Genomic DNA, 144,179 nt, shown 5'->3' on the forward strand with positions numbered 1-144,179 from the left:
GAACCGGGACCTAGAAGGCAGAGGTTGCAGTGAGCCGAGCTCACACCACTGCACTCCAGCCTGGGCTACAGAGCAAGACTCCGTCTCAAAAAAAAAAAAAAAGAAGACGCAACAGCCTACAGTCTAATGAGGGGGACAGACACATGCGGCAGTAACTTCAGAGCAATGTGCTGAGGATGCGATAGAGGTACGTGCAGATCACTCATTGCCATGGGAATGTGAGCAAGAGGTGGCTGTTTCTGCCTGGAGAAGAGTCAAAAGAAGGACACATTTAAAGTCGGAGTTTACCAGGCACAGCCAATGGCATGATAGAAAGGCATGAAAGTCTGTAGCACTTTGCAGGGAAGGATAAGTTATCTGGTGAGAGAAGCACAGAGAGAACTTAGGGAGATTCAGCCTCCAGGCTGGGGAGCCAAGTTAGGGGCAAGATGTTGAGAGCCTGCGATGCCATGGTATGGAGTTTGTACCTTATTCTCATCCAGGAGGAACCACTCCGGAAGGGTTCTCTGCTGGAGAAGGATGCTTGATGAGATCTTTGACTGATGACTCCTTGATTGATGGGTGACTGTACAGACTCTGAAACTTGACTTAGATTTAAATTCAGGCCTTACCATTTACTAGCTGTTTAACTTTTGGCACATCACATAATTTCTATATCTCTCACCTATAAAACTGGAAATGATAAAGTGACTCCCTCCTTGTCTTGAGGATTGAATTGATACGTGTCAAGCATTTAGAAGAATACTTGACACACAGTAAACACTCAGCCAATCTTATTATGTGACAATTGCAACCCTCTTAAACCATAAACTCTTTCATTAATTTTAGTCTATTTCTAGGGCTTTGGGGCTTTCTCGGTGTGTAAATTTATTGCTACATAGCTTTCAAAAGTCAGAGTGTTTTATGCAAAGCATTTTGGTAGGCTGGGAAAATAGAACAATCTTTGGGCAATTGTTTCAGGCCCACGATATAAATTTCTGCCATTCATAGAGGGGAAATCTCTGGGCCTCTGCTTTCATTCTTTTTAAAATAAGCAGCTATTTCTCCTCCAGTCCAGAACTCTGTTGCTGACACTCCTTGCTGGAGCAAAGCCCAAGTCTACACTGAACTCCTTTTGTGCACCCAGGACTGTCCTAGACTCTAGGATTCCTACAGCAAGCAAGGCCTTGTCCCCACCCTCACTGAACTGCGTGCTTAGGAGGAAGTGGGGGAGGCTGAGCATGGTGGCTCATGCCTGTAATCCCAGCACTTTAGGAGGCTAAGTCGGGTGGATAACTTGAGATCAGGAGTTCAAGACCAGCTTGGCCAACATGGTGGAACCCTATCTCTACTAAAAATACAAAAATTCGCCAGGCATGATGGTGGGCGCCTGTAATCCCAGCAACTCAGGAGGCTAAGGCAGGAGAATCGCTTGAACCCAGGAGGCAGAGGTTGCAGTCAGCCAAGATACGGCCTCTGTACTCTAACTTGGGCAACAGAGAGAGACACCATCTCAAAAAAAGAGTCAGTGAGGGCGACGAGGAAACACTCAATGATGCCACAGTTCCGTATATGCTGTTGGGGAGCAGGAAAGGAGGCTGTGGGCTTCTGCAGAGGAAACTGCTGAGAGAGGAGGTTAGGGAGGCAAGCAAGGGACTGGTGCCATGGTGGCCTAAAGTGCCATGGTGTATATATTGCAGACATTGAGATAGAAGAAATTCAAAATGAAATTTTAAATATGGTTTTCTTTGCTTCCGTGCCCTTGAGAAAACACTGGATATAACCGAGATGGGTCGCTTACGGGGCCCTTCCTGCCCGGCACTGTCCTGGCCCTGAGAAAAGTGCTTATCATATGGGTTCCCTGTAGACTGTAACTGCCCCCGAGGGCAAAGAGATGCAGCTGAATTAACAATGACAGAGGGCAGTAGGGAGCTTAGGGATGAGTTTTAAAGCAGAGGAGTGGTGAATGTGTGTTGCAGGAAAATCACTCTGGCCACCTTACAGAATGGGTACAAAAGGGGTGAGATAAAAGAGGAGGCCGACTGTAAGAAGGCTGTTGCAGAAACACAGGTCAACTTGCTTTCCCCTTCCACTTATATTTCAACCTATTTTTCTAAAAACAGTTTCCCAGGCCCACCCCAAGACCCAGGACATCAGGGCCAGCAAGACGGTAACAGCACCCACTAAGACCAGCCCCTAGACCCGGGGTGAGTGAGGCTGATCTCAGTCCTCAGCGCGTCCTCCATAGCAGCTTAGCTGCTCAGTGTTTGTTGACTTAAACTTGACTTCCATTGATGACATTTCAACTCCTCCAGGTTCTGGCTAATTATCCTCTAAATCCTCCAGGGGGGCCAGGCTCGGTGGCTTACGCCTGTAATCCCAGCACTTCAGGAGACCTAGGTAGGTGGATCATTTGAGGCCAGGAGTTTGAGACCACCCTGGCCAACATGGTGAAACCCCGTCTCTAGTAAAACTAGAAAAATTAGCCAGGCATGTTGGTGTGCACCTGCAATCCTAGCTACTCAGGAGGCTGAGGCAGGAGAATCGCTTGAACCCAGGAGGCAGAGGTTGCAGTGAGCTGAGATTGTCCCACTGCACTCCAGCCTGGGCAGCAGAGTAAGACTCTGTCTCAAGTAAATAAGTAAATAAATAAATCCTCCAGTGGGAGGAGGCAGAGTCTTTTGTTTGTTTTTAACTGTCAAAGGCCAATTTGTCTCCCACTAATACTTCTGTTGCTTTTGGGGTTCATCCAACAGCAGAGCAGAGATCTGGTCTAGCGTTTGACACTACGGGGGTAGCTCACTTTTACTATCTCTCTTTGCCCTCAATTTCTTGCTTGACTGTGTTGAGACTATTTCTCGGGCTCTGTGGGGTGGAAACCAGGATTGGTCATTGAAAATCTCAGTGATTTACAACCTGAGTTGAAGTCCTAACTCCATCACCTAATAACTGGTAACCTTCAGAAAACTTTAAAATGCTACCACACTATCCCTTTCAGAAACTAGACGTATCTACCCAAGATACCAAGATGCATGTATCTACTCAAAACAAATAAAAGCGTAAGTCCACACAAATGCTTTTACATGAATATATGGAGCAGCATTACTCACAATAGCCAAAAAGTGGGAAGAACTCATGAACTGGTGAAAAGATAAATAAAATGTGGGACAACCAAATACTGTTCATCAATAAAAAGGAAGAAAGTACTGATACGTGCTACAACACTGATGAATTGAAAATACTATGCTAAACCAAAGAAGCCAGTCACAAAAGGTCACAATATTCTATGACTCCACTTGTATGAAGTGTCCAGAAAAGGCAAACCAAAGAGAAAGTCGATTAGTGATTACCTGGGGCTGGGGAGTAAAAACCAACAGTGACTGTAATGGGCACAAAGTTTCTTTTTAGGGTAAGAGAAATGTCTTAAAATTAGATTGTATTCATGGAGAAGTTAATGTCCTCTGAAGGCCAAGCACAGTGGCTCAAGCCTGGAATTCCAGCACTGGGAGGCCAAGGTGGGATTACTTGAAGCCAGGAGTTCAAGTCCAGCCTGGGCAATACAGCAAGACCCTGTCTCTAAAAACGTAAAGAAAAGTCCTCCGAAAAGTCCTCCAAGAGGTTGGACATCATCTTGACAGTGACAGTGGAAATTTGAAAGCAGGCTGGCATCCAATGGCAACTTCAGAATTTTCATGAGAATCTTTGAGGAAACTGGTCAAGGGCTTGTCTTAAAGCTGAATTTGATAAGCAGAGCTCTGCTTTCACTTAGGTTATGTTTACCTGCCCCTTCTATTGCTCCAAGCATCTCCTTGGCACCTCCACTGCTACCATCTTGATCAAAACTGAATTTTAAAAAGACCACCTGGAAAGTAATGGGAAGGTTGGAGGTGGGGGCGGGGGAGTGAGGCTCAAAGCCAGGAAGTCAGATAAAAGTATTAGTTTGGATAAGTTCCAGGTCTGAACCGAGACAGCACAATAAGGATGGTAAGAAGACAGGAGGAGACAGGAACAGTGTTGAAGGATTTGACAGGGAGTAACTAATGATACCAAGAGAAAAAGGAAGAGGAAGAGGGAAAGGAAAGGAAGGGAAGGGAAGGGGAGGGCAGGGGAGGGGAGGGGAGGGGAGGGGAGGGAAGGGGAGGGCAGGGGAGGGCAGGGGAGGGGAGGGGAGGGGAGGGGAGGGGAGGGGAAGGGAAGGGAAGGGAAGGGAAGGGAAGGGAAGGGAAGGGAAGGGAAGGGAAGGGAAGGGAAGGGAAGGGAAGGGAAGGGAAGGGAGAAGGGAAGGGAGATGACTATGCACGGCCTCTGTATCCGTCGTTCTGCATCCACAGATTCAACCAACCTCAGTGGAAAATACTCAGAGAAAAACTATAAAAAATAACAATATAGCAATAAAAACATAGAAATAAAAAACAATATGCTATAACAACTTGTTGTATAGTGCTTACATTGTATTAGTATTATAAGTAATCTAGAGGTTATTTAAAGTATATGTGGTCAGGCACAGTGACTCATGCCTGTAATCCCAGCATTTTGGGAGGCCAAAGCAGAAGGATCGCTTGAGACCAGGAGTTCCAGATCAGCTTAGGCAACAGTTAGACCTCATTTCTGCAATAATAATAATAATAATAATAATAATAATAATAATAACATAACCAAAAAACACATATTTTAAATTAGCTGGGCATGGTGGTACATACCTGTATTCCCAGCTACTTGGGAGGCTGAGGTGAGTGGATCACTTGAGCCTGGGAGGTTGTGCCTGCAGTGAGCCATGATCAAACCACTGCACTCTAGCCTGGGCAACAGAGCAAGACCCTGTCTCAAAAAAAAAGTATGTAAGTATATGGGAAAGTGGATGGATGAATGGATGAATGTAATGTATATATGTTTGCATGTGTGTATGTATGTATTTATTACAGACAAAGTCTGGCTCTGTCACCCAGGCCGGAGTGCAGTGGCACAACCATAGCTCACTGCAGCCTTGAACTCCTTGACTCAAGTCATCCTCCTGCCTCAGCCTCCAGAGAAGCCAGGACTACAGGCATGCGCCCCCACACCAGCTAGTTTTCATTATTATTATTATTATTATTATTATTATTATTATTATTATTTTTGTTTTGGTAGAGACAGGGGTCTCGCTATGTTGCCCAGCCTGGTCTCAAACTCCTAGCATCAAGCAATCCTCTGGCCTTGGCTTCCCAAAGTACCGGGGTTACAGGCATAAGTCACTGTGCCAGGTCCAAAGTATACAAGAGGATGTAAATGTGTAGTTATATGCAAATACTTGCCATTTTTTATCACAGACTTGAGCATCTGTGGATTTTGGTGTACAAGAGAAGTCCTACAACCAATCCCCCACACACCCGAGGGATGGCTATACTTTCTCACCAGTTACCATGGGGGATTTGCAGTGCCCTTCTGCCCTGATGATTCTTTCCTCCCCATTGATATTAGACTAGGGCATGTGAATTCTTTTGACTAATGGCATGCGACAGAGATGGCAATGTGCCAGTTTCATTCATAAGCTTTAAGAACCATTTCAAGGTCCAGCTCTGCATCTTTTCCCTCTTCCAATAAGAAAGCATGTCCAATATTTTTTACTCTTTCAGTCAGAATCCTAAAATAAAGAAGGCCCATGGAGCATACGTGACCTGCAGACAGGAGCAGAGCGGCCACCAATCTGGGAGCAACATAAAACAAGGGAAAAAGATAAGCCTGTGCTGGTTTGGGGTACTGAGATTTAGGGGCTCATTTATTACTGCAGCATAACCTATCAAAAGCTGACCAACAGATTCTCTCAGCTATTAATGAAAGAAATAAGGCTGGGAAGAAAAAACAAGAGCTCAAACAAATGTTTCACTTTTTAAAAGTTGTTAAGTTTTCAAATATATCCTCTTGATGGATACCAAGAAGATATAGAATAAGGTTATAGGCTTGTTGTAACTCTTTAGATTATTTGAATGCAGTTATCAGGGGAGTTTAAAGAATATGAGCCTTGAAATGATAGGTCTGGCTATGCTATTCTTCCTGGGAAGTTAAACAAGCCGCAGCTGCCTTGCTTAACATAAATGAGAAGTACTAGATACTTCATGAGGTTTTGCAGTGGTGTGCTAAATCTCGCTTGTACCCGCTGTGAGAGCCAATTGTTAAATTTACAGGAATTTTATGAAGCAGTTGTTAAACACAGTCATCATTACAAATTCAATTACATGAAGTTACAATTAAATTATATTAAAAGCAAAGGTAAATACAGGGCAATCCTCGCTTTACACGGATCCAGGATACACGAATTTCAATTATCGCTGTTTAGTTAAATAATACCAGTCTGCCAACAACGCAGTTCAGATTTTAGTCACCACAGTATATTAGCGGTGAGTGATTGCATAAAGTACAAATTCATCGCTAGCTCTTTGGTCCACAAATCACTTTGTAGGTAATAGATGTACTTCATGATCAGTGACCAATCGCATCTCTTCTTTCAAAGACTGTCAGTGACGGAGCACTGCTCGTCTGTCATTCAGTTCATACAGACAGCAAATTGTGTGGTTGCTTTACCTTCTTGTCCTCCAGTGACAAACCCACATGACATTTGACAAAAGTGGATAGAATCAAAAGAGGGAATTGACCAACAAAGATGAGGGTGAGCAAAGAAATAAAAAGTGACAATGCTGGAAGTAAAATTTGACATAAATGTAAGTGGAATTGTAGAGGAAATAGTTCATTGTAGGAATGTTGACACGCTGCTGTTCTAGAGTCTGTACAGATGCAGCCAGAGGAACTCAGGGAAAGCAAATTTATCAACATAAATGAGCAAAGTGGTTCTGACAAAAAGAATGAAGATAGCCCAAGAGAGGAAGTGATGCTGAAAAAGATTCACGTTAGAGAAATTCTCAGACATATTTCACAACATTCAGAGCACAGAGGATAAAATGCTGGAAGTTGATCCAAACTTGCAAAGGAGTATGACAATTTGCCAAGGTATAAAACAAGTGAATCCTAAGTTATATGATAAGAAGAATGCAAACACCATTTAAACTACTGATACATTTTTTTGCAAAGAAATAAAATGCTTAACTCTCAATGCTTCTCATGTTTCTAATTGGTATACTATATAAATATCAGCTTTACTATTTTTTCATTTCCCTATACATTTACAACCAACAGTAAGAGACTTAGCAATGCTTTAACAAAAAAATAATGTTAAGGGTCATGGAACAATTGTAATTTTTCCCATTGATAAAGATCACATAGTCTCAGCTTGTATAGTCATTTTTATGGTCCCACACTACTGTTCAAAGTAAGGATGAGTTATACTCAAAACATATCACTTTCAAATAATTTCACTATTATCTGTGCTCTTGAAGTTATTTATGTCTATCGTATCTATGTTATATGGTGCAAATCTCTTTCCAGCTCTGTGTTCAGCGACATTGTGCAGATAGTTTGAAATTGTTCTTGGTGGGAGCATTTACACCATGCAAATTGGCAAACACTAGAAATCAGGGCTTGACTTATTGTTTTGTTGATCATCTAGACTTAAGAAAGTGATGGAGAAAATGTTAATGCGGACTAAATTTAAATGTTTATCATACCTATGGTTGTACATTGCTAATAGCAAACAAAATATGGGGGAAAAAGGGAAAGCGTATTCTTCCAGTATTTGAAAATTATTGTCAGATAGAGCAAAGAATTCACTCATGTCATTGTTGAACAAGTGAAGTTCTAACATACGTCTTTGCTGTTTCCTTTTGGTCTTCAATGTAAAAGAAAATAATAAACACTGACATCAAAAGTATACTTGTCGATCGATACCATGAGCAACTTCTTGGCTAAATCAGGTAGTAATCAAGCATTTATTCATAGCCTGATTTTGTCAAATCATGGTAGAATTATAACGTTAAGTTGGAAGAATTATAACCTTAGGCTGGCTGTAAGTATACAAATAGATTATACTATACTATACTATACTATACTATACATCTATCTATATACTTTTAGTATATCTATAGCCAACTTAAGGTTTTACTTAAGTCTATACTTATAAGCATACTTATATGTCTGGAAAACTCAACAAAAGCATTTTGTGAGAAACAATTGGCCATATGGAATTTATAATAAAGATTGTTGTATACTTATTATCATTTATAAATTATGTTCTACCATTCATGTAATTTATAACAAGTTTATATAAATACATATGAATACCCCCTCACGCACCCAGCTAGTTGATGAACATTTGCCAGCACTGCATTTTAGAGAATGTAATTAGGTAGGACATTCACAGCTTTAGAGTCAAACAGGGACTTGAATTTCAGCATTGCTTCTTTCTGTGTTATCTTTGTTTTGTTTTGTTTGTTTTTTGTTTTGTTTTGTTTTGTTTGGAGTCTCGCTCTGTCGCTCAGGCTAGAGTTCAGTGGCACGATCTTGGCTCACTGCAACCTCCACCTCCCAGGTTCAAGCGATTCTCCTGCCTCAGCCTCCCAAGTAGCTGGGATTACAGGCACGTGCCACTATGTCCAGCTGATTTTTTGTATTTTTCAGTAGAGACGGAGTTTCGCCATGTTGGTCAGGCTGGTCTCGAACTTCTGACCTCAGGTGATCCACCCACCTCGGCTTCCCAAAGTGCAGTGCTAGGATTACGGGCATGAGCCACATCGCCTGGCCTCTTTCTGTGTTATCTTAAGTAAACTACTGAGCCTCTCTAAGCCTTTTCTTCTTCTGCAAAATAAAAAAAAATGATTTGTCACAAGAAGGGGTTGTTGTGAGAATAAGCCACATAAAAGGCTGTGGTACAATGGTTGAATGACTATTACTCTTTTCCTCTTATCTTTTCCCTCCACTTCCAGTTGCCAAATCCTCTAAGTTTTATTTCCTTTGCTAGAGACAAAATGATCTACACATTTTCGTACTACATGGCAGGTCTACCTGACAGCAGAGAAATGGATGGATGAATGGATGTCGTCCTTTGATTCCATGATAAACCGGTCAGTCTAAGTAGTAATTTAAGAATTCATGGAGGACTGAAATCCTTTCTCACTTTTTCAAAATCTATAAAAATTAGAAACTGAGCCAGCCAAGTGTGGTGGCTCATGCCTGTAATCCCAGCACTTCGGGAGGCGGAGGAGGGCAGATCACGAGGTCAGGAGATCGAGACCATCTTGGCTAACACGGTGAAACCTCGTCTCTACTAAAAATACAAAAAAAATAGTCGGGCGTGGTGGTGGGCACCTGTCGTCCCAGCTACTTGGGAGGCTGAGGCAACAGAATGGTGTGAACCCAGGAGATGGAGCTTGCAGTGAGCAGAGATCATGCCACTGCCTTCCAGCCTGGGCGACAGAGCGAGATTCCATCTAAAAAAAAAAAAAAAAAAAAAGAAAGAAAGAAAGAAAGAAAAAGAAACTGAGCCAAGTGTGGTTGCTTATGCCTGTAATCCCAGCAACTTGGGAGGCCGAAGTGGGAGGATCACTTGAGCCCATGAGTTTGAGGCTACAGTGAGCTATGATCATGCCACTGGCCTCCAACCTAAGTGACAGAGAGACAGAAACCTCGTCTCTAACAATAAAAATTTAAAAATTAGATGCTCCGACATAGCCTACACTGCTCATATTTCTGCTTTGTTATTTTCTTTAAAGTTATTACGAGACCAGTTAAAAAAAAATTTTTGTTAGGGAACTTCCCCCCCCTGCTGGCCATAATACAACATAGCAATACTATATTGAACGGCATTACTAAACGTCAAACTGAAAATAAACTCGGAATAACTAATCTTGCAAACTGCCTACCCACAGACCAGCTCAGGCCTGAAGACAACTTGTGTTTCATATACATCATATCTAAAATATTTTTTTAAAAAACTTACATGAATTAGTTGCCAACATTTGACGTGCATATTTCTGCGTTTTCTCAAAAAAGTAGACATTGGTGCACATTTGGTCTGCCATCCTACTTGTGTTTCCTGATTCCTTTGGGTGGGGCTTTGACTCTCCACTCAACCAGTCCCCACTCAGTCTCCTTCATCTACTTATGGCATCTACCCAGCCCTTGCTGCTTTTAAGTTTGCAACCCCAGGCTCTCAATTTGCCAATGAGTAAACTGAAGCCCAAACTTGCTCAAAATCATACTACCTATAGTAGTAGTAGCAAAGCAGATAATGAAATTTCGGCCTCCTAAATTCCATTCGACAGATGCTTATTGATTTCACTCATCTATTTAACAAATGTTTTAGTGCTGACTGTGGCCAGGCATATAGCAAATGTCGAAGAAACAGAGTCTGCAGGATTACCTTTGTCTTCAGAGCTTACAGTTAGTGCAAAGAGCAGGTAGGCAATACAAGAAACATGATGAAAGTGATGAAAGAAGGGATAAGGGAACTGTGGCAATGCTGCAGCATAGTTCCTGCTCTTACCTCAGCACCTGTTTCAAGTTCATCATCATCACTGAGAATACAAATATTACTAAGATTTGCTAAATAATGTCCTCAAACCCTAGGGCCCACATTGATTCAACATTTACTGGGCACAAGTGCTAAATATTAGAGAAAAAGTAGTAAATGCTGCATTTACTACATTACTTCTTCCAAGCATGCCCTCTAAAATAGTCACTCATTCATCTCCCTGTTCATCCTGCCTTCGGAATTACCATCTGCAATCAACGTGCTAGGCTAAGAAGGAGCCTAGATCAGTAAGATTCACAGCAGTGTGCAGTAGTTGCTGGGCAAGCCACATCTCTGCAGAAATAGGAATCAGACATACCCTTAAGTAATGGAGATATCGGATTAAAGCTAAACTAAGAGAAGAGCAGAAACTAATCATGACACCACGATTAAACACCCATGACAACCATGATTGGGAAGCAGTACAAGACAAAGCGATTAGTTTTGTGTCTGATTTGTAAAAATTACTCTGAGTCCTTTGAAACCTGGGTTATTTAGTGAAATAGCTGAATACAGATCTGAGGCAGAAAAGGTACAAGGTGAGCCAAAGACATTCTTTTGGACCAGAGAGCAAAGGAATATTCAGACAAATGTGGTGATGTCAAAAAGATTCAGGAGTCTTGAAGATAACTGGTCACTTTAAGCTACTGAATTAAAGCAAAATCCATGAACCCATAGTGATGACAGAAAAACAGAGAGTGAGAGAGCATGTGTACAGGGAGGAAGCCTGTTTTTACAGAAAGATGCCGGGTCATGAATGTATTTAAGAGAAGGAATGATAGAGTTGAAAATCACCATTTTTGCAATCCCCAGTGTAATGGATTCAGACAGCAATCATTAATGCATGCTAAAAACACCGAGTACAATGTTATTGATACTTTCAAAATATCACCCCACCGATGACAGTGGACAGTCATCACTCTTAGTTATAACTAAGTGTCATCCCTGATAGTGGACAACCTGACATGACACAATGACACAACTGCTTTGCTCATGAACACCAAATCAAGGCACTAGAACCACCTTCTACTTTGCAGAAAATAAAAATCAATTAGGACAAATGAACAATCAGACAAATCCAGAATGTACAATATTCTAGCCTGAACTTGTGGCTTACGCCTGTAATCCCAACACTTTGGGAAGCCGAGGTGGGTGGATCATTTGAGGTCAGGAGTTCAAGACCAGCCTGGCCAACATGGTGAAACCCTATCTCTGCCAAAAATACAAAAATTAGTTGGGCATGGTGATGGGTGCCTGTAATCCAAGCAACTCTGGAGGCTGAGGCAGGAGAATCGCTTGAACCCAGAAGGCGGAGGTTGTATTGAGCCAAGATCACACCACTGCACTCCAGTCTGGGTGTCAGAGTGAGACTCCATCTCAAAAAAAAAAAAAAAAAAAAAAAAAAGGATGGTGGATGGATGAGTGACTGTTCTGTTCTGAATTAAAAGTAGTCAGAGACATGCCATAGCCAAACGCAGTAGGTAAATCTTAATTGGTTGGTGGAGTAGGGGGAAAATAGCTACTTGTTTCAAGACATTTTTGAAACAATTGGGAAAATTTGACTACCGACTGAAAACTAGATAAATGTTACAGAATTGTTAACTTTGCTAGATGTTATAAGGTCTCATGGTTTGTTGAAAATGTCATTATTCTTACAGATGCATGCTTAAGTATTTTGGGGCCAAGTATGATTAACCACAAATGGCTCAATTTAAAAACTACACATAAACATACAAAGCTAATAAGGCCAATGTCAGCTAGTGAATCTAGGTGAAGGTTATATGTGTATTCACTGTACTACTCTTTTTTTCTTGTTTGTATTTTTTAATAAAAAAAGAAGTATAGAAATTCTACATGAGAAAAAAAGTTGAGTTCTTTGGATTCTCCAGAGTCGCTGAAGAAACAAGCAATTACTAGAATAAATCTGATCACTTTAAAATTTTGCATTTTGGCATTCAAATGTTTGTGCAGTTTGTAAAACATGTAAAATGCCTATAAATTCAATGCTATAAATTGACGTAGCAAATATCTGTATCTGAAGTTGCTTATATGCACATTAACTATCTGAAAACATACATTTTTATGTTTAAAAACTCTATTTTTCTGAATTACCCAAGCATACTGTAACCATGTATTATATTTACAATGGGATAATATGAAACATTAACATCTGATTTTTCTACTTCAAATAACCACACTTCTAATTAGGTGTCAGTGTAGTTTCTCAATTACCATTAAATAAAAAGTTCACACAAAAATTAACATGAAATGAACCATTGACTTAATAAAAGCTAAAACTATAAAACTCCTAGAAGAAAACAAAGGAGAAAGTCTTTGAAACTTAGTGATAGGCAAAAATGTCTTAGGACACAAAAAGCACAAACCATGAAAGAAAACACTGATAAGATGGACTTCAACAAAATCCAAAACTTTCACTCTTCCTAACACCCTGTTAAGAAACTAAAAGGTAAGTCATTGGCCGGGCGCAATGGCTCACGCCTGTAATCTCAGCACTTTGGGAGGCCTAGGCGGGCGGATCACGAGGTCAAGAAAACGAGACCACCCTGGCCAACATGGTGAAACCCTATCTTTACTAAAAAAAATACACAAATTAGCTGGACGTGGTGGCACGTGCCTGTAATCCCAGCTACTCAGGAGGCTGAGGCAGGAGAATCACTTGAACCTGGGAGACGGAGGTTGCAGTGAGCTGAGATCATGCCACTGTACTCCAGCCTGGGTGACAGAGCGAGACTCTGTCTCAAAAAAAAAAAAAAAAAAGAAACTAAAAGGGTAAGTCACAGACTGGGAGACTATATTGGCAATACAAACCTCTTAACAAACTATTGGTATTCATCCCTCTAACCTAGACTACTTCAGTAACCTCCTACCTGGTCTTCCAACTCCCACCCTGGCCCTGCAATCTATTCTTCATTCAACAGCCAGACTGATCTTTAAATTAGGTCATATTGTTTGCCTGCTTAAAATCATCCCATGGCCTCCTACAATATATGGAATTAAATCTACACTCCAATCTTTGGGAAAAAGCCTGCATGCCCACCCTTATAGTAGCATTTTCTATCTCTTGCCACCCACTCACACACTATGCTCTGGCCATAATGGCCACTTCCTATTTTGCTCATATTAAAAGCTTAACTTGCTGCTCCCTCTGTCAGATATTCTTTCTTTGCATGCCTGATCAGCATTGTCCTTGTCACAGTTCAAGTGTCACCTCACTGAGGCATTCCCTGACATGACCCTTCCAGTCACTCTATCCCCATACCATCTTCTTTACTTACCCTACCTGAACCTTACTTTAGTCTTCTCCCCTGGGAAAAGGTTGGATCCCTAAGAGCGAAAAGGACCTCTGTTTTGTCCATTGGTACATGCACCGCGTATGATGCTTGGAACATAGTAGATGCTTCAAAAGATTTTTTAAATGACTCATGACATACCCACTATATGCGAGGCACTGTGCTTGGTAGTTACTGGCTCAATGGTTTAAATGTGTTGCTCAAAGCCCTTTTTTCGTCCTATTACCCTGTTTTAGAGAAAAAAATGTTATATTCCTAGATCTATTTAAATAGCTGAATGCTGCTTCGTATTTTTTCAAGAGGCTAATTTACTTTCAAGTAAATTGCAAATTCTGAATTTCATCTTTATGTAGGATCAGTGCTTTGGCCTACATGAAAACGTTCATATTATTTTGAACAACTCACCCTCAAAAGAATGGCTAAAACAAAAGAAACAAAAAAATATAATGTGTTAGTGAGGACATAAGGCAACTAGAACTCTCATACACTGCTAATAGGTGTAAATTAACTACTTTGGAATAATGTTTGGCAGTATCTATATACACCATATGTCCTAGTAATGCATGCCTACATATATACCCAAAGGAAATGCATGCGTATGTTCACCAAAAAATATGGACAAAACATTCATGGCAGCTCTATTCACAATAGCCAGGAAGTAGACACTATTCAGGTGTCAAATGTCCATCAACAAAATAGTTCTGTATACACACAAAGGAATACTATACAGCAATGGGCATAAATGAACTACACACAACGTGGATGTATCTTATAAACGTTTAACAAAAAATAGCCAGATGCCAAAGAATGCATTTATGCTGTACTTCAATTACACATTGATAGGGGAAGGCAGAAATTGAAAATATGTATTCTCACTAGTGTGTTCTGGGGGAGCGCTCCTCTAGAAACTTTCCAACTGAGGTTCCTTGAAAGTTAGATCCTTGAATTATGAGGTGTTGGTATTTGAGGACATAAGTTGGCCTATTACAATCACATTCTTTTGAAGTCACATTTTAAATATTAAAAATTCATGTGAATTCCCTATTCTTCATCCACGCATATTGGGCAGAAATTACTTCTCTCAAAAAATATTTGCGGAAACTTAATATTGAAGGAAAATGGGTCAGGGTCATCCTATGGTTGCAGGTACTCTGGGCACATTGCCTCAGACTTCGGTTTTAAAAGAACTGATATAAAGTAGATTAGTTATGGTTAGATATCCTGGTGTGTATCTCAGATTCCAACTCATGGGCAATGTGACTTTGTGCAAGTTCCCTAAACATTCTGCAGCTATGCCCTCATGTGTATGACAAAGATAATAATACCTATCTCACCAGGTGGCTTTGAGAGTTAAATAAGATGATGTCAGTTATTAATAGATACTCAATATTGTTAACGTCTCCCTTCCCTACCCTGTAAGGAGTATTGGGGTGGAAAAAAAGTCAACAAGCTGTTTGCTGCAATATATATATTTTAATTCAAAGTGAATCGACAGTAATACACCATAAATTCTTATTTTGACACTCACCAAAATAGTCACCTGGAAAACCCGCTTTTTGTGACAAAGTACAGAAGGCTTGGTCACATTTAAATCACTGAGAACTAGAGAGAAATACTATCGCAAACCGTAATAGACATTACATCCATAAAATTTTCCCAGTCCTTATTGTAATATTGCACAGTGCAATTGCTACATGGCAAACTAGTGTAGCATAGGAGTAAAAGCAAAAACAAATAAACCAAAGAAAGAAAGCCACAAGTCTAAAATTGTTAAACAATTAACAGTTCAAACTTAGTAATCAAATCTGTATCATTGGATTCATTAAAACAAATCTTCCTACACCTTGCAGTGTATGATTTAACTTTTACTTAACACAGTCCAAGTTTAAAATTAGCAGATTTTTAAAACGAAAATGTTTTGCTAATACAGTAACATATTTAATTAAACACCCTGGAGGAAAAAAAAAAAACTAAATATCAGGATATTTGATTAAAAAAACGCTTTGCAAATTAAAATAGTATGCAAATATGCAACTTGGAAATCATGCAGTGTTTTATTTAAGAAAGCATTAAAACCAAAGAAAACTGGTCAAAATGGTTTTTAAAAGGTATAAATCCAGATTACTTTGTCAATAGCAGAATTTTGAAACTTATTTTAAAATACATTAAAATGCCCATGATTGCAATTTAAAGAGCAGTGTAGTTAACTGGGATATACCTTTATCAAACTTTAATACTGTATTATGACAATGTTGAAGTTTACCATTTATGTCAATTTAACAAGACTGCTTTAAGTCTTGGAAATTAAAGACAAAGAATACAACATTTCAGGGTAGTAAACATGGCCCTAAACAAAAAGAAAACTCTCGGTTTTGTACCTGTTGTGAAACAATCAATCCTTTGCACTTGGTATTTCTGAAACAATGTGTTGCCGGCATTGATTCTTTCCTAAGAAGTGAGCAGATCCTAATCATCTGCTGGAACATATAAATAAAATCAGAAGGCTGTGGAGGGCAGCAAATTTACTTAAATAGTGACTCCATAAATGTGTCATCTGTAAATAATCTTTTAAATTAATCTTAGGCTACTTCTTTTTAAACATGTATTTTTATATATATATATATTTCTATTTGTATAAAATGCATAGAATTAATTACTAAAAACACTGAAACTTGTGGGGAAAATTAAGTCCTTCATTTTCAGTGTGACTAAAAATGTACTGCTGGTTTTTACTTTATGATCTAATACTGTAATTTTTAAAATCAATTTCAGGCACATTTATTTCATTGATGATTATTAAATAAAACACTGCTTGTGTCAATGGAGTAAAGAAAACTTATCCATTATTAGCTTATTGTGAATGCTGTACTAGAGCTGTACTAGTGGTATACAATTCATTTATCAAAGAAACGCTGTAAATCCAAAACATCTAGAGTTTTACACTCAAATGCTTTGTACTGTTTATTCCAGTAAATGCTGTAAGATTATATTCCAGATTTTTAAGGAAAAAAAGTTAAGTCAAGCCTGCAAGATACAGCTTTCTCAAGTGTCTACAATGCCAGTATGAAAATAAAAAATTAAGTTACATTGATACATCCAAGTTTTTTTAATATGCAGTGATGAGCACAAACATTAATAGAGATAAAATACTGATGCAAATAACACACCCCAAAATAACAAATGCAATTATTTTCCACCATTTACAATACAGTAGTTACAATGACACTCCAAACAGAAAAGCAAAGTAAAAAATCAAAACCCCAATTTCTATTCATGTAATTAGACTTATACAGAAATTAGAAGGCTAAATAACAACTAGTTAATCACCTAATTTCACAGCTATCTGAAGTGGCAATCGTTATATAGCAGCTTATCTATGATACATTCAAGATAAATGATACAATTTATTACTTGCCTGTAAGCTAAAACACAGCCTCAATTTAATACCTTTCCTTAAATTCCACCTCTACACTACAATATACTTGAGGTCTATGCAAAAAGTAGCTACCTTTATATAGGAAATGGATGATTAAGTCTTTGGTGCTGTAAAAGCAACTTCATTTAAACAGACATAACCACTACCATCACCACCACCCAAAAAAGAAAAAAGTGGGGCGGGGGGAACTCAACACACTTCCTAGGAAGAAAAAAAGCATGTAATTTCTGTCCCTGATGGAATGTATTAAATAAGCAAACATCACCAACAAGCAAAACAAGTACTGCAATGTAAAAATACTTTAAAAAAAAAACCCTCTCACATGCATAAATCAAAAATTGCACACAAAGAACTCACATCTTTTCAAGCTTCAATAGTAAAAGTTCTGCTACTATTTATTAAATACTGCATGGTTTGCCCAAGCTAAGATAAAACCACATCATGAATCAATGAGCATTTTGCATTTTATTATCTACCCAAAGTCATGCCTACTGTACCTCTAAACATTTTATTAAGTCCAATTATACAGCAAACACTCTCAAAATAAACTTAGATTGTATTGCAGTTTCACTTAATAGTATATAAAATGCTGTGCTGTGACAGTTATCAAATATCCATTAGATACTGAATCAATTTTTCTTAAGCACTACTAACTGCTTGCTTTTCTTGAAGCTAGATCATTCTCAAAAATCAGACAGCAGAATTCAGCTACAGCAAACATGCTGCCCTCTTAATAAGGAAAAAAACAGCTACTACCTGAAATCATACCACACAAAACCAAAAATGAACATTACGCTATCAAAAGGAAACTAAAGAGTAGGTCTGAATTTTAAGTGCTGCAGTCCTCAACATTTATGTATAGGTAATAACATTAACAACCTCAAATATTTAAGGCACTATGTGTGGGAACGGTTTACAATGCAGCTGAGATTATTAGAACAACATTTAAGAGCAAAGTCTAGGCAACATTTTGCCCATGCAAAAGACACATGCAAATGTAAAGAACAATAGCTCAATTTCTTAGGTAAGTGACCCAACATTTATACACTAAGACACGGATAATACAATTCACTTGTATGCTGTAATTCTGACATATGTGCATCTGTTGCTCTAAGTCTGTACACAGAATGGCTTCCCAAATGTGGACGTGTCTTGCACTAGTTAGAAGGCAATTTATAAAAAATAGCAGGAGCAAAACTGGACTTCTGCTCCCATAAGTCACCTGTCTAGAGTTACTACATAAGAAGATAACATGACCAAAGACAAGTTATACCAAATGTGCAAAACACATCAAAAGTGAGTTTTTAAAGCTCAAAGTTGTTTAAATTGCACCCAAGTCTACATGATTCAAAAATAATTTTCTTGTGCCATGGCTAATATTTATTAAATACCATGTTTTTATTTTTAATCAAATGTTTGTATCATTGAGCTTCCCCAATATACTGTTTTTCACATATATGGATACTGGCTGAGTTTTGTTGGACTCAGTGGAAATCCAGTATATGCAGGTGATGCTGCAATGTAAGAATGTGGTGGGAAGATTGGTTTGTACTGAGTCTGATGAATGGTTGGGGATGGTAACAGACGGGGATTTAAGCCCACTGGGACTTGGTGAACTATGCCACTGGGATGGGAGATATTATAAGTTGGATGCTGTAACATAGGTCTTGAGGTACATGGAGAGGCTAAGAGGTGGGCCACTGGTGCAGCACTACTGAGGGTGGCTGATGATGGGTATGGAAGTAGAGTAGGCTGTCCTCCAAGGTGTGTATTTCCAGCCAGGTGGGCATGCACTGCTGTGTGATTGGGACTTCCATGAGAAAGAGTGAATGGATTACTGGTAACACTAGTAGGGATATAAGCTTGCTGTCTTCGATGCCCAAAGTTTCCATTCCACTCTTGATGCCCAGATCCAAAGTGCTGAACCTATCCATAAAGAAAAAAAAAACATATTTTTAAAGATAAAAGGAAAGAAATGGAAATTACAATATACCCTTTGTGATTGATAACTCATAGTGGATCTCTCAGAACTAACTTATACTAAGAATAATTAGAGGAGAGAAAAATACCAATTCCATATATATTAATATTAACATTTTAGTATTTATTACTACATATTATAATATAAACACCACTATTAGTGCTGCCTGTACTACCTTTTACTACCCCCATCACTACTAACAGCTACCATTTGTGGAGCACTTATTATATGTAAAGCTAACATTTACACACACAATATTATTTACTTCTGAAACAACCCATGATATAATTACTATTCCCATTAACTGTGCTCCAAATCAAATTTGTTGAAGAGACTTGGCCAAGGTAATAAATATATAGTACATGGCAAAACCAAGATTTGAATCCCCGTCCAACTCCAGTATCTGTGATCTTTTCTTTTCCCAACTGAAACACAACTGCCAAATATAGCATTGAATAAGATGGAAAGTATTCAGGAAGGTTAATGATGTTCTGAGATAACAGACACACTCTGTTAATATTACCTAAGAGAACCTAAGGACTTAATCTTTCTGAAGAAGGCTACAAGTTCTATGGATAATTTGCTTAATTATCCTATTATTAAGCCAATTACTCTTTAGCCCCTTGGGATAACGAGAAGGGAAAAATTCATTAAGACTACATACAGTTTCAGAAGCTTTCTCCTCCATGTGAAAAATAACTGCTAAATTTGAATCCCAAAGACTCCTACAAATCCACAAATGAACATACCTGACTAAAGTTCAAATGCTGCTGCTGGAATGCTGATGTCAATTTTTGCTGACGAGTACCCACTGCGGAAGGCTGGTTTAATCTTCCAGGGGCAGATCGTCCTTTTATTAATGGCTGGCATATAGAATCTGGCGACGAATAAAATATTGAAGAGTTTATGCTTTTTCCTTTTCAAATAAAAAATTAGCAAAATCTTTAGATATTTCATATAATAGTGATTTGAGAGCCTTAAAATTAAACAAAATGAAAGGAGAGGTCATGGTTTCCAAGCACTGGATAATATTAGAAGATGTCCTCTGTATAATATATAAGGCAGGATCAAGTCAAAATTCGAGATGACTTTTGGCAACTCCATTCTCAGATGTTCCTAAATTAAGACTGTATTTAAAGGACAACCGGAGAAATGGGAGGACTCAACTTACCTGTGTTTGCCATATGCTCATCGGCATTTAAGCCATTTTCTAGTGCCACTGGTGGCACCACAACAGAACAGACAGCTGGCTTGGTTTCTGTGTCGGCAGAGGATAACAGTTCTGTGTTTTCACGAGTGTCCTCCACAAAAGTGCTCTCTGCAAATGGACTATCATGCCCAGAAGAGTCGGATGTCGGAGAGCCATCCACCGTATCACAACCACTTTCTTGCTCTTCATCTGACATACTACAAAAAGAAAGCATTTTTATGAGTGATATTTTTTTCCAACATTAAATCTAATGTTAAGTAATATTCAGGCTCCAGTGAACTGACGAGAATGTTATTCAGTTATTTTATATATAATTACAGCTTTTTCATTGTCCAATAGCACTTTTTCAAAAAATTTCTAGACCCTTAAATTAATTATCTGTTCCAACTGCTAAACCTAATTCTGTTCCATTTCAGGAACATCATTTTGGCATTTTTTTTTTTCTTCTTTCCCTTCCCATTTGATCCTTAGTATCAGCTCATAAAATTCCTCTTTATGAATTCCAGATAATTTCATCAAGACATGACAAAAGAGGCACTGTTCTGAATAATTTAAATGAAATGTACAAGCATACATGCATGTGACTTGGATATTTCAAATTAAATTCTAACATCAGGATATGTGCCTCTTCTGGTAATTTAGGTCCTTGTACCTAACCAGTTATCTGAAAGGTATCCCCACACCTCTGAAGGCCTAGACAGAGCCCCATATTTCTCATCTCTTCCTGACACTCTTTTTTTTTTTTTTTTTTTTTTTTTTTTTTTTTTTTTTTTTTTTTTTTGAGACGGAGTCTCACTCTGTCACCCAGGCTGGAGTGCAGTGGCCAGATCTCAGCTCACTGCAAGCTCTGCCTCCCGGGTTTACACCATTCTCCTGCCTCAGCCTCCGAGTAGTAGCTGGGATTACAGGCGCCCGCCACCTCGCCCGGCTAGTTTTTTGTATTTTTTAGTAGAGACGGGGTTTCACCGTGTTTGCCAGGATGGTCTCGATCTCCTGACCTTGTGATCCACCCGTCTCGGCCTCCCAAAGTGCTGGGATTACAGGCTTGAGCCACCGCGCCCGGCCCCTGACACTCCTGGGCCCTGACAATCTCTCTCTCCTTGGGATTTCTACAGTATTTATCGTCTGTTTCAACCACCCATTCCATACTTAGTTACGAATTTGAAGTATCTCTTTTTATACATATTTTTATTTATATATCTTATATGTATATTTGTTTATACATACTTTACATGTGTATGTATAGTTATGTACATTATCAATTTTCAAACCATGTTATAAGCAACTTTTAAGAAGACATATTAAAATTTCTTTATATTTTCCATAAAGCTTTGGCTATAAGTATGCAATATCATATTTCCTGACTAAGGAAAAGAAGAAGACATGTAAAATTAAAACTTAAAATTTTCCAAATGTTTGCTGCCACTAAAATAAGATTTTATTTCTTTCTTTCCTTCTCCTCCTTCCTTCCTAAGAGACAGGGTCTCACTGTGTTGCCCAGGCTATAGTGTAGTAGTGTGATCATAGCTCACTGCAGCCTCAAATTACAGGGCTCAAATAATCCTCCCACCTCAGCCTCCTGAGTAGCTAGCACTACAGGCAAGCGCCACCACATCCAGCTATTTTTTTTTTTTTATTTTTGGTAAAGGTGGGGTCTCACTATGTTGTCCAGGCTGGTCTCGAACTCTTGGCCTCAAGTGATCCTCCTGCCTTGGCCTCCCAAAGTGCTAGGATTACAAGTGTTGGCCACTGTGCCTTCTAGACTGTGGCTTATCTCTTAATATGTTAGTAAATCATTCTGCTTAGGACAAGCTTACTATTTTAGCCGGCCAAAGGACGGGTAAGCCAGGTTAATATGGATAAAACCATGCAAATCCATCACCAATGGGAGAAAAAAATCACAGTGGATGTTCTGTAGACAGTGGGCCAGTAAGTACTTCATTATGCAAAACATTCCTTTTTAATTTTGCTAAAGTATATGTTTTTCTTCCAAATTTAAATTACAATAGTAGTCTGTGGGGCTGAAATTAAGAATGTAGCTTTTTTACCCTTTCAAAAATAGATTTGGCCAGATGTGGTGGCTCACGCCTGTAATCCTACCACTTTGGGAGGCTGAGGCAGGCAGATGACCTGAGGTAAGGAGTTCAAGACCAGCCTGGCCTGGTGAAACCCCATCTCTACTAAAAATACAAAAAATTAGCCTGGTGTGGTGGCGGGTGCTTGTAATCCCAGCTACATGGGAGGCTGAGGCAGGAGAATCACTTGAACCTGGGGAGGTGGAGGCTGCAGTGAGCCAAGATCATGCCATTGCATTCCAGCCTGGGTGACAGAGCCACACTTCATCTCCTCCCACCCAGCCCCCGGCAAAAAAAGATTATTTAGTTGGGTATGGTGGCTCACGCCTGTAATCCCAGCACTTTGGGAGGCCAAGGTGGGAGCACTGGTTGAGCCCAGGAGTTCAAGACCAGCCTGGGCAACAGGGCAAGATCCCATCTCTACAAAAAAAACTTAAAGATTAGCTGGGCATCGCTGTGCGCACCTGTGGTCCCAGCTACTCAACAGGCTAAGGCAAGAGGATTCCTTGAGCCTGGGAGGCAGAGGTTGCTGTGAGCCGAGATCATGCTATTGCACTCCAGCCTGGGCAACAGAGCAAGACCCTGTCTTAAAAACAAACAAACAAACAAATCTGTGTTTAGAAAAACTGATCTAGTTCAAAAATTGTGTTCAAGATAGAAGTCACTGTGGTAAATCGGCAGGTACTTATTAATTTAACAGAAAGAAATCGTAGGCTTTTTAGTAGACTTACTATTTATTATACACTACTATTGAGATTATTTTACCTATTCGGTCTCTTGCAGGGGGATGGGCTGGACTGCCCTGAGGAGCTGGTACTCAGAGTACTATCAGGACTACTTAATGAACACATCCGATCAATATTCAAAGTGCTCTGGCAAGCTTCACAATCTAGACTACCTTTACATCTAGTGGAAGAGAAAAGGGGAAAACATGAGTCAAATATGAGAAGATACTCTCCAAATAGTCAAAATTTGTATTCTTTAATTAAGGATATGAAACTGTTAAGAATGACCTACATGGACAAAAAGTAAAGTTTACAAATACAGGGAAAATGCTATAATAATGGTGCTAAATACTATTTAGAAAGTTCCCTGTCTAGAACTGGGTTATCTAATTTAAAGGTTTTACTCCAAAGGACATTGACAAACAAGGAATAAGTCACAGAAAGTTGTTTTTCGACACACCAAAGGATGCCACCTATATCCTTTGAGGATGCAGCATTTGGCACTTACTCTCTGAGTGAATGTCTCTGCGAAGTCTCTTCCTCATCAGTGTCACTGCTAATAGTGATGACACTCACTGCAGGACTCGGGGAGTCAGCAATAATGATGGTTTGTCGCTGTTTGTCTGAAACTGATGAATCAGAGTCCTGTCTGACAGATGTTTCACAGCAATTTCTTGCCTCTCCTTCTGAGTTCTGATTGTCCTGTGTTTCTATACAACTTACTTCCTCGACATCTTTCCCATTAATTATCTTTGGAGAAATAAATGCTGAATGTGGGATATTGGTATTCTGTAATGAATTACTCCTGCAACCAAAGGAATAATTTATAATTTCTATAATCAAAATATGTATAATCAGTTGTCTAAGGTATCTTGTTAAACCAAAAAATGCGAACCTTCATTTGTTCGAGTTCATGAATATAACACACCAACAGATCTTGAGTTCTTGTGAAATATAAAATAGCTCTAGAAATATCCATGTAGATTGCATTTACATACATTTAAATAGTCACTTTTTGGTAAATGTGCTATCTGAATGTCCACAATTGCTACATTACAGGTAGATAATAAATCAAAAGGGCAATAAAGACAATCTTACCAACTGAAAGCATTTATTTCCTCTCTTCCTGGCTCCCATTCCATTAGTTTTACCAAAATACCTCTGAGAAATCGAGAAGGGAGCTGGCTTAGTGTTTGTAATAAAGGTATAAAAGAGGTCATTTTGAATACAACAGAGTGACCCTTTAGTGTACATGCAAAATTCATTTTAAAGATTCTCAAAATGCAGAGGAAAGTTAAAGCACCAATACCAACCTGTTCTGGCACTGTTTATTTTTCTTGGTAGTGGTAGGTTGAGGCCAGACAACATGTGCAATCCCCACACTAACTGGCTGAGGGGCAGATAAAGTTATCTGATTGGTCAGAAGAGGCTGCGGCATCACTGAGTTATAATGATTGCTGCATGAAATCATCTTCCTAGGGAGAAGTTCAGAACAATGTTTTTAATCAAGACCTTTCTTTAATCAAGATCTAGTCTGCAAACTATTCATAAAGTACTTTTGTTTTCAGCTTACCCCCAGTCTCCAAGCCTGTGTGAACCAGCCACACTCTCAGAAGTTAGTGTAGTAGTAGCAGGAGCCAGGGGTGTCACCTGTTGCCAGGCAGGCACCAGCATCTGCTGTGTTCTACCAGACCACGTCTGCTTGCAGCAAAGGAAAACAATAGAAAATAACAAGTTATAAATAACTTTACCATATCCTAAACTCAAAACTATCTAAAGTAACAGCTAACAATTATAAACATTAAAGTCCATAACCTACAAAATGGATTAAATCCCTATCCAGGTCATTTTCATTATTTCCCAACAGCACAAGCTGATATATGGCAAGGAATGAATTATTTACCAACCTGAGAAAGAACTCCTGGTCGGATCTGTAGTGGCTGCACAGCTGGGGCCTGAGTTACAAGTGGAACTGTATTATCTACCCTTATTGAATAACTAGTAGGTTTACCATGTGTTGCAGGAATACCTGTGAAACAGAATAGTTATCAAATAAAAGAAAAAAATCTTCCTCTTATTTAACTTATACAATTATTTTAAATGTCAAGAACTGCTTAAATTCTGACAGTTTTTTTTTTTTTTTTTTTTTTTTGAGACAGGGCCTTGCTCTGTTGCCCAGACTGGAGCACAGTGGCATGATCCATACTGTGGCCTCAATCTCGTGGACTTGTGGATCCTCCCACCTCAACCTGAGTAGCTGGGACCACAGGCGTACACCATGCCCAGTTCATCTGTTTAATTTCTGGTAGAGACAGGGTCTATGTTGCCCAGGCTGGTCTTGCACTTCCGGGCTCAAGAGATCCTCCTACCTCGGCCTCTCAAATTTCTGGTATCACATGCATAAGCCGCCACACCCAGCCTTGATTGTGGGGTTATAATGCCATTCTCTGCATAAAATTTTCATAACACTAACTGAGCAATCCATTAGGAAAATGATGTACTCCTTGTCTATCTTGTGATATACATCATTCCAAAAATTATTATAAAGCTCCCCTTTCTGTTTCAAAATGCATACTACAAAGTTGAACCATTTAATTTTCTTGAAACTTCTTTCCAAAGTTTGCTATTGAAGCTTTATTTTCCTTTTTAAATAGTTCAGTCACCATGATAAAGAACATGGAAAGAAGAATCTGGTTTAGTATGCTGACAACCTAGCAGGTAAAGGTTCTTCTTTTCATACAAACTTTTAGCTATGCTTAGTATCTTCTTCTTTAAAACTGTGATAGAATCTTATGCTCTTGTCACCAAAACAGAAATACATCACAACTTCATAATTTAATGGACATAATGGTTCACATAATGGATGAAAATTCAGGGATGGCACACTCATTTCAGCCTCCAAAGGAAAGGCAAAACTAACCTATTTACCTAATTTGATGATTAAAACTAAGGTTTCCCCAATGTGGCTTAATTGACTAGTATTCTTAGCAGAGAGCTGCTGGAACTCCAGAACAAACATGCTACCATTTTGCTTGCCCACTAGGAAAATTAGAAAGCAGGATTACCAGACATGTTAATCCTGTTAATGTTACTATAATGTTAATATAGCTGTTTGATTCACTGCAAAGCACCTTGCAAATATTAAGTCTTATAATACTGAACTCTGAGACAGCAAAGTAGTATCACATTCCAACTTACAGTTTTGACAAGATTTTAGGGGCATCCCCGAAGATCAGAAATTACATTAATGAAAATAATTTGACCACTTCATAATTCCACTTTATTATAGCAGTTACTTTCAACATGGGCTTGCAGATTATTTAAATATAATGTAATCAATTTGGGGATAAATGTGATGTTGAGTCTTTCTCTTCAGGCATAAGAGAAAAATACTACAATTGTTTTCTTTCTCTATTGTAAAACAACCTCATATTTTCTATTTCACAGATGTAAGTGTTAATCCTAAAGAGAATGTCCATTTTAGCCTGTTTATTTTCTTCACTGAGACTATTATCTTACTACCAGGTTATTCTACTCTCTGTGCTCCACCTAAAGAGCCAGGTATGAGTCAAGTTTAATAAAAATCTTCTTACTTCTGCTAAAAAGCCTGTCTTGATCATCCAATTCTCCAAGACATGGAATATCAGCACACTCAGGCAGTGTAGATATATTGCAATATATAGACAATCTCTTCAAGAAAAAAAAAAAAAAATCTCTTCACTTTGACAAGGATGAACAGACAGAGCAAATTTCCAAATCTCAACAAAAATCTCATTTCCTGTAAATTCTCTCCACAAGCAATGCCTTAAGATGAGAAGAATTCTCCTATATACTCTCTCCACAGGAGATCTAATTTTTGATCAAATTCAATAGTGGGATAAGATCTCAATTTTTGTATAGTTTAGGTTAGCTGAAACTTTATCTTTGATTATATTTGCTTTAATACTTGGAGAACAAGGCATTAAAAGCTTATGAATATTATTTTAGTATAACAGGAAAGAATTTTGCTGGAATATATTTTACTCTAATATTGTCATCTAGAGGGGATGAATACCTAACTTTTCAGGTCACTAAATAATTTTAAAAGCTTGTTTAATAAATAAAACATTCAGATATGTTAAATAAAAGCTTAGCTGATTTTTAAAAATAAGCTTACTTTTTAAAATAAGCACAGTCTTATGGATATAGTATTTATATGCCTATACTTACATATTATAATATCTAAAATATATTAAATGCATTACCTAAACATGATAGCGTCAAAGTAAAATTTTTAAGTCAAGGTGATAAAGTTTATTTTAAAATATAAACCACAATGGTACCATAATTACTATCCCCAATAGCTGCCCAATAATTATTTTAAAATGTTTCTTGAAAATGCAACGGCACATTCTGAAGGGAAGAGATAAATGACGGGGAGGGGCAAGAAGCCCAATGCTGAAATTTTCTACATTACAATTTCTACATAACATCTACCCGTCCGATACTAAGACTGATTAGAGGGAGTGCTTTCATTTCTAAGGCAGACACTCTACTAAGATGAGAAACAACATATTTATAGAGCCTGCCTGGCCTGTTGCTGCAACTGCACCTGTTATATAAGCTAAAACATATTGTGCTTCTTCTCACTAGTAATTCTAATTCAAAAGTGCTGTTCATGACATTTAGTGGGTTAATGAGTCTGTGATAGTAATTCTTTTCTTTCAATTATCCCATATTATAAACCACTGATATAGTTGTTACTTTATGTACAAAAAGGTTTCTAACTTTTCATCAATTATAAGCCATATAAAAAGACGAAAGATTTTTCTAACCTCATTCAAATGTTTTAAGAATGATGCTCAATGCTGTTTAGAAACGTGTCTCAGAAGTCTCTTAAGTTTTTGCCACAGAAGCTAGGCTCTGAAAAAAAAACCTACTATTCCAAATCTTCGTGAAATATACCACAGTATAAGTGGTGACCCTAAAACTGATTTTGGTACATGGGAGGGATTACTAGAACCAAAGAACATATTTGTTAGTGTAGATTATAAATTTAAGTGAAAATGCATTTGTCAAGGTAACGCCAAGTGATAAGTGATTAAAAAACATATTTTTAAAAAGCACCAATCTTGCATGCTGAAGTATTTAGAAGTAGTGTCATAAAATCTACCATTTAATTTCAAATAGTACATGTATGTGCACTACGTAAGTAGGTAGGTAGATTGATGATGCAAATATGGTAAAATATTAATACCTGTTGAATCTAGGGTAGAAAACATATTATTCTTTCAATTTTTCTGTATGTTTGAAATTCTTATAATAAACACTTGGGGGAAAAAACTGAAAAACACAACAGCATCACACTGTTAGCATCTATTATTGCTAACACTATAATGATGTGGGCATTTTTATTACCGGAAAGTAATAAAAATGTCACTGTTACAGATACTCACAGACCACCACTGTGACCACTGGGTCACAATTTCACCTTCAGAGTCAACAATGAAAATAAAGCTACCCTGATAGAACAACAGTAACTGAAGATCTGACCTGTTTTCACATCTCTTATTACCAGCAAATCAAGTCAACAAACATATTCTTGGTTCTTTATTTGGTACTGTGGGAAATATTAAAACAAAAAAAAGTTTTAGAGTTGCTTGAATGCTTAAAATTAAAAAATCAGAGGACGGGTGCAGTGGCTAATGACTGTAATCCCAGCACTATGAGAGGCTGAGGTGGGCAGATCACCTGAGGTCAGGAGTTCGAGACCAACCTGGCCAACATGGTGAAACCCTGTACATACTAAAAATACAAAAATTAGCCAGGCATGGTGGTGCATACCTGTAATCCCAGCTACTCAGGAGGCTGAGGCATGAGAATCATCTGAACTCAGGAGGTAGAGGTTGCAGTGAGCCAATATCGTGCTACTGCACTCCAGCTTGGGCAACAGAGCAAGACACTGTCTCAAAAAAAGACACACTTAAAAGAAAAAAAAAAAATCAAATAATCCTTCAGAATCAAAATATATTAGAGTTGGAAATGGCCAATATATTATCTATTCAGTCTATTTCCTTTTACTAAGGCTGAAATAAATAAACAGGCTAGTCTACAATGATACAGTAAAAAGGGGAAACAGAATTAGATTCCTGGTGTCCTGACTTAGCACCAACTGTTCTCATTTACTCTGTACAGTATCACCATTAAGTTGGACATGTTGGTTTAGGGCCCCATCTGTAATTGACCTCTTGCATTAACTAGATGTTAAAGCTTAGCAAGGACAAAATCTCAGGAAAGGACTTAGGAAGTAGGGTTTTAGTCCAGTTATTCCAGTAGTGAGGTTTGATGCTATGATTCTCTAGGAACCATTAAGAGATTTCCTAGTTTAAGAATGTATAGCCAGTCAGGCACGGTGGCTCACGCCTGTTATCCCAACACGTGGGAGGCTGAGGCAGGTGGATCACCTGAGGTCAGGAGTTCAAGACCAGCCTGACTAACATGGAAAAACCCAGTCTCTACTAAAAATACAAAATTAGCCAGGCGTGGTGGCACATGCCTGTAACCCCAGCTTTCCAGCTCCTCGGGAGGCTGAGGCAGAATTGCTTGAACCCGGGAGACGGAGGTTGCAGGCTGCAGGGAGGCAGAGGTTGCAGGTTGCGGTGAGCCGAGATCGCGCCATTGCACTCCTGCCTGGGCAACAAGAGCGAAACTCCATCTCAAAAAAAAAAAAATAAGAAAAAAAAGAATGTATAGCCTCTTCAAAGGTATTCTGTCAACCATTCCACTTGAGGATTTAATTGGCTATTTTTATTTAATGAAGGGACATTAATTTAATTGAAATCAATCCATTATTTATTACCTAAGCTATCAATAAAGACTATAGTATTTTGGGACAAAACTCTTTTGACCAAAATTTTAAATAACTGAGCTGTCAGTCACTTTAATGTTTGGTATTGGTAGACAAATGTCTAAAACAGTGATACCCAGCATAGGCCAACTTGTAGCTTTCCAAGTTCAATCTTTCCTATTAAGGTATTTTATCATTTTACACTCTACAGGAAATACAATTGTCATATGACCCATTTTGTTAGTGATGACTGTAATGGAGTTCCAGTCAAGAAATGAGTGTCACTGGTCTAAAGGCTTATTGAACAGCTTAAATATTTTTTTTTTTGAGACAGAGTCTCACTCTGTCACCCAGGCTGGAGCGCAGTGGCACAATCTCGGCTCTCTGCAACCTCCACTTTCCAGCTTCAACCTCCACTTCCCAGCTTCAGCCTCCCGAGTAGCTGGGACCACAGGCGCACACCACCTTGCCCAGCTAATTTTTTGTATTTTTAGGAAAGCCGGGGTTTCACCATGTTGGCCAGGCTGGTCTCAAACTCCTGGCCTCAAGTAATCCGCCCGCCTCAGCCTCCCAAAGTGCTGGGATTACAGGCGAGAGACACTGAGCTTGGTCTGAACAGGTTAAATCAAATTCAAATGTAGCACTAAATGCAGCAAAAATTATACAATATATTTAATGAATAGATTCCTAAGCTTATTTTAAAATAATGCATGCCTAGATTCAAAGCAAAATTTAAATAAAAGAATACCTTGAATAGCTGGGGGACAGATAATCAATGTCTGCTGAAAAGCATCACCACAACCAAACTGAGCAGTTCCTGCCTGCAGAGGTATTCCATGGTGCACAACTGAATGAGCGGATGTGGTCAATGCCTGAAACAATCAGCACATTATACAGAGCACATTAGACAGAGCAGTCTTCTAAATGAAATACACATGCTGTATAAATAGAATTCAAACACATTTCTTAAGATCATAATTCTACAATTAAAATGTGCCCAGAGCCAGGCACAGTGGTTCACGCCTGTAATCACAGCACTTTGGGAGGCTGAGGCAGGCAGACCATGAGGTCAGGAGATGGAGACCATCCTGGCTAACACAGTGAAACCCCGTCTCTACTAAAAGTACGAAAAATTAGCCGGGCGCGGTGGCAGGTGCCTGTAGTCCCAGCTACTCAGGAGGCTGAGGCAGGAGAATGGCATGACCCCAGGAGGCGGAGCTTGCAGTGAGCTGGGATTGCGCCACTGCACTCCAGCCTGAGACACAGCGAGACTCTGTCTCAGGGAAAAAAAAAAAAAAAAAGTACCCAGAAAATGAGAACAAAAACAAGCTGCCAAAATTAAAATTTAAAAACTGATTCTACTGACCTCTACTTTTGGTAGAGTTATGGCACAGAAGGGCAGATGGAAGATACTTAGAGAATGAAGAGAGGAATGGAAAAAAAATGAATTTGAGTAGATATGTTCCAATTGTTATACCTCGAAATTTTAAGAGATTTGGTAAAACAGATATAGTAAGACCTCACTAGCACTGTACATTCTAACTGACACCAAACTTCTGTATATATCAAAAGTAAAATAAGCAATCATTAAAAAAAGACCCTAAGTTATTAATTACTACACATTCTTACCTGACTTCTTAATGTTCCAATTTTAGTAAAATTTGCAGTCAGTGTAGCAGTACTGCTTGAAGCAACTGGTCTTAAAAGTGAAGTTTTGTTGTGATTATTTGTGTCACATAAATTTAGGTGGGACTTACAAATATCCATAATATGAAAACAGGACTTTACGCTGTAAAACAAAAGTGAAGGTATTATAGTATTATTCTAAATGCTTAGTTTTAAATTGAGGTACATTGACAAAATAAAAAAATGATTCCTAAAAGAAAAAAATCCTATGATTTGCACTTAATCTGCTTCTTTCCAGTAATATTTCTAACAGGAAATCTTACCAGAAAAGATTAAGTTTCAAAGCAAGTAAAAGTATACATTCTGCAGTATTTTTCTTCAAACAGTAAAACCATAGTAAGCATTTTTGGTTAGTATGCAATAATTTTACGACCCCCTACGCGAAAAATTTTTTCCTAAATTTCTAGATCTCCACACCACTAAATTAACAGTACCAAAGAGTTGCTATCGTGTTACTTTCAAAGTGACTGTATATGAAAAACATTAGGACATTTTAAGTGTTTGAGGGGAAAAATCTAACTGGGTTGTAGAAAAATGTAAATTTTAAGAACAATTTACAATGATAAACATTGGGTTCATTCCTATGCCTTCTTCATTTTGTCTTTTTAAATACTGAAGGAAGCTGTTTTAAGTCACTTAAATTTACTCCCTTCATCTCCCAAAATATGTCTGAGGCTCAAAGAATTTGTAAGATTTGGCCGGGTGCAGTGGTTCACACCTGTAGTCCCAGCACTTTGGGAGGCCAAGGTGGGTGGATCACTTGAGCCCAGGAGTTCAAGACCAACCTGGGAGACATGGTGAAACCCTATCTCTACAAAAAATTAGCCAGGCACGGTGGCGCATGCCTGTAATCCCAGCTACTCATGAGGCTGTGGTGGTGAGAGGAGCACTTGAGCCTCTGAGGCAGAGGCTGTAGTGAGCAAAGATTGTGCCACTGCACTCCAGCCTGGGCAACTGACAGAGCAAGACCCTGTCTCCAAAACAAACAAACAAACAAAGAAAATACAAAGAATTTGTAATATTACAGGCCTTTGGAATGTTAGTATATATTCTTCCCTACCAACCTATAATCTACTGACCCATGAAAAACCTCCTTTCCTTCACAATGCAGGAGAAAAAGAGGAAAAAGGAAAGCAAAAGTTGTGGGGAAAAAAAAGTAAAATGGAAGTTGTAGGACTCAAAATATGATAGAATCTACGGTCTGGGAAAACTGAAATGTGACCTGAAAGAGAAAACTGTTAGCATTTCCTTTTATATATGCCTGGTTATTAAGATAAGAAAGTCATGTATAATAAAAACAAAACCACTCAGTCTTATTTTTAGTATCGCATTTTGGAGAAGGAACACTGGACTGCAATTCAGACTTCAGTTCTAGTTCCGGACAGTTACTGGTGTATATGAACTTGGTCAAGTTAGCTTAGCCTCTTTTTACTCAGGTTACTTGTATTTAATGAAGAAAAGTAATTTCTCTGATGCAGTGATTTTCTATAGACTTATTATGTTTTTAGAAACACTTTAAAAGATCTTAAAGTAACATACTGGTTGCTATGAGGGAAATCTAGAAGATGTTTCATATTAACAAAAGGATGGTTCAGGGTCTCAGCTGGAGTAATTCTTAAATCTGCATCAATCAGCAACATTTTCTTCAACAGACTAACAAATTCTCTTCTATCAGCTTTCTCAGCCAAAAGATCACTTCCTTCCAAATCCATCACTGTGTTCACCTAAGAAATCAAAATTTCAAGCCATCAAGTAAAAATAAGCCAGAGAGAGTAGTATAAATTCCACAGTCAAAAAAGAAAACAAAAATCACAACACAGGAGAGGAGAGGGAACTACGATTATCTTAAAACAAAGAAGAACAATTAATACTAAATCCTCAAAATGTGTTGAGGTACCAAATAGGATTCAAAGCATAAAAGAAGATTTTAAAACTTAAACAAATATCCATTTCTAGCGAAATATAGGGAAAAGAAATCTGTTGGCTAGGATTTTTCCTTTCAAAGCAAACATTTTTTTACTAAAGAACGAATAGGTAAATTAAAATTTTCAGAATGACAAATGCAATTTAGTTCCTGAAAGGTTGAAAATAGAATCAGTTTCATTTGAAAAACATAAAAACAGCATGGACTCTGTAGTCATTTAAAAACTGAGTAACATGTTTTGGGCCCCTTGGCATTCAGGTCTACCGTCTAAGCATACCAGATTAACAAATGTGGCTATGGTACTCACATGCGCTATGTCATCCAGACTGTTGAAAATGTATTTTCTGGCTTCTTTAGACTTCATTCCTGTCTCTGCCTCATGCTCTTCCAATGTCTTATTGCATATATCAAAGGGAAAAAAGAATACATTATTATCCACAATATGCAAATTTCTTTAATCCTGGCACATTTAGTCTAATATATTAAATATTCTAAGACAAATAGTAATTTCAAAAGAGAAAGTATCAAAACGTATTTTTTTAAAGTATACACAAAAAAAAATGAGAGGTGCTTGGTTCAGGCCAAGAAAAAAATTACAAATGTAACAAACCCCATAAAGAAAATAACTAGGCCTGGCATGGTGGTTCACACCTGTAATCCCAGCACTTTGAGAGGCCGAGGTGGGTGGTTCACGAGGTCAAGAGATCGAGACCATCCTGGTCAACATGGTGAAACCCCATCTCTACTAAAAATACAAAAATTAGCCGGGTGCAGTGGCATATGCCTGTAGTCCCAGCTACTTGGGAGGCTGAGGCAGGAGAATCACTTGAACCCGTGAGGCGGAGGTTGCAGTGATCTGAGATCACGCCACTGCACTCCAGCCTGGCGACAGAGGGAGATTCTGTCTCAAAAAAAAAATAACTGTTTATGAAGTTAATTATTGAGGATTTACTGATTCCCCCAAAAATCCTAGCACACTTGGGATATGTAGTAAGAGGTCAGATTCAATCCCTGTCCTATAAAGTGTAATAATGTAGAAATGAGAAGATAAACACACAACACAAATATAGTTATACACATAAATGTTTTTTAAAATTTAAGATGAATTAATAATTATGTTGTGGAATTAGAGAGTAAGTGAAGTTATTCTAAGAGGACTTTCTTCTTAAAGAATAAAGGGGGCTGGGCACAGTGGCTCACACCTGTAATCTCAGCACTTTGGGAGGCCAACGTGGGCAGATCAAAAGGTCAGGAGTTCAAGACCAGCCTGGCCAATACGGTGAAACCCTGTCTCTACTAAAAATACAAAAATTAGCCGGGCATGGTGGCGGGCACCTGTAAACCCAGCTACTTGGGAGGCTGAGTTAGGAGAATCGCTTGAACCTGGGAGGCAGAGGTTGCAGTGAGCCAAGATCGCGCCACTGCGCTCCAGCCTGGGCAAGAGAGCAAGACTCCGTCTCAAAAAAAAAAAAGAGAGAGAGAGAGAAGGACAGGGCCAGGCATGGTGGTTCACGCCTGTAATCCCAGCACTTTGGGAGGCGGAGGCGGGCGGTTCTCTTGAGGTCAGGAGTTCAAGACCAGCCTGGCCAACACAGCGAAACCCTGTCTCTACTAAAAATATAAAAATTAGCTGGGCGTGTGGTGCAAGTTTGTAGTCCCAGCTACTTGGGAGGCTGAGGCAGGCGAATCGCTTTAACCCAGGAGGCAGAGGTTGCAGTGAGCCAAGTTGGCACCACTGCACTCCAGCCTGGGCGAGAGAGAGAAACTCTATCTCAAAAAATAAAAACGAAAAAAAAAATTGATAAAAATAAAATAAAGAAGGGCCAAAAATGAAAATTCAAAAGAAGGAAGTAATTTAGTAAAATGTAAATAGATATGGAAGGTATTATCCATGCATATGAGGCATCTTAGAAAACTAGTCTTCTAAATATTCTATTTTTTAATGAATTACCTTTAATCTCCAACCAGAATGAGACATATCTGTTTCTTTGCAAAAAAATCTTGTGGATTTAGTACCCACATTTAACAACTGTTCTCCTGGTAAACCTTGAGTCTGAGAAATGTAGCGAATCTGAAAAATAATTTACAGAACAGAATAGTTTATTCTTTCATGTGACAGAACACTTAAGTCAGACACCAGGCTGTATGTTAGGTCAGGTATGAAAATACATAGTCTATGCCCTCAAGAAATGCATTGTCCAGTGGAAAACATACATGGAAAAAATTATAATACAGAATTATAGGTATCATAATAAAAGCATGCTTGACAGACAGAAAAGGCATACCTAAAGTAATTGTGATCAGGTAAAGTACTAGAAGAGGTGGTCCTCAAGTTTGGTGTTAAAAGAAAAATAACAGGAGTTTGCACTGGAAGGGTAGGGGGGAAAACTATGCTAAGGTTATAGTATGTGCAAATATGGAAAATCAAGAGAGAATACCCTCACATTCAAACACTGAAAGTACAGAGGGTCACTAACAGAGAATGCTAAGAGATGAAATTGAACTAGCAGGTAAAGGGCTTTATCAGCAAATTAAGAAATTTGGACTAGATGCCAGGAGGTAATAATGGGAAACCACTGGACAAATTTCAGCAGGAAATTGACAGCTTACATTTTAAAGTAATGTCTGACAATGGGTGAGGGGATAAGGCCAGAGAAGAGATGAAGAGGGTCTGAACTGAGAGACTGAATGGGAATAGAGAGAAAGGAATGAATTCAAAAGAGATTTAGATTGATAAAGACCGGGTGAATTACTATGGTGGGAGTTTGGAGGGAATACTTTTTTGAGACACTGATATATACACAGCTGTGTCTCTAGGGGAAGAGGCATGGTAGCTGATGGGCTCTCCCAAGGGTGATACTAAAAAACTCCAGCTTCAGGGCTTCTGAACTTAATATTTCTGTTTGAAATATTCTTTCCTCAGATATCTGTATGGCTCTCTTGCTTCCTTCAGCTCTTGGTTCAAATGTTCCCTTACTGACCAGGCCTTCCATGACCCATCAATAAATAACAGCAAACTCTGCCCTTCTCAGTACCTCACCCACCATCCTCCTGGCTATATTTTTCTCCACTGTGCTTTTCATTATCTAATATTCTATACATTTATTTTCCATTTTCTTACCTCTCCATGAGACTCTTAAGTTCCATGAACAGAAGGACTTTTCTGTTTACTTACATACCCCCAGAGCCCATGAAAGTGCCTGGTACACAGTAGGCCCTCAAATATTGATTCCCCCACTTAATGAGTGGGAAACATGGGGGATAAACAGGGGCTCAGAAAAGAGAGAGATCTCTGGGGGCTAAAATTGTTTTTCCATCCTTCCTTCTTACTAAAACTTGACTCCCCTAACCTGTATGAGAATAAATGCAAAGACTTTTTTTTTAAACCTCAAAGACTCTGCTCCATCAATTAGTCCATCCTCTTCTGCATCTTCTATTTCTTCCTCCCTCTGAGCTCTCTCCCAACCAAATACAAAAATGTTCAATATCTTCTATCCTAAAAAAAAAAAAAGTAAACCTCCCTTAACTACTTAACTCTCTCGTCTCACCCTTAAAATAGTAGCCTATATTATTTCACTTCCCATTCACACTTCAACACACTGCAATCTGAATTTTACTCTCATCACCCTCATGATATGGTACTAAGATAAGTAATGGCCTGTTAGTAACAGACACGTTTAATAATCACATATAAATCCTTATTTTGATACTAATGGCTACTACCATTTTACATAAAAACCATTCATTCAGTTTCCACGACACCACTCTTTTCTGGGTCTCTTTCTACTTCCTGATAGTCTTTCACTGTGTTCCCCTGTTTGTTCTTTATATGACACTGCTTTCCAGAGTCTTGTCTTTTTTCCCTCTACAAGTCATAAGTGCCCACAATTTTATCTCTAAATCTGTGTCTCAATCTTTGGCTCTAGCTCTGGAGCTCCAGACCCAACCACTTTTTGAAACTTGCGACCTGGGTGACTCTAGTACCTCCAACTGAATATATCCTAAACTGATTTGCCCCCAGATCTGCTAATCCTTATGTATTTTCCTCCTGTGGTTAATAGCAACACCACCCACTCAAATCAGAAACCTGAAATTGATGCCCTATACCTCTTCCTCATCATGCTCCCCTAACATCCAAAAGCCTAACAATTTTACTTCATTAACATTTTTCACAACTGTCCCCTCCTCTCCATCCCTACCTCAGATCCTCTTCAATTCTGAGTTATACAATTTCACAAGCCTCCTGATTATTCTACCTGCCTCCAGTCTCTCCTAATGTCCTTACCCGCTCACCCCCAATTCATTATTGACACTACTGCCAGACATCCTGGCAAAATGTGCATCTGTTAGTCACTTGTATAAAATTACTTAATAACCCTTTACTGACTAGAGCAAGCTTGTCCAACCAGCAGCCCTGGCCCAGGGGCTGCATGAGGGCCAATACAAATTCGTAAACTTTCTTAAAACATTATGAGATTTTTTTGTGATTTTTTTTTTTTAAGCTCATCAGCTATCATTAATTTTAGTGTATTTTATGTGTGGTCCAAGACAATTTTTCTTCTTCCAATGTGGCCCAGGGAAGCCAAAAGGCTGGACACCCCTGACCTAGAGGGTCAATTCCAGACCTCTAACCCTAGCAAACAAGCCCTCCAACTATATATATTCCCTGTCCTTTTATATTCTCCTGGTACTTCAGCACCATCTGGCACCATGTCGAACCACATGGGCCAGTTTCTCTTTCCTATATTGTTCTCAAACTCCTATTTATCCAACATACATATTCCCCCTTTCACCAAATTCACAGGACAAACTTTTACTATTCCTTCTTCAAGACTCAGCTGAAGAAACTTCTCCTCTATAAAGCCATCACTGATGATGTCAAGCAGAGGTAATTACTCTATTCTGTGCTATCATCACACCTAGAACATGCATTTATAATTATTATAACTATATTACAATTTTTTACATGTCTGTTTTCCCTACTAGATTGTATGCCTTCCAATAAGTCTGTTTTATTCACATTTGTATCCCCAATTTTATAAAAAATGACAACGAAAACTTCCACATTATAAACTGGCTTCATTTCATTAAAGTGCTGCTCTTTCTCCCCACCTCCCACCCACTAAGTAGCTAAATTCCTTATTTCAAGGAAACAGGAAAATGGAAGGAAAAAGTACTAAGAGTTTCCTGCCCAGATGCTGCATCAGACAGAAAAGCCATCAACAATTCAATTTCAATAAACAGAGCATCTATTATGTGCTAGATGCTAAAGACATGTAGATAAATAAAATATGGTGGCAATCTTCAAAAGCACAATTCGGTAGAACAGATAAATGTTTAAGCATGTAATCTGCAATTAAGCTAATAAGCCATTGTGAAGAAGAAAACAAAGTGCTGAAAAAGCAAAGAGAATAGAGCAATTAATGTACCTCAGGAGTTAAGATGGCTCTGTAAAACAAAAACAAACAAACAAAAAAAGTGGCCAGTGAAACTCTGAGTTTATTACTTGTCATAATGCCCGCCCAGTCATTTGAAGAGAAAAATATTCCATCTAGAACCCCTAATATATACATATGTTTGCCTTCCTCCATCTCCAGTGAATGAAGAATGGGAATCTGACACATAATTCTAAACTGGCCTCATGAACTCAACTACAAAAAAACTAAGTCAATCAGATTAACTATGTCAGAAATGTGAACTAAGAAATATCAATGACTCTTGGGGGATGAGCTAAAGGGTTATAGGTAGAGCTGGAGTTTTATGGTCATGTAACGTAACCAAAGGTAAGGTGAGCAGAAACTCAGATCAGAATAGACAAAGGTACTTGAAGAACAGCCAAGTTACACTGATGGTCCGGTACCAGTGACGTTCTACCAACACCTGTTAATTCCTCCAGTGTCGCCTTGCTTTGAAAAGCACCTTCAATTCCAAACTTCACAAATCCCAGTCATATTATAGTTCCATTCTTGGATCCTTGTGATAGTCCACTGATACAGTTTGAATGTCTGTCCCCTCCAAATCTCATGTTGAAATATAATCCCCAGTGTTGGAGGTAGGGCCTGGTGGGAGGTGTTTGGGTAATGGGGGCCGATACCTCATGAATGGCTTGGTGTTGTTCCCCCAACAGTGAGTTCTCTCAAGATCTGGTTGTTTCAAAGAGTGTGGTGCCCATCTCCCCCGTCTCTTGCTCCTATTCTCACCATGTGAAACGCCTGCTCCCCTTCCCTTCTGCCATGATTGTAAGCTTCCTAAGACCCTCACCAGAAGCACATGCTAGAGCCATGCTTGTACAGCCTGCAGAACTGTGAGCCAATTAAATTTCTTTTCTTTATAAATTACTCAGGTATCCCTTTATAGCAATGCAAATGGCCTAATACATCCATACATATAAATAAATGCCCCCTTATTTGGGCCAGCTTGAGTGGGTCTCTTTGCTAAATAGCCTGACAAACATAGAAATCTTGAAAGATTTATTTTCCTCTGCAGTTGAAATAGTGAACTTTATTTTTCTTATATAAGACTTGAAATTACCAAATATAATTTGAATATAAAGTCAGACTCTTAGTTGCTCTGGATAATATTCTATCTAAACTCCAACAAACATTTGGGAGAAATAACATTTACCAACTATTGTCATCCATTCATCCATTCATCGATCCATCCATCCATCCATCCATCCCTCCATCCATCCATAAAATAGTCCTTAATTTCCTAGAATACTTTTGGTAATTCCCTAGTACATATAAGTCCTGTAAATAGAACACTAATAAGACAGTTTATCTACAATTAAGACAGGAAGGGATTCACACACTGTAACAATTGGTGGTAGGATCTTCCCTAACCACACACACTAAATATAGATGTCTATATAAACGGAAATAAAATGCACAAACAAGAAAATATGAAATTATAAATTTTCAACATGGTCAGTGTCCACTTACAGAATTTAAAATCCAAACAGAAAATGGCATTGGAAAGGCTTTAAGAGATGATAAATATGATTAAAGGGCTAGAACACAAACCCCATAATGAAGAATTAAAATACTTTGAATATTTTTCCTGGCGATTCAAATTTGCCTTTTAAGAATATAATAATTTGGCCAGGCGCGGTGGCTCATGGAACACTTTGGAAGGCCTAGGCAGGAGGACCACTTGAGCCCACAAGTTCAAGTTTACAGTGAACTATGATCCTGCCACTGCACTCCATCCAAGGTGACAGAGAAAGACTCTGTCTTCTAAAGAAGAATATGATAATTATAGTTCTACTGTTAAGAACTCTTTAGTTTACATCCATAAAGTGGAGGCAATAGTAGTGTGGACTTCATAGGGTTGTTTCGAGCATTAAATGAGTTAATATAAAGTGTTAACAGCAGTTCCTAGTACATAAAAGAGCTCAGTAAGCATTAGTTAATAATACCATTGCCCACTGCACTGCCACTGTAAGGCAAAAAATAATAATTAGAAAAAAACTGCCAGGCCAGGTGCAGTGGCTCACACCTGTAATCCCAGCACTTTGGGACGTCCAGGCAGGAGGATCACTTAAGCCCAGGACTTTGAGACCAGCTTGGGCAACACAGAGAAAGAGACTCCATCTCTACAAAAAATTAAAAATGAGTCAGGCATGCTGGTGTATACCTGTATCCCCAGCTACTGGGCACAGCCTAAGGTGGGAGGATTCCTTAAGCCCAGGAGTTCAAGACTGCAGTGAGCTATGATCATGCCACTGCATTCCAGCCTAGATGACAGACTGAGACCCTGTCTAAAAAAAAGTACGAACTCCCCAATTGGGGTGTCCAAGTATATCTAGGCAGCTGATTACTGGAATAAGGAACACATAAGAGAGAGAGACATACCCTACTGGTGGCCCTTTCACATCCTAACATTAGATGATCATAATATAGGGAGATGGGGAAAATCTGTGAAAATCAAACACATTAATAAACAGACTAAAGTTGTTTTGAGAAACATATGTGGCCAGGCGCAGTGGCTCACGCCTGTATTCCCAGCACTTTGGGAGGCTGAGGCGGGTGGATCATTTGAGGTCAGGAGTTTAAGACCTGCCTGGTCAATATGATGAAACCCTGTCTCTACCAAAAACACAAAAATTAGCCAGGCATGGTGGCACACACCTGTAGTCCCAGCTACTAAGGAGGCTGAGGTGGAAAAAATTGCTTGAACCTATGAGACAGAGGTTGCAGTGAGCCAAGATGGAACCACTGCACTCCGACCTAGGTGACAGAGTGAGACCCTGTCTCAAAAAATAAAAATAAAAGAAAAAAGAAAAACATATGTGAACATTTTAATAAGTGCAAAAAAAGCACTTGAAAGTCCCAAATCAAGTTAAGATAGGAAAAAAAAAATTTATCAAAATTTATCAAAGCCTATATAATAAATACTATGCTTGAAAATGAGTTAAAGTCCCAGATTAGGGCCAAAACAAAGATGCCCACAAAAATCACTACAATTTATTTGCTTTGCATTCATGCATTTTGTAAAATATTTTAAAACACTAAACTGTGGGTGGGGCACAGTGGCTCACGCCCGTAATCTCAACACTTTGGGAGGCCGAGGCAGGCAAATCACGAGGTCAGGAGTTCGAGACCAGCCTAGCCAACGTGGTGAAACCCCATCTCTACTAAAAACACAAAAATTAGCTGGGCATGGTGGCGCGTGCCTGCAATCCCAGCTACTTGGGAGGTTAAGGCAGAATAATCTCTTGAACCTGGGAGGCGGAGGTTGCAGTGAGCTGAGAGCACGCCACTATACTCCAGCCTGAGCGACAGAGTGAGACTTCGTCTCAAAAGAAAAAAGAAAAACAAACAAACAAAACAAACAAAACACTGTGAGACTATTGATGCTATATGCCAATGGCCAACGACTTTTTTTAATCCCTTTGGTAATATACATCCTGAAAACATTGTCAATCTGGATCAGATAATACCTGTTCCAAGTTTAGTTTAAAAAAATAAACATTCATTATAAAATTTAGAAAAACTGAGTTTTGGTCAAAGCTTTGTCTTTAAAATTACTATTGTGACTTTTGACAAGTTAATTCATTTTTCTGGGCCTCAGTTTTCTCCTTTATAAAATGAAAAGGGGGCAGTCACTGGGTAATCTCTGGGGTCCTTTTCAATACTAATATCAGTTGTCCAAGATGAACAGTGAAGTCCTCGAGTATAGTAACAAATCAACTTGAAACTGCCACTAGAGGGTGTCCTGCTCCAGGGTACTATGCAAGCCATAGACTAATCTACAAAGCCAAGACTGTATTTCCAGCATTTTACTGGTGCCTCAGTACTCCAACACTAAAGGATTACGGGACTCTGATTCAATTACTAACTTGTTTAGAACTGACAGTAGTCTTGCACCTGTATCAAAGCTAGTAATTGGATAGAAAGCTGAAAGACGACAGAATGTATGGAAAATTTTACAGAAACTCAGTGGAATCCTGAACGTGGAGGAGGGAAGGTGGAGAATATAGAAAACCTAACCTAAAAGGGAAGATTCATGATGACAATAGATTAAAGTAAATGATAACATCTGATCTAATAATCAATATTAAATGAGAGTCATCTCAGGAACATTTAAGTCACCTAAATTAATTACCTCTCTTATTCCTCTTGATAGAGAAAATAGCTCTAATCATGATTAGATTAATATAATCATGATTAGATTATAGGCTATAATCACGATTATGTAATAGGTGCTTTAAATTCTTCTATTTTCTATTTTTTCTTCCTTGAAAGTTAAATATCACCTAAATAAAAATACTACTCAGAATGACAAAATTAATGTAACTACTTCGTTGATTTTGACTAGCATTTTCTATTAGAATGATTTGAGTACATTATCTCAAAGATACTCAAAGAATAATGAATATGATGGCAGTTTCTCCAAATAATAATCTGGTATTAATAATTAAGACTACTAGCAAACAACACTGCTTAATAGTATAGAAAGGCTAATGAATACACCTGAAAACTACCATGAAAAGTGTGCTTAATAAGGTAATTTGCTGAATTCTACTGAGAATCATTAAACAGTGCTAAAAGAGAATTTCAGCACCATTCAAAACAGCTAAAAAGACTGAGGAGGGTTCAAGTGACAGAGGTATTTAAAACACCAATAATGGCAGTTGGTTTAAGACCAAAAGTTTTAACGCCTTTTAGGAGCTTTCATGCCTTGGGAGGGGCTGACGTTTCATACATCATCAAAGTTTGTCACCCAAGCAAAGCACAATTAATTAAAGGGACACAATCCAACCTTTTATATGTTTACAGTATAAAATTTTCCCAATAATTTTACAAAACTGGTTTTGAGACTCTGTAGGCTGTAACTTTATGAAAACTTACTTCAGCATTATAAAAGTTTTCAAAATCAATTCTACAAGATCCCAGGTTCTGCCACTTTATGTTAAAAAGACTTTCCAGTGTATTGTACACTTGCAGCCATGCATTCCTGTAAGACTGTTATTATTCTTTACTTTCTACCAATACTATTAGATTATCATTATTTGTTACCTGATCATACTCCAAGGCTCCTGGGTAGAGCGGCCATCCAAGGAATAATTCTGCAATCACACATCCCAATGACCACATGTCTATGGCTTCACAAAATGGCAACCCCAATATAATCTCTGGAGCTCTGAAATTTAAAATTAAAACAAAAATCAGGGTGGTTTTTCTCTAAAATTACCTAATTTCAACTGGCATCCTAGGAAGTTAGTAAAATGACAGAGGTATCACATTCTATGTATAGGAACTCTTCACTATTTCAAAACTCTTTGAAACCTAGACATAATCCTGAATTAATCTGAAAGGGGCACTATGAGTACAACATTTCTATAATAAAGTCTCTTCCACCGTAATCCTGTCTCCTCATAGCTTTATTAACATAACATTTTTTGAAAAACATAGATCTTGTTTTTAAGACTATAGCAGATCAGAAATAACACAACAGGAAGAGAACTGGCAAACTATTAAATACATACTATGACATCAGCGGAACTGAAAACCAGACATTGAGAGATAAAACCAAAACAAAGCAAAACCCTCAAAAGCTAAAAGTGAATCTAGACCTAGATATTACTTCAGAATACAGTAATAAATATTTACCTAATTGGAGCTATTAGTCATCCAAGAGATTAAACTAAATTCAGTGTATTCTGTCTTAAAAGGCAGATAAGTATATAGCATAAAACAAAATAGTTAAAAAGCATTTTAGCACCTAAAAGGATTTGGTCATTTGGGAAATGTATCCAAGAAACATATTATTCCTAGATAAATTATGTTACACCTTCATATGGATTTCCCTTGAGAAGATTCATGTTCTAAGACAGACTCCATGTACAGCTGTGTAATTCCAAAGAAGTCATACGTATCACAGTTATCCTAGATTTGTGTGTGCATGTGTGTATAATTTTAAAACAATCTCAATCTTACAGAGTAGTTGCAAGAACAGTACATATTTTTTCCCTAAATCACTTGAGAATAACTTGCCAAATTTCTGTATACTTTATAGTTCCTCCAAACAAGAATATTCTCCTACATAACCACAACACAGTCATCAAAATCAGGAAATGAACACTGATATATCTCCACCATCTAAGCTTCAGACTCCAATTAAGTTTGGCCAATTATACTAATACCATCCTTCTTGACAAAAGGATCCAACTCAGGATCATGCATTGCATTTAGTTGTCCTATCTCTTTCAGTCTTTTTCAATATGGAATAATTCCTAAGTTTTGTCTAGATTTCCAAGACCTTTGCATAACAGATTACATGCCAGGTATTTGGAGAAACGTCCCTCAGTGTGGGTTTGTCTGATGTTTCCTCATAATTAGATTCAGAGGAATATCACAGAAGTTATCATGTTTTCTCATTGTATCTTATTAGGCATGCAATTCTGATATGTTCCATTACTAATAATTTTTACTTTGATCACATGATGTCTGCTATATTTCTCCACCACTAAGTTCCTCCTTTTCTCTTTCTAATTAAGTATTTTGTGGGATCTCAATTTGAAACTATATAAATAATCCATTTCTTATCAAACTTTCATTTTTTTCATTTATTTACCCGTATGAGTACAGATGAAAGGATTCCTACTTTATTCAATGAGTTATAATCCATGACTATAATTACTTATTTTGATTCTCAAATTTTCCCAGATTCGGCGTAGTGGCTGACACTTTGGGAGCCACCAAATCCCAGCACTTTGGGAGGCCAACATGGTAGGATTGCTTGAGCTCAAGAGTTCTAGACCAGCCTGGGCAACATAATGAGACCTCATCACTACCAAAAAAAAAAAAAAATTTTTATTTTTATTTTTTTTTTTTTAATATTTTATTTTTTTTTTTGAGACGGAGTCTCGCTCTGTCGCCTGGGCTGGAGTGCAGTGGCCGGATCTCAGCTCACTGCAAGCTCCGCCTCCCGGGTTCACGCCATTCTCCGGCCTCAGCCTCCCGAGTAGCTGGGACTACAGAGGCCCGCCACCTCGCCCGGCTAGTTTTTTTTTTTGTATTTCTTAATAGAGACGGGGTTTCACCATGTTAGCCAGGATGGTCTCGATCTCCTGACCTCGTGATCCACCCGTCTTGGCCTCCCAAAGTGCTGGGATTACAGGCTTGAGCCACCGCGCCCGGCCAATTTTTTTTTTTTTTAATTAGCCAGGGTGATGGTCCACACCTGTAGTCTCAGCTACTTGGGAGGCTGAGGTGGCAGGGTCGCTTGAGCCCAGGAGGTCCAAGCTGCAGTGAGCTGAGATCGTGCCACTGCACTCCAGCCTGAGAGACAGAACCAGGCTCTGTTTCAGAGGGAAAAAAAAAAAAAAAAAAAATCCCAGATTTGACCAGTCAGAACTCCCTCAGACTTTTATGTTCTTCTGACATGTCCTCATCATTCTCAGATTATTTCTTTGCTTTCTGACACAGCAAGATATTCCAGGCTCATCTTGTTCTTTCCCTCCTCCAGTCCTAGAAACAGCTATTTCTCTGAGGATCTCCGGTATCTTTTCGTGTAGAACAGACCTTTGAAACAAAGATCAGGGAGCTATGGAACCTCATTACTATTGGGATGGTTCCCAGACCTTCTCAGTACATATATTATCTAGAGTTCAGTAAAATAAATCTGCTAATTTCTTAACCGAGACTGGGGGTTGTCATCTCCTAAGGCAGTGGTTCTCAATCTTGGCTGTACATTACAATCATTTGGTCCTGGCCACACCCTACACCAATTAAATCAGAAACCCTGGGGATTAGGCTTAGGAATCAAGAGTGGCTTCAACATATAGCCAAAGTTGAGAACCAAAGCCCTACACTCAAGAAGTCAGACCAATGCCAGGACCATCGCATGTCCTCCCTACAACTCTTCTGGCAAAGGAAATTCAGAGGATAATAAACAAGTTGTCTTCTACCACAGACTTGGGATCTGCCCAGTAAATATTCTACTCTTGGCCCCATCTCTGCTGTAATTAATACTTAAGATTCAGTAGAACCTTAACCAATCCACAGGCATTTGTTGAAAACAATTAAGAGCCATGGGGAGATTCTATGAGGTATAAAAGATCTTCAAAACATGGTTATAAGAGGTTTTCATTTTTTTGACAAAATATTCAAGTGTCTGTATAGATGTATACACATGAATTATATTTAGGTATAATCAAATGCTAAAATGTGTTGTAGAAAGATGAAAAAAAAGTAAGCTGTACTAAGTTATTAATCCTGTATATTCACAATATTGTACCAAAAAAAGCTATCAAAGATGGAGACCTTATCCCTTTTTTGTTCATTATTTGTGTGCCCAGGACCTTGTAAAGAATATGCATTCAGTAAACATTTCTCAAATAAATCATTTCAACATAGGTTGAATCACACAAAGAAAAGTATCAGAGTGCAGTCTGGGTTTCAACTAGGCCTTCAAATACAGAAGTCTAGGCAGAAAGAAAGAGAACAGGGCACAAAAGTTTATAAAGGGCATATATTAACCTATACTAAAAAAGATTCAAAGCAAAAATGCAGTTTTGAAAGTATGGCATGGAAATGAGATTCACTACCAATGTTAACCATATACTAATCTGAATGTGAAACAAAAATTAGTAAGACTAATGATATGCCTATTACTGTGTGTATAAAAGCTTTATTATTATTTTGAAATATTTAATATGAAAAATTCTTCATAGGATTTGAAATTTTTTGGTGTAGAAATTTTCAGTATCACATTTGGCAATGAAAGAAAAGTAACAGAATAACAGCACCTAAGATATACCATTTAAAGAGACTGAAACCATTTTAATTCTGTTAATGGTAAGAAAAGAGTTTCTGTCAGACAAAGAGCAACAAATTCCTTCTGCCACGTGCTACCATTTAATGAATAAGTCAAGTTTCTAACTGATGGTGACAACAAGAATATAGAGTCATCTTTACAAAATCTTGATCAGGAATTGCACATAGCCACTCAAACATAAAATCTAAGATACAAAAGTTACACTCACAGAAGCAAATTCAAGTTTCCCATTTTAAAATACAAAAGAGTTTTAACTGGGAGTTTTATACAAGTTCATTATCTATTATTGCATTAGTTCAGATTCTCTGAGAATCAAATTAGATATGCCAGAAATTGGTTGGGGAAGATGCCTGGGCAGCATACAGGCGGAGGAAGCAGAAGGAAGTGAGGAGAAACTTGAGCAGGGTCTGAGGGTGGAAGAAGAGAGGCAAAGGAGAAGTTGGGTAACAAAGAACCTCTCACAGCAGTGCACTTACGAGAAAGTCTCGGTTGGGCCAATACCAAGTCCCTAAACAAACATTATCTGTATGAGGAACCTCCCATCAAGCAAGAATAGTCCAACTCTAGTGCCCCCCGCTCTGCCTGGTCATTGGTGGGAAGGAGCCCAAAGGAAGTATGGCCTCAGCCTGAGCACTGCAGTACATCTGAAGGTGCAGCAGCTGGAGGCTCGCAGCCAGCTGCTCCATACAGGGGACTCTCTTGAAGGGGATTCTGAGTGGCATACTTTCACAGCTGCCACAACTAGCTTCCCAAAAGTTTCTACATTTCATTTCACAATACATATCTATGATAGAGAAAATGCAGTAAATTTATTCACCAAGTCCCCTACAAACAAGACCAAATTCTCCCCAGTTAACCCTAGCATGCCATGCATTTTCTATGTATATCATACCATAGCATGAGAAAAGCTGGGAAGCAATGCCTGAAAACACTTACAATCTAGATGAAACTGCCAGAGACATGACAGTTCTACCAGCCAGTCTTACAACACAATACACTTTAAAAAATAAACCATGCATTGAAAGAATACAATCTGTCTGTCAGCAGTGAATAAAGCTTAGTTTACTGGTTTCATCTTAATTGGCTCTCAAATTCCTCCCATGGGCTAAATATACTTGTGTATGAAAAAGACCATAGCAAGAATTCTGACTTGTGGACCATTCACAGAATCTTCTGTACTTGTGTATGAAAAAGACCATAGCAAGAATTCTGACTTGTGGACCACTCACAGAATCGTCTGTCCTACTCCTACAGAAAGCTCTTCCGCTTTTTTCATCTACCTTAACTCTTATCCTCTGAGCGTGGCAGTGCTAAGCATATTGCAGAGAAGAGACATCATTTGTACTTTTGTAGAACAGTCAAAGCGCAAATTAAACATGCCAGTTAAATGGAGAATACAACTAAGCCTGTTTCTCGCACTCTATAAATAGTAACTCACGGTTAGAAAGTAAGTGTGAAAACCATAAACACAACAGTTTAGGGCATGTGATAAAGCCAATCTACATCTGAAATGCCATTTCTTTTCCTTTTTTATTTTTTGCCATGTGCTTTTAATCGAATTTATCAATATTAAGAGCAAATCCTTTCACTCTAAAATCTTGAAGCACTGATATAAAACTTATGTTAAAGTGGTTAAGTTGAAAAACAATTTTCATTTTATCCACTATAAGTCAGTCCTCCAGTTCCCCGAACCTCTCCATCCCTAGGCCACCACAAATCCACTTTCTGTTTCTATAGATTTGCCTATTCCGGACATTTCATATAAATGGAATCTGGCCGGGCGTGGTAGCTCACGCCTGTAATCCCAGCACTTTTGGAGGCCAAACTGGGAGGATCACTTGAGGTCAGGAATTCAAGACCAGACTGGCCAACATGGTGAAACTCTGTCTCTACTAAAATACAAAAATCAGCCAGGTGTGGTGGTGTGCATCTGTAATCCCAGCTACTCAGGAGGCTGAGGCAGGAGAATTTGCTTCAGACTGGGAGGCGAAGGTTGCAGTGAGCCGAGATCGCGCCACTGCACTCCAGCCTGGGCGACACAGCAAGACTCCGTCTCAAAAAAATAATAATAAAAATAAAAATAAAAGTAAAATAAAAAGTTGGGAATGTATGAAGAAAAACTCTGGGAAGACAAATACTGGAGCCTGGTAAGGAAGCACTGATTTCACATAATAAAAATCACCTAAATAGTGCTAGATTTCAAACACTCAGGAGTAGATACACAGCTCTCCCCTTAATAGCGAGTAATTTACCTAAGCCTTAGTATTTTCATTTTTAAAACAGGGTTTTACTAACCTTACATACTCAGAAGATTATCTAAAGGACTAAGTAAAAGAATGTGTGTGAAATGTAAAGCAGTATATACATTCCTGTAAACTATTCATACTCACTGTCCTACTTCACATTTCCTCTTTTCAAACCTCCACCTCCTCCTCATCCTCACTGTTGTCCTTATATTCTACTTTACTAAAATAAATAGATGTAATCTGAAAGACAGCTTCCACATTCTTACCACATCTACTAGATCACTTGCAGCTGTCAGTGTAATGCTTCTATCTAAGACATCCATGCTCACCTACTGAAGTACATCACTCCAATTTCCCACTCTCATTACCAATATCTCTTTCTCTATAGGACAATTCTAGATCTCCATCTTGGAAAAATAAAGGAAAAGAAAAAAACTCTTGATGATATATCCTCCTTCAGCCATCACCCCTTTTTCTGTTCCCATTTTACACCAATCCTTCTTGAAAGCACTGTTTATACAAGCTGCCTCCAACTGTACCACCATCTTGAACTTATTCGAAAAGGCTTTCATTATCCTATCGTTCCACCCAGATAGCTCTTATCAAGGTCACTAAATCACTGCATTTGCCATGTCCTCAATCTACTTGACTTGCAGTATTCAACACAGCTGATTATTAATATAACTGCACTTGAATTCCAGGACACCGGAACTCTTCGTTCTCCTCCTTATCTCACTAGCACACCCTTTTCAGATTGCTTCACTAGTTCCGTTTCATTTTCCCAACATTTAAACTTTGGGGTACCTAAAGGCTCAGTTTTTTGGCATCTATCCTCCCTTTGGGCATTTACCTCCCTTACATGATCTCATCCTGTCACATGTTTCTAAATAACCACCTCTATTCTTAAGACTCCCAAATGTACATCTCCAACTCAGGCCTTTCTCTTTAACTCCAGACTTGTCAATCCAATTGTCTGCTCCGCACTTCTTCTTCAATGTTTATTAGGCATCTCAAACTGAATGTGTTCAGAAAGAACTCCTGATTCCCCCAAACTCACTTCTGTCACAGTCTTAGCTGTGTCCGTAAACGACAATTCTATCCTTTCGGTTTCTCAGGCCTCCGTGAGAATCAGATTTAACTCTTCTCTTTTTCTCACTTCCCACATCAGCAAATTCCATTGACTCTATCTTCAAAATACAGTGTATCTATTAATAGAATGTAACTACCTTTACTGCTAACACCCTAATCTAAACCACCATCATCTCTCATCTGGATTACTGCAAGAGCTTCCTAACTGTTCTTGCTTCTGTCCTTATCCTCTACCATCTCTTCTCATTCTAGCAGTCTGAGTGATCCATTTAGTACACAAATCAGACCATGTCATTCCTCTCCTCAAAATCCTAACTGGCTTCCTATCACAGAAAAAGTCAAATTTCTCACAATGTAACCACCTTTCCTGTTACCTCTCTAATCCAACCCCCATCACCTCCATCTGTTATTACAAGAGCTTCCTGTTCTTTGCTTCTGTCCTCACCCTCTGCCATCTATTCTCAATCTAGCAGCTTGAGTGACCCATTTAATACATAAATTAGACCATGTCACTCTTCTCCTCAAAACCCTGATAGCTTCCTATCTCAATTCCTCACAATGGCCTACAAGGTGCAGCCCTTAGCTACATCTGAAACTTCCTACCATTCTCCCACTTGCTTGCTCTGGTCCAGTCACATTAGCCTCCTTACTGTTTCAAACCATAGTTCCTGCCTCAAGACCTTTGCATTTAAAAATATCTGGGAGAAGAGAGTTCCAGGCAGAGGGAATAGCAAGACTTGATCTCTTCCTCTTACTCTGTATTATTGCTTAACAGTCATGTTACTAGAAAGGCCTTCCCTGACCACCTTAAATAGAAGAGTAAGCCCTCACTAACACATGGCACTTGCCTTTCTTCCTTTATCCTGCTTGACTGTTCTCTATAGCACTTGTCATTAACTGATAAATACAATGGCTTATTATCTATCTCCTCTCTGCCCCCACTAGAATATAAATTCTACGGGGGCAAGAACTTTAATTCTTTTAATGCTATATTCCCAACATATAAAACACTTCATTATTTGTTCAATGAAATGATCAACCAACAAAAGCTAAAAGCATACATCATTCATTCAGGAAAGCAAAGAAAATGTTGTTGAACATCACCGATATATGAGCTGAACAGGTATGAACCAATGGACCCTTACAAAGTCATTTTGCACTGGGGACAACTGTTTAATGATTACATAATTAAAAATATATATATATTTACTGAGCTTTAACAATGTGCCAGGTATCATGACTTTTTTTTTTTTTTTTTTTTTTTTTGAGATGGAGTTTTGCTCATTTTGCCCAGGCTAGAGTGCAATAGCGTGATCTCAGCTCACTGCAACCTCTGCCTCCCGGGTTCAAGCAATTCTCCTGCCTCAGCCTCCCAAGTAGCTGGGATTACAGGTGCCTGCCACCACACCCAACTAATTCTTTGTATTTTCAGTAGAGATGGGGTTTCACAATATTGGCCAGGACGGTCTCAATCTCTTGACCTCGTGATCCGCCCGCCTCGGCCTCCCAAAGTGCTGGGATTACAGGCATGAGCATTATTTCATTTAAAGAAAATGTTACTGCATTTTCTACCCAAGACCAAAAATTTGGGTAAACAAAATGTTCTACATGAAACAGAAGAACCCCTGGGTTGAGTACAGCCAATCCACAGAATGAGAAATAATAAATCATTGTTTCTGAAGCAACTAAGTTTTGGAATTGTTTGTCACACAGCAACAGATAACAAATACACTGCCCAAAGTTACTCAGAAAGTGGTGGGACTGGGATTTAAATGTAAACCCCTGATTCTAAAGCCTCTTTCTCTATTCCATTTCATCTTAAATCATAAAATCTTTTGATTCAAAGAAACACAGGAAACCAAATGAACAGAAAACCTAGAAATTGGCCCAGAAGTTATTTTTGGCAATTCAATAAAGATATCCTCTCATTTTATTTTCTACAGAGCAGGAAAATTCTAGCCTATATTTTCTAATAGTTCTATAATATGAGAAAACATCTGTTATGTTCCTTTTATGATTAACTGGTCTTTAGATTTCTACGACAATCAAAAGAAAAAGGGAAGAGACAGAGAGATTTTGCTGGCATTTTTTAAACCAAACTTTTCATCCTATATAAATCCTTTTTAAATTACACAGTAACAGTAATAAAGTACCAACATAATACTACGAACCAAGCAATGTTCTAAGCATTTTATAAGTATTAACCCATTTGATATTCATATAAACCCTTTTAATAGATGAAGAAACAGACGAAGGGTGAGTAACCTGCCTAAGGTCACACAGCTAGTGAGAGGTGCAGTTGGAACTCAAATGCAGGTTTTAAGGCTTCAAAATCCATGCTTTTAAGCACTACACCTTAAATAATTCCTATGATCCCTAAAACTACTGGACTTTTGGGCCAGGCACTGTGGCTCATGCCTATAATCCCAGCATTTTGGGTGGCCAACATGAGAGGATTGCTTGAGGTCAGGAGTTCGAAACCAGCCTGGGCAACATAGTGAGACCCCCCCCATCTCTACAAAAAATAAAAAATAAAAAATAAAAAAATAAAAACTATTGGACTTTTATCTTAATGGAAGTGCTCACACTCAGATGCTGTATTTCTCAATAATCCGCTCTTTCTCTTTAAACCTATCACCTTTGATTTTAAAACTAATCAGGAAATGTAAAATATAAACATACTTAAGAGAATTCTAGCAGACATTTTACTGAACTCTTCCTGTTCTTTAAGCATTTACTCACCTTAACCATAAAATCTTTCACATTAAATACACAGACATCCTCTAAATACCTCTTAGTTAAAACAAAGTTCTTATTTTGGGAGATGCAGAGTTCCTAAAGATGACTGTAACATCTTTTTACAGAGGCAGTTAGGAAATGAGCTCAACAGTGGATGTGACCATCTACTAGTCAGTAGGTGTGATTAGTCACAGATACCAGTTCATCATGCACTCAACAAATTCTTACAAGTTAAAGCCCTATAATTGTAACAAAAGATAGCAAAGACCTAAAGTAGTTATAAAATGCAGGCACAGATAAACAAGTGTTGGTACAAGCACAGCAAATAGAAGGATACACACCTAAGTTGTATCAGCAATAATCAATGAGGAATCAACCTGGCAAGGAGTAGGAAATGCTATATATTTCCACAGTATTTTATTGTTTCTTAAACAAGCAACTCATACTATAAAATAAGATTGGCCAGGTGCAGTAGCTCACGTCTGTAATCCCAACACTTCAGGAGGCCAATCTGGGAGGGATCACTTGAGCCAGGAGTCAAGACCACCCCAGGTAACATATGGAGACTCTGTCTCTACAAAACAATTAAAAAAAACATATTAGCTGAGCGTGGTGGTATGTGTCTGTGGTCCCAGCTACTTGGGGAGCTGAGGTGGGAGGACAGCCTGAGCGAGACTGCAGGGAGCTTAGATTGTGCCACTGAACTGCAGCCTGGGCAACAGAGCGAGACTCAAAAAAAAAAAAAATTAGGGCCAGGCACAGTGGCTCACACCTGTAATCCCAGCACTTTGGGAGGCTGAGGCAGGAGGATCACTTGAGGTCAGGAGTTCAAGACCAGCCTTGGCCACTATGGCAAAACCCTATCTCTACTAAAAATACAAAAATTAGCCAGGCATGGTGGTATACAACTGTAATCCCAGCTATTAGGGAGTCTGAGGCACGAGAATTCCTTGAACCTAGGAGGCGGAGGTTGCAGCAAGCAAGACGACACCACTGCACTCCAGCCTGGGCAACAGAGTAAGGCTCTGTCTCAAAAAAATTTAACTAATTAAACATATAATAAAAAAAGATTGTTTAAAAATGTCAGTCATTGAGACTTTATAGGAATTTACTATTTTTCTTATTATAAGTATCAAATTAGATCTTAAGTGAATCATCTATTTTTATTTATTATAAGGAACAATTTTCTGGGTTTTTTGTTGTTGTTGTTTCGTGATTAGGTCTTGCTCTACAGCCCAGGCTGGAGTGCAGTGATACAATCATAACTTACTGCAGTCTCAACCTCCAGGGTCTGGCAATCCTTCTCCTTCCAGCATCCCAAGTAGCTGGGACTACAGGCATGCACCACCATGCCCACCAAATGTTTTTTATTTTTTGTAGAGACAAGGTCTTGCTACATTGCCCAGGCTGGTCTCAAACTCCTGGCCTCAAGTGATCCCCTTACCTCAGCCTCCCAAAGTTCTGGGAACACAGGTGCGAGCCACCATGCCCAGCCAGGAACAATTTTCTAATACATGTATTTGAAGTGGGAATGTGTTGCCTCAGGAGGAAAGGAATATTGGAGATGTCCCTTCCAGGTTCTGTCGCTGTGTAGAGGATATCATAAAGGAGACTCTTAGCATAACAGGGGAATTTACACTACAGTACCTGCAAGACTCCTTACAAATCATAATGCAACTAAAATTTATGAAAATAGAGAACAGCAATTCCACAAGTGGAACTTTAACAGAAGGATGACTGTCAAAATACTACTAGTGAGTTTATTTCAGGTTAAAGCAGCTTTTTCAATATCCCATAGAATGGTGCTTTTTTAAAACAAGCAACAAACCCTCAACATTCTTAGAAAGGTAGATAGATTTCAAAACAGATGATCAACTGCTTCTACAAGTACTTTTTGTTATGAATGTCTTTGATATAAGAAGAAATAACATCACTACAGAATATTGGACGTTTATGCAGATTGTTTTTATGACTCTATAACCACAACTATCTGTGTTACAATTACATGTTGAAATGTAATCAAAGTACAGGCTCTTAAAATAGATACTCATTCAAATGTAGTTTGTGTCTCAGACTAAAAATATCACAATTCAAAATATCCTTATTGAAAGGCCACTTAATCTTTTAAGTATGCAGGACAATGATCCAGATCAAAGCACCAAGTACAAAGAATAACAGCAATAACAAATATTTTCAAAGCCTATTAAATTTTATACTCAAGAAATGAAGGATAGAAGACAGCGAAGATTTAATATTTGTTACCAATATGCCACAAATACAGTTTACAGCCCACTACCGAAAAAGATGAACACAGCAATAATTTGCATTTCTATGACTGATCAATATCTAATATTTTATAAAAGTAGGAGTCAGGGCCAGGCACAGTGGCTCACATCTGTAATCCCATCACTTTGGGAGGCCAAGGCAGGCAGACAGCTTGAGTCCAGAAGTTTGAGACAAGGCTGGGCAACACAGCGAGACCTCGTCTCTACAAATAAAAAACTTAGCTAGCGCCGGGGCAGTGGCTCACGCCTATAATCCTAGCACTTTGGGAGGCCCAGGCAGGTGGATCACGAGGTCAGGGGATTGAAATCATCCTGGCCAACATGGTGAAGCCCTGTTCTACTAAAAATACAAAAATTAGCCAGGTGTGGTGACGCGTGCCTGTAATCCCCGCTATTCGCGAGGCTGAGGCATGAGAATTGCTTGAGCCCGGGAGGCGAAGGTTGCAGTGAGTCGAGATCACGCCACTGCACTCCAGTCTGGGCAACAGAGCAAGATTCTATCAAAAATCTCATGATATGTAAGAGAAGACTGTGAGAACATTACTAACATACATCAAGAGAGAGAAACTAAGGGACCAGATTGGTAGGGTAACACAAAAAGTATCTGTGGAAAATAAAGACAAAACATGTCAGTAACTGAGGTAGCATGTATCTGTTCTTTACATGTTAATGTCGACAAATTAATATATGATTATCACAGCTCATATATATGCACTATATTATTAGTACTACGTATTTGTATTGCATTTGGATTTTACAATCTTTTCGAATATCTTATTGTATGACATAACAAAATAAATGTAAGTATCCTTATTTTACAGGTGATTAGGAGGTAAGTATGGAACAATCCAATTATGTCTTAAATTTATCTGACTATGAAGTATATTTAAAATTATAATGTATTGTCAGTAAAACACCAACACAGACTCATTCATAATCTATTAGGTAAGTTTAGGCTAAATCAGACAACAAAAATTATTTAACTGCAATAAATGATTTAACTTTCTAACTTTGTAATAATTATTAACAATAATTTAAAATGTTGATTGAGTACTTATTAGAGTCAGATTCTTTTTTCGTTTTGGTTTTTTTTTTTGAGACGGAGTCTCTCTCTGTCACCCAGGCTGGAGTGCAGTGGCACCACCTCGGCTCACTGCAACCTCTGCATCCCGGGTTCAAGTGATTCTCCTGCCTCAACCTCCCAAGTAGCTGGGATTATAGGCACCTGCCACCATGCCTGGCTAAATTTTTTTGTATTTTTAGTAGAGACGAGTTTTCACCACATTGGCCAGGCTGGTCCTGAACTCCTGACCTCAAGTGATCCACCCACCTGGGCCTCCCAAAGTACTGGAATTACAGGTATGAGCCACCCCGCCCAGCCTAGAGTAAGATTCTGTGCTAAATGTTTTACATTCATCATCTCACTTAATCCTAACAAAACCCTTTGAGGTAGATACATTATCCCATTTGAGACATGAGAAAACTAAGTGCAAAAGTAACTTTTCACGATCTCTCAGTTAGTGAATGGTGGGGCTTATACAAACCTATGTAGTCTGAGTGACAGTTCAAGTTCCTCACCACCATGTAGATAAATCATTTTTATTGTATGAACTATTAAATGCATTATTCAGCCAGGTGCAGTGGCTCATGCCTGTAATCCCAGCATCTTGGGAGTCCATGGAAGGAGGATTGCTTGAGCCCAGGAGTACGAGACCAGCCTGGGCACAGAGCAAGGCCCCATCTATACAGGCATCATCAAGCACACCTGCAGTTCCCAGCTACTTGGGAAGCCAAGGCAGGAGGATCGCATGAGCCCAGGAAGTCAAGGTTGCAGTGAGCTGTCTTTATAACACTGCACTCCAGCCTGGACCCTCTCAAAAAAAATTTTTTAAATAAATAAATAAATAATAAAATAAATGCATTATTTAACCGTAAGACCAGGTACTTGTGCATAAATGAGCACATAGAAAATTACACACTGGTTCATCAGGTGATCTCACATAATCTCATGGTGCTCTGGAGCACACCATTTCTTAAAGTATCACTTAACAGCTAGAAAAATCAATTAGTATTTTTCCTATACTTTTTTTTTCCTTTTAACTGATCATGTTGACATAATTTCAGACTTATAGAAAAGTTGCAAAAAATAGCACAATTCTGATAATACCCCTCAACTAGATTCCCCAAATGTTAACACTTTACTCCATTTGCCTTAACTCTCTTTTATGTATACACACAAATACAATTTTTCTGAACTGTTTGAGAGTTAAGTGGCAGACACTGTACCCCTTTACTTCTAAATGCTTCATTCAGTGTGTACTTCCCCAAAGCAAGCTCTTGCATAGCTACAGTATATTTGTCAAAATCAGGAAATTAATACAATATTACAATTCAATGTTGCCAACTGTCCCAATAATGTCTTCCTTTATAGCAAACAATACTTTAAAAAAAACAAATCCCAGATTCATGTTTCTTTAGTTTTGCTTATCTGGAATAGCTCCCTGGTATTTCTGTGGTTTTCATGACACTGCCATTTTCTAAGAATACATACCAGTTATTTTGTATAATATCCCTCAATTGGTGTTTATTTAATATTTTCTCATAAGAAAATTCAGTTAATTTTTAGCAGGATTACTACAAGAGTGATGCTATCTTATACTTGATTTTTTCAAGGCGCTTATTAGAAAACATATTATTACCATCAATTTTTCAAGTAACACCTAATTAATGATTCTTAGAACAATTGTTATGTGCTGGGATAATCAAATAAATACAGACTTTGGAGTTACAGAGAACTAAATTCAAATCCCAACTCTGGCAATTACTTACAAACTCAATGCCTTATGCGAATTGTAAACGTCACTGCAGCCTCAATTCATTCATTTGTAAATGAGAGATATACTTGCCTTTCTGGATTATTGTGACAATAAAACCAAGTAAAGCACTTGGCACATAACTAATCTCCCTTAAACCCAAAAGCATCACAAGTTAAGAGTGCTTGAGTGATTTACCCAGGGTCAATAAATCATAGTGGCAAGACAAAAACTTAAATTGTAAACCATATTAGAAATAAAATGTGCCCTCTACAAAGAGTCCTCATAATATTTATATACGTATCTTATCAACTCTGTTAAGAAGACTGGAAAGATCAGAAACTGTCTCTCATTTGTATATTTCACACAATCCCTGGCAGAGTCTTTTACAAACTTAAATCACTCCTTAAAGATGTAGTCAATGAATGCAAAATATACAGACACAATGCTCCCCAAATACATTCCATTTTAATCTGTATTTTAAATGAAATTCTCAGGTTTTTGATATCATATGGAATAGCCAACAACATTAGCCAACTTTATAGAAGAGGGGGATTAAAGTGAACGTGAAAATATAACACTCCTCCATATAACACACCCTGCATAATTTCCTATCAAAACCAGTAATCCAAAACAGTCTAGAGAACTGCCAGGAGCCATCAAGGTACCTTCAAATATACTGAATTACATTCTGTCTAATAAAGAAAATGGAAGGATACTGAACAACTATAAAAGCTAGAAAAAATATACACATAAAAATAGCTATGTGTAGCCAGACAGTGGTGCATGTCTGTAGTTGAAGCTTCTCCAGATGCTGAGGCAAAAGGATAGCTTCAGGCCAGGAGTTCAAGACCATCCTGGGCAACATAGCAAGACCCTGTCTCTACAAAACACACACATACAAAAAAATTAAAAGGTGTATTTTTTCATTGTGTGTGTGTGTGTGTAGAGACAGGGTCTTGCTATGCTGCCCAAGCTGGTCATGAACTCCTGGCCTCAAGCGATCTTCCTGCCTCAGCCTCCCAAAGTGTGGGGATTAAAGGTATATGCCACTGCACATGGCCAAGACTCCAGCTCTTTAAAAACAAAAACAAAAAAGGGTGTTTTCTGACTTTGAGTGATAGCAATGCATCAATGGAGGTTTATCAATTCTAACAAATGTACACTGTGGTACAGGATGTCAATAGTGGCAGGCTGTATGTGTACATACAGAGGCAGGGGGTATACAGGAACTCAGCACTTTCTGCTCAATTTTTCTGAGAACCTAAAAGTACTCGACAAAATAGTCTATTAAAAAAACAAACAAAGAAAAAAGGCCAGGCATGGTGGACTGACACCTGTAATCCTGGCACTTTGGGAGGCCAAGGTTAGAGGATCACTTGAGCCCAGCAGTTGAGACCAGTCTGGGCTGCAAGACTTCGTCTCTACATAAAATGAAAAAATGAGTCAGGTGTTGTGGCACATGCCTGTGGTCCTAGCCACTCAGGAGGCTGAGGTGGGAGGATCACTGGAGCCCAGGGGGTCACCAGCTGTGGTGAGCTGTGATCTTACCACCGTACTCTAGCCTGGGCCATAGAGCAAGACTTCATCTCAGAAAAACAAAAAACAATTTTAAAAAGAATGTGCAAAGTCATCAGAGAACAGACAACACAGCCAGGACCTGAGAGAATAAAATCCCAGAGTAAAGAGAAAACTAAAGTGAGCCTTATATATCCTTAAGGTAGTCACCAATTCAAAGTAAGGCATAGAGGCTGAACAGTAAGTAGCAGTCAAGAGCCTGCAGCCATCCCACTGGGCTGGCAAAACAAAACCTGGAATTCAGAACTTACCAAGGAAGCGTGGCCTTGGCAGATGCCTCAGGCTTTTTAAGCAAAACCACAAAGGGCTGCACTACTAGAACAAAGACAAACTGAAATAGACCGGTCTCCCTTAGAATAACATGATCTACCTACTTGATCTGCCTTCCAGCATAAAACTGCATTTTCTCTGGAGGAAGATTTCATGTAGACTCATTAGCATACCGCTGTCCTATAGAACTTCCTGCAAGAATGGAAATGTTCCTTATCTGTACTATTTGTACTAGCTCTATCTGCACATGTAGCTATTGAGCACCTGAAATGTGGCTAATGTAACTGAGGAACTGAATTGTAAAATTTATTTAATTTTAATTAATTTAAACTTAAAATAGGCTGGGCACGGTGGCTCGCACCTGTAATCCAAGCACTCCGGGAGGCCAAGTTGGGCAAATCACTTGAGGCCAGGAGTTTGAGACCAGCCTGGCCAACATAGCAAAACCCCATCTCTACTAAAAATACAATAATTAGCTGGGTCATGGTGGTGCACACCTGTAATCCCAGCTACTCAGGAGGCTGAGGCAGGATAATCCCTTGAACCTGGGACACACAAGTAACAGTGAGCCAAGATGGTACCACTGTACTCCATGACACAGCAAGACCCTCTTTCTCAATAGACGGACAGATAGACAGACAGACAGACAGACAGACAGATAGATAGATAGATAGATAGCCACAGTGATTAGTGGCTACCATATTGAACAGCATATGTCAAGAATTTTTCATACCCAACGACCAATGCTAAAAAACAAAGTTGTCAGTCTAACAAGAAATATAATCAAATGCCAAAAACCAACAGGGGAAAAGATATTGGTAGAAGCATCCCCACAGTTATCCAGCTACTGAAATTTTAAAACAGAGACTTTAAAATAACAATAGAAATGTTCAAGAAAATGGATGGAATGGCAGAGAACTTCAGCAGAAAGTTGGAATCTACTTTTTAAAACACAAATTCAACAAATGGCTACCCATAACTTGACTTATAAATACCACCTGTACATCTCTCCATATATAAAATTTACCTCCAAAAAAAGAACCATAAACAAAAATTAAGCTTTACTTTATGATACACATGCTGAAGTGTTTAGCAGTACAGTGTACTGGTATCTGTAACTTACTCTGAATTGCCTCATAAAGATGGATTGATAAATGGATAGAGGGAAAGATGGGATAAATGTTGCAAAATGTTAACTGTAGAATCCAGGTGATGGGTGTATGTGTGTTTGATGTATAATCTGTGAACCCCGAAAGAGCCAATCCTTCAAGGTGGATCCTGAGTGGCTAACTGGGTCTAAATTAAAAATAGAGTCAAGCAGCCATTTTTGCTGACTAGAGGTCACACACTTACTATGAGTTCCAGGGAAACTTACATGTCTGTTTAACTTTGGGACTTTCATAGCTTCCTGTTCCTATATATTCTGCCTGAACCAACCAGTCAACCAATCAGAACTAAGCAAGTTTGGGCTGGGTGTGGTGACACTCCTGTAATCCCAACACTTTAGGAGACCAATATGGGAGGATCACTTGAGGCCACAAGTTGGAGGCCAGGCTGGGCAACATGGTAAGACCCCGTCTCTTAACAAAGGGGAGGGAAGGAAGGAAAAAGGGAGCAAGTTCTTATCCTTTATTTGCATAAATGGACCTGAGTGGGAACCTGGGTGGGACCTCTATAAAAGACAATCCCTCCCTCAGGTTGAGGGTGATCTCTGGGCAAATAAATAAAAAATAAATAAAGATAATCCCTTTCTTTGATCTCTGGAAAGCATCTTCATTTTACACAGAAGGCTAGGTCTTCCCTAGTTTGCAAACTGCTCACTTGAATAAACCCTCTTTCCTCTAAATTCCTTTTCAGAGAACTTTTGTTCACAAATCCATCTTTTTAATTTTATTATTACTATTATTTTTTAAAAGTTTCACAGTAAAATATTGGTGAGAAGAGGAATTTTTAAACAATAGGCCAGACTGAAAATACACAGATTGAAACAGAAAAGCAGTAAAATGTAAAAAAAGTATTGAGGGAAGGGAAAGCATCAGAAATACACAGATCATTTTTAAAGTCTTATATATATAGAACTAAAATGCCAGAAGCAAAGGAGAAAGAGAAAATGAATGTTAACAACAAAAAAAAAGTTAAAAGAAATACTTGTAGAGATACTGCCTGAGAATTTTCCAAAACTGGGGAAAGCTATTAAGAGATTCAAGAAGCTCTATAAACCCCAAGTAGAATCTCTCACTCACACACTCACACACACACACACCCCCCTAGGCACACACCCGTAGATCAAGTGCTTAAACAAAAGACAAAGAAAAACCCTAAATGCAGCCAGAGGGGTAAAGAGGACATATTGCCATCAAAGTAGCCAATTTTCTATAGAAATAATAGAAAGCAGAATTAAATGGAATGATAAAGTGCTGACAGAAAGTAACTCTCAAAACATACTTAGGAGAAAATATACGTTGAAAATAAAATAGTTTTGCGGAAATTTACAGTTCATAAAATTCATCTAGAAATGCAAAGGACAAAAAAATAGGCTCTTGAAGAACAATCAAGAGGATTTACACTATCAGTTATGGTAATGACACTGACACAGGCAGAAGAACAGCCAAAATGATGAATAAAGAGTCCAAAAACAGACCCACACATATAAGGTCACCTGATTCAAGAATATGGCAGCTGTCACTGCTATGCAGTAAAATAATAAATGATGCTCAGTTTAGGGATAGCCACATGGGAAAAACAACGCATCTTAATCTCTACCTCATATCATACACAAAAATCAATTCCAGATGGGTGGCAAATATAAATGTAAAAGGTGAAAGAATAAAGTTTTAAAAAGGAAACAGGAAAATATCACAGTACTTCAGAGAAGGTAAACCCTTCTTAAATAGGACACAAATGGCAATCAAAAGCAAGCCACAAAATTGAAGACATTTTCCCAAAGGTTTCATAAAGAGAGTATCTTTTAAAATCACTCACTGTCTCACTCACACACACATACACACACACCCCAACAAGAAAAAAACAACCAAGTATGTATATAAAGTCAAAACACTGCAGGCCAGGCACGGTGGCTCATGCCTATAATCCCAGCACTTTGGGAGGCCAAGGTGGACAGATCATGAGGTCAGGAGATCGAGACCATTCTGGCTAACACGGTGAAACCCCATCTCTACTAAAAAATACAAAAAAAAAAAAAAAAAAAACAAATTAGCCGGGCATGGTGGCAGGTGCCTGTAGTTCCAGCTACTCCGGAGGCTGAGGCTGGAGAATGGCGTGAACCCAGGAGGCGGAGCTTGCAGTGAGCAGAGATCGTGCCACTGCACTCCAGCCTGGGCTAGTGGTTATATAAGTGTGTTCATACTATAAATGTTTACCATGCTGTTTTCATACTACTTGTACACATTAAACTATCTTACAATTCAATAAGATAGTTTATTTTTAAATGGATGCATCTGGCCAGGCGTGATGGCTCACACCCGTAATCCCAGCACTCTGGGAGGCCAAGGTGGGCAGATCACGACGTCAGGAGATCAAGACCATCCTGGCTAACACGGTGAAACCCCATCTCTGCTAAAAATACAAAAAATTAGCCAGGCGCGGTGGCGGATGCCTGTAGTCTCAGCTACTCGGGAGGCTGAGGCAGGAGAATGGCATGAACCTGGGAGGCGGAGGTTGCAGTGAGCCAAGATCGCGCCACTGGACTCCAGCCTGGGCGACTGATTCCATCACAAAAAAAAACACAGTGGATGCATCTATCATTATTCATACAAAGCCACTTCTTGTAAGCTTTCAAAGATTCTTCTCTGAAAAGCAACAGCAGCACATTAATACCAAAAGCTGGCTACCAGGAAACAACTGTGGGAGACTCCCTATCATCGTATCATTACTACTGTATAATTTTCTTTTAAACCATGCCACTTTAATAGCTTCTACCTATAAGATGTACACAATGTCCTAAGACTGTATTAAATACTTTATATACATTATGGAGTTTAACCTTCACAACAACCTGTGAGGTAGTTACTATCATCATTACATTACAGATGACTAAATTGAGGTCAAGAAAGGTCAAACAACTTGCTCAGGGTGACACGATAAATGGCAGAACTAAAATTATAAGCCTGTGAATAAATATGGAAATATAATTACTTATTATTTAGCGCTATCAGACGTAAGTATATTGTTTCATAGTTTTATGACTTAAATTTTTTTTTTAAAAAAAGCAATTCAGAGCAAGTAAACTCTTTAATAAATTTAAACACATTTCCGTCATGTTAGACAGCTTCAAAACCATATTACAAGCAAAAATTCCCTCAATGAATTTATTTTCTAAGTATTTTGTTTGAAAATGGTATCCTGTTTTTACAATCATAAATTGACAATTTCTCCAATTATACTTAATCATTTACAATGAATGCTTTCCTTAAAAGTATAATTGTATTTTCACTTTACTATTACTCAAAATCAAATACATTCCTATAACATACACATAAAAATTAAGTAAAAGAGTTATCTATAAATGTTGATATACCAATTCTCATTTAAGTATATTGGATTTCAGCTGCCCTCTTCTATAAATTAAGTTAGACAAAATGTCTATGTAAACGTTTTTTAAAATATCTTCAGCTTTAAAGTTATGTGCTTCCTGCCGGGTATAGTAGCATGCCCACCTGTAGTCCCAAGTACTCAGGAGGCTGAGACAAGAGGAACGCTTGAGCCCAGGAGTCCAAGACCAGCCTGGGTGACATAGAGCTGCAGTGAGCCACGATCACACCACTACACTCCAGCCTGGATGACAGAGTGAAGACTCTGTCTCAAAAAAAAAAAAAAAAAAAAAATACAAAAAATTGTTTAGGAAGCCAGGAAAGAAAGTTTCAATAAAATATAGCACTAATTGTGCTCAATGATAAAGGTTCAACCAGATGAGAACTTAAAAAACAAACAAACAAAAAAATCCACCAGATTTGGTGATTAACAAAAAACTCATCCGTGTCTTTGAGAGATTTTCAGGAAGATAAGAGAAAATCCCTGGAGAAGGATTGTGGGGAATAGAGATCCACAACTGAACTCAAATCATAGCTCTGCAGTTTATTAGCTGTACACCACTGGACAAGCTGCTTAACATATCTGAATCTCAATGTCCCTATTTGTAAAATGAAGATAGTACTATCATCTATTATTGTTGATGTCAGAGTAAAGGGTAATTATGTAAAGTTTCTAGCACAGTGGCCGAACCTAAGCAGTCAGTAAATATCATTATTTTATGAACTGTTTACTTTTAGATTCTTATTCCTCATATAAGAGTATGTACCTTAATAACATATGAAAGAGAAAACAGGCCGGGCGAGGTGGCTCACGCCTGTAATCCCAGCACTTTGGGAGGGTGAGGCGGGTGGATCACGAGGTCAGGAAATCCAGACCATCCTGGCTAACACGGTGAAACCCCATCTCCACTAAAAATGCAAAAAATTAGCTGGGCGTGGTGGCGGGCGCCTGTAGTCCCAGCTACTTGAGAGGCTGAGGCAGGAGAGTGGCGTGAACCTGGGAGGCAGAGCTTGCAGTGAGCCAAGATCGCGCCACTGCACTCCAGCCTGGGCGACTGAGGGAGACTCCGTCTCAAAAAAAAAAAAAGAAAGAGAAAACAGACCTAAAACTTATTTCAAGGTAATACAGAGTAGTGAAAAATTAAAATTAAAAATAGGCCAGGCACGGTGGTTCAAGCCTGTAATCCCAGAACTTTGGGAGGCCGAGGCGGGCAGATCACTTAAGGTCAGAAGTTCAAGACCAACCTGGCCAATGTGGTGAAACCCTGCCTCTACCAAAAAATACAAAAGTTGGTCAGGTATAGTGGCGCGAGCCAGTAATCCCAGCTACTTGGGAGGCTGAGGCAGGAGAATCATCTGAACTTGAGAGGTAGAGGGTGCAACGAGCCAAGATCGTGCCCCTGCACTCCAGCCTGGGCGACAGAGCAAGAATCCATCTCAAAAAACAAAAATAAAAAGTTTTGGTTTTTGCCTATTCAAAGCCAATAATATGAAAGACCAGAAATATCCTTGTCATGACAAGAACGTGAAGAAAAGGGCATTTTCACACTACTGATGAGATGATAAACCAGACTAGCTTATTTCTGAAGGAAATTTGGCAGTGTCCATGAGCAAAAGGTCAAAAGGTACATATGCTTTGACCTAACAATTCTCCCTCTAGAAATATGTTATGAAAATGTGCCTAAAAGTATCCATGGACACAGAAAAAGGTTCTCTCTGACATAATAAAAAAACTGAATGTACATCATTGAGGACTGGTTAAATGAAGTATAATGTGTATTTTGTCAAATTATAAAATACAGCCACAATATAAAAGGAGAAATTGTCCCTACTTCATATCCTTTCTCTATTATTGAATTTTGTCTGACAGAGCTTCCATTGCCTTTTTTTTTTTGAGACGGAGTTTTGCTCCTGTTGCCCAGGCTGGAGTGTGATGGCATGATCTCGGCTCTCCGCAACCTCCACCTCCTGGGTTTAGGCAATTCTCCTGCCTCAGCCTCCCGAGTAGTTGGGATTATAGGCATGCGCCACCAAGCACAGCTAATTTTGCATTTTTAGTAGAGACGGGGTTTCTCCATGTTGGTCAGGCTGGTCTCGAAGTCCTGACCTCAGTGATCCACCCGCCTCGGCTTCCCAAAGTGCTGGGATTACAGGCGTGAGCCACTAAGCCCCGTCGCTTCCATTACTTTTTTAACTTAAAAAATATTTAATTGGCCAGGCGCAGTGGCTCACACCTGTAATCCCAGCACTTTGGAAGGCCAAGGCGGGCAGATTACGAGGTCAGGAGATGAAGACCATCCCAGCCAACACGGTGACACCCCGTCCCTACTAAAATACAAAAAATTAGCTGGACATGGTGATGCGCGTCTGTAGTCCCAGCTACTTGGAAGGCTGAGGCAGTGGAATCGCTTGAACCTGGGAGGCGGAGATTGCAGTGAGCCAAGATGGTGCCACTGCACTCCAGCCTGGTGACAGAGAGAGACTCCATCTCAAAAACATAAATATATATATATAAAATAATTTTTAATTTAGTATACTGGTTTTTAGATATACACAACATTCTTTGTAATGCAATGTTTTCTCACAAAAGAAATGTTTGTTCCTTTTAATGTCAAAGTTTAGCACATATTAGATTCTCTGTCCTAAGTAATACAATCTTGCCACACCAGCTGATGCCTAAATTATTCACTGGCCACTGAACTGGCACTCTTCCATGGTAGCGCACATGCTGTTAATAACATTCAGGGTGCTGAATTCCATTCACAGGAAAATGCTGAAGACTCAGAACAAATAGGTACACACATTTTGAAGTGTGTGAGGTCAGGAAGGACATCTAATCCATGATACCATTACATTCTATTGACATCGTACATTCATGAAGCTATATGTGCCTTTAAAACAAAGCTACATATATAGCACAAGGAAAAAACTAATAACCTTTGACATTAAAGGCTTTTATTCCAAAAATTTTTAAACCACCACTAAGGTCTTCTTTTAACCTACGAGTAACTACAGTCAGCCTTCTGTACCTGTGGGTTCTACACTCATGGTCTTAACCAACCACAGATTAAAAAATGGATGATCATATCTGTACAGAACACATACAGACTTTTTTTCCTTGTAAATATTCCCTAAACAATACAGTATAACTGTTTACAAAGCACTTACACTGTACTAGGCATTATAATAAGTAATCTAGAGATTATTTAAAGTATACAGGAGGCAGTGCATAGTTTACGTGGAAATACTATGCCGTTTTATACAAGGGACTTGAGTGTCTGTGGATTTTGATATCCTTGGGGAGTCCTGGAACCAATCCCCCAGATATCAAGGGATGACCACATCGAATGGATGTATAAACAATTCTTAAATATAGTCATTAAAACCTGATATAAAATGACAGATCAGCCTGGTTTGCATGTATTAACATCTACCACATATTTTACAGCTACAGTGTACAGAATTAAATAAACTCACTTTGTGACCAAGCCTTAAAAAATGTTTTTGCCGGCCGGGCGCGGTGGCTCAAGCCTGTAATCCCAGCACTTTGGGAGGCCGAGACGGGCGGATCACGAGGTCAGGAGATCGAGACCATCCTGGCTAACACGGTGAAACCCCGTCTCTACTAAAAAATACAAAAAACTAGCCGGGCGAGGTGGCGGGTGCCTGTAGTCCCAGCTACTCGGGAGCCTGAGGCAGGAGAATGGCGGGAACCCGGGAGGCGGAGCTTGCAGTGAGCTGAGATCCGGCCACAGCACTGCAGCCTGGGCGACAGAGCGAGACTCCGTCTCAAAAAAAAAAAAAAAAAAAAATGTTTTTGCCCTATGCCTGACCAGTATTCTTTAACATCTATGTATTACTGCCTTACAATCTAATGTCACACATAAGGAAAGAGGATAGAAATACATACTTTAACTCATTAATGTACAAACATATAAAATTAAGTAGCCTCTTCAAAAGTCACATATAAAAATCAGTAATAACATTAAGATTAAAATTCAGAGCTCCTAGTCTACTCATTCTATGCAGATTTGATTATATTATTACTCTTATCTTCTTCATATTACTGAAATCACTTACTGAATCAAATGCACTAGTTTACCATTATATAAAAAGAAGTAAGTGGCCAGGAAGCGGAGCTTGCAGTGAGCCAAGATCATGCCACTCACTGCACTCCAGCCTGGCTGACAGAGTAAGACTCCGTCTCAAAGAAAAAAAAGAAAGAAAGAAAGAAAGAAGTGGCCGGGCGCAGCGACTCATGCCTGTAATCCCAGGACTTGGGAGGCCGAGGTGGGTGGACCACTTGAGGTCAGGAGTTCGAGATCACCCTGGCCACATGGTGAAACCTCTTCTGTACTAAAAATACAAAAATTAGCCAGGTGTGATGGCAGGCACCTCTAATCCCAGCTATTTGGGAGGCTGAGGCAGGAGAATCATTTGAACCAGGGAGGCAAAGGTTGCAGTGAGTAGGGATTGTGTTACTGCACCCCAGCCTGGGAAACAGTGAGACTCCCCCTCAAAAAAAAAAAAAAGTAAGGAAATATCATAGAGAAGTTCACTGGACAGAATCAAGTATGGATTCATTAAAATGTAGAAAATGATTAGATGTGAAACATGATACCATTTTTCACTTCAGGAAGGGAGGGCAGTTAGGGAAAAAATGGGAAGGAAGGAACCTAGAAGTACTAGTGTCCAGGCACACAGGAATCATGGAATTCTGGAACTGAAAGGGATTCTAGATAACCTTCACAGGATCTAACACTTTAGAAATCTAGATTGATTACAATGCTGTTTCCAAATGAATAGAATTTAGTACATGGTAAAGTAGTAGTATTGCTTCTCCCTCTCCCTCTTTCTAAAGAGTTTAATTCCTTAGGTACTGTACAGGTCTCCTGAGTCACATAAATTTTTGGTTTCCCAGTACATATAAAAGTACTTAAGAGACCTATCTAAAATATATTCCCATGGCACAGAGCCCAAGGGCAATGTTCTAAGCAAGGTACTGTACTGTACTGTACTGTGTGTGTGTGTGTGTGTGTGTGTGTGCGCGTGTGTGAGAGAGAGAGAGACAGGGTCTCACTATGTTGCCCAGGCTGAAGTACAGTGACACAATCACAATTCACTGCAACCTTGATTTCCTGGGCTCAAGCGATCTTCCCACCTCAGCATACCAGGTAGCTGATAGGTGGATCCTCACACCTCAGCCTCCCAAGTACCTGAGATTACAGGTGCGCTCCACCATGCCCAGCTTATTTTTTTTTTTTTTATAGAGATGGGGTCCCAATATGTTGCACAGGCTGCTCTTGAACTCCTGGGCTCAGGCAATCCTCCCTCTTTGGCCTACCAAAGTGCTGAGATTACAGGCATGAGACGCTATACCTCGCCCTTAGTTCTGATTTTTAGAAACATGTTAATTTTGCACTTGGTGGAATCAATCAATCAACAAGGACATGGGAGACCCAAAATGGAATACAAACAGAAACAAATGAACTTAACTATATTTCAAAAATAATAACATAATCACACTGAAGGTGGGAGAGAAAGAGTTTGGGGAGAAACTAACCTAGGTAACTTTGGAACACGGTATTTTGACTACATACTCCAAGTCTCAGGCGAAAGAATAAAAGAGCTGCAAATAAATGTTGTACTCTGGTTACTAAATTAGGAGTGGCAGGGGTGAACAATTCTAAAACTACTTTAAATGTATTCTAAAATTGAGCAAATAAGTAACATATTGTGCCTAATGAGAGCCTATTTCTTGGTGTCAAATGAGGGATTACACATAAGAACAAACAAACAATCAGGTATCAAAATTTAACATATCAGCATGAATTTATGATTTTAATACACAGACAGACATAGAAATATACACATAAAACCAGGTGTGGTAATTGTAGCACTTGGGGAGACCAACACTGGCAGATCATTTCAGCTCACCCTTGACAACATGGCAAAACCCTGTCTCTACAAAACAATACAAAAATTAGACAGTCATGGTAGCACGCACCTGAAGTCCCAGCTACTTCAGGTGAGAGGATCATATAAGCCCGGGGGATGGAGGCAGCAGTGAGCCAAGATCATGTTACTGTACTCCAATCTGGGTGACTGAGACTCTCAAAAACACAAAACAAAAAAATACTACACACATACACACCCACAAATACATCAACATACAGGCATACCTCAGAAATACTGTAGGTTTTGTTCCAGACCACCACAATAAAGCAAATACCCCAATAAGGTGAGTCACACAAATTTTTTGGTTTCCCAGTACATATAAAAGTTATGTTTACATTATACTGTAGTCTATTAAGTGTACAACAGCATTATGTCTAAAAAAATGTACAGACCTTAATTTTAAAATACTTGATAGCTAAAAAATGCTAATAGGTATCTGAACCTTCAGCAAGTTGTAATGCTTTTGCTGGTGGAGGGTCTCATCTTCATGTTGATGGCTGCTGACTAATCAGGATGGTGGCTGCTGAAGGTTAAAGTGGCTGCAAGAAGTCCTTTTCTTTTGAGACAGAGTCTTGCTCTTGTCGCCCAGGCTGGAGTGCATTGGCAAGATCTCTCAGCTCACTGCAAACTCCGCCTCCCGGGTTCAAGCGATTCTCCTGCCTCAGCCTTCCGAGTAGCTGGGATTACAGGAACCCACCAACACGTCCAGCTAATTTTTGTATTTTTAGTAGAGATGGGGTTTTGCCACGTTGGCCAGGCTGGTCTTGAACTCCTTACCTTGTGATCTGCCCACCTCGGCCTCCCAAAGTGCTGGGATTATAGGCATGAGCCGCCTCGACTGGCCTCTTTGCTTTCTTTTTTTTTTTTTTTTTGAGACAGGGTCTCACTCTGTCACCCAGATTTGGCTGAGTGCAGTGGCACAATCTCTGCTCACTGCAACCTCTGCCTCCCAGGCACAAGCAATCCTCCCACCTCAGCCTCCAAGAAGCTAGGACTACAGACACACACCAAGCTCAACTAATTTTTGTGTTTTTGTAGAGATGAGGTCTCACCACACGTTGCCCAGGCTGGTGTCGAACTTCTGGGCTCAAGTGATCCTCCCGCCTCAGCCTCCCAAAGTGCTAGGATTACAGGCGTGAGCCACTGCACCCAGCCAACGATGTCTTAAAGACTACGGTAAAGTTTGCCACATTGATTTGCTCTTTCACGAAAGACTTCTCTATAGCATGCGATGCTATTTAATGATGTTTTACCCACAAGAGAACTTCTTGCAAAATTGGAGCCAAATCTCTCAAACCTCGCTGCTGGCTTTATCAACTAAGTTGATATAATAGTCTAAATCATTTGCTATTATTTCAATAATGTTCACAGCATCTTCACCAGGATTAGATTCCATCTCAAGAAACCACGTTCTTTGCTCATCCAAAAGAAGCAACTCATCTAGGCCAGGCACAGTGGCTCACACCTGTAATCCTAGCACTTTGGGAGGCCGAGGCAGGTGGATCACTTGAGGTCAGGAGTTCAAGACCAGCCTGGCCAACATGGTGAAATCCAGTCTCTACTAAAAACACAAAAATTAGCCAGGCATGGTGGCGGGTGCCTGTAATTCCAGCTACTTGGGAGACTGAGGCAGCAGAACTGCTTGAACCCAGGAGGCAGAGGTTGAAGTGAGCCAAGATCGCACCATTGCACTCCAGCCTGGGCAACACAGCCTCCATCTCAAAACAAACAAACAAAAAAGAAGTAACTCGTCAATTTTTCAAGTTTAATCGTGAGATTGCAGCAAGTCAGTTCCATCTTCAGGCTCCACTTCTAATTCTACTAATAGTTCTCTTGCTGTTTCCACCACATCTGCGGTCACTTCCTCCACTGAAGTCTTGAACCCCTCAAAGTCATCCATGAGGGTTGGAATCAACTTCTTCCAAATTCCTGTTAATGCTGCCATGAATCATGAATGCTCTTAATGGCATCTACAATAATAAATCCTTTCCAGAAGGTTTTCAACTTACTTACTTTGCCCAGATGCATCGGAGGAATTACTGTCTATAGCAGCTATGGCCTTATCAAATATATTTCTTAAAGAATGAGACTTGAAAGTCAAAATGACTCCCTGATGCATGCATGGGCTGCAGAATGGATGCTGTGTTAGCAAGCATGAAAACATTATTCTCCCTATATATCTCCATCAGAGCTCTTGGGTGACCAGGTGCCTTGTTAATAAGCAGTAATAAATATTTTGAAATCTGTCTGTCTGAGCAGTAGGTCTCAATAGTAAGCTTAAAATATTCAGTAAACCGTGCTGTAAACAGATATGCTCTAATCCAGGCTTTAGTATTCCATTTCTAGAACACAGGCAGAGTGAAGGCAGAGTCAATTTAGCATAATTCTAAAGGGCTCTGGGATTTTCAGAATGGTAAATGAGCATTGGCCGTAAAGTCACTAGCTGCATTATCCCAACAAAAAAGTTAGCCTGTTCTGGCTGGGTGAGGTGGCTCACACCTGTAATACCAGCACTTTGGGAGGCCAAGGAGGGAGGATCACTTGAGGTCAGGAGTTCAAGACCAGCCCAGCCAACATGGTGAAACCCTGTCTCTACTAAAATATAAAAATTAGCTGGGCATGGTGGTGCGCCCCTGTAATCCCAGCTACTTGGGAGGCTGAGGCAGGAGAATCGCTTGAACCTGGCAGGTAGAGGTTGCAGTGAGCCAAGATCACACCACTGCACTCCAGCCTGGGCGACAGAGCAAGACTCCATCTCAAGATATATTAAAAAGAAAAAAAAAAAGGTAGCCTGTTCTTTGAAGTTCTGAAGCCAGGCATTGACTTCTCTCTAGCTATGAAAGTCCTAGATGGTATATTCTTACAATACAAAGCTGTTTCATCCACTTTAAAAATCTGTTGTGTAGTGTAGCCACCTTCATCAATGATCTCAGCTACATCTTCTGCGTCGGCACTTGCACTTCTATGTTATGGAGTGGCTTCTTTCCTTAAACCTCATGAATCAACCTCTGCTACTTTCCATCTTTTCCTCACCTTTCTCCACTTCCACAGAATTGAAGAGAGGGCATGGCTCTGGCTTAGAGTTTGGCTTAAGGGAATGTTGTGACTAATTTGATCACTTATCCAGACCACAAAAATCTCTTCCAGCCGGCGCGGTGGCTCACATCTGTAATCCCAGCACTCTGGGAAGCCAAGGCGGGCAGATTACCTGAGGTCAGGAGTTCAAGACGAGCCTGGCCAACATGGCGAAGTCCCGTCTCTACTAAAAATACAAAAATTAGCCAGACGTAGTGGTGCGTACCTGTAATCCCAGACACTCAGGAGGCTGAGGCAGGAGAATTGCTCCAACCCAGGAGGCGGAAGTTGCAGTGAGCCAAGATTGGGCCACTGCACTCCAGCCTGGGCAACAGAGTGAGAGACTCCATCCCAAAAAAAAAAAAAAAAAAAAAAAATTCTCTTCCATATCAGCAATAACACTGTTTTGCTTTTTCACCATTTACTACTTACTGGAGTAACACTTATTTTCCTTCAGGAACTTTTCCTTTGTATTCACCACTTGACTGTTTGGCACAATAGACCTAGCTTTCAGCCTGCCTTGGCTTTCCACCTGCCTTCCTCACTAAGCTTAATTATTTCTAGCTTTTGATTTAAAGCGAGAGACATGAGATCTTCCTTTCTCTACGAACACTGAGAGGCCACTTCACTATTGTTGTGTCTCAGGTAATAGGGAGGACAGAGGAAGAGAGACCAAGGATCAGCTGGTTGTTAGAGCAGTCGGAGCTCACACATTTATTACATTCACCATTTCATACGGGCGCAGTTTGTGGTGTTCCAAAACAATTATAATAGTAACATCAAAGACCACTGATCAAAGATCATTGTAACAAATATAATAATAAAGTTTGAAATATCATTAATTACCAAAAAGTGATATAAAACGAGCGCATGCTGTTGAGAAAATGGCACCAACAGACCTGACACAAGGTTGCCACAAACCTTCAATTTGTAAAAAGCATGTATATGTGAAATGCAATAAAGCAAAACACAAAAGCAAGGTATGCCTCTATATTTTCTAACTTTGCCACTCAAAAGGTCTAAAGGAAGTAATATCCTAGTACCAATGAGCATACCTGGCCTGTGTCCAGGTCCTGTTTTCCAAAAGCCATTCTCCAGTAAAAGGAACAAGCGCTCCTTAGAGCTCCAATCCAAGGGCTGGACAGAAAAAGCACAAGGTAAGTCAGAATATCTGTGGTGCCAGAAAGTAAACCCTGAAGGAAGGATAGGGACATACCACAGGGACACTGGAGTAAGCCTAAAGAAAGATGCTCTCTCTGAAACATCTGAGATAATTTGCTGAACAAAACAAAGAATGACGAGTGATATTTACAACCCATTGAATTAAACAAAAATCTATGAGTCCACACTTAAAGAAAGGAAGGGAGGGGAAAAAAGCTCTTACTTGTGGAAGAATCCCTAATAGAGGAACTACAAAATTAGAAAACCATTTGGCAAACCTCAGTTGTTTAAGGCCGAACTCATCAAGAATGCTCAAATTGGTCAGTGAATATAAGATGAGAAATAGTATACATGAATAGTCTCAAAGTATCTCTCCACAAGATATTGTACTTGTTAGTTACAAAGAAAAAAATGGTAACTTTATAGTGAGAAAAACCTGGCAGTTACACCACCTCAACCAAGTGATCAAAGTTTGCCTTACCAATAATGGGACAAATTGACATCATGCGCCTCTCAATATGTGTGGACACAACAGCAGTTCTGTGAAGTTCCTGCCAAAAGCGCAAAACCTGAATCTAATCATGAGAAAACATCAGCCATAAGCAAACTGAGGAACAGTCTACAAAATAACTGGCCAGTACGCTTCAAAAGCATCAGAGGCATGAAGGCAAAGAAAGACATAAGGAGCTGCTGCAGCTGTCCGGCCTTAAGCAGAGTGCTATGTGAACAAGGTTCTGCACAGGTGTGCTGACTCCGACCAAAGGAGAAGCCTATGCCCTAAGGTTTCATAACGATGCAGCATAAGCTCGAATTCACGTTTCATTGAGAGGCTTTCACAGCCAACCAATCATGCAAACAATATTCAACACAGAGGCAGAAGAAAAGGGGGCTGTGAGGAACCAAGCACAACCCTTGGCTAGGGAGACCAACATGCAAACAAATGAGCCAAACAGTCCCGAAGTCCTTCGGACGCCCTGGGTGGGGATGGGGTGGAGTTGTGGGGGTGGCGGCTGCTTCTCTCCGGGTGGCAGCAGATGCCAAAATCAGGAGAAAGCTTCAGAGCTCTCCTGGGCACAGCCTCTAAAAGCGTCTTGAGCAAGGCCTGGTCCTGGCACATTTTATGATCCTCCCAAATGGGTCTATTCTCATTATCTCAGCCACCTTTCACTTTCTATGTGTTCGTTTCAGGTCTAAGGTGGTACCCAGTGAGGGCAAGTGTTGTCACAGCAGTCCATTCTCCCAAATGGGTCTATTCTCATTGTCTCAGCCACCTTTCGCTTTCTATGGGTTCGTGTCAGGTCTCAGGTGCCACTCAGTCAGGGCAGGTGTATGTCGCAGCAGTCCATTATATATGTTTATCGCTGGGGGGAGTAGGGGTGACTTTGCTGTGAGCTCAATGCTACTTGACATGAGTGACCCCATTTTGAGACATCAGAATCACATCATTATGATGTATCACCAGATTAGAGGACACTAATGAGACAGGACAAATAATGTAACATGTGATGAAGGACCGAATTCTGAGCAAGAAAAAAAGGTCCATTAGTGGGACAGTTGGCAAAATCTAAATAAAGTCAGTAAATTACCTAACAGTATTGAATTGCTTTTAATTTCGTTAAAACCAAATTGCTATTGAAGAGTTTAAATATAGGCCCAGCACAGTGGCTCATGACTGCAGTCCCAGCTACTCAGGAGTATGAGGCAGAAGGATTGCTTGCGCCCAGGAGTTTGACGCTGCAGTGAGCTGTGACCGCACCACAGCGCTCCAGCCTGGGCCACAAAGCAAGACCCTGTCTTTAAAAAAAAAAAAAAAAATAGTTTAAACAGTTCATCAAATCAATAATACTGAACTGATGTTAACGGATGAGATTTTGATAACTGTACTGAAGTTATGCAAGAGAATGTCCTTATGTTTGGGAAATGTACACTGAAGCATTTAGAGGTAAAGTAGCTTCATATCAAACTCTGTAGGAAAAGGTAGGTGGGTGGGTAGGTGAGTGTGGGTGTGTGGGTTACGTGTAAAGAGAGAATGATTGATAAAACTAGGGTGGTCAAATACTAACATTTGAAACATTGGGGAATCTGGATGAAGCGTAACAGGAATCCTTCGTACTATTTTTACAACTTTTTTGTATGCCTAAATTTACTTATTGTGTATGTTGTAGGTAATTTCAACATAAAAATTAAAGAAAAAAGGAACCAAAAAAGTTTAAGCTCCTCTTGTCCTCTCTCCTTGCTCTAACTACCTTTTTTTTTTTTTTTTTTTTTTGAGAGGGAATCTTGCTCTGTTGCCCAGGCTGGAGTGCAATGGTGCAATCTTGGCTCACTGCAACCTCCGCCTCTCAGGTTCAAGCGATTCTCCTGCCTCAGCTTCCCTCACCACCACGCCCGGCCAATTTTTGCATTTTTAGTAGAGATGGGGTTTTACCATGCTGGCCAGACTGGACTCAAACTCCCAATCTCAGGTGATCCGCCCGCCTCGGCCTCCCAAAGTGCTGAGATTACAGGTGTGAGCCATGGCACTCAGCCTCTCCAACTACTTTTTTTGTTCTTTGTCTACCCATTAGATTGCAAATACCATAAAAGCAGAGACTCAATTTTGTTCTCCTCCTGTACAAGCAGCACCAAGCACCACACTTTACATTTTAGAGGCACTAAATATTTTGATATTTAACCTTGGACCATATTACAGTTTCTATTCACGTATCTTTTCACTGACACAATTTTAATACATTCTACTGATGAATGGATACATAAAATGTGATATATATCTATACAATGGTTTATTGTTGACAATAAAAAGAAGTATTGATACATCCTACAACATGGATGAACCTTGAAAACATTATGTTAAGTGAAAAAAAGAAGCCAGTCAAAAAGGACCATCTATTGTATGGTTACAGGTATATGACACGTCCAGAATAGATGATCTACACAGGCAGCAAGTAGATTAGTGTTTGCTTAGGGCTGGGGGTGATGGGCAGAGTGGGGAACAATGGCTAAGAGGCACAGGGGCTTTTTTTGAGGGTAATGTAAATATTCTAAAATTGTGTGAGGTGAGAAATAATTTGGCCAAAAGAATTTTTAACTTAAAATTTTAATTGTGCTGATGGCACAACTATAAATATACTAAAAGCCATTAAATTATACACTTTAAATGAATGAATTTCAATGTATGTAAATTATATCTCAATAAAGCTGTTTTTAAAAACAAAAACAAAACAAAAAAACTTAAGAGCTCTGCTAGAATTTTTAATAGTAGGCCTGATATATGTAGTCATCTGTGTCTATGTAGTCTTTTATGTAGTAAAGTACTATACATTTGCAGCCACAGGTATGACATTGAAAACCACTTCATTTGACTGGGCGCGGTGGCTCATGCCTGTAATCCCAGCACTTTGGGAAGCCGAGCTGGATGGATCATGAGGTCAGGAGATAGAGACTATCCTGGTTAACAGGGTGAAACCCCGTCTCTACTAAAAATACAAAAAAATTAGCTGGGCGTGGTGGCAGGCACCTGTAGTCCCAGCTACTCGGGAGGCTGAGGCAAGAGAATAGTGTGAACCCGGGAGGCGGAGCTTGCAGTGAGCTGAGATTGTGCCACTGCACTCCAGCCTGGGTAACAGAGCGAGACTCCGTCTCGAAAAAAAGAAAACCATTTCATTTTAGAATTTCCTAATCTTCTATTAAAACTAAACTCAACTGACAACCTTGTATTTGTCTAATAAAGATTCCCAAACAACTACTTTATGATATACAAAAGAAATTACCAACAATTTCATCCCAATGCTGAGCTTTTTTTAGGTTAAGAGTGGCTTAGGGCCGGGCGCGGTGGCTCACGCCTGTAATCCCAGCACTTTGGGAGGCCGAGGCGGGCGGATCACAAGGTCAGGAGATCGAGACCACGGTGAAACCCCGTCTCTACTAAAAATACAAAAAAAAATTAGCCGGGCGCGGTGGCGGGCGCCTGTAGTCCCAGCTACTCAGGAGGCTGAGGCAGGAGAATGGCGTGAACCCGGGAGGCGGAGCTTGCAGTGAGCCGAGATCGCGCCACTGCACTCCAGCCTGGGCGACAGAGCAAGACTCCGTCTCAAAAAAAAAAAAAAAAAAAAAAAGAGTGGCTTAGTGAGAGAAAATGCTCAAGAACCATCAACCCTGGCTCCTTCTCTGCTCTGCTCTCAAGGGTCATTCTGGGGTCATCTCTCCCCTAGAAGTCTTCCCTGCTCCTCAGATCAGGCTAAGTGCGCTCCTTTGGGTTCATGTATCACCCTGCACACATCTCTCCACCCTGGCATTTCTCGAAGCAAACTATTTTTCCCCTCCATTAAATGATGAAATCATTAATCAAATAAATTAATGAACATATATAAATCACCTTTGTATTCTTAGCACCTAGCACAGTACCAGCACCCAAAAAGGCCTAACAAAAGTTGTAAAGTTAAACTTACAGTGTAAATTTGAACCTGTCTGACTTATGTAAGTCCCAGTTTTCTCCTTATCAAAGAGTAATGCCACCCAGTAACTAACTCATAGAGAAATGAGAAACAAACTAGAAAATATAACGAAAGGCACTTTGAAAAAATGATGCATTATACATACACAGTGTTTCATTATAAAGAACCCTATGTAAAATATTAGTTATTATTTTATGGGTCTTCCTATGTAGCTTAATTTTGTTACAGAAACTTTGATACTTCTGGATCTAAGAAGGCATGAGAGGTAAGGATGCCACGAAAGAATAAATATGTCTAAATTAACTGTTTATCATTACATACCTTTTTGTTAACTATTACATGCAAAACAGCATTTTTTAAAACTCAATAGCAATTAAAGGTAAATTACTCAGTAGAGTAGCAAAGAATATAACTGCTACAGAGGTTATTTTTACAGCCCACTTTCCTGTCTGTGTGTTCTGAAATGACTCAGAATCACAGGCTAAAATTCTATATTAAAAAAAAAAAAAAAGAAAAACAAATTCATGACCTGAATGTTGCCACCACACCTCATAAATACAGCACCTTCTGCGGCTAAAGCCTTTTATGCATTTAAGAGCCCTATGTGTTCTTGACAGAAACCATACTCAAGCAGCTGAATTTAGAACGTGCTGACCTTAAGCAAATCAATGCCCTTAGCATGTACTTCTGGCTTGTATCACTGCAAGAGTTAGACAGCCTCACCATCTATAGTAGTCAACTATTTCTGGCCACTGTCCCCTGTCTATTTTAAGATATCCCTACTACACTTCTGTGTTGTACAAAGAAATAGAATAACACATAAACCTGTGTTTAAATACAAATAGTTTACCTCAGAAATCAGGATATGTGCATTCCTACTGTGCTTTGCTCAAAAATATTTAATTTGGTTAGTTTCCACTTCCTGCTTTCATTTATGAAATAAAAAATATTTTAACAAAAATTGAAAAATCAAGTATAAGACACTTTAGCTTACTGCCTAATCAGATTTATAAGTAACCTAGTCATAAACTAGGCCAGAATTGTCAGGGTCCCAAATAAAGTACAAACAAATACTTAAAGAGAGTAATGGTATCTGCCATTTTCTTGCAAAATTACACTAGATATTAAAACAGTATGTCATTAAGGACTACAATATATTTTCACCAATATACCTTAATATTTACTAACTCTTCTAATGCTTGGATCTAAATGACATAAAATCTATTTTTAGTTTTTTATCCAGGCAACATCAACCAAAATGCCTGCACTAGTCTTTGTTTACAAATAAGAGCCTCTTGTTTTTCACTCTAAACCCAGAGCCTGTAATTTAGCATCGCAACTGTATAGCTTCAGAACATCGGGTAAATTATTTACCTGAAATTTATATATAAACACAAATTAGAAACTACTAAACTGTTTAGTAATTACTCATAGATTTTCTTCATTCCTAATACAAAGGCTAGTATTTGTGCAAAGGCCTAATGCTAGAAACCAGTATCATAAAATATTTAGCATTTTAGATTCCTTTTTAAGGGATTTCCTTTATTCCCTTGAAAGATTTGGTAAACCAATAGACATTCTCAAGTATTTAAAAAAAAAAAAAAAAAAGACTTTTTTTTACTCTAGTGGAAAAGATTTCAAATAAAGAAAATGAGGTAATTCTGATATGCAGAATAATGCAGGACCCAAATGAAGTGAAGTCATTTACTAGCAAGTGAACTAAATATAGAGCCCAAGCAGCTGAAGCCTGGGAGTTTATATAATATGCTAGCTCACTACTAAAAGCTCTCAAGACAGAATCCATAGAGTACCAAGGGAAAGAAAAAAACAAAAACTACTATTCTTCTAATACTGTTAAATAAGATTTTACAGTTTTTTTCCAGAAGAAAGCTAATCTCGTATATTGAAAAAAAATCTTTTGGGGAGCAGAGATATCTAGTAAATCTAATTATGTAGCAAGAGCTACTACCTGCAACTACAGCAAATTTAAAATTTTAAATGATCTAAGAAGTTTTAATGGTATCTAGCACTCTACTACCAAAACCATACAATCAAGAATATACTAAGATATACAGCCAAAAGAATGAAAGTCTATCAAAGAGAGATCTACAATCCAGTGTTTAGTGCAGCACTATTCACAATAGGCAAGATGTGGAATGAACCTAAGTGTCCATCAACAAATGAATGGATGAAGAAAATGTGGTACATATATACACAATGGACAGAAAGAATGAGATCCTGTCAATTGCAACAACTTGGATGGAACTAAAGGGCATTATGTTACCTGAAATAAGCCAGGCACAGAAAGACAAAACTTGACAATGTTCTCGCTCATATGTGGGAGCTAAAAATTAAAACAATTGAACTCATGGAGATAGAGAGTAGAATGACGGTTACCAGAGTCTAGGAAGGGTAGTAGATGGGGGCCGGGAGTAGGGATGGTTAACGGGTACAAATATATAGTTAGAATGAACAATATGTAGTATTTGATAGCACACCAGAGTGACCACAGTCAACAATAATTTATTGTACATTTAAAAATAAGTAAAGGAGTCTAATTGGAATGTTTGTAACACAAAGAAATGACAAATGCTTGAAGGAATGGATAGTCCATTTACCCTGATGTGATTATTATGCACTGCATGCCTATATCAAAATATCTCATATACCCCATAAATATATATCTACCTACTATGGACCCATAAAAATAAAAATAATGTTTTAAAAAAGAATATACTAAAGGTATATCAGGCTATTATTTCTAATTCCTAATACATACTTTATTTTTTTTAAGAGGGTCTCACTCTGTCACTCAGGCTGGAGTGCAGTGGCATTATCATAGCTCACTGCAGCCTCTAACACCTGGGTTCAAGGGATCCTCCTACGTCAGCCTCTTGAATAGCTAAGACTACAGGTATTTCCCACCATTCCTGGCTCATTATTTTTTTCTTTTTTTGGAGAGGCAGGGTTTTGCTCTGTTGCCCAGGCTGATCTTCATCTCTTGACCTAAAGTGATCCTCCCACTTCCCAAAGTGCTAGGACTACAGGTGTGAGCCACTAAACCCAGCTCTAATACATGTTTTAATAAGCTTTACTAACACTAAGTGACATAAATGGGCAATTCCTTCTGATAACCTACTAGTAGGGCATATATTTAGAGTTTATTTGTGTAGGAGCTAATTAATTTCTCCTTTATTTTGTACTGGGCACTATAGCATATACTTGCAAGAAGGGTAATCAGGTACAGTGCAAAGGTAAATGCAGTATCAGAAAATACCCCTTTTTGGGTCTAAATTTATATCCCCCATGTTCTAAGCATTTCTAACAATAAACTGCATGAATGACCAATACTGGCAGATACTGTATTTGTCTATATTTTATGGCAGGTCCATCATGTTGGAGCTCATAGGGCTGTAGCATATACCAATAACAAATTCATTCAGGCTTATATGAAAATAATTTATGCTCAAAGTTATCAAACTATGAATTCAAAGCCATTTTACACTCCAGAATGAGTTTTCAGTATTCTGAATCTTGGTAATCACTAGTTAGCCCCTCATACTATCTATTGTACGTCAGGCTAGTGTTACATTGTAGCACGTTATCAATACTTTACATGGGCATTGTTTTCTTCTTTAACTTCCCCCCAGAACCAAGACCAAAATAGCATTATCCATAGCATATATGTGGATAGAACATAATAAAACTGGTTATGATCAGGTGACCTAAAGAGTCACGGGAAGGAAAAGAAATATATTTGTGTTTTGTTTTGTTTTTTGAGATGGAGTTTCACTCTTGTGGCCCAAGCTGGAGTGCAATGGCGCAATCTCAGCTCACTGCAACCTCCACCTCCTGGGTTCCTGCAATTCTCCTGCCTCAGCCTCCCAAGTTGCTGGGATTACAGATGCCCGCCACCACGCCCACCTAATTTGTGTTATTTTTAGTAGAGATGGGGGTTTCGCCATGTTGGCCAGGCTGGTCTTGAACTCCTGACCTCAGGTGATCCACCTGCCTCAGCCTCCCCAAGTGCTGGGATTACAGGCATGAGCCAACGCACCTGGCTTTATATCTGAATCTTAAAATCATTAATCAGAATAACTTTCTGAATTCTTACACAGGTTGAGCATCCCAAATCCAAAAATCTGAAACTTTTTGGGCATTGACATGACACTCAAAGGAAACAAATTTTCAGATTTACGGGTGCTTAACTAGTTGACAGTGCAAATATTCCAAAATCCAGAAAAATCTGAAATCCAAAACACTTCTGGCCCCAAGAGTTTCAGATAAGGGCTACTCAAACCTGTATATAATTTTTCTAAATATTAAGTTACATACGATTATGTCTTTAATAAACTATTCCTCTCAAGTACTGAAATGCCCATGATATACACAAAAATTACTGTAAATACTTTCCAACATTTAAAGACCTCTGTTTGATCATTATTGATCACCTATCATTCCTTCAAATCTTCCATTAAAAATAAAAATAACCAGATGTCTTTGGCATGGAACTTTGCAGTGGAGATTTCTATCCTGCTTGGGTAGATTTTATGTCTTGATTTTTTAAATCTCTTTAAAACAAACCTAAATTGATCTTCTCTTGATTTCCTTTTTAAACTGAAGCAATCTCTTTTACCACAAACACACACAAAATTATTTCATTTGGCAGAAATTTAACATTTATTAATAAGCAACCAAAAAGTATGGAGTTGTTACCTACCTGTAGTACCGAGATTGTAGATACGTTGAACAAACAGTCTTTGATACATGACTGGCCGACCCAAAGTCTATTACTTTAACCCTGTAAGGCTGCCGAACAGGATCCACCAACATAATATTCTCTGGCTTGAGATCAGCATGAATTAAACCAAGACTTTTCAATTTTTTCAGTGCAGTGGTCACTTGCTGAAGAATGGGCCGAATCACTTTTAGTGGCAGGGGACTAAATTTATTTTGTTTCAGAAAGTCATACAAGTTTTGTTCCAGCATCTCAAAAACTAAACAAGTATGGTTACGGTGCTGAAAGCATTCATAAGCTCGTACAAAGTTATATTCATCAGCATTTTCAGTACTGAGCCTTGCTAATATGCTCACTTCTATTTGACCTTGACGAGCATAAGAAGGATGATTTTTCAAAATTTTGATTGCTACAATCTCATTTGTCCCTCTTTTCCAGCATTTAACTACCTGGCCAAAGGTGCCTCGACCAAGAAAATCAAGGACTTCATAAGTATTTTTCATGGAGCATAAGACTTCATGCTGCACTAACTGATAGTCACCTTCTCCAGTGGTACAATTCTGTTTTGATCCTGTGGTAGTTGTCACAACTGTCACTGGATTTCCCATGTTGGTTTGCAACATTGCAGGAAGTATGGACAATTCATCGACAATCTGCATTGCGCTGCTATGATTATCCAACTCCTCACTCTTGCGCTTCAATCCACATCGCTGGGGGCCTTCTAGGAAATGCAATCTGTTTCGCCACGCCCCAATCTGAGGTGCCTGCACTTGAGCTTGCTGCGCCTGAGCTGCTATGACCTTTGTAGCACCTGCAGTGTTTTTCAAAACAACAGCACTTGTCTGCAATGAAAAGTTGTGTCCTCGAGGTCTATTAAATGGTATCTTTGTCTGAAAAGCACTACCCTTAGTGGGAGGATGAGAATTTCCAAAGTTTCTACCATTCACATAGGTCCGTGGATAGTTTCTTTCCTGGAATATACAACTGCTTGGCTCTACTTTGAGTTTCTTCACACTACAAAAGGCACTTGACTGAGTTTGATAAACATATGGTGGGTAGACCAAGACTTGTGAGGCCATACCTGCAAAAAAAAAAAAAAGAAAAGAAAAGAAAAAAAAAGGAAAGAAGAAATATTAATGTCAACAATTTTTTTTTCAATTTTAAATCTCAGGAAGAAAACTCTTAAGGGTCAAATTCACAATTTGTAAAACAGTAATTAATTCCCACTAAGACGCTTTTTTCCCTTGGAGAAGATAACTGTCTTTTTAATATCTCCATTTCAGTTAATTGGTGCTTCAGATATTCTGAGTATTGCATAAACAGTCTAAGAATAAAGAATCAAGTGCATTTTATTACTTAAATATTTACTGAGAAGCTGAAATGGCCAATATGCCCTAGAAACGGTGCCAACATTTTCCCTCAAAAGAAAAGTATAGATCCCTGTAATCCCAGCACTTTGAGAGGCTGAGGCAGTTGGATCACTTGAGGTCAGGAGTTCAAGACCAGCCTGGCCAACATAGTGAAGAAACCCCAACTCTACTAATAATACAAAAATTAGCTGGGCGTGGTGGTGCATGCCTGGGGTCCCAGCTACTTGGGAGGCTGAGGCAGGAGAATCGCTTGAACCCGGGAGGCAGAGGTTGCAGTGAGCCGAGATTGCACCACTGCACTTCAGCCTGTGAAACAGGGCAAAACTCTGCCTCAAAAAAAAAAGTACAGATCCTTTAACTGTACACATTTGACAAAAGTAAAACACTATATTACCAAATTAAAATGTATGTACCAATGACAAGAAAAGAAAATATGCATTACATAAACATAGTTTATAGCCATATTTCTTAAACTTAAAGCCCAAGAATTGCCTCAGGAGGAAAAAAAAAATCTATGTCTGCTTTAACTACATATATATTATATATATAATATATATTTTATACGTGTGTATATAATATATATGTATATATGTGTATGTGTATATATGATATAATATATAATATATACATATAGTATAAACATGTATGTACAATATATATGTTTATGATATATATGTAAATGTGTGCATATGTATGTGTATATATTATAATATATGTATATATTATATATGTCTCAAAAAATACATTTTTTTTGAGACAGAGTTTCACTCTTGTCGCCCAGGCTAGAGTGCAATGGTACAATCTCAGCTCACTGTAACCTTGGCCTCCTGGTTCAAGCGATTCTCCTGCCTTAGCCTCCCGAGTAAATGTGATTATAGGCATGTGCCACTACGCCTAATTTTTTTATTTTTAGTAGAGATGGAGTTTCACCATGTTGGCCAGGCTGGTCTTGAACTCCTTATCTCAGGTGACCCACCTGCGTCGGCCTCCCAAAGTGCTGGAATTATAGGCGTGAGCCACCACGCCCCGCCTATGGCAGGGATTTTAAATAAAATTAGGGTGCCCCATTTCATGAATAGCTGATCCTACATTCTATTTACTAAATATATTATCCTTTGATCTTAAAAAGCATTAGATTACAAAGACAAGTTAATGACTTTCTACCCAGTTATATTCATGTTCCCATTCTTCTCAATTTGTACGTTATTATATGGATATTCCTTTGAACTTCCTCCAAATAATATTGGAAAATATTTGAAATTTTCAAAGCATATTTTCAAATCAAATTTCAAATCATATTTGAAAAACAGATTTAAAATCATTCTAAAGTTCTCAAGGACTAAATGACATTCTATTTATTTTATGCCTGCATCCAAAAAGGATGTGATTTATTGAGGGTGAAATAGCCAACATTCTTACCACACAACCATTAAGTGTTTAATGATTTCATAAACATTATTTGATTCAGATATAACATAGATACGAAAGAGAATTCAGTTTTATTCTGGCATACTTAATGTTCTCCCCTATGACCTTATTTTACCAACTTAGAATTTATAAAATATGAAATCCACCTAGCAACTGCTGACCTACCTATAGGAACTCAAAACATATATACACATAAGAATGAATCCTCAGTATCATAGCTAGAAAAACTGATAATTACACAGGTGTTAGATCTGCCTTCCATCTACCTGGTCTGCCACAACAATATATAATAAATATGTACATCAAAACCACCAGTTGATAGAATCATCACTTTAAGTAATACTCCATGTTTTCTACTTGTACAAAATTACCTTGGTAATTTTCCTAATGGTAAAATCCTAATACAAATGATCAAGTGTAAAAATAAGCTGAGAAGCCAGATACAGGAACTTTGCATTATGTTCTCTTAGTGCTTTTCTGCACATCTACCCTTTCTTCTTTTAACAAGGTCTCACCTAGGCTGCAGCGCAGTGGCACAATCATAGCTCACTGCAGCCTCCAACTCCTGGCCTCAAGTGATCCTCTCATCTCAGGCTCCCAAAATGCTGGGATTACAGGCATGAGCCACTGCACCCAGATTCACATCTACTATTGAACACTTTAAAAACTCTTTTAGATTTCAATCAAAGTAAAATGATATATCCTTGCTGAAGCCTTTCCTGAAACATATAAACTCACCCTCCAGGCAGGGGTGAGCAATCAGTGCTCTCACAGTAGTTCCTAAATTCTTCTCATTTTGCGATTACATTTCATTATATTGTAATTGTCAGTGTATATATCTGTCTTTCACACTAGATCTAAAGCAAAGTGCCAAGGATATAGAGTTGGTGTTCAATAAATGTTGGTTCGTTGGTTGGTTGAAATATCTTCATTTTCTACAATTTAAAAATCTGTATTATATTAACTATGTGGTCTCCTACTCTTGTAACAAATCACAAACATCAGTTCTTTAACTCAGAATCCACAGATTACCATCACAATCTGTAATATCTGTATTAAAAATAAGAGCAACTACCTACTGAGCACTTACTAGGCAACGGTTTAACACTTTATTTACAATATTTTATCTAATCATAGCAATATCTTTCCAATTTGCTTTTAAGAAAACTAAAGTTGGCCAGGCACAGTGGCTCATGCCTGTAATCCCAGCACTTTGGGAGGCCAAGGTGGGCGGATCATGAGGTCAGGAGTTCGAGACCAGCCTGGCCAACGTGGTGAAACCCCATCTCTACTAAAAATACAAAAATCAGCCAGGCGTGGTGGTGCACACATATAATCCTAGCCACTGGAGAGGCTGAGGCACAAGAATCGCTTGAACCCAGGAGGCAGAGGTTGCAGTGAGCCAAGATCATGCCACTGCACTCCAGCCTGGGCAACAGAGCGAAGCTCTGTCTCCAAAAGAAAAAAGAAAAAAAAAAAAAGAAAATTGAAGTTTACGAAGACTAGGTAACTGGCCCATAGTCAATAGCTAAGGCATGGTAAAGGGAACAAGTAAATGCACGGCCTTTCAGATAAAAGGTGTAAATTTATACCTCCTTCAGCTTTCTTGATCTACCACATTCCTAATTTGACTTGACCTTAATAAATCTGCTACAAAACCTTACTATACAAATTAAGACTTGATGTTCGCTCTGTAAGAGAAAATCATAAATTGAAATTCTGGAGTTCCACCAGGCGCAGTGGCTCATGCCTGTAATCTGAGCACTTTGGGAGTCCAAGGCGGGCGGATCACAAGGTCAGGAGATCGAGACGATCCTAGCTAACACAGTGAAACCCCATCTCCACCAAAAAAACAAAAAATCAGCTGGGCGTAGTGGCAGGCACCTGTAGTCCCGGCTACTCAGGAGGCTGAGGCAGGAGAACGGCGTGAACCCGAGAGGCAGAGGCTGCAATGAGCTGAGATCACACCACTGCACTCCAGCCTGGGCGACAGAGCAAGACTCTGTCTCAAAAAAAAAAAAAAAGAAAGAAAAGAAAAGAAAAAAAAAGCAATTCTGGAGTTCCAAACCATCTCATTGGCATCTACTGACATCTATTCCATACCTTTACTCAGAAGAGATCTTGAAACTCCATCAACTGATCGTTCTTTTAATGAAGCAAAACCACACTGAAAACTGCTAAATGTATCAAACTCATCCATTAAGGCACTTTTGTGAGGTTTCAAATCCTATCTGCAATAGTTTTTCTAAGAGACTAGGTCTTACTGTATTGCCCACTCTGGTCTTGAACTCCTGTTCTCAAATGATCCTCATACCTCAGCCTCCCAAGTAATCTCAAATAGATTATAGGTTCGAGCCACTGCACCCTGCTCGACAATTTAACATTGCCATGATTCTCCTAATTTACAAACCACTTCTGTAACCCATACCCACAGACTCAGAAAAAGAGATGATTAAATTCACAGATAATTTTTTTTTTTTTTTTGAGACAGTCTCGCTCTGTTGCCCAGGCTGGAGTACAGTGGCGTGATCATGGCTCACTGCAACTTCCACCTTCCAAGTTCAAGCAATTCTCCTGCCTCAGCCTCCCGAGTAGCTGGGATTACAGGCACCCGCCACCACGCCTGGCTAATTTTTCTATTTTTAGTAGAGACAGGGTTTCGTCATGTTGGCCAGGCTGGTCTCAAACTCCTGGTCTCAAGTAATCCACCCACCTTGGCCTCCCAAAGTGCTGAGATTACAGGCATGAGCCACTGCACCCAGCCCAATTTTTTTTTTTTTTTTTTTTTGAGACGGAGTCTTTGTTGCCCAGACTAAAGTGCAATGGCACAAACATGGCTCGCTGCAGCTTCGACCTCCTGAGCTCAAATGAGCCTCCCACCTCGGCCACCCAAGTAGCTGAGACCACAAATATGTGCTACCATGCCCAACTAATTTTTAAATTTTGTAGAGATGGGGTCTTGCCATATTGCCCAGGCTGGTCTCGAACTCCTGGGTTCAAGCAATTCTCCTCCTGACTTGGCCTCCCAAAGTGCTGGAATTACAGACATAAGCCACTGAGCTCGGCCAACAGATAAATTTTAAAACAGCTATTATATACTTGTGGATTTAAAGGAAAGCATGAACATAAATAGGAGAGACATGAAAAATATAGAAGAACACTGTACACCATACATACACAGATAGTGGGAAGGCAATCTGGCAGTATTTAACAAAATTGCAAATGAACATACCCTCTGACCTAGAAATGTAGGCAACTCAGACACTGTACAAGAATATTCACTGCAGCACTGTGTAAAGCAACCTAATACTGTAAATAACCTACATATCCATCAAAAGGTACTAAACAGACCTTGACACATGGACCAATTTAAAAAGAATGAAAACAATTTATTTGCCTTGTTATTGACCTGATTCTGAAGATAATACTGCTACCTGAAAAAAAGCAAGATTTCAAAAAATGTGTACTTTACAACAGATATTACCATGTGTGTTGAGGAATTATATGCATATATTTGCATATGCACTGAATATCTATAGATACATAAAGAAACTGAGGGTTTCTTTGCCTTGGTGAAGAGTAACAATACTGGGAGCAATGAAAATAATTACTTTTCACTGTACATCCTTTACTACATACATGTATCACCTGTTCAAAGAAAGTTTTTTAATCATCTGTGGAACCTATTAAAACATATATATTTAAAAATAAAATAATCTGGGATTTGCTTTGAAATAATATAGAAGAGGAAAAAGTGGACGGGGATATGGATAAAATGAAATGAGTCATAAACTGTTATTTATAGAAGCTTGATGATGGGTATATTGGGGTTCATTATGCTATCCTGTCTACTTTTGAATACGTTTATATTTTTCCTTAATAAAAAGTTAAGTAAGGGCCAAGCATAGTGGCTCACACCTATAATCCCAGCACTTTGGGACACCAAAGCAGGTGGATCATTTGATGTCAGAGTTCAAGACGAGCCTGACCAACATGGTGAAACCCTGACTCTACTAAAAATACAAAAATTAGCCAGGTGTGGTGGCACACACCTGTAATCCCAGCTACTCGTGAGGCTGAGGCAGGAGAATCGCTTGAACCCAGGAGGTGGAGGTTACAGTGAGCCGAGATCGTGTCACTGCACTCCAGCCTGGGCAACAGAGCAAGACTCTGCCTTAAAAAAAAAAAAAAAAAAAAAAAAGGCTAAATAAGTAAATATACACATAAAACTCTAATCAGAAAGATTTTGATTCAGTAGGTCTGTGATAAGGTCCAGGCATCTGAAAGTGTACAAGCTCCCAGAGTCATGTAGAGTCACGCTAAAATCTGAGAACCAATGACCTCATCCATACAAAAACCACAGGCAAACTCAAGTCCTACCAAATCAGGGCCCCCAAGTCTGAAAAAACAGGATGAAGTGCCAGGGAATCAGATCAATGCACACCACTCTAGGCTAATTCACGCCGTGTTAAATTGTGGGAACAGCTGATAAATGACAGAGAAATTTTTAAAACTGCTGCAATTTCTGGATCCTGCCATTCCTAGCTTTTCTTTCCCAACATGCCAAGCTGGAAGGCAATCAATCAACCCAAGGCTCCAACCAGGGCGGACTAAATGAAACTTAGACAAAGTATCATTATCCCTCACCAGCCAATTCTCAACCACTGTGCTCTGTGAACCCATCTCAAAAGGGACTTTAGAAAATAAACAGAGATCGGGAGGCTGAGGCAGGAGAATGGCGAAAACCCGGGAGGCGGAGCTTGCAGTGAGCTGAGATCCAGCCACTGCACTCCAGCCTGGGCGACAGAGCGAGACTCTGTCTCAAAAAAAAAAAAAGAAAAAGAAAAAAAAAGAAACACAGATAGAAATATCAAGCAATTTATAGTTCATCAGAAGGCATAGGTGGTGGTGCTGGAGACAAGTATAAAAGACCATACGACCTACAAATTGCTTATTAACTTGACCACTGTGACTTCCTGATATATCCAGGTAATTAACTCTTTTCCTTCTCCTACCCTCCATCAGATAGACTCATGACTTGTTATATCTGCTGTTTATGGATTTTACAAAGTACTATATTCCCAGGAGCTACTGAAGCCCATAGTCCAAAATATTTTTTAGTACAATACTATTTCCTATTTTTCATTACAATATATACTGTGTTGTCCTCCACAGCTATATTATTCATGACCTTGCCAATTGTTCTTATCAACTAAGAAACGATGTTTTGAAATACTACCCCTTTGTGAGCTGGAGCTCCCCATAAAATATTACTCAGAGGATAGTGATGACTCCTATTAGAGCAACCATTACACTTTCATTCCTTAGAATTAATAATTTGAGGTTCTTTAATCTACTATGGTCTGAATGCTTGTGTCCCCACCCCTGCCCCTCAGCTCCCCCAGAATTTGTATGTTGAAACTTAACCCCCAAAAGAGATGGTATTAAGAGGTGGGACCTTTGGGAACTGTAGATCATGAGGGCTCTATCCTCATGAATGGGATTAGTGCTCTTTTACATAAAAGAGGCCTAAGGCAGCTTGTTCATCCCTTCTACCATATAAGGACACAGCAAAAGGGCACCATCTTTGAAGGAGGAGAAAGTGAGCCCTCACCAGACACCAAATCTGCTGGCACCTTGATCTTGAACTCCAGAGCTGTGAGCAATAAGGTTATGCTCTTTATAAATTACCCAGTCTTAGGGATTTTATTATTGCAGCCCAAACGGACTAACATACAGATCTTATTTTTCCAATCCTCTAACAAACTTTAAGTCTCATCTGAACTACTCGATCCAAATTGTTCACCACACCAGCAATGTAATCAATATTGACACCCATAGTCATGAGTCTGATCATTGCTAACCATAGTGGGCTGTTTCCATCTTTTTTTACTACACATAATATTAGCCCTTCTGAAAAGGGAGGGAGAAAACAGAAACAGAAATATTTTACCAAGTTATATTCAATTTATTTGCCAATATGAAATTTCTGAATTATTTTTGACCAAACTTATACACACCCCAAATGTAATAGGGTTCTTCTTTTTTTTTTTTTTTTTTTTTGAACAAAGAATCTCCCTCTGTCGCCTATGCTGGAGTGCTGGAGGGCAGTAACGTTATCACAACTCACTGCAACCTCCGCCTCCCCGGGTTCAAGTGATTCTCGTGCCTCAGCCCCCCAAGTTGCTGGGATTACAGGCATACACCACCATGTCCGGCTAATTTCTGTATTTTTACTAGAGATGAGGTTTCACCATGTTAGCCAGGTTGGTCTCAAATTCCTGGCCTCAAGTCATCCAACCACCTCAACCTCTCAAGTGTTGGGATTACAAGCATGAGCCACCACACCTGACTGGGTTCTTCTTTTAAATGTACTTTGATATCACAAATAAATTTAATAAAAGGCAATAATGCCTTGCACTCTCCTTACTCAATTTACTACTTCTATCTGTTCAAATCTCCATTTTAAAAATCTTTTCCTTTTTAAAAATTGTGGTAAAAAATAAAATTTACTGTCTTAAATCATTTTAAGTGTATTGTTCAGTGACATTAAGTACAAGGAGCGTGCTAAAAAACAAAGAAACCAGCAACACCAAGAAACACAAGTAGGTGCTTCTTGACCAACTACCAAGTCCCTCTCCTATTCTTACTTTGGTCTTTACATGGACCCAGTTATCTCTCGCAGTCTTCTCTTTCCTCCCTTATCTCAATCAAACCCTGAGATATGAGTTTATGCTCCTATAAATACAGTCCTTCACATTCTGTCCTCAAAATACTGTCCTTCTTTTCCTTTGACCTATCATCTCTTCCTGATTATGTCCCACCACAGACTCACAATATTTTTGGCTAAATTCTAGTTCCTCTTTCTAATAAAATTATAGATTGAAAATTAACACTTTTCTTACGTAGCACAAAAGGTATTCATAAAGATTTATAATTTTTTTTCTCTTAGTTTAAAATTAGTTACATTTTTAACAAATTAATCACCAACCTCTGACAGAAAGGTTTTTTTTAAAGATGTAAAAAGCACACATTCTAAGAGGGAAAACATGACAAATTTGATTTTATTAAAATTTAAAACTTTCATTCATGATACCTGAAATAAAGATAAGCCACTGATATAGAGAAGTTATTTGCAATACACGTAACTGAGAAAAGATCTAAAGAAGTCATATTATGTTTGGTAAAACTGAGGAGACAAATGGACAGAAGATATAAACAGACAATTCACAGACAGGAAATACACGCCAAGTCTTATTTTAAAAACTTATCAACCTCACTAGCAAGGAAAATGCAAATTAAAACCACACAGAATATATAAACAGACAATTCACATAAAAGAAATACAAGCCAAGTCTTATTTTAAAAAATTATCAACCACACTAGTAAGAAGGAAAACGCAAATTAAAACCACAGTAAGATGCCATTTTATAGCTATCAAACTGGCAAAAAGAAGTAGGACAACACACACTGTTGAAGAATAGGGCAACAGAGTATATATACTAGGGTAAGAAGTACAATTACTTTTGAGGGCAAAGCTGAAAATGGACATACTCTATAATCCAGCAATTCTTCTCCCAGGTGTATATCCCATCTAGAGAAACTCTCACAAATATGCATAAAGAAACGGTAAATTAGTGTTCACTGCAGCACTACATATACATATATGTAGTATCAAAATTTCAGAATAATCTAATCGTCAGAAAAGGACTGGATATTGTGGCTTAGTCATAAAATACAAAGCATGTAATACAAGTGTGGCTCATATCACAATTATTATATATTTATGTACCACAAAAAAAGAAAACATACCAATTGTTAGGGCAAGACATCATTGATTTTAAGATGCATCCCAGTTTCAAAGATGTTAAAATGTTGGAAGGAAATGTGCTAGAACTGAAGTGCAGCAAAATGAATTAACTGAAATTACATACATCAATGTACATAAATCTGAAAACAATATAGAACAAAAAAAGTTGCAGAAGAGCATGCATCATTTATTATAAAGTTAATAGAAGACAAAACTATACCATGTTTTATATGTGGTAAAGGTATAAAAACATGCATGAAAATGACAGACATGTCAAGGAAGAAAAGAGAAGGGACCACAAATTTATTTTGCACACCGGATGACAGCTGCATAGGAAGTGATTCTATTACTCCCTATACTTTCATAGCCTGAGTTTACACGAATTTTTAAATAAAGGTAAAAAAATCTATCAGAGAATAGGAATAACCTATTTTAGTAATTGTTTATTTTTAAATTACAAAAATACAGCCCTGGCACGGTGATTCACACCTGTAATCCCAGCAATTTGGGAGACCGAGGCGGATGAATCATTTGAGGTCAGGAGTTTGAGACCGGCCTGGCCAACATGATGAAACCCCGCCTCTACTAAAAATACAAAAAATACCTGAGTGTGGTGGTGCACGCCTGTAATTCAGCTACTTGAGAAGCTCAAGCATGAGAATCACTTGAACATGGGAGGCAGGGGTTGCAGTGAGCCGAGATCACGCCACCGCACTCCAGCCTGGGCAACAGGTGAGACTCTAACTCCAAAAAAAGTAAGAATAATAAAATAAAATAAAATTACAAAAATATGACCATTTTAGATATATTTTATTAATATAACCAATCAGCCATACCTTATTTCATTCAGTTGGTAACCATACCAATTTGGTAACCACACCAAAGTGAAGCAGTCACCTGTTAAGTCCATACAAGCCTAAAATATTTGCCATGTACCCCAAGAAACTAGCTAGAATCTATCTCAGATATGAAATTGATTGTATATAAACTATACATAATGAATATCCAGAAGTTATTTCATAACATTATTTACCATATTAACATTTAAAGTATTATTCATAGACTCTATCTCAAAAATAAGAAAAATTCAAATTGAGGAACAGTCTACAAAATAATGGCAGTATTCTTCAAAATGTCAGTGTCAAATCAACATAAAGACTGAGGAAGTTTTCAGATCACAGATTAAACTAAAGAGATACAACAACTGAACAGTCTTTACGCAATTAGTTAGAGGTAAAGGGACATCATGCTTGCAACTTACTTGCAAAAAGTTCAGATAAAAACATAACATAGATATAGAGGAAAAAAGGTAAAAGCAAATGCAGTAAAATGTTAACATTTGAATAATCTAGGTGAAAAATACACAGGAATTCTTTGTATTATTCTTGCAACTTTTCTGGAGGTCTGAATATTTGTCAAAGGATAAGTTAAACAGAAAACAAGAATGAGGGACAGGTATAAAACAATGTCTTTATTGAACAAGACTCTTCTTCAAGGGTCACTAACTTGTGGATGAGCAGCCAAATGTGGTAGGCGTGGCCCAGAGCACCTAAAGTCTAGAATTGCCAGGCATATGAAGAGTCCCTGCGATCATCTGCCAGCATTAATTTTAAAAGTAATCATAAGCAGTGAGGGCAAATTTCTTCACTTAAAAGTATTACTTAATTCATAACAGTTTTTTTTTGTTTGTTTGTTTTGTTTTTTTTTTTTTTTTGAGACAGAGTCTCCCTTAGTCGCCCAGGCTGGAGTGCAGTGGCGCGATCTCGGCTCACTGCAAGCTCCGCCTCCTGGGTTCACGCCATTTTCCTGCCTCAGCCTCCCGAGTAGCTGGGACTACAGGCGCCCGCCGCTTCGCCCGGCTAATTTTTTGCATTTTTTTTTTTTAGTAGAGACGGGGTTTCACCATGTTAGCCAGGATGGTCTCGATCTCCTGACCTCGTGATCCGCCCGCCTCGGCCTCCCAAAGTGCTGGGATTACAGGCGTCATAACAGTTTTTAAAGTTGTTGGCCATTATATAACTTCTTCAATCAATAAAGACTAAAAGTAGAATTTCATTATGTGATCCAATAAATTCTGACAATTAAAAGGGCTTTTCATTCTTCAAAGGACAGAACCATAGTGCCAGTCTATGTGAGGTTCTATAAATAGAAATTACAAAATCGAACTATATAACAAACAATATTTAGCCAGTAAAAAGGAGTTTCTAGTCAGTTTATTTCATTTCTCAATTACCTTGCTTAAAGTACATATTTATAAAAGACAAAATAACATGCCATTTTTTTTAAAAAAAAGGCAGGAAACACTAGACAGTAAGTTGCTAGTATGAACAGTAAATGAGTTTAATTCTTCATTGGTTCACTAGTTGTCAGTATTTTAAATACCTCTATTATTTTAACAGATTATTTTTACCAGCATTCAATCCAGGAAATAATACTAAACCATTTCATTGGCTGGGCGCAGTGGCTTATGCCTGTAATCCCAGCACTCTGGGAGGCTGAGGCGGGCGGATCACGAGGTCAGGAGTTCAAGACCCACCTGACCAATATGTTGAAACCCTGTCTCCACTAAAAATACAAAAATGGGCATGGTGGCATGCACCTGTAATCCCAGCTACTCAGGAGGCTGAGGCAGGAGAGTAGCCTCCTGCAGCCTTCCGCCTCACTTCAGCTCAGGAGGCGGAGGCTGCAGTGACTCGAGATCATACCACTGCACTCCAGCCTGAGCAACAGAGCGAGACTCCATCTCAAAAAAAAAAAAAAAATGTGTCTACCATTTCATATAAGAAAGAAACATTTTCACATAAATGAACCACTATGCACTGTAAAACTTAATAAACTAAACCTGCTGTTTGAGGTGCCTACAGAACACTTATTTTGAAAATACTAAAGTCTTGGGTATTTTCCAGCAGTATTGTGAACAAAGCATCTAGAGAATGTGTTGACTATAACACAAATCAGCATGTTAAATAACAAGCTTCATCTGACTTAGCAAAATGTTCCAACATTTGGAACAGAAAATGACCTGTTGGACATTTCAAAGCTGCTAGAAATCACCCTGCCAGTACAAATCTTTAACAAGGCTAGAAAAGAGTTAATTAATTTTTTTAAAAATTACATAAGGATTAGTCTTACTAAAGCAGATAATTCTCTAGATTTTAAAAAGCTATATAAAATAAAAAATCAGAAATGGACACCCTGATAGAAAGCTGGACTAAAGATAAAAAGTTTACCTGAAGCTCCTTCTTTCTTGATGTAAACTTAAGATTAATAATTCAAATTCAGCTTATAAAACTTAAGTACTAAAGAAAAATTTTTACTTAAATTTTTCTTACAATGACCAATATACCAATGGGCTATCAGAAAGAGTAAACAGTTTTTTAAGTTTGGGTTGTGAACAGCTCCCTTAATGGAAAGCAAATGTATTACTTTCTACTTTATAGGAAAATCCGTCCCAAAAGAACCACCACAGAACTTTTATTTCTTATAAAAATCTATGTAACTTTCAGACAAAGATAAATACAAAATATTAAAGATTAAGAAGGCAAAGGTCAAATGATTCCTACAAGAAGATCACCCGACATCATCTACCTTTGAAACAACTCAACAGGTGAACTGGAATCCTACATTAATAATTTGACCGAATGCCCACTGCTGACACCAATAAAAAGGAAAAAATTCTGCCAACAAATAAGATTTTTGTATGAGATAATGATTCAAAGCTCTAAATGAACATTTAGAGAACCAAAGGTCAGGTTCCATAAAACTTTTCGAAAGTATGGTCTACCTTAAACAACCTTAAGATTCTAATCACTACATTCACACCTGAAAGAGAACTATCACTCTACAGTAATGTAAATCACACAAGAATTAAAGTTCTAAAAACCAATGTAGTGAGAACAGTGGCTACCATCTCCTCTGCCAGACACATAACAGTTTTTCTATTGTAAAAGCTGAAAAGTTAAACATTTACAACTGCATAAGCTTGAGTATAGTACTTTCAGTTATTTACAGCTGCATAAGCTTGAGTATAGTACTTTCAGTTTTTTGTTTTTTTGTTTGAGACGGAGTCTCGCTCTGTCACCCAGGCTGGAGTGCAGTGGCCGGATCTCAGCTCACTGCAAGCTCCGCCTCCCGGGTTCACGCCATTCTCCTGCCTCAGCCTCCCGAGTAGCTGGGACTACAGGCGCCCGCCACTTCGCCCGGCTAGTGTTTTGTATTTTTTAGTAGAGACGGGGTTTCACCATGTTAGCCAGGATGGTCTCGATCTCCTGACCTCGTGATCCGCCCGTCTCGGCCTCCCAAAGTGCTGGGATTACAGGTTTGAGCCACCGCGCCCAGCCTAGTACTTTCAGTTTTTAAAAATCTTTATGATAAAGACATTGTGGGGCCTGGAAAAATTAAGCTGAACAGAAAAGTCAACTGTTTCTATTTTCCAAATTCTATTAAGATCCTATAGGGTCCTAATATGCCTTACACTGCTAAATTCAAAGCATTTTTTAAATTTCTACAATTATGTTTTCTCTCTACTCAGGCTGCAGTTGCCAGACATTCCACTTTATATAAATGCCCTTTTTAAGAAATTTTGCGAAGTATCATCCAAAACCTTTCTTTTTTTTTTTTTCTTTTTGAGATGGAGTCTCACTCTGTCGCCCAGGCTGGAGTGCAGTGGTGCAATCGCGGCTCAATGCAAGCTCCGCCTCTCAGGTTCACGCCATTCTCCTGCCTCTGCTTCCCGAGTAGCTGGGACTACAGGCGCCCGCCACCACGCCCGACTAATTTTTTTTTTGTATTTTTAGTACAGATGGGGTTTCATCATGTTAGCCAGGATGGTCTCTATCTCCTAACCCCGTGATCTGCCCTCCTGGGCCTCCCAAAATGCTGAGATTACAGGCGTGAGCCACCGCGCCCAGCCCAAAACCTTTCTAATGTAGAAATAATCTTTTTAATTTTCAAAGTTTAACTGTCACTTATATCTTGTCAACTGAGGATGGCCCTTTACAATGGCTTCAGGAAACTCTCTGGTATCAAGTCGGAAACAATAGGGAGGCCTAGGAGGGAGGATCATTTGAACCCAAGAGTTTAAGATCATCCTGGGCAAGATGGCAAGACCCCATCTCTATTTAAAAAAAAAAAAAAATTAGCCAGGCACGGTGACACACACCTATAGTCCCAGCTACTTGAGAGGATGCCTTGAGCCCAGGAGTTTGAGGTTGCTTGAGCTATGATAATGCCTGCCACTGCACTCCAGCCTGGGTGACAAAGCACGACTCATCTCGACAGGGGACAGGAGGGGACAGGAGGGGAGAAACAGAGAAAGAGGGAAGGAGGGAGGGAAGGAAGGGAAGGAAGGAGAGAAGGAGGGAAGGAAGGTGGGAGGGAGGGAGAGATGGAGGAAGGAGGAAGGGTGGGTGGAAGGAGGGAAGGAGGGAGGGAAGACCAAGATCGCACCACTGCACTCCAGCCTCAGCAACAGAATGAGACTCCATCAAAAACAAAAAAGAAAAAGGAAAAGGAAAAGGGAAAGGAAAGGAAAGGAAAGGAAAAAGAAAAGGTAAAGGAAAAAGGAAAGGAGAAAGATCTCTCTCATTCTTATGACAAATTTGAGGAAGGGGATACAGCAGAAATTTGCAACAGGTCTCCTTAGGAAAGCCAGAAAAACTAAAGAACAACAATGTAATTTACAAAAATCTAAAAAGGAAAGAAAACAAGCAGCTTCTCAAGACAGTACCCACAAAGAAACGACATTGAATTTCTTTTTTTTCGGAGATGGAGTCTCGCTGTCACCCAGGCTAGAGTGTAGTGGTGTGATCTCGGCTCACTGCAACCTCCACCACCCATGTTCAAGCGATTCTCCTGCCTCAGCCTCCTGAGTAGCTGGGATTACAGGCACCTGCCACCACACCTGGCTAATCTGAATTTTTAGTAGAGACGGGGTTTCACCATGTTGGCCAGGCAGGTGTCAAACTCCTGATCTCAAGTGATCCACCTGCCTCGGCCTCCCAAAGTGCTGGGATTACAGGCGTAAGCCATTGCACCCAACCACGACATTGAATTCTTAAAAATCTATTAGAACTGCTTCTATCTGGCCCTGAATACATCTAATCATTAACTTTAAGTGACACATTGTTGGGTTGCTTATAAGCTGTGCATCAAAACCACAAATTTAGATAGACTTAGCAAGGCTACATATTTCTTTCTTTCTTCTACTGAAAGTGTCATAAAAAAACAGATTTTTCTTTGTTTTATATTAGTGTAAAAAGTCATACTATCAATGCATGATACTAAAAACCATACATATCAGAACTATAATGATAAAAATAGCTTTTTTCTTCATATTTATCTGGCCGAAGAGATTTTTTTAAATACACCATCAATGTATAAAAAAGAAAGATATTAAGAAAGTTCAAATTTAAGTTGCATATGTAACTAACAGCTAACACACCTTAAGTTTAAAATTAAGTAGCCAATGATCCCATAAATAAAAATGTGCTTCCTCATTAGACTGAAAATGGCTGCAAAGTAGTTACAGTTTACTGATTAGAAATCTATTCTCGAATAGTAACTAAAATTGACTTTTTAAAATTTATTTCTTTATTGTGAGACAGGGTCTTGCTCTGTTGCCCAGGCTGGAATGCAGTGGCACAATCATTCCTCACTGCATCCTAGACCGCCAGGGCTCAAGTGATCCTTTCACTTCAACCTCCCTGTTAGCTGTGATGACAAGCACATGCCACCACACCCGGTTAATTTTTTGTACTTTTTTGTAGAGATGGGGTCTCACCATGGCTGGTCTCAAACTCTTGGGCTCAAGCATCAAGCAATCTGCCCACCTTGGCCTCCCAAAGTGCTGAGATTACAGTTGTGAGTCACCACACCCAGCCACCAATTTTTAGGCATTTGCACAAGAAACTAGATAGAATCTCAGATATGAAAATAATGATTGCATATTCACTATACATGGCGAAATATGCCAAAACAGTTATTTTATATCATTATTTATCATATTAACACTTAGAATGCTATTTACTCATAGAACCTTGCGAATTGAGTAAAAATTACCACTAAGGCAGTATCATTTACCTGGAATCACACTGCTAGAACTGGTATACTAGACGAATATAAAACTTAAAGTATTTCGCCATAAAATCATGAAAAGATACATCATTCACATTAACAAGAGGCTAAATTTCAGCATAGCAATCATTTTGAAATTATTCCATTACTATAAAATTACAAAGTATTCAGGGAAAAGAACCTAATTCCTTCAAGTCATTTATATGTTCTATCATATGCTTAAAATTAAAATACATGATAACTTGATATAACAATGTTTTCTCTTATTCTTTTTATCACATTTTGTATTCTTTTTTTAATTAGAGACAGGGTTTCACCATGTTGCCCAGGCTGGTCTAGCACTCCTGCGCTCAAGTGATCCACCTACCTCGGCCTCCTAAAGTGCTGGGATTTTAGGCATGAGCCTAAACACCCAGACTCTTATCAACTATTATTATTTTAAATAGCAGCATAATGTTCTATCCTATGTGCATATCGTAATTTGCTGCACTTTTTTTCCAATTTTTTCACTGTTCATATAAAATTGTAATTAGCATTTTCATACAGTTGTTATACACTTTCTTTTTAATATCTTATTTTTACTGTAAGTTTTCATACATTCTCAATTTTCTTAGCCAGGCGTGGTGGCAGGCACCTGTAATCCCAGCTACTTGGGAGGCTGAGGCAGGAGAATTGCTTGAACCCAGGAGGCAGAGGTTGCAGTGAGCCGAGATCGCTCCATTGCACTCCAGCCTGGGTGACAGAGAGAGACTCCATCTCAAAAAATAAATAAATAAATAAATGTTTTAAACATAAACAAAAGGCAGGCCAGGCATGGTGGCTCACGCCTGTAATCCCAGCACTTCAGGAGGATGAGGCAGGAGGATCACCTGAGGTCAGGAGTTCGAGACCAGCCTGGCTAACATGGTGAAACCCCGTTTCTACTAAAATACAAAAAACTAGCAGGCCTCGTGGCACGCACCTGTAATCCCAACTACTCGGGAAGCTGAGGCAGATGAATCGCTTGAACCTGAAAGGCAGAGGTCGCAATGAGCCAAGATCATGCCACTGCACTCCAGCTTGGGCAACAAAAGCAAAATTCCGTCTCAAAAGAAAAAAAAAATACACATATATATATACACACACATATATATGTATACACACACACACACACAAAAGGCAATAGAAATGAGGATGCTAGATAGGGAGTCTAGGCAAAGGATTTAGAAACAAGATAATCCTGAGGTATTTGTAGGGGAAAATATGGAGATGAAAACGAGGTTCAAAATATGGGCTGAAAGCTAAGAACTGAGTAGGGGACACTATAAACACAATCTGAAGGAATACATAAACTATAAATAAAAGAAAACAACAGGGGAGCTTAGTAGGAGCAATTTCATTAAAGTGGCATGGACAAAACTATACTGCCAAAGGCTATGAAGTGAACAGAAATCCAAGTAGACGTCAAAGAACACATTAAAGAAGGTCAGAAGAAACAGAAAAAGAAACAGAGGACCCTAGACTTGAAGAAGTACAATTAAAAGATGGCTGCTTAAGATCTCAGATACTTGGGCATATTAAAAGGCTGAAGGAAAAAGAGCCAATGTTGTACACAATAAATATATATAATGTTACCTGTCAAAAAAAAAAAGCAGGAAAAAAAGAGAACTTTTAAGTTTTTGGACAAGCTCCAGATGTTGAAAAACACAATTCTGGATGAACCCCACATAGAAAATAGGGAGTAATCTCGGAGGCATTAAGAGATGTATCTTTCCTTGAGAGAGGAGTGAAATCCCAAAGTGTGTACTATTGGAGTTAAGTCCAGAGGTAAAGGGTTGGAAATCTGGGAGAAGGTCATACCTACTGACCTTTACACAGGAAAGAGACTCATCTGTTAGAAGTAAAAAAAGAGGCAGGAGTAAAGGAGAGTTTTGAGAAGCTAAGTTTGTCGATGACACGTTCACAACTGCTTGGTCAGGTACCTGCCAAGCTACGCAATAAAGAGGCTACACTTTGATTAAAGTATGTGAGTTGAGTATCATACGTCTGTATCTGACTCCTTTTATAATAATAACGTTTGTTTTCCAATGTCTATTATACACTTTAGGGAACATAAAAACGGATAGAACATGGTCCCTAAACTTGAGGAACAGTTCAGATACTATTTCATATTTTTAAATGAAAGTATAACATTTCCAAAAATGTTATATATTAACTTCTAATAGGTTAAGAAATGAGGTTTTGGCCGGGCGCGGTGGCTCAAGCCTGTAATCCCAGCACTTTGGGAGGCTGAGATGGGCGGATCACGAGGTCAGGAGATCGAGACCATCCTGGCTAACACGGTGAAACCCCGTCTCTACTAAAAATACAAAAAATAGCCGGGCGAGGTGGCGGGCGCCTGTAGTCCCAGCTACTCGGGAGGCTGAGGCCGGAGAATGGCGTGAACCCGGGAGGCGGAGCTTGCAGTGAGCTGAGATCCGGCCACTGCACTCCAGCCTGGGCTACAGAGCGAGACTCCGTCTCAAAAAAAAAAAAGAAATGAGGTTTTTCATTTCCTTGCAATAGAATTAATGCAAAACCATTTCAAGCTAGATAGACCTTCAGATGTGAGATACTTTAAGGAGATTTCAGATTTTGAGATACTTAAGGAGAAATTACAGAGTGATCACTACAAATAGTTTCAGAAATGCCACTCTAGGAGGCCGGGCGCGGTGGCTCAAGCCTGTAATCCCAGCACTTTGGGAGGCCAAGACGGGCGGATCACGAGGTCAGGAGATCGAGACCATCCTGGCTGACACGGTGAAACCCCGTCTCTACTAAAAAATACAAAAAAACTAGCCGGGCGAGGTGGCGGGCGCCTGTAGTCCCAGCTACTCGGGAGGCTGAGGCAGGAGAATGGCATGAACCCGGGAGGCGGAGCTTGCAGTGAGCCAAGATCACGCCACTGCACTCCAGCCTGGGCGGCAGAGCGAGACTCTGTCTCAAAAAAAAAAAAAAGAAATGCCACACTAGGCTTAGAGAAGGCAACTCATAAGGCAAATACTCCTAAAAATTTTCCATTCGTGGCTATTGGCAATTAATTATGTTATCATACCAAACACTTTTGCATACAAGATTCTTTTTTTAATTTTTTTTTTTTTTTTTTGGCAACAGACTCTTACTCTGTTGTCTAAGGTGTCATGCAGTGGTGCAATTCTAGCTCACTGCAGCATCTAACTCCTAGGTTCAAATGATCTTTCCATCTCAGCCTCCTGAGTGGCTAGGACTACAGGTATGCACCACCTCACTCAGGTAACTGCATTTTTTATAGAGATGGAGCCTCACTATATACCCCAGGCTGGTCTTAAACTCCTGGTTTCAAGCAATCCTCCAACTTCAGCCTCCTAAAGTGCTAGGATTACAGGCTTGCGCCACTACACCCGGCCCAGAATTCGATTTTAAATACACGTGTATAAAATATCAAAATGTTGCCAAATTGTTAAATTTCATTAAGAATACTGTTTTTTGTTTGTTTTTGAGATGGAGTTTCACTCATCGCCCAAGCTGGAGTGCAGTGGCACCATCTTGGCTCACTGCAACCTCCACCTCCTGGGTTCAAGCGATTCTCCTGCCTCAGGCTCCCGAGCAGCTGATATTACAGGCGCCCACTACCACACTCGGCTAATTTTTGTATTTTTAGTAGAGATTGGGTTTCACCATGTTGGTCCTGCTGGTCTCGAACTCCTGACCTCAGGTGATCTGCCCGGCTCGGCCTCCCAAACTGCGGGGATTAAAGGCGTGAGCCACCATGCTTGGCCAAGAATACTGTATTATATACAATTATACTAGGAGCAAAACAATAAAATACTTGCCATTTTCACAACTCTGCTTTTAAGGACTCCAAGTTAAATACACTTTTAACTTACATAAATGAAATACAAAAATAATATTCCTTTTGTGTAGTGGTTTCAAATAAGTTACAGCTAGCAGGTTCAACATTCTTAAAAATATCTTGTAATGTGGGCCGGGCTCGGTGGCTCATGCCTGTAATCCCAGCACTTTGGTGGGCCGAGGCGGGCGGATCACCTGAGGTCAGGAGTTTGAGACCAGACTGACCAACATGGTGAAACCCCGTCTCTACTAAAAATACAAAAATTAGCCAGGCGTGCTGGCAGTTGCCTGTCATCTTAGCTATTCAGGAGGTTGAGGCAGGAGAATCGCTTGTACCCAGGAGGCAGAGGTTGCAGTGAGCCAAGGTTGCGCCACTGCACTCCAGCCTGGGGACAGATCAAGACTCTGTCTCAAGAAAAGAAAAGAAAAAAAAAACTTGAAATGTTTTCACCTTTTGTTTACTTTCCACAGGTTGGCACAGGAATGAGGTTTAAAGGGCTCTGCATTCTAAATTTAGGAGAAAGGAAATATTGCCAGAAAAGGCAAGCCTAATAGAATTCCCTCAGGCAATGTGAAAACTGTACAGGTCCAGAAGAAAAAATCATGAGAAAACAAAAGAACTGTATTATTAGCCACATCTGAGAAATATGACCTTCTCTTTATTTAAATTAACATACAGTTTATCTCTATAAGATACTTTGACTATAAATCTGGTTAGCCTAATGAAAACACTTGTCACAAGATAAAACTGGTAATTTTTTTTTCAATCAGGACTTGGCAAAGTTTTAAAAAAAATGAATAAAGTTAAAAATCTGGGTTTTTGGGGTTTTTGTTTGTTTGTTTGTTTGTTTTGAGATAAGGTCTCACTCTGTCTCCAGGGGCTAGAGTGCAGTGGCGCAACTGTGGTTTACTTACTGCAGCATCGACCTCCCTGGGCTCAAGCAATCCTCCCACCTCAGCCTCTCCAATAGCTAGGACCACAAGCATGCACTACCATGCCTGCATACCTTTTGTACTTTCTTCGTTTTTCGGTAGGAAAAGGTTTCTGCATGTTGCACAAGCTGGTCTCAGACTCCTAGCCTCAAGGGATCCACCCGCTTCAGCCTCCCAGAGTGCTGGGATTACAGGAGTGTTCATAATTTTCAATGACTTATTTTGGTTTTACTCACTGCAAGAGCAGCAGTGAATAACACACAACTTTAACATGAATGCTACCATTTTAATATCATTTAAATATTTCATATTTAATAAAATAAACAGCCTAAGAAGTTTGAATGTGCTATCGTTAAATCACTTTTCTTAAGCAGTGTTTTTCTAACTTAGGTGCACATATACAAATATAAAAGAAAACTTACAGTATTCAGCTAATTTCACTTATCATACACCTGTTCAAAGCTGGGACCACGTGTTAGTCTCTTCGTTCACTGCACAGTACTTTGCACTTAGTGGACATTCAAATATGTACTAGATAAAATAGGTTTGTTTTGTTTCTTTTTTTTGTTTTTTATGTTTTATTTTTTGAGATGGAGTCTCGCTCTGTCGCCCAGGCTGGAGTGCAGTGGCGTGATCTCGGCTCACTGCAAGCTCCGCCTCCTGGGTTCACACCATTCTCCTGCCTCAGCCTCCTGAGTAGCTGGGACTACAGGTGCCCGCCACCACGCCCGGCTAATTTTTTTTGTATTTTTAGTAGAGACGGGGTTTCACCACGTTAGCCAGGATGGTCTCAATCTCCTGACCTTGTGATCTGCCCACCTCAGCCTCCCAAAGTGCTGGGATTACAGGTGTGAGCCACGGTGCCCAGCCCATTGTTTTTTTTTTTTTTTTTTTGAGAGAATGTCTCACTCCATCACTCAAGCTGAATTGCAGTGATACGATCTCAGCTCACTGCAGCCTCAACCTCCTGGGCTCAAGTTATCTCCCACTTCAGCCTCCCCAGTAGCTGGGACAGGTGCACACCACCATGCCCAGCTAGTTTTTTATTTTTTGTAGACACAGGATTTCACCACGTTACCCAGTCTGGTCTTGAACTCCTATGCTCAAGCGATCCACCTACCACAGCCTCCCAAAGTGCTGGGATTACAGGCATAAGCCACCGTGCCTGGCTGATAAGATAGTTTTCATACAAATATTTTATCATTATCTGTCATAATAAAATTTCTAGCTTTTTTGTGGCGACAGTCTGTGATCAGCTACAAAAAATATTTAAAGCACACTAAACAGTGATTACAAATCCACTATTTTTGAACCCAATATTATTCTTACCTAACTTTAAAATACAAAACTACAACCAATATACTGCAGAGACATTTTACTGTCTCCACTGAAACTGTCTTATTAGAAGTTGGCCCAAAACATTCTTATTTGGTTTTGAGAATATAGCACTGCATCATAGCTATAGGTCATATAACAGCATAACCTGTAATTTTCATTGTGATTTTATGTCACTATACCCTATTTAAACTCAATAAAAATTGTAATAAATTACATACATAGAGCCTTCAGAAGTATTCATTTAAGTCATACGTTGGAAGAAATGTCTAGAAAGTCAGGTTCAGTTGTCAGTGTTATCACTCTAATCTATCTTATTAACTATTTAAAACCGTAGCATTATATATCTAAAGTCGTATAGTTTACCAAACCTACCAGACTCTCTGTATTATTAAAGAGATAACACATAGTTGAAATATACTTTTAAAAGTTGAAACAGACTTTAAAAGTTGGCACTTTTAGGCCTTTATATGCCACTTTATAAGGTAGGAAATATTTAATAAGCAAAAAGTTATTTCCTGCAAATGTTTTCAAGTTCACTATTTTGTTTTTAAAAACTCTAAAATATTTTGTATACTTATAAATAATATACAACCAAGTAGGGGGAAGTTAAAGAATTTGAAATAAACTTTTTTTTTTTAGCAAATCAAATACTTTCTAAAATTTCCACAGTAAAATAACTGTCTAGCCAAATACAGCCAAGTTTTTATTTTCTAGCAACCTTAAAACAATTTTCTTGGTAATCTGCATTAAATCAAATATAATTTATAAAAGCTACAAAATTTTTAGGGTGGGGAGATCGCCTCAAACTCTATTGATTTCAATGCCTACCAAATCTAAACTGTTTTTTTCTTTTTTTTTTTTTTTGAGACAGAGTCTCGCTCTGCCGCCCAGGCTGGAGTGCAGTGGCCAGATCTCAGCTCACTGCAAGCTCCGCCTCCCGGGTTCACGCCATTCTCCTGCCTCAGCCTCCCGAGTAGCTGGGACTACAGGCACCCGCCATCTCGCCCGGCTAGTTTTTTGTATTTTTTAGTAGAGACGGGGTTTCACCGTGTTCGCCAGGATGGTCTTGATCTCCTGACCTCGTGATCCACCCGTCTTGGCCTCCCAAAGTGCTGGGATTACAGGCTTGAGCCACCACGCCCGGCCTAAACTGTTTTTTTCAAACTAGATTAGAAATGGAAAAATTTCTGATCCTGGAACGTGCTTGATCTTGGAGGCTAAGCAGGGTCAGACCTCATCAGTACTTGGATGGGAAAAGGTGTCCCAGCATAAACAGTTACGCAAAATAAAAAAAAATTATATCTGACCAGCCTTGGCAATCCTTTACTTTCATCATGATCAAGAATTATAATGAAGGAATCAGTCTTTCACAACTTAGATCTTTAGCTAAAGAAAGAAGTACAGCTCAAATGAGCAAATACCACATTTTCCTTTATTATGCTTCTCTAAATAGCCACTTTTCTTTAAGTGTGACCTTTTTGTTTAAAAACAAAAAAAGACAAGATTCGCAGCAAAGAAAACGCAAGGTGAAAGTGTACCTGGAAATCTGGTCTTTAAAAGAGATACTTATCTCAGAAAAGGTGAAAAGGACTGTGTTACAGACATAGGTATCAGAAGTCTGAGTTTTAATTCATACATGATGTATCTGAGTTTTTTTTTTTATTATCTCCAGAAACTAAAAGGATATATCCTATAATTCAAACTCATTTTAACAGCAATGTTCTATAGTCTTCGCACTTGCAGCTTCAGATTAGTCCTGGAACATAAGACTTTTTTTTTTTTTTTTTAAATTGTAGAAAAAGCTTATCTTCCCCAAACTCCACCTTAAGGAAAAGTCTCTCAGATTGAAGAAACACAAGGCAGAAAGAGGAAGGGGTTGGGGGAGGGATTTTAAAAACTGAGGTCAAGGATGATAGACAGAGATGCTATTATTTCACAAGACTGATCACTTAGCAGGTCACTGACTTAATCTTTCCTTCAAGCTATTACAATTTTTTTCACTAAGTGAACTCTGGTCTCCAGCAACTTGGACATTTAAAATCATAGCAGCCAGGCTCGGTGGCTTACTGTAATCCCAGCACTTTGGGAGGCCAAGGTGGGCAGATCACTTGAGGCCAGGACTTTGAGACCAGCCTGGACAACATGGCAAATTCTCGTCTCTACTAAAAATACAAAAATTAGCCGGGTGTGGTGGCAGGCACCTGTAATCCCAGCTACTCAGGAGGCTGAGAAAGGAGAATCACTTGAACCTGGAGGCGGAGGTTGCAGTGAGCTACCACTGCACTCCAGCCTGGGTGACAGAGCGAGGCCCTATCTCAGAAATTAATTAATTAATTAATTAAAGCCGATTTCAGTCTCCCAAATTCAATTAAACCAAGCTCTTCCCCCTTCTACTGTCCAGTCTCCCCTATCTTACCTGCCTCACCACCCACTGTCCCACTCAGTCTCCTACAGAATGGAAAAGGTCTCATTATTTTAGAAAATTAGAGAAACTGGGCCTGGCACGGTGGCTCACGTCTGTGATCCCAGCACTTTAGGAGCCAAGTCAGGAGGATCGCTTGGGCCCAGGAATTCAAGACCAGTCTGAGCAACAAAGCATAACCCCATCTCTACGAAAAATGAAAAATTCCAGGTGTCAGTAAGACCATGTTAGAAAGAAAGAAAAAGAAATGAAAAAATTAGCGCACATGGTGGTACCTCCTGTAGTCTCAGCTATTTGGAGACTGAGGCAGAAGGATCTCCTGAGCGCAGGAGGTTGAGGCTGCAGTGAGCTACGATCATACCACTATACTCCAGCCTGGGCCATGGAGCAAAACCCTGTCTGTAAAAGAAAAAATAAATACAAAAATAGAAAAAATAAATATAAAAAGAGAAAAGATTAAATATAAAAATTACAGAAATTAGTTTAAAGTAACAAAATACATGTAAAGTCAAAAATATGGTCCTCAGTTTGTTCCCTTTCAAGGACTTTCTGTTGAAAAAAGCCTTCGCAAGTACTAACTTGGCATTAACTGCCAAATATAAAAGACAAAGTAAATCTGCTTAATAACTTAACTGTCTCCAAACCACAAATGCTGTCCTAAAAATACAATACATATTGACAATACTCATCTAGTTGTTTTAATTTCCACACAGTAAGAACAGAGGCTCTAGGTCCCTGGTATAACAGTGGTGTCTCAGAATCCAGACAATATGCTGCCTTTGTTTAGTAACATATGTTCCAAGTATCAACTGAGGAGAACAGCCTGATCTGCTAAAAAGCTCAAGGTTTCATTTGACAAACTTATAAATGTGTTACATACATCCTGCAAATATCTATTCTATCTTGGTCCTACAAGTGACTAATATTCAAAACAAAAGCTTAAAGCTACAGAAGCAGCACACTAAGTTGTTCTTCCTCCAAACCACTCTTAACTGCATACCAAGCCAACCAAAAGAAGTGAACTATTCTTCCTTAAGTAGGCCACATAAGTACTGACTATCCTAAAAGCCTCCACTGACTCAGTACTTCTCTAAATATATATTCTTAATATAAGTTGCCTAAGTATTAGGCAAGATACATATTTTTAAGCAGTTGGATCCGGAACCAGTTAGGACATTTAAAATAATTCCTTTAAACACGAACAGACACTCTTCAAAAGACATATGTGTGGCCAAACAAGCATATGAAAAAAAGTTTATCACTGATCATTAGAGAAATGCAAATCAAAACCATGAGATACCATCTCACACCAGTCAGAATGGCTACTACTAAAAAGTCAAAAAATAACAGATGCTGATGAGGTTGCAGAAGGGAAGGCTTATACACTGTTGGTGGGAATGTAAATTAGTTCAGCCACTGTGGAAAGTAGTGTGGTGACTCCTCAAAGAGCTAAAAACAAAACTACCACTGGACCCAGCAATCCCATTACTGGGTATATATCCAAAGAAATATGTATTGTTTTATCATAGAGACACATGCATGCATATGTTCATTGTAGCACTATTCACAACAGCAAAGACATGGAATCAACCTAAATGTTCATCAATGGAAGATTGGATTTTTTAAAAATATGCTGCATATGTACCATGGAATACTACGCAGCCATAAAAAAAGAATGTCATGTCCTTTGCAGGAACATGGATGGGGCTGGAGGCCATTATCCTTAATAAATAATTCAGGAACAGAAAACCAAATACCAGACGTTCTCACTTACAAGTGGAAGCTAAATGATGAGAACACATGGACACAAAGAGGGGAACAACAGACACTGGGACCTACCAGACGGTGGAGGATGGGAGGAGGGAGAAGAGCAGAAAAAGTACTGAGTACTAGGCTTAGTCCCTGAGTGACAAAATAATCTGTACATCAAACACATGACACAAGTTTATCTATATAACAAACCTGCACATGTACCCCTGAACCTGAAAGTTTAAAAAGAAAAAAAAAACATATATATATGTGTATATATATATAAAATCCCTTTAGACTTACACTGGTATCATACACAAAAGATTCCCCATGACAAAGCTCTCGACAAGTTAAAAAAGAGAAATACTACATCCCAGTGAAAGGCTGGGGGTCGGGGGGTGGGGGGTGGGGGCGGAATACCTTTTAAAAAATAAACACACTGATAGAGTCCTCCATTTTAACAAAGTTTTAGTAGTTTGTCTTCAGAAGTAACTTCCAAGTTAAACACACCACATTGGAAGTCTCAACTTTGGACATTAGAAAACCAGGACAGCTACAACACGAATATTTATTTTGGCAGCGATAAATCAAGTTATTCTGTGTCCTCTAAGAGTTAAGAGGCAGGAATAACAACTTCTTGAAGCATTTTTAAATATGGAGAATTTCCATAGAATATCTTTGAATCTAAATATTACCATGACATCTTTTCATCTCCAAACTTAAATGTGAGGTTGCAATGGGAACTACATTGTTATGCCTTTGAATTAACCACCAATAGTGCAATTCTAATTTACCTCAACATCATACTTGGTAAACTGTTGCTACGAAAATAACACTTAATAAGTTAACTCTCTTACCTGGTAAAATAAAGTTAACTTCAAAAGTTACCAAGATAAGTCATACTAACCTTCAAATAAAAAATAACATGCAAACAAGCATTCCATGAAATAGATGTGAATCAGGTCTGAAAAATAATATTGCAGCATTCTGAAATTTACATTTTCCCTTTCCTCCTTTCCATATGCTTTCGGGTTCATGCATCAAATATTAAAAACAAAAGCTCAATCAAAAAATTAATTTGATAGCTGCTGCTTTTTTAAGTTGCAGGGGGTGCAGGGAGGCTCTCCATATCTTGCATTAAACATAAAAACCTATGTGCCCACGCCACACTTGCAACAGCAACCTACCTCTGTAATTTACACCCTATTTTATGGTATCCAAAAAGTTAAGAGTATGATCTACAGCTTCTTTTCAAGCATATTTACAAGAAGAAGTATCTCATATAAACCATCCATTTTAATGTGACTCTAAAACCCCATGCCCAAAAGCCAATGACATTGGTTTATAAGCAAGGTAATGACTAGTTCAATGGAAAATATATTTTGACAATAAACTAAGTAAGGCTGGCTTACCATGTTATGATCTGCTTGCCTAATATGTATGTTTAGCTACTGTAGTCAGCAAGGCCCAAATATAAAGTTGAAACATTTAATGGCCAGTTCTGTTCTAGATTTCAAACTCATCTTACTTTTTTACAACAGTTTTAATCTAAGGTTCTCCACAAATACTTTTTCCTTAGAAAAGAGATCCCCTTGGGTGGGGGGGAGACTTAAGGAACAAATTTTTCCAAAAAAACGACAAGCCCAAACATCACAAATATTTCAACACATCTCTGCCTTAACACAAATTTTAAATACGTAAATTTCAAAAAAGAAAAATAAACCTCAAACAGGTTAAGCATTATATTTCATAAATAAGAGTCCTCTGCACTTTATGAATGCAGCCATAAATACACCAAGAAATATTTCATTGACTTAAAACTAAATAACTGTATCTGGCTGGTAAAATTGCAATTACTGATAAGTGTCACGAAAGCATAAGATAATCAATAAAACTATGAAAACTTTTTTTAAAAAAGGTCAGTCATATTTTGTTTACTTAAAATACTAAGCTTAATCATGACCTATCTAAACCTTATCATTGCTCATTGTATAAAATTAGCACTGCACTTGCAAACATAAGCAGAATCTAGACTTATCAAACATATGGTGAGACTTCACCAGCTTCTGAAAAATTAAACAAGAATATAGGATTAAAATGTCTTAGTTGGGTAAACAGTAACCACCGTTACGGCTCAAGACTTTTCATCAAAAAATCTGATCAGAAAGGAAACCTCTTTAAAAATTTTAAAGAGCCCAGCAACCAAAACTTTGAAATTAACTGAAATGGTTTGAATATAAGTACTCCCACTTCAGAAGCTACAGCTAAAAGCAAATACCTAAAACAGCAAAAAGGGAAAAAGCGTCAGCAGATATCCAAACTACTAGAAAGTACGCAAAAGCACACGCGCAGACTGGTTTGCCAGCTAACTTTTCCGGCCCTGTACCAGACAGACATCAAAACAAAGTTGACAATAGAACCAACTATGAGCTTTCCCTCTAAACTGGACGATAAACTGAAATTTTTTGCTGTTGCCAATAGAAGCCCCTTATTATAATTAGAAGCAGCCAACTGACAGGTGGAAAAACAAATTCCCTAACAGGGCAGTAAGAGATTGTGAAAACACGGTTCAAAGGCCTGAACGTGTTACGACTACTCTGTAACAAGTCCAGGGTAATTTACGCATACACTCTTCAGCGCAATTCCTCAAGCAGAGATGAGACTGGGGAACAACAGGATTCCCCGAGAGCCACATACCATTTTACAACAGCCGTCTCCCTCCCGACAGAGAAACAGACATTCTCCTCCAAAGTCTTTCCGCCAGTTCTCCTAGTGCGGCGAAGGGAAGCGAGCGGCCGCCACCGTAACGAGAGAAGCCGGCAACAGCCCCGCCGCGCGGCCGCCACGCCTTCCTCCCGCCGCCGCTGGGGACGCGGAGCCGCGGATCACATTTCTCCACCCCAACAATCACACGCACGCACGTCCCCAGAGTTGACACCCTGCAAACCCGCCGCTCCGCGACGCTGGGGACGGGGCCACAAAGCCGGGGACGGGGCCATCGGCTGGGGTGCTCAAGCTGCGTGCGTGCGCGTGTTTGCGTTTGTTCCCCTTAATGAAAGGAAAGAGATCTCCGTCGTTACGGCCTTGGGCTGCCGAGGGGGAAGAGGCTCCCCGTGGGACTAAACAAAACTTCGGTTGCTGGGAAGAGCCGTTGCGCAACCTTGGCAGGGGGAGGGGGAGGGGGAGGCCCAGGCCCCCGAGCCCCGGCCAGGCGCGGCTTCCCGGAGGCTGCGGCCCCCGCGTCCGGCGGCCCAGGGCCTGGCGTGGCGCCGGCTTCGAGGGAGCGGCCCATACCGGGCCACACCGCGGGGGCTAGGGCGGAAACTGGGAGCACGAGAGCACTGGGGATGCGGATGGGGCACGGGACGCGCAACGAGTGCAGGCCGCTCCGGAGGGGTCGGGCCAGACCCGGGTCAGGCTTGGGGTTCGCTGGCCGTGGAGCCCGCGGACGGAGCCGATCCCCACACCCCGGGGTGGCGGCGCCCCTCGCTCGACTCCCTTACCTTCCTAAAGGCCTGCGCTCTCTCCTCTTCGGGCGGCCGCAGCCCTGAGCATGTCCGGGGTGGGGCGCAGAGCCGTGCCGGGGACTGGGAGCCAGGCGCTTCAGCAGGCGGCACCACCCAGCCCGGGCTCAGCCCCTCTCCGCGGCCGCTGCCATCTTGTCCTGGCGGCTGAGAGGAAACGGCGAAACACCCTCCCGCGACCGCTGCCGCTGCTGCTGCTACTGCTGCTGCTGCTCTGGCTGCTAAGCGCCGGGCCTGTCTCCCTCATCTTCCTTCCCGGGGATTTGGGGTGGGGACGGCTTAGCTAGGGCGAGGGGTAGTGGGAGGCCGGTTGGCCTCCGGCTGCTGGGGCCTACGGGCGACGCAGGGTGCGGGGCCCACGGCGGTTGGGGCCCATTCCTGACGCCCCGGCCGGGAGCGGAGAAGGAAGACAGGCGGGAGTGGCGGCGACGACGGGGCCCGCAGCTTGATCTCCTCAGGTCGCCGAGATGCCGGCAGTCGTCACTGAGGCAGCTGCTACCAGCCGCCCCAGCCTCGGGCCCCTCCTCCGCGCCCGCCGGCCTCGGCCACCGCCTCCGCAGCGCCACCGCCCGCCCGGCAGCGCTGCACGCCCAGCCCGGGCGGCTCCGCTCCGCTCTGGCCGCTGCTCCTCCGTGAAGCCCCTCCCCGGGGTCCGCCCGCCAGTCCGCAGCCGCGCCCTTGTCCCCCGGAGTCCGCCTGGCAGCCCGTGCGGCCCCGACCCGGAGTCCCACAAGCCAAGCCTCCCGCGAAAGAAGCATCCATCAGTCCCGCGCTGCTATTCTGAACCTCACTCCATGCCCCCTCCGCCAGAAATACACGTTTTAAAAAAGATCCCAATACCCGAAGAAAGGATTAAGATGCGGAAGCAGGATTTTACAGGCCTTTGGAGATCCAGGAACCGTAATTAAGGATCTGTTTCTCGGCATTTGGTCGTTAAGGGTCCAAAAATACGGAAAGGGGAAATGCTCAGTCAAATGAACTACCTCAATCTAAAATAGATTCTGCCCGCTCCCCTATCCCAAAGAGTGAAGAGAATTGTAACGCCAGGTTAAAGGACGGGGGAAAGGTTCTCTTGGAAATTTTTCAAGAGCACCTCTACTGTCCAAAACCCCGTAATTGTGAAGTTCGCCCACCTCCACATTGGTGATTCTCCATTAAATTAGTCGGTTTAACCCCCAAAGATCAGTTTCCTTCCTCCTGGAGATTAGGAAATCAACAGAATGGCCTGTTTCAACTCACATAATCGTGGAACCATAGAATTTTAGGAATGAAAGAACCTTTGCGATCCTTGGTCCCAACTCTTACACTCAGGAGTTCCAAGAAGTTTAGGTGACATGACCAAGGTTATACAGTAAAGCCCGTGTCTCCCACCCGCTCTTTCCTCCTTACTTTCCCCCAGGAAACAAATGGCGTTCTAATACCTCACATTCAGAGTTGATTTTCTTTAATACCGGTTTCCTCAGGTTCCCTTTGTTCTGAATCAATGTCTAACCTTTTGGGAAACAAACACCTTTCTCTCTGGAATGGAAGTGTCCTTTTTTTGTTTCCTTCATAATCTTAACTAGGAAGATTGAATTTACCACAGATGTATTTATTCCCAGACATTTTCTATTGCAGTAACTGGGGCAGGGCAAAGGGAGTGGCAAATTGCTGCATATATAATAATACACATTTAATCCCTGCTGCTCTTCAAACCGGAAGATGAGTATTTTGGAGAATGCCTTTAAGAGACAAAGGAGGCCGGGCCGGTGGCTCACACTTGTAATCCCAGCACTTTGGGAGGCTGAGGCGGGTGGATCACCTGTGGTCGGTCAGGAGTTCAAGACCAGCCTGGCCAACATAGTGAAACCTGGTCTCTACTAAAAATGCAAAAATTAGCTGGGCGTGGTGGCGGGCGCCTGTAATCCCAGCTACTCGGGAGGCTGAGGTAAGAGAATCCCTTGAATCGCTTGAGCCACTGCACTCCAACCTGGGCGACAGAGACTCTGTCTCAAAAAATAAAATAAAAGAGAAAGGATAGTATGCCCTGAGACCACTGGAAATAACACTTTGAATGACAGTTGTTTTCAAGTTACGGAGGATAACCAGCTGAAAAGTCTTCCAATATAGAAGAACAAAACAATGGCTACCTTTCAGAGAGCAGCCCATGAACCATTCCTTTTCACTTAGTATTTCGTTACTTTTTATTTTTCTTAAGAACAATAGTCAAAAGAACCAAATAGGATAAAAATCATTACTCAAAGGAGAAAGTTACAATAGTAGATAAATCTTTCAGGAGGAACAGGGAAACTATTCCACTAGAATTTCAAATTTCAGAATTTTTGCAGACATTTAAGGAAGCCATCTCTAATGGAGGGCTTTCATTCACTGTATTTGCTACATCTATGAAGAGGTGGAAATGAGGGACAAGGATTTATTTTCCTTTCTATCACCTGTACGTTGCTACTCACTACACTATACATTCCAGGAGGGGATTCACTCTTTTTTTTTTTGAGATGGAGTCTCACTCTGTTGCCAGGCTGGATCTCAGTGGCACAATCTCGGCTCACTGCAAACTTTCTGGGTTCAAGCGATTCCCCTGCCTCAGCCTCCCGAATAGCTGGGACAGCAGGCACATGCCACCACACCCAGCTAATTTTTGTACTTTTAGCAGAGACAGGGTTTCACCATGTTGACCAGGATGGTCTCGATCCCTTGACCTCGTGATCGATCCGCCTCAGCCTCCCAAAGTGCTGGGATTACAGGCGTGAGCCACTGTGCCCGGTCTCATCTTTTTTTTTAACCATTACATCGCAAGTGCCCAATACAGTGCCTGACTTGTAGTAAGACATTAGTAAATGTTGCAAAATAAGTAAATGATTAATTCCAGCCCCTCTTCACTTTATACCTATTGTCTCCTAACCTAATTTCTTTACCTCTAATTTCTTCCCCCTCACATCTTTCTCTTTTTGAGACAGAGTCTCGCTCTGTCACCCAGGCTGGAGTGCAGTGGCACGATATCAGCTCAGTGCAACCTCTGCCTCCCAGGATCAGGCGATTCTCCTGCCTCAGCCTCCCAAGTAGCCTGTGCCACCACGCCCAGCCAATTTTTTTGTATTTTTGGTAGAGGTGGGGTTTCACCATGTTAGCCAGGATGGTCTCGATCTCCTGACCCAACAGAATCTAACTTTGTTGCCCAGGCTGGAGTACAGTGGTGTGATCTCTACTCACAGCAGCTTCAACTCCCTGGGCTCAAGGAATCCATCCACCTCAGCATCCCACCTAGCTGGGACTACAGGCACATACCACCACAACCAGCTAATTTTTTTTTTTTTTTTAGTGTAGAGATGTGGTTTCATTATGTTGGCCAGGCTGGTCTGGAACTCCTGGCCTCAAGTGATCCGCCCACCTCAGCCTCCCAAAAGTGCTGAGATTACAGGTGTGAGCCACCGCGCCGGGCCCTCAAGTCTATTCTGAATACAAACATCTAGATAATTTCTCAAAGCCCCTGATGTAGCTATTTTATAAAGTTTGAGGGTTTTTGGGTTTTTGGTTTTTTTGGGGAAAATTTGTCATAGTGCTAAGATCTCTCAAAAATGCCAGCTAGGGGGAGGGCATGGTAGCTCACACCTGTAATCCCAGAACTTTGGGAAGCTGAGGTCGGGGGATCGCTTGAGCCCAGGAGTTCCAGGCTGCAGTGAGCTGTGATTTTGCGACCGCACTCCAGCCTGGGTGACAGCAAGATCTTGCCTCTAAAAACTAAACAAGAAGATACTAAAAAAAACCTTAATCTTTTCATTCAAAAAAATTACTTAAGGGCCAGGCCTGGTGGCTCACACCTGTAATTATATCACTGAGCAAGACCTAGCCTCTTAAAAAAATCCTCTCACTCTCCAAAAAAATACAAAAACTAGCCTGGCCTGGTGGTGCACGCCTATAGTCTCAGCTACTCGGGAGGCTGAGGTGGGCCCTGAGGCTGCAGTGAGCTGTGATCACACCACTGCACTCCAGCCTGGGTGACAGAGTAAGACCCTGTCTATAAATAAATAAATAAATAAATAAATAAATAAATAAATAAAATCCTTCACAGAACTCGCTCACAAGGAACTCAATCAACTTTTTGTCTCCTTACTCCAATCACTCTCTAGAGCTTCATAGGTGCCAGGATCACCTTCTGCCTGAAACATTCCTCAAGTATAGCCATCCAGCTTTCTTTCCTGTCCTTACTCAAATATTGCCTTCATGGCGAAGCCTCCTCTTCAGTGATTTACACTCCCTGTCTTTATCTTTCTCCTTAGGGCTTGCCATCATCTTAGATACTATGGTATATATTTTCTGTTGCCTTGTCCCTCAAGGTAAGCTTTCAGAGGGCAAGAATTTTTGTCTGTTTTCTTGATGCTTTGATCCCCAGAGCCTAGAACAGGGCCTGGCATGTAAAGGGAACTCAAATATTTGTAAAGTGAAAAAATAAATTTTCTGTGGAATCAGTAAGAAGCCCTCCATAAACTCACACTGCGAGAAGTCACAATTGTTTGAGATGACCCAGCCATGAAATCCAAGCCCTTTCCCTCAGCTATTCCTCCCACCTCTGCCTCCAAAAATGACTCTGCCCAGCCCAGGCGTGGTGGCTCATGCCTGTAATCACAGCACTTTGGAAGGCCAAGGCGAGTGGACCACCTGAGATCAGGAGTTCGAGACCAGCCCACCCGTCTCTACTAAAAATACAAAAATTAGCTGGTTGTGGTGGCACACACCTGTAATCCCAGCTACTTGGGAGGCTGAGGCATGAGAATAGCATGAACCTGGCCGGTAGAGGTTGCAGTGAGCTGAGATCACACCACTGCACTCCAGCCTGGGTGACAGAATGAAACTCTGCCTAAAAAAAATTAAAAATAAAAATAAATTAGTCTTCCCAAAGGAGGCCAGTCCTCCTCACACTCACCTTGTGTTCTTCACTGCCATTGCTCCTCGTTAAACCACATATAGGTGTTCCTATGAAGAAATGGCCCTCCGCAGGCTCCGCAAATGATGCCGATGCTTCTGTCCAAAGCCATGCAGTTTCAAGAAAAAGCTGGGAACTTTTTCAGAGCCTGAGTCGCCAACCCACACTCCCCTTCCTCAGGGAAGTTGGTTGTTGTTTTGTTTTTGTTTTTCTTCTCCAGTCCTTGGGTATCCTTTCTTACCATTAGACCTTGGGAGAATAGGAGGTACCCTGTCAACCAAAAAGAGCCCCCTAGTTACTAGTATCAAGGAGGAGATGTTCACCAAGAGGACTTCTGTCTCCTCCCTCCCAGGAGATCCTGGCTTGCTTGCTTTCTCTCTCTTTTGCTCTCTTTTTTTTTTTTTTTTTTTTTTTTTTTTTTTTTTGCTCTTGTTGCTCAGGCTGGAATGCAATAGCTCAATCTTGGCTCACCGAAACCTCCACCCGCCAGGTTCAAGCAGTTCTCCTGCCTCAGCCTCCCGAGTAGCTGGGATTACAGGTGTGTGCTAAGGCACCTGGTTAATTTGTGCATTTTTAGTAGAGATAGGTTTCACCATGTTGGTCAGGAACTCCTGACCTCAGGTGATCCACCCACCCCCAGCCTCCCAAAGTGCTGGGATTACAGGCATGAGCCACCACACCCGGCTATCCTAGCTTTGTTATACAAATAATCCGTCTTCTTCCCGGAGATCAGCTTTGTATACCTGAGCCTCAGGAAGGGGCAACTGGAATGGAAAAAAAAAAAAAAAAGAATCCATTCAGGAGTGTGCCACTCCTACCACTTTGCATAACCAAAAAGCCCACTCACGTAACTCTTTGCAGCCCAAAGATTTGCTTCTCCTTAAAAAAAAAAAAAAAAAAGAGGAAACTGTTTCTACTAAATTGTATGATAACACATATTTTTGGAACTCCGCAATCTCATCTTCCTCTGAGAGTTAGGTACTACAGTCAGCGCAAGGCAAAAATCTCACATAGTAAAATTCATCCTTGAAAATTACCTAAATTACCCATAAAGCATAATATACGTTGTTTTGTATATACAACCTGGACACAATATGTCTATATTAATGATATGTTACTTATAGTTAGTCATAAATTAAATTTTCACTTTTCATCTCTTGGAGCCCTTCAGAAATTTTATGAAGATTGTAATAACTGGTTAGCTTTTTCAGTTTCTTTTTTTTTTTTTTTTGGCAGGATCTTGCTCCATCGCCCAGGCAAGAGTGCAGTGGCACAATCACAGCTCACTGCAGCCTCGACTTTCCAGGCTCAAGTGATTCTTCTGCCTCAGCCTCCCAAACAGCTGGGACTACAGGCATGTGCCACCACACCTGACAAATTTTTGTATATTTTGTAGAGACTGGGTTTCTCCATGTTGCCCAGGCTGATCATCTTCTTTATATACAGTATAGTAATCACCCTCTTTGTCCAAGTTTTGCTAGAGCCCTCAATAAATCATTCAATTTCTTCCTCCAGGAAAATGAATACAGTAGCATGCCACCCCATCTGACACCCAAACAATCTCTCTGTGATTGGGGAATCATTAAAGTCCTTGGCACATTATTTCCATAGGTTTTGCCAAAATGCACCTTTCAGGTTTGATTGAATCATTGGCCACGTACTTCAACAACTTGAGTGGAAAGTCCTGCCAGTGCTCACACCATTTACACTGTTCTTTCTCTCCAGAGCTGCTACATTTAGTTCTCAGAAGTCAAATGCACTTATGATGCAATATAACGAACTAGCGTTGGTTTTATATTTTTAAAAATGTTTAAATTAAGGTAATGCAAAACAAAGCAAGTAAGCCTTCAGTCTTGTTTTCATCTCAACATTTCCCTGCTCACAAACCTTAGGACTATTGTTTTACCTACTGAAAATGTCCCTGTGTTTTAGTTTGGCGGTTGAGGCATATTACAGTGGGATCCCATAAATTTAACGTTTTAACCATTTTTCCTATACTCCATATGATCCCACCAAAGTGTTCTTTTCCCTTTCCCCAACTCTAACCCTTATTTCTCCATGCCCAGTAGCCATTCTTCAAAGTTAAATGTTTACCCTTCCAAAAAGCTTTGATTGAACATCCAATTCTTTTGTGTGTGTGTGTGTGTGTGTGTGTGTGTGTATGTGTGTGTCAGCACATCACTCTTGTCGCCCAGGCTGGAGTGCAGTGGCACCATCTCTGCTCACTGCAACCTCCAGCTCCCGGGTTCAAGTGATTCTCCTGCCTCTGCCTCCCGAGTAGCTGGGATTACAGGCACGAGCCACCACACCCAACTAATTTTTTTATTTTTTAGTAGAGATGAGGTTTCACCATGTTAGCCAGGCTGGTCTTGAACTCCTGACCTCAGGTGATCTACCCACCTCGGCCTCCCAAAGTGCTGGAATTACAGGAGTGAGCCACCACGTCCTGCCTGAACATCCAATTCTTAAGTGATATTCATTCACCTCACAAATATTGTTTAGTTCCTGCTGTATACCAGGCACTGTTCTAAATTATTTTATTAAATAACACAAAGATAACTATTGTGGCTCAACAGTAATTGAGCCACTGTGGCTCACCTATAATCCCAGCACTTTGGGAGGCTGAGACAGGAGGATCCCTTGAGGCCAGGAGTTTGAGACCAGCCTGGCCAACATGGCGATACCCTGTCTCTGCTAAAAATACAAAAATTAGCCAAGTGTGGTAATGCCAGCTACTTGGGAGGCTGAGGCAGGAGAATCGCTTGAATCCAGGAGGCAGAGGTTGCAGTGGGCTAAATTGGTGCCACTGCACTCCAGCCTGGGTGACAGAGTGAGACTCTGTCTCTAAATAAATAAATAAATGATACAGAGAGATTAACATTAATACAGAGAGCTTAAGAACCTTCTCCAGGCTGGACATGGTGGATCACACCTGTAATTCCATCACCTTGGGAGGCTGAGGCGGGAGGATCTCTTGATTCCAGGAGTTTTTGACCAGCCTAGGGAACATGGCAAAACCCAGTCTATGCAAAAAATACAAAAATTAGGCTGGGCTTGGTGGCTGATGCCTGTCATCCCAGCACTTTGGGAGGCTGGGAAGATCACTTGAGGTCAGGAGTTCCAAACCAGCCTGGCCAACATGGTGAAACTCCAACTCTACTAAAAATACAAAAATTATCTGGGCGTGGTGTGGTACACCTGTAATCCTAGCTACTTGGGAGGCTAAGGCATGAGAATCGCTTGAACCCGGGAGGTGGAGTTAGCAGTAAGTAGAGATCGCGCCACTGTACTCCAGTTTGGACAACAGAGCGAGAACCTGTCTCAGGAAAAAAATAATAATAATAATAATAAGTAAGTAAATATATATATATATATATATATATATATATATATATATATATATATATAAAAGCTGGGCAAGGTGGCACATGCCTGTAGTCCCAGCTACTGGGGAGGCTGAGGCAGGAGGACGGCTTGAGCCCAGGAGACGGATGTTGCAATGAGCCAAATTTGCACCGTTGCACTCCAGCCTGGGTGATCAAGTGAGGATTTGTCTCAAATAAATAAAAAAATGGTAACTATTACTATTCTCGTTTTACCAGTGAGGGATTACAGAGACCCTGTCTAATTAAAAAAAAAAAGAAGAAGGAGAACCAGCTTGTCCAAGGTTACATAGTAAATGATGGAGCTGGATTCGTACCCAAGCTGTCTGGCCTTAAACCTCTATTTCAAAATACAGATTTCCACTAAATGAAGTCTTTAAAATGTTTCTGGAAAACAGGTAATCCTAAAGGAGATTTTAATTTCTCTTGCGAGGACTTAAAATTGAGATTTGTGTTCCTGACAGGTCTCAGCATCAAATCATGGCTATGACAAATATTAAACTATGAAAGGAAAGTAGAATTTTATGATCCTCTAAAACAGTACATGGAGAACAGTGGTTCAAGCTCATCTGGTTTCATCTTGTTTTACGGATGAAAGAACAGAGGTTCGGTTAAGTAAGAACAAAAACTCTGATTTCATTACTTGCCCAAGACCATACAGGTCCAGTCCTCTTGCCTCAGTCATTCCGTTTATAAATGAGAATGACTGTCTATAGTCCCAAAATAGGAACTCCCTGATTTATTATTTATTTATTTCCAAATTCCTTCTTCCCTCTCTTTATATTCCTTCTTCCCTTCAGTCCTTCCATATTAAATGTTGATTGCCTATTTTTAGGTAGTAAATCACCCATTCCTTGTTTCTGAGCTCATGTGCCATGATGAAATGTATCAGGAAGTATGCAAGGACCTTACAAAAGTGGAGTGTGTTCAGTCATGCACATAACCATAACCAACTACAGCAAAAACCCTGCCTGCTAACACAGATTCCTCTGGGATAGTGAAATGTCAGGCACTTAGAAAGAAATTATTTGAGTGCTGTGGCGCTATCTCAGCTCACTGCAACCTCCGCCTCCTGGGTTGAAGTTCAATTCTCATACCACATCATAATCTATCCTGCATATGTGTTAGTCCGCTCTTCTAGAGGACACAGTGTAAGGAACTGTTCCTTCTACTGGGACAGAAGGGCACCAGAGTGGATGAATGTTGAGGATAGCTGTGCCTTTAAAACTTTCAGAACAGGCTGGGCACCATGGCTCAGGCCTGTAATCCCAGCACTTTGGGAGGTCAGAGTGGGAGAATCACTTGAGGTCAGGAGTTCAAGACCAGCCTGGCCAACATGGTGAAACACTGTCTCTCCTAGAAATACAAAAATCAGCCAGGTGTGGTGGCGGGCACCTGTAATCTCAGCTACTCAAGAGGAGGAGGCAGGAGAATCGCTTGAACCTGGGAGGGAGAGGCTGCAATGAACCGAGATTGGGACACCGCACTCCACCCTGGGCAACAGAGCAAGACTCTGTTTCAAAAATAAATAAATACATACATACATAAAATAAAACTTTCATAACAGACAATAGAAGTGGGTCTAAGAAAATTTGTGAGGCTTGGACTGGCCCTCTTTCTTCCTTGTTTTTCCTCAGGATACCCCTTATATTACATTTTGTCTACATACTTGGTTTTCTCCGTTATTTGTTCAAAGACTGTCTCTTCAAACTACTTCAGATTATGCTCTCATTATCAAAAGCACCCCATTGGAACACACCTCTTCCCACCACGTATGCAGAGATCCTTCACATTGAAATTACTTCTTTCTTTGATCAAAATACTCATTCCCCAAGTAAATTCAAGTTTAATCTTAGGAAAAGCATGCTTTTTTTTTTTTTTTGAGACACTCTTGTCACCTGGGCTGGAGTGCAGTGACACTATCTCGGCTCACTGCAACCTCCGCCTCCCAGAATCAAGTGATTCTCCCATCTCAGGCTCTCGAGTAGCTGGGATTACAGGCACTTGCCACTATGCACAGCTAGTTTTTTGTATTTTTAATAGACACAGGGTTTCACCATGTTGTCCAGGCTGGTCTCAAACTCCTGACATCATGATTTGCCCTCCTCAGCCTCCCAAAGTGCTGAGATTACAGGCGTGAGCCACCACAGCCAGCCAGGAAAAGTATGCTATTTAAAACATACTATGTTTTATAATACCCAGAGTAAACCATAGCCCAAACAAAGCCTTTGTTGGAATAAGAAAAAGGCATTGACTCTACTTCCATCTGTCAGAAAATTATCTTTTTTTTTTTTTTTTTAAATATATACCAGTTTTTTCCTATGGCCGAGACTAGAGTGCAATGGTGTGATCACAGCTCACTGAAGCCTCGAACTCCCAGGGTCAAGTGATTCTCCCACCTCAGCCTCCTGAATGGCTGGGACTGTAGGCATGTGCTACCACATCCAGCCAATTTTTTAATTTTTTGTAGAGGCAGAGTCTGTCTATGTGGCCCAGGCTGATCTTGAATTCCTGTTGTCAAGTGATCCTCCAGCCTCTGCCTCCCAAAATACTGGGATTATAAGTATGAGCCACTGCACCTGACCCAGAAAATTTTTTTAATATACCAATTTTGTTAAGGCAACACGTTGTTGCCATCTGTTAGAAAAACATCATAATAAACACACACATCTGTGATATCTGCAGTGTAAAGCATGCCTGTCCTCATGTAGCAGCTGTGCTGATACAGTCTTCCTTTCTTGTCTTTTGACAAGAGGAGAATCCTCAGTTAACTCTGCAACTTGGGGCATATTTCATAGCCTCCAAAGTCTTTTTCCTCATCTTTGAATTTGATGTAATTATGTCTACCTTGCATGAAGCTGAGAATTAAATGAGATGGTCAGCTGGGTGCAGTGGCTCATGCCTGTAATCCCAGCACTTTGGGAGTCTGAGGTGGGTAGATCACTGAAGGTCAGGAGTTTGAGGCCAGCCTGGCTAACATGGAGGAACCCCACCTCTACTAAAAATACAAAAATTAGCTGGGCATGGTGGCAGACACCTGTATTTACAGCTACTCGGGAGCCTGAGACAGGAGAATCGCTTGAACCCAGGAGGCAGAGGTTACAGCGAGCCGAGATTGCGCCACTGCACTCCAGCCTGTGTGACAGAGTGAGACTCTGTCTCAAAAAAAAAAAAAAGAAGTGGACCCTAATTTTCTTCGTTTTGTGGGCTGGACTTAGTTACTTGTTCTTAACAAACAAAATAAAATGGAAATGATGGTGTGCAACTTCAGGCCCTAGGTCACAAAAAGTTATTATGGCTTTCACCTTGATACTTCTGCAATTGCTATGTTGCAAGCCTGTGGAGAAACTCATTTGGCAAGGAACTGAAGCCTTTGGCCAGTAGCCACATGAAAGAGCTTGGAAGCAGATCCTGCAGCCTCAGTCAAGCCTTCAGATGAATGCAACCCTGGCCAACATTGAGTGCAACCTCCTTAAAGACCCCGAGCCACACAAACCCAGCTTAGCCTCTCCTGACGTCCTCATCCACAGAAACTATGAGACAGATGGTTGCTGTTTTAAGCTACTCAGTTTTGGGGGTAATGTGTTCCACAGTAAGTGATAACTAATAAAATCACCCTGTATGTACTAGACAATGTTCCAGGCACTGAGGATGTAATGATGAACAGTACAGACACAATCCATGCGCTCATGTGGCACTTACATTCTAAATAGGGATGACAGAATATAAACAAGTAAAGGAAGAAATAAAGCGAGGTAGCAATACATACTCTAAGAAATACAAAGCCAGCCCAGGCACAGTGGCTCACACCTGCAATCCCAGTGCTTTGGGAGGCCAAGACAGGCAGATCACTTGAGGTCAGAAGGTTGACACCAGCCTGGCCAATGTGGTGAAACCCTCTCTCTACTAAAATACAAAAATTAGCCAGCAGTGGTCGTGCACACCTATAATCCCAGCTACTCGGGAGGCTGAGGCAGGAGAAACGCTTGAACCTGGGAGGTGGACGCTGCAGTGAGCCAAGATCACGCCACTGCACTCCAGCCTGGGCAACAGAGTGAGACTCACTCTCAAGAAGAAAAAAAAAGAAAGAAATACAAAGCCAGATGGAGATATAGAGAGTTCCTAGGGATTGAAGAAGAGATGTGGTGGTGAAGCATTTTTAGATAGGATGTAGCTTTAAGTAGAGACCTGAATGATATGAAGGAAGAATTATACCATTATGTGATGGAATAGTTTTGGTTTTTGTGGTGGTCATTGTTTTTTCAGGCAGATGAAATAAAAAATGTAAAGACTCAAAGGCAGAAAAAAACTTGACATATTCCAGGAGCAGTCAGAAAGCCAGTGTGGCTTGGGAGGAGGAACCAGAAAGAGTGGTATGCAATAGGGTCTGTGAGTAGCAAGACAGACCATATCCCTTCCCTTTCTGAACCTAGCCAAAGCCAACCACTGAAAAGGGAGTAACACCCATGTTCTTTACTGTGAGCCACAAAGCCTCTCTCTCTGCCTCATCCCCTACCATGCTACCCACCTCGGTTATTGCATTCTGGGCGCACGGGCCTTTGGTTAGCATTTATCACGTCCAAAAATACCTTGTTAATTTTCTTACATACTTGTTTATTTTGTGTTTTCTTTTTTTCTTTTTTTTTTTTTTTGAGACAGAGTCTCACTCTGTCGCCCAGGCTGGCGTGCAGTGGCGCGATCTCGGCTCACCGCAAGCTCCGCTTCCCAGGTTCACGCCATTCTCCTGCCTCAGCGTCCCAAGTATCTGGGACTACAGGCGCCTGCCACCACGCCCGGCTAATTTTTTTGTATTTTTAGTAGAGATGGAGTTTCACCGTGTTAGCCAGGATGGTCTCGATCTGCTGACCTCGTGATCCACCAGCCTCGGCCTCCCAAAGTGCTGGGATTACAGGCGTGAGCCACTGCACCTGGCCTGTTTTCTTCTTTTTATTTTAAATTTTTTATTTTTGTGGGTACACAGTAGGTGTATATATTTACGGAGTATATATGTTATTTCGATACAGGCACGTAATGTGTTAATAGTCACATTGGGATAAATAGAGTATACATTACCCCAAGCATCTATCATTTATTTATGTTACAAACATTTCAGTTATATTCCTTATTTTTTAATGTACAATAAATTGTTGTTCAGTATAGTCACCCTATTGTGTTGTTAAATACCAGATCTTATTCATGCTAATACATTTTCTTTTTTAAAAACTCTAACTACATTTTCACACCCATTAACATTCTCCTACCCCTTGCCCCCACTCCCCTTCCCAGCCTCTGATAACCATCACTCTACTATTTCCATGAGTTCAGTTGTTTCCATTAGCTCCCACAAATGAATGAGAACATGTGAAGTTTGTCTTTCTGTACCTAGCATATTTCACTTAACATAATATCCTCCAGTTCTATCCATGTTGTTTCAAATGACAGGATCTCATTCTTTTTTATGGCTGTATAGTACTCCATTGTGTATATGTATCACATTTCCTTTATTCATTCATCTATTAATGGATGCTTAGGTTAACTTTAAATCTTGACTATTGCAAATAGTGCTGCAAGAAACATGGGAGTGCAGGTATCTCTTCAATATACTGATTTTCTTTCTTTTGGGGATATACCTAGCAGTGGGATTGTCAGATCATATGGTAGTTCTATTTCTGTTTTTTGAGAACCTCCATATTGTTCTCCATAGTGGCTGTACTAACTTCATGCTTGTTTATTTTGTCTCTTCCTATTACAGTGTAAGCTCCACCAGAGCAGCAGACTCTCATAAAGCCTTGTGGGTTGAATGAAAGGAGTGTCATCCCTTAAGACATTGGCAACAAAATCATCGCCTGACATATTCTACTACAAGTGCCTGCAGTAACCTATGCATAGAGGGGCAAATGAACTCCCACAGGAAGGTGAACAATCCCTGAGCCAGAGATAATTGGAACTCTGGCAGTTTGAGTGGACACTCAGTCACACACTCACACACTCACTCACAGGGTTATGCAATTCCAAAAATTATGTGTTTGGCTCCAGGCAGATACATTTTTCCCCTCTAAGTCCAAAATAAAGATAGAAATGCATACATCTAACAGACTATGATGGCAGAACTATTTTTCTTAAAAGGATGTGTAATTTATCATACTATCAAATACCAGAATAAGATACTTAATATTATGAGAAGCTTTCAGAGCAAAATGCAAACCCTGTCATTTACTTCCTATGTGACTTAGGCAAGCTACTTAACCTCTCTAAACTTCAGTCTCTTCATCTGTAACTAAGGAGATTCTAATACCTACTTACAATGGCATCGTTGTAAAAATTCAATTAGATCCCAGAAAGTTCTCAGACAAACAAAAATAAAAACGCTGAGTGTCAAATGATCACAGGAGCCAAATGAAAGAGCTCCCAATGGCTAACCCTGGAACATTTTAAACAACAAAATAAATGAAATAGCATTGGACTATATAACTCAAAGGGAAAAATAAATATCCATAATTCTATGGTGATATAAATAATAATTAAATAAGTAAATGTATGGGGAAGAAGAGACAAATCTCCCATGCAGAAGAACTTTAAATAATTTATGTAGATACTCAGCTTTCAAAGAGAGAGACCATAACCCTTCAGTCTTTAAGTGTGGGCTACGCATAGTGACTTCCTTCCAAAGTGTACAGTATCAAAACAAGGGTTGAGGGAAGAGTAACTTTATGGTGAAGAGACCTAACAAATGCTACTTTAGCCTGGTGATCAAGTTCAACATCAACACTGATGAATCATGTTGACACTATGTAATATGACAAAAGTGGTACTTTACCTCTGTTTTTCCTCCCTAAAACCTGTAACACCAGTCTAATCATGAGAAAAATATCCAGTTAATTTCTGTGTGTGTGTGTGTGTGTGCGTGTGTGTTGAGACAACCGAGTCTCGCTCTGTCACCCAGGCTGGAGTGCAGTGGCATGATCTCGGCTCACTGCAAGCTCCGCCTCCCAGGTTCATGCCATTCTCCTGCCTCAGCCTCCCGAGTAGCTGGGACTACAGGTGCCTGCCACCACGTCCGGCTAATTTTTTTTGTATTTTTAGTAGAGATGGAGTTTCACCGTGTTAGCCAGGATGGTCTCAATCTCCTGACCTCGTGATCTGCCCGCATCAGCCTCCCAAAGTGCTGGGATTACAGGCCTAAGCCACCGTGCCTGGCCTCAGTTAATTTCAATAGAGGTGCATCCTACACAATAATTGACCAGTACCCTTCAAAACTTTCAAGGAAAAATGAGGAAAGTCTGAAAAACTGTCCCAGGCAAGAAGAGCCTAAAAAAAACATAACATTGGCCGGGCACGGTGGCTCACGCCTGTAATCCAGCACTTTGGGAGGCCGAGGTGGGCAGATCACGAGGTCAGGAGATTGAGACCAGCCTGACCAACATGGTGAAACCCCATCTCTACTAAAAATACAGAAATCAGCCAGGTATGGTGGTGGGCACCTGTAATCCCAGCCCCTCAGGAGCCGGGCATGGTGGTGGGTGCCTGTAATCACAGCTACTCAGGAGCCTGAGGCAGGAGAATCAGTTGAACCGGGGAGATGGAGGTTGCAGTGAGCCGAGATCATGCCATTGCACTACAGCCTGGGCGACAGCCTGGCACTACAGCCTGGGCGACAAAAAAATAAATAAAAATAAAAATTAAAAATAATATAATGCAACCTAATGATTATTAGATACCTAATGTTCCAGGGATGGGATACTAAAACAGAGAAAGACATTAGATAAAAACAAAGAATATCTGAATAAACTGTAAACTTTAGTTATTAATAATATATCAGTATTGGTTCATTAATTGTGGCAAAGGTACCATGCTAATCTAAGATGTAAATAATAGGGGAAATTATGGTTGTGGGGGTGGAGTCTATGAGAACTTTCAGTGCTATGCTCTCAATTCTTCTGTATATTTAAAACTATCCTAGAAAATTGAAACCATCCAGACGCGGTGTCTAACACCTGTAATCCTAGCACTTTGGGAGGCCGAGGCAGGTGGATCACCTGAGGTCAGGAGTTCAAGACCAGTCTGGCCAATGTGGTGAAACCCTATCTCTACTAAAAATACCAAAAAAGTAGCTAAATGTGGTGGTGTGCACCTGTAATCCCAGCTACTTAGGAGGCTGAGGCAGGAGAATTGCTTGAACCTGGGAGGCAGAGGTTGCAGTGAGCCAAGATCACGCCACTGCACTCCAGCCTGGGCAACAAGCACGAAACTCTATCTTTAAAAAAAAAAAAAGTTTATTTAAAAAAATGCAATTAGAAACTGTAGGTAAAATAGACATAAAGTTTTTTTTGTTTTTAAGGACGGATTGTTGCTTTATTGCCCAGGCTGGAGTGCAGTGGCACAATATCGGCTCACTGCAACCTCTGCCTCCCAGGTTCAAGCAATTCTCCTGCCTAAGCCTCCCGAGTAGCTGGGATTACAGGCACATACCACCACACCCAGCTAATTTCTGTATTTTTAATAGAGATAGGTTTTCACCATGTTGGCCAGGCTAGTCTCAAACTCCTGACCTAGTGATCCACCCACCTTGGCCTCCCAAAGTGCTGGGATTACAGGCGTGAGCCACCGCACCCAGCCCAGATGTAAAGTCTCAGCACAGTGTCTGTTATTTATCATGGATACTGTAATGTAGGTCATCTACTCTTAGAGATCATTTGTAGTAAAATTATTATTATTTTATGGGCCTTTAAGAAAGAAAAACTGCTGCCAATTAAACTATGACAAAATGCCTTAATACTGATCCTGTGAGATGTATAAATCAGTCATGCCAGCCTCCCATTGCTTTGAAACAACTTCATCACTTATGACTGTCTTACTTTCTTCCATCTGATAAAGAATTTAGTCATTCCTTTGTAGAAAAAAATCATGAAATTAGTTACTCCCTGAATGACAAATATTTGCTTCACTAAATATCAAATGTATGTCCCACTGCTCTGTGTCTGTCCTTTCCTCATAAACAACAAATTTGTGTTTCAACAAAAAGTTGCAATACCACTTTTTTTTTTCTTTTTTTTTTTTTTTTGAGATAGGGTTTCACTCTGTCACCCACACTGGAGTGCAGGAGCACAATCATAGCTCCTCACCGCAGTCTCAACCTCAAAGGCTCAAGGGATCCTACTGCCTCAGCCTCCTGAGCAGTTGGGACTAAAGGTGTGTGATAATTTTGGTATTTTTGGTAGAGACCAGGATTTCGCCATGTTGCCTAGGCTGGTCTTGAACTCCTGGGCTCAAAGTGATCATGCCCACCTTGGCCACCCAAAGTGCTGGGATTACGGGCGTGAGCCACAGTGCCAAGTCACCATCTTCATCTGAACATTTTAAACAGCAATTAAACCCAACACCTGTAGTACTAACAATGCACATAACTGAATTAAAGTGACATAAATTTGAACAATTATGATCAAGTTTACCTGTGCAAGTCAAAGACAATTAGGTCACAAATGCTGCCTGGCAGATAGTAATTTTAACCTGTCATGCATGATAAAATATAAGTGACATCCTAATTTCAGAAATGTTGGCACCGCAGTGGCTCATGCCTGTATCCCAGCACTTCGGGAGGCTGAGGCGGGTGGATCACCAGAGGTCAGGAGTTCAAGACCAGCCAGCCAACATGGTGAAACCCTGTCTCTACTAAAAATACGAAAATTAGCCAGGCATGGTGCCATGCACCTGTAATCCCAGCTACTTGGGAGGCTGAGGCAGGAGAATCACTGGAACCCGGGAGGCGGAGGTTGCAGTGGGCCAAGATCACACCATTGCACTTCAGCCTAGGCAATAAGAGAGAAACTCTGTCTCAAACAACAACAAAAACTACTAGGTGTGGTGGTGTGCACCTGTAGTCCCAGTTACTCAGGAGGCTGAAGTGGGAGGATCACTTGAGCTAGAGAGGTGGAGGTTGCAGTGAGCTGAGATCCGGCCACTGTACTCAAGCCTGGCTGACAGAAGGAGACCCTGTCTCAAAATAAATAAATAAAATAACTAAAAAGTAATTTCAGAAATGTTAAAATGTGGAAATGAAAAGTGTAACTGGCCAGGCACGGCGGCTCACGCCTGTACTCCCAGAACTTTGGGAGGCTGAGGCGGGCAGATCATTTGAGGTCAGGAGTTCGAGACCGGCCCGGCCAATATGGTGAAACCCTGTCTGTACTAGAAATACAAGAATTAGCCAGGTGTGGTGGCACACGCCTATAATCCCAGCTACTCGGGAGGCTGAGGCAGGATAATCGCTTGAACCCGGGAGGCAAAGTTTGCAGTGAGCCAAGATTCCACCACCGCACTCCAGCCTGTGTTACAGAGTGAGACTCCATATCCAAAAAAAAAAAAGAAATGTGTACCTTAGAGGGTTTAGATAAGTGACTATGGTACAGCCATAAAATAGAATAATACATTGCAGCATTAAAATGAATAAGATAGACCTTTTTTTAAAAAAAAGCTTTTAGTTTATTAATCTTCAGGTGAAAAATCCACAACAACCACAGATAACATCATTGCAGCACCTTTACTCCTTCAGCTTTTTGCCAGCACCAACGTTGGCTTTTGCGGTCCCCTGACTGTCTTCATTCTGTCCTTGCGTTCCTTTCGTTGGTTTCTTGAGGTCTTTTTCTTCTCATACAGGCCATGTCTTGCAAGTCGATGTTTGGGTTCATTTTTCTTTGCATAACCCAGGGAATCATAAATCATGCCAAAGCCAGTTGTCTTGCCACCACCAAAATGAGCTCTGAATCCAAATACAAAGATGTCATCTGGTATGGTCTTGTACATTTTGGCTTGTTTTCCCTGAATTTCTGTGTTAGGCACTGTTGCCTTCCCAGAGTGAAGGACATCAATGACCATTTGTTTCCTCTGAAGTAGTCAGCTGGACATGAACTTTCTAGTGCGGATAGTTACTGTGTCACTCATGATGACAGTCTATCCGCAGAAAGCCAGGGAGAAAAAGAACAGATAGACCTATTTTTATTTACATAAAAAGATATCTGAGACATGTTTAAAAAGTAAGTCACATATGATCAATTTCTGTAAAATAAAGACTAATAAATATACTAATGTTAATATACGCACAAAAAGATATATGAATTTGTGAAAATAATATATTTTGCTTACATAATCAGTAAAGAAAAAAGAATATAAGCAATCAGTAAATCTTTGAATAAATTTAATAATATTCACTGGTAAAATTTCTTCATTTTAAAAATGGTTTTAAGCAAAACAAGTTAACTGTACCAGGACTGGTTCTAGGTGTTTTCCGATGCATTCTCTTAGCTAACAATGATAACAAAAGCTGACTAACCACTTAACACAAGGAGTGGTTAAGGGAAATTCCTGCATAGCATAAAATTTTGAGCTAGATCTCTAGGCCAAATTTATTTAGTACAGTTATGATATAAAGGATGATAAGCAATTATGATCTAGGCCAGGCTCAGTGGCTCATGCCTTTAATCCTAGCACTTTAGGAGGCTAAGGCGGGTGGATCACCTGAGGATAGGAGTTCGAGACCAGCCTGGCCAATATAGTGAAACCCTGTCTTTACTACAAATACAAAAATTAGCTGGGCTTGCTGGCATGTGCCCATAATCCCAGCTACTCAGGAGGCTGAGGCACAAGAATTGCTTAAATCCCGGAGGCAGAGGTTGCAGTGAACTGGAATTTCACCACTGCGCTCCAGCCCGGGTGACAGAGAGAGCCTCCATCTCAAAAAAAAAAAAAAAAAGTATCTGAAAGACTGTACTAATTTGTAACCCATCTTAGGTCGGGCACGATGGCTCATCCTTATAATCACAGCACTTTGGGAGGCTGAGGTGGGTGGATCATCTGAAGTCAGGAGTTCAAGACCAGCCTGGCCAACATGGTGAAACCCCTGTCTCTACTAAAAATACAAAAATTTGCCAGGCATGGTGGTGCACGCCTGTAGTTCCAGCTACCTGGGAGGCTGAGGCAGGAGAATCGCTTGAACCCAGTAGGTGGAGGTTGTAGTGAGGTGTGATCACACCACTGCACTCCAGCCTGGGCAATAGAGTGAGACTCTGTCTCAAAAATAAATGAATAAATAATGCGTAACCCATCTTAAAACACCATTTTGTGAAATATTATGCTGCTATAAAAATACACTAATTTGTTTATGTTTTTGAGACAGAGTCTTGCTCTGTTGCCCAGCCTGGAGTGTAGTGGCACTTCGGCTCACCACAGCCTCCACTCCCAGGTTCTAGCAATTCTTGGGCCTCAGCCTCCCAACTAGCTGAGATTACAGGCACATATCACCACACATGGCTAATTTTTTGTATTGTTTGGTTTTGTTTTGTTTTGCTTTTTTGAGACAGAGTCTCACTCTGTCACCCAGGCTAGAGTAGAGTGGCCCAATTTCGGCTCACTGAAACCTCTGTCTCCTGGGTTCAAGCGATTCTCCTGCCTCAGCCTCCCGAGTAGCTGGGATTACAGGTGTGCACCACCATGCCTGGCTATTTTGTATTTTTAGTAGAGACGGTGTTTCACCATGTTGGCCAGGCTGGTCTCAAACTCCTGACCTCAAGAGATCCATCCGCGTTAGCCTCCCAAAGTGCTGGGATTACAGGCATGAGCCACCACACTCAGCCAATTTTTTGTATTTTTAGTAGAGACAGGGTTTCACCATGTTGCCCAGCCTGGTCTCGAACTCCTAAACTCAAGCAATCTGCCCTCCTTGGCCTCCCAAAGTGCTAGGATTACAGGCATGAGCCACCATGCCTGGCCAAGAATACACTAATCTAACTCAAGGATTTAGACAAATATGGGCTATCCTTAAAGAATAGACAAAAAGGTTCTATCCTATTTCCACTTAAAAGAAGTGAGTCAATCAATGGCCAAAGGACAGAAAATGTGCTTAGCAGAACCAGTTTTGTTCACTTTAGTTCAGTCTCTCTGTTGGTCCTGAATATTTAAAGAACGAATGGACTTTCATACTGATTCTCTACTAGGACCTCATCATATTACTTATACACAGACACACATAGGCATCTATGTGCATGCGCACACATCCAACTTGCTTATTCCCACTATTACACCAGTACTCACTCATCTAGAGCTGATAAAACACCAAATTATATGGGCACCCATATAAGCAAATTAGGAAGTGTTGCTTTTCCTGCATTTGCAAAACAAATCCAACATTTTAAAAACACAGCCTAACACTGTTTGAGCTTTTGAAATGAGGAAACAGATGACTAGCTTAAGGAAATCCTAGACCAGATATTTATAAGTTCCAAAGATATCACAGTTGTTGTGCTTCTTTTTAAAACAAGCCTTTTCTAAAGAAGAATTATGACTAATTAAATATGACTGCATGAGCATATGCAGGAAATTTGATAAAAATCCAACAAATTAGGGCACAGTCCAGGAAAATCTCTTGGGGGTTATGTTCCTTGCAAGTAGATAAACATCTTTCTTTCTAAAGGTTAATGTTCTTTAAAGAGTTCAAAACTGGCATCATAGGAAGATGGTGCCATTTTGTACGTGACATTTTTGCTATTCCTTTCTTGTCAAAATAGAAAAATATTCAGAAAAGTAAAGGAAATTAATTTGTAAACACTGAGTGTAGAGGAGAGTTTAAATTTTTTTTTTTTTTTTTTTTTTGGAGACAGAGTTTCGCTCTTGTGGCCCAAGCTGGAGCGCAATGACTGCAACCTCCACCTCCCAGGTTCAAGCGATTCTTCTGCCTCAGCCTCCCAAGTAGCTGGGATTACAGGCATGCGCCACCACGCCCGGCTAATTTTGTATTTTAGTAGAGACAGGGTTTCTCCATGTTGGTCAGGCTGGTGTCGAACTGTGTTGACCTCAGGGATCCGCCCACCTCAGCCTCCCAAAGTGCTGGGGTTACAGGCATGAGCCACACCCCCTATCCCGGCCTAATTTTTTTTTTTTTTTTTAGAGAAGGTCTCACTGTGTCACTGAGGCTGCAGTGTAGTGGCACGATCACAGCTCACTGCAGCCTTGATCTCCCAGGCTCAAGCAATTCTTCCACCTCAACTATCTAAGCACCTAGGACCACCTGTATGCTCTGTCACGCCCCATTCCGCTAATTAAAAAACAAAATTTTTTTTGTAGATACGAGGGTCTTGCTATGTTACTCCAACTCCTGGGCTCAAACTATCCTCCCACCTCAGCCTCCCAAAATGCTGGGATTTTAAGTGTGAGCCATGCACTCAGGCCTTAAATTTTTTTTTTTAATCCTGAATCACAGGATCAAAAATAAACTAATTCTCTGGATATTATTTTGCTTGCTACAACAAAAGTTTGCTTAAAGATTTTGCAGGCCGGGCATGGTGGGTCATGTCTATAATCCCAGCTACTTGGGAGGCTGAGGCAGGAGGATGGCTTGAGAGACCCTGTCTTAAAAAACAAACAAACAAACAAACAAAAACTGCAGATCACAACTGCTGTAATGCAAACAAAAGTATCTATAGCTCAGTAGGGTTTAACTTCTTATCAAATGTTATAGAATACTTCTATTTGCTCCTGAATACTGGGTTCCATTACTGCTTTGCATCTGTCTCTGGGAATTATGTTACAAAAGGCCCAGCTTTGCTTATGTATTACTTTGTTTCACTATTTTCCAGTTCTTAATATAATATGCTGTTAAGGCCCACATCAGGAAAAAGACAAATCACTGAAAATGACAAAGTATCAAGTAGAAGGGTCACGTAGTGAACAAATTAAAAGGATTACTTTATTTCATAGCACCATCACAATAAAAACCATAATATACCCTTTTTTCCTTCATTTCTCCAAGAAAAAAACTATATCCTTATAAATAATGATGTACTCTATTGTAAAAGAAGATATTGTATTAAATAAACTTCAACTGATAATCTTTACCTTAGAGCTACACAATTCCCACTTTCCCTTATACTATAAACATTCATAATAAGAAATTGAAATTTTCATAGAGACAGATTTTAACTCACTTTTAACATGAATTTTTTAAGGTTAGGGACTCAGGCCAGGCATGATGGTTCATGCCTGTAATCCTAAAAATTTGGGAATCTGAGGTGGGCGGATCATTTGAAGTCAGAAGTTTGAGACCAGCCTGGCCAACATGGTGAAACTCTGTCTCTATTAAAAATACAAAAAATTAGCTGGGCGTGGTGGTGTGTGCCTGTAATCCCAGCTACTCAGGAGGCTGAGGCAGAAGAATCACTTGAACCCAGGAGGCAGAAGTTTCAGTGAACTGAGATTGTGCCATTGCACTCCAGCCTGGACAACAGAGCAAGACTCTGTCTCAAATAAATAAACAAATAAATAAATAAATAAAAATAAAGATCAGGGACTCATACATAAAAGGCTAATTTCCTTCATATAAATATGTGCCTCGCACAAATCATTAAGAGACTGCCTTCATTCAAAAATGGACAAAAGTATTAATATTTATACTGCAGACATGCTCATACATTTGTGAAATAATGTATATATAAGTAGTTCTTTGTACCATTGTTTATAACAGCAAAGGATTATAAATAACCCAGAAATAAATTATGGCATATCCATACAATGGAATACTGTGGAGCTGTAAAATAAAAATGAAGCAGCTTCTATGTAGCAATATGGAACAACTACCAAGCTACATACTGAAGAAAGCAAGGTCTAAATGATTTGCATAATATGCTGCCATTAGTGTGGAAGGTAAAGATTTATGGATAATTGTAAACGTAATCTGAAAATACAATATCTCTGAAAGAATAAGTAACTAGTAACTGTGCTCTCTTCAGGAAATGCACTGGGTAAGAAAGCACCAGGGGAAGAAGGGATATTTACTTTTCACTGTGCTGTATATTCTTTTTCATCCTTTGAAGATATCACCAGGAGGATGTGACTTTAATTTCCCAAAGGATTGGTGGCACTGATCTGAGGATTGTGGAAGAGACTGTCAGCTACTATTCCTACTCAGTCCTACTGAGTTACAAAGATGGGCTGTGGCAGCAGCCAAAGGCTTGAAGATCAACAGGCAGGTCTTCAAGAAGCTGTTCTCCATTTCGCCTTCGTAGAGCCCTTTGCAGAGCCTTTTTTAAATAAATATATATATATATTTACTGCTTTTTATTTCCTCAAAAAACTCCTAGTCTAGCCAGGCATAGTGGCTCACACCTGTAATCCCATCACTTTGGGAGGCTGAGGCAGGTGGATCACCTGAGGTCAGGAGCTGGAGGCCAGCCTAGCTAACATGGCAAAACCCCGTCTCTATTAAAAATGCAAAAATTAGCCAAGTGTGGTGGCGCACACCTGTAGTCCCAGCTACTCAGGAGGCTGAGACAGGAGAATCTCTTGAATCCAGGAGGCAGAGGCTGCACTGAGCCAAGATTGCACCACTGCACTCCAGCCTGGGTGACAGAGCAAGGCTCAGTCTCAAAAACAAACAAACTGAAAAAGCTCCTAGTCTATCCTACCCCAAGAAATGCATCCTTCATCTTTAGTGAAAAAAGGGATTGTCCAAATTTTAAAGTTTTAAAACCCATTTTAAGTCAACATTTTTTGCAGAATGTATTTTTCTGTATTAGTTTATTTTATTTATTTATTTATTTTGAGGCAGGTTCTTGCTCTGTCACCCAGGCAGAGTATAGTAGTGCCATCACGGCTCATTGCAGCCTTGACCTCCTGGGATCAAGCAATCCTCCTGCCTCATTTTTTTATTTTTTATTTTTTTCAGATGGAGTCTCACTCTGTTGTTCAGGAGTGTAGTGGTGTGATCTCGGCTCCGTGCAACCTCCACCTCCCGGGTTCAAGCGATTCTCCTGCCTTTGCCTCCCAAGTAGCTGGGATTACAGGTGGTACGTGCCACCATGTCCAGATAATTTTTTTGTATTTTCAGTACAGATGGGGTTTTACCATGTTGGCCAGGCTGGTCTTGAACTCCTGACCTCAAGTGATCCATTCACCTCAGCCTCTGAAAGTGATGGGATTACAGGCATGAGCCACCACACCCGGCCTTTTCAAAATGTTTTGTAGAGACAAGGTCTCACTATGTTGCCCGGGCTGGTCTCCAACTTCTGGGCTGAAATGGTCCTTCCGCCTCAGCCTTCCAAAGTGCTGGGATTAGAGGCGTGAGCCACCACATCTGCCTATCTAGTTTTTAATTTGTATACATTCATAGGGCACAAGTGCAATATTGCTACATTGGTATAGTGCATTGTGGTAAAGTCAGGGCCTTCAATACGTCTGTCACTGGAGCAACACACATTGTACCCACCAAGCAACCACCCATCATCCATCCCCCTCCCACCCCTCCATCCTTCTGAGTCTCCACTGTCCATCTACATACATTTATTTTATAAGTTCATTTACATTTATAGTATTTACTCTTATCAAGTCAATCATGGAGAACAATAAAGTCTAAAGTCATACTGATGAATGTATAAAATAGAAATCGGGAATTATGTGTAATCATTTGTCTTACATCTGCCTCTGCTTCAAATTTTTTTGTTGTTTGTTTGTTTTTTGGTGGGTTTTTTTTGTATTGTTTTTTGAGACAGGGTCTCACTCTGTCACCCAGGCTGGAGTGCAGTGGCACGATCTCAGCTCACTGCAACCTCTGCTTCCCAGGCTCAAGGGATCCTCCCACCTTAGCCTCCTCCGAGTAGCTGGGACTATAGGCATCCGCCTCCATGCCCAGATAATTTTTTTTGTTGTTGAGACGGGGATTTCGCCAGTATATATTGCCCAGGCTGCTCTGGAATTCCTGAGCTCAAGCAATTTTCCTGCCTCAGTCTCTCAAAGTGCTGGGATTACAGGCATGAAACACCTTGCCCCGCCCAATTGACTTTTATACTTTGTTTTGATTGTATAGTATCACAATACTCATCATACAAGCATGGAGTCACAAGAAGTAATAGATGTTGGTGTTTTATGTTGTTGTTGTTTTTAACAGCATGCCTTGGAACTTCAAGTTGCTCTTTAATTAAACTCATTTAAAAATACAGATCTGCAATAAGAAGTCTGTTTCAAAATTGCATCACTAATAACATCTAACAATGATCTTATAGACGTCAGATGAGAAACACCCAAAACTTACCGTAAGCATGAGATCTGTCTATAAGATAGCATTAGATGGCATATGTTGCTCTGTATTATAAATTATTATTATTATTATTATTACTATTACTGAGATGGAATCTCACTCTGTCGTCCAGGCTGGAGTGCAGTGGAGCGATCTCGGCTCACTGCAAGCTCTGCCTCCCGGTTTCACGCCGTTCTCCCGCCTCAGCCTCCCAAGTAGCTGGGACTACAGGCGCCCGCCACCACGCCCGGCTAATTTTGTTTTTGTATTTTTAGTAGAGACGGGGTTTCACTGTCTTAGCCAGGATGGTCTCCATCTCCTGACTTCATGATCCGCCAGCCTCGGCCTCCCAAAGTGCTGGGATTACAGGCGTGAGCCACTGCGCCCGGCCCGTTTTTTTTTTTTTTTTTTTGAGACGGAGATTCACTCTTGTTGCCCAGGCTGGAGTGCAGTAGCTCAGTCTCAGGTCACTGCAACCTCTGCCTCCCGGGTTCAAGCGATTCTCCTGCCTCAGCCTCCCGAGTAGCTGGGATTACAGGCACGCAACACCACGCCCCACTAATTTTGCATTTTTAGTAGGGATGAGGGTTCTCCATGTTGGTCAGGCTGGTCTCGAACTCCCGACCTCAGGTGATTCGTCCACCTCGGCCTCCCAAAGTGCTGGGATTATAGGTGTGCGCAACCATGCCCGGCCACCACAAATTAATTTTTATCCAAAGCAAATGAAAATTCAGAACCAGAGTTATGACGCATGAAGCAAGTCATCTGAATCAAAGTGTAGCACACTGGCTTACGAGCCACACATCTTTTGGCAAAGAAAAATTACAAATTTGGCCAAATAATATTGATATTTTATTAGACATCATGTCTAACATGGTAAAAGAAAAACTTCAGCTGAATTAAATTTAAAGGAGCTTGAGCAATGCAGGATTTGCAAATTGGGCAGCCCCCAGGATCACAGCAGATTCAGAGAGACTCCAGGGGTGCCTCGTGGCCAGAACGAATTTATAAACAAAAAAGGGAAGTGATATACAGAAATCAGAAGTGAAGTAAAGAAACAACTGGATTGGTTACAGCTCAGCGTTTGTCTTATTTGAACCCAGCTTGAACACTTATCAGTCTATGAGTGGTTGAAGCATGGCTGTTGGGATTAGCCAAGACTCAGTGATTGTTACAGGTGCATACTCCTAAGTCAGGTTTTCAATCTTTTTATCTATTAAGTTAGGTTGCAGTTCATCCACAAGGACTCAAATATAGAAGTATGGAATCCTTCTCAGGCCATATTTAGTTTGCTTTAGCAGACTTAATGCACACTGTGTCACCCCTGGAGTTGTACTGCTCAGAGATCCATTGCAGGGAGAATTTGCTGAAGAATACAATCAGCTGACGCTCACCAGTTGTAGCACCTTTGGGATCTGTCACAGCATTTCAACTCAGGGCACACTCATTCTAGGCAGCTCTCAGCCAATGACTGAGCATGACTTGGAGCTTGGGGC

The 144,179-nt window shown here is 40.0% G+C and overlaps 1 protein-coding gene and 1 pseudogene across 5 annotated transcripts; both read right to left on the minus strand.

The window, feature by feature from the left end:
- Nucleotides 1-15,178: 15,178 nt before the first annotated feature.
- On the minus strand, nucleotides 15,179-117,842 carry HIPK3 (homeodomain interacting protein kinase 3). Of its 5 annotated transcripts, none has more exons than XM_025357329.1 (17): nucleotides 117,458-117,842; nucleotides 84,810-85,908; nucleotides 44,109-44,232; nucleotides 35,540-35,659; nucleotides 33,896-33,982; nucleotides 33,204-33,388; nucleotides 31,608-31,767; nucleotides 30,727-30,850; nucleotides 25,060-25,181; nucleotides 24,726-24,850; nucleotides 24,466-24,627; nucleotides 24,251-24,313; nucleotides 23,661-23,957; nucleotides 23,193-23,333; nucleotides 20,314-20,549; nucleotides 19,892-20,019; nucleotides 15,179-19,087 (listed from the first exon to the last, which is right to left on the minus strand). In XM_025357329.1, exons 1-17 carry the CDS (start codon nucleotides 117,477-117,479, stop codon nucleotides 18,611-18,613), a joined length of 3,672 nt encoding a protein of 1,223 aa, XP_025213114.1. In that variant the 5' UTR covers nucleotides 117,480-117,842; the 3' UTR covers nucleotides 15,179-18,610. The 5 variants fall into 5 exon arrangements, with proteins under 5 accessions (XP_025213114.1, XP_025213115.1, XP_025213116.1 ...); XM_025357330.1 differs by lacking the exon at nucleotides 117,458-117,842 and adding an exon at nucleotides 116,304-116,955; XM_025357331.1 differs by lacking the exon at nucleotides 24,251-24,313.
- Nucleotides 117,843-135,173: 17,331 nt separating this feature from the next.
- Nucleotides 135,174-135,566, minus strand: LOC112606798 (annotated as a pseudogene).
- Nucleotides 135,567-144,179: the final 8,613 nt, after the last annotated feature.

This window comes from Theropithecus gelada, chromosome 14 (genome assembly GCF_003255815.1).
Source record: "Theropithecus gelada isolate Dixy chromosome 14, Tgel_1.0, whole genome shotgun sequence".
Lineage (NCBI taxonomy): Eukaryota > Metazoa > Chordata > Mammalia > Primates > Cercopithecidae > Theropithecus > Theropithecus gelada.

What these genes read in the sequence shown, in the direction of transcription:
- HIPK3 (XM_025357329.1), bottom strand. Translation starts at nt 117,479, where the DNA reads ATGGAGAATCACCAATGTGGAG. An exon ending in CTGTCCCCCAGCTATTCAAG is followed by an intron (nt 25,182 to 30,726) that starts GTATTCTTTTAT and finishes TCTGTTTCACAG; the next exon opens with GTATTCCTGCAACACATGGT. An exon ending in CCCTGCAAGAGACCGAATAG is followed by an intron (nt 20,550 to 23,192) that starts GTAAAATAATCT and finishes TTCTTTTTGTAG; the next exon opens with TATGTCAGATGAAGAGCAAG.